The sequence below is a fragment of the Hyperolius riggenbachi genome, chromosome 6 (genome assembly GCF_040937935.1).
Source record: "Hyperolius riggenbachi isolate aHypRig1 chromosome 6, aHypRig1.pri, whole genome shotgun sequence".
NCBI lineage: Eukaryota > Metazoa > Chordata > Amphibia > Anura > Hyperoliidae > Hyperolius > Hyperolius riggenbachi.
This window is the reverse complement of record NC_090651.1, coordinates 226080221-226193953: the sequence shown is the minus strand read 5'-3', so window position 1 is coordinate 226193953 and position 113733 is coordinate 226080221. Positions and strand designations below refer to the sequence as shown.

Genomic DNA, 113733 nt, shown 5'->3' with positions numbered 1-113733 from the left:
GTCTGAGATATTGCCCTGACTGTCCGTTTTGAGACGCCGCCTATGAGTCCTGGGGTCCCGACTTTCAGAAGGAGGTTGTGTAGCTATGTGGGTGGTTGCTCTCAGAGTTTCCAGCTTCTTTTCGGCTGCCAAAGAGGGGTATAAAGTCTTCCCTCCCCGAAATGGCAGGGAAGAGTAAGTACAAAAAAGCGCCAGAGATTTCAAAACTTTTCCTGACTACATCACAAGCACTTGGGAGGCAAGAGGGGGAATCAGGAGGCAGGGGTGCTCATCAGGACTCTCGAATGCAAATTTATCCGAATTTTCAGGGTTGTTGAAGCCGAACCCGAAGGTTCCGCGTCATTTCAAATGCGAAGGTTCTCGAATATGCGCACTCGAATTCGGCCAGATGATGCAGTGGGTTTGGCTTTGGTATTCGGGGATGACGTCATTGGACCAATCAGAAGTCCTCCAGCCGAGGCCCTGGCAACCCTAGCAACCAATCAGGAGGGGAGCCTGGCCCTCCCCTCCTCTAAATAAGGCGGCGGCCATGTTGCGGAGCCCATCCTTGCTGTGTGACTGAGCGGTACTGAGAATATCTCCAGTGCTGCTGCGTGTCTCTGAGCAAGTGCTTCTTGTGCTAAACCTAGCTTTTTGCCTCCTAATCACCTCCTAAACACATTGATTGTACTCATTTATAGATATATTCTACTATTTACAGTGGTAATTACAATAGTAAAATATCTATAAATGTAACTGATATTTTATTACAGCTAAACCTTTCCCTTTTCTCACGCAGATCACTTTTAGCTGCAAATTTGCCCTTTCACATTTTAATAGTATGCATACAGACTGGTGACAGCGCTCATGGATGCATTCGTTTGCAAACCTACAGAGGTAATGCACAGCCCCTCTAGACTAAATACACGCCCTGAATGCAAAGCAGATGCAAATTGTGTGCTAATTCTAATCTAAAGCTTTGTGAAAAAAGCTTTAGATTAGAATTAGCACACAATTTGCATCTGCTTTGCATTCAGGGCGTGTATTTAGTCCAGAGGGGCTGTGCATTGCCTCTGTAGGTTTGCAAACGAATGCTTCCATGAGCGCTGTCACCAGTCTGTATGTATGTTTATCAAATGTGTATACCATTTGTCTGATTAGCTGCACTGGAAATGTTGTGTTTTTATCGCTAGATTAGCGTTAGGTCTTCCCCAAGGGGGTCCGTCACAGCCGTGGGGAAGCCTAGTAGGCATAATTTGTGCACATATTATTTCTGAAGCTAACACCCCCCTTTGCCTGAAGTGAAGCTAGGTGTGTATTTTAGTCCAGTGGTCATTGGAGCTCTGCATATTGTGGCAGATAATTCATTCAGGTATAGGTTCACCCCTCACTGAAGTTATGTTCTCCCATTTTTTGTGCCTGCAATGAGTGTTGGTGTGTATTTTAGTCCAGTAGTATTGGAGCTCTGCACATCTTATGCTATTAAAACATTCAGGTATGAGTTTCTGAAAGCGTTGCCATTCCTTTTGCTGTATGATTTTAATAGTATGACTATTTGGCAGCACTTTGTAGTCCAATTTTGTTTGACACATTTTTCAGTGTTCAACCTGGGAATTCAACTTTGCTGTGTGTTTACTATGTTTTGGCTTTCTGCTTTTTACTAATTATCATACCTATTTGTACCTATTGTTTCTACACCTGTTCTTTCATAAAAGCTGTTATGTACAGGGCCCTTTGCTGTTTCCTTTTGCTGGACATAATTAATCACGAGCGTGTATTTGTCATTTATGAATGTATGTTAGGCATGAACTACGCATGTATATAGTTCCACACTTATGTTTGTGTTGTATTCTGGGCAGCACCACTGAACATAATTGTGCTGTATGATATGATAAAAGAAATAAAAAATGAAAACAATTATAAAAATTCAGCATTAAAGTATATCTCGGACATAAAAATACCTTGTTACATACTTAACATTTTATAAAATTGAACAGAAGTGGTTCTTTTTTATAAACATATTAGAAAAAACAATATGATGTATTCATTAGGTTTTATATTACATGCTAAATATCAGTTTTTCACTTATTTAGAAAAACAAGAAGCAAGTGTTCAGTGTAAAATATAGTCTTGTGCAGCAACCAATCAGAATTCACTTAAATGAAGCCACGTCACTACAAGATGTGTTTGACTTTGGTGCTATGGGTACTGTGGTTTATTGCTTCTGGTTTTAATGAATAGACCAGTATACCGTTGAATAATGTCTAAGGATTTCATAGACACATTTCTATGGCCCACACAGACTTGGTTGTCCAAGTTATGCTGGGGCCTGTACTTTCACAACCAATAGGATATTCCTGATTTAAATAATCTGCTGCTCCTACCTCAACAAACAATGCCAATCTTAACCACTTTGAGGACCACAGGGGTAAACCCCCCTAAGGACCAGGCTGTTTTTTTCATAATTGGCCACTGCAGCTTTAAAGCTAAGTACCCACGGGGGTACAATTGTAGCTGTCGCCGCACACGGGAGCGTGTGCGCGACAGTTCGGCGGCAGTTCGGCGACAGCTCGTCGCCAAATCCCTCTGCATCCACACGGCAGCAGAGGGATTAGCGATGCGGCGGAAGCTGTCGCCGAGTTTCCTCCCCCCCGCCGGAAGCTCCGTGTGGTGTGTGTGGGTAGCTGTCGCTAGCCCGCATACACATGCGGGGCTAGCGACAGTTCCGGCGAGGTTGCGGCGACGACTGTAGCCGGCGATTGAACATGTCAATCGCCTGGCGACAGCTCCGACGGGCGACGGTTCGGGGCGCGCGCATTATACACACGGGGGAACTGTCGTGGGCAACACGCGCGTGCCACGCGGTTGCGGCGACGGCCGTCCCCCGTGAGTATGGGCCTTAAGGCCAAGCCACAGGGCCGCACAACACAGCGCATGAGTGATTTATCCCCCCCCCCCTTTTCCCCCACCAACAGAGCTCTCTGTTGGTGGGGTCTGATCGCCCCCACTTGTGTATTTTTTTTTAAATAAATATTTGTGTTCTTATTTTTGGATTTTTTTTTTTTACTATTTTCCCCAGTACAGCACTGCTGCTGATTGCAGTACTGTACTACATGTAAAGACAGCGGTTTTTGCCGTCTAACAGTCTCCTGAGCGGCAGAGACTGAAGGCAGGGTGGAGCTCCACCCCCGAGCAGGAGATGCGCGTGCAGCCTGCGCGCGATCTCCTGCAACCTGCAGCCCTAGGACTTGACCCCAATTGGCGTTAGGCGGTCCTGGGGCTGCCGCCGCGGCCTTGCCCATTGGCGTGGAGTGGTCTTAGAGTAGTTAAAGAGACACTGAAGCGGAAAAAAAATATATGATATTATGGTTTGTAAGTGTAGTACAGCTAAGAAATATTACATTAAGAGCACAGACCAAAGTCTAATATTGTTTCCAGTACAGGAAGAGGTATGAAACTCCAGTTGTTATCTATGCAAAAGAGCCATTGAGCTCCATGACTTTCAAAGTCGCAGAGAGTTCTGTCTTCTGAAGCTTGTTATCTCAACTGTATTTTCTTTTCTCTATAGAAAAGGGTTCAAAAGTTCACTGGCCTGCTCTGTAAAGTCATTTAGAATGCTGAGTGTAGTGTGTAAACTGCAAATATTAAAGAATGATGCAATGTTATAAAAAACACTATATAACTGAAAATAAAAATATGACAATACTAATGTTCTAGTAATTATCCGTACTACACAACCAATTCCTTATAGCATAATTTTTTTTCCGCTTCAGTGTCTCTTTAAGTAAAATGTATCTGAGAAAGAGCTAATTTTGTAAAAGGAGGACATAAATAGTTCCACTAAAAAACTCCATCTGATTCCAGAAGCTCAATGTTAACATCTTATTCCACATAGCAGTATTTTCCTAGTCTTGTGTAGTCACTCATGTCAGAATGTATTTTTATCCAGCTATTTCCTGTAGGGCAGTGCTGTCCAACTGGCGGCCCGCGGGCCGCATCCGGCCCGCCAGGCCACCTGCTGCGGCCCGCTCGTGTCCCTGGGATGCAGGCATGGCTTGCGCTATCGGCGCCATGCCTGCTCCCTCGTATTGTGGCCTCCTGTGTCCCCGCTGGCCTCTCCTATGTCCCCCCGCTGCCGCTGCCTCACAGATCAGACCTCACAGATCGCGGCGACTGAGGTAAACAGAGGGCGCATGGTACCCGCACGGAGTACGTCACATGCGGAAGTGAATCATTAGTCATTTCCGCATGTGACGTTCTGCCGCGCGGGTGTCATGCGCGCGCTCTGCTTGCTTCAGTCGCCGCGATCTGTGAGGTCTGATCTGTGAGGCAGCAGCGGCATCGTCAGCGGGGACACCGGAGAGGCCAGCGGGGACACCGGAGAGGCCAGCGGGGACACCGGAGAGGCCAGCGGGGACACCGAGGTAACGGGCTCGTTACTGGTGGGGGCACCTGTCACTAGCTGGGGGGGCTCCTGACACTATCTAACTGGGGGGGCACCTGTCACTATCTAACTGGGGGGGCACCTGTCACTATCTAGCTGGGGGGGGCACCTGTCACTATCTAAGTGGGGGGCACCTGTCACTATCTAAGTGGGGGGCACCTGTCACTATCTAGCTGGGGGGCACCTGTCACTATCTAGCTGGGGGAGGCACCTGTCACTATCTAACTTGGGGGGGCACCTGTCACTATCTAACTGGGGGGGCACCTGTCACTATCTAAGTGGGGGGCACCTGTCACTATCTAAGTGGGGGGCACCTGTCACTATCTAGCTGGGGGGGGGGCACCTGTCACTATCTAAGTGGGGGGCACCTGTCACTATCTAAGTGGGGGGCACCTGTCACTATCTAGCTGGGGGGGGGGGGCACCTGTCACTATCTAAGTGGGGGGAACCTGTCACTATCTAGCTGGGGGGGTGCTCCTGTCACTATCTAAGTGGGGTGCTCCTGTCACTATCTAAGTGGGGGGCACCTGTCACTATCTAAGTGGGGGGCACCTGTCACTATCTAAGTGGGGGGCACCTGTCACTATCTAAGTGGGGGGCACCTGTCACTATCTAGCTGGGGGGGTGCTCCTGTCACTATCTAGCCTGGGGGGGTGCTCCTGTCACTATCTACCCTGGGGGGGTGCTCCTGTCACTATCTAGCCTGGGGGGGTGCTCCTGTCACTATCTAGCTGGGGGGACACCTGTCACTACCTCAACTGGGGGGACACCTGTCACCTGGCATTTCAGCCCACGCATCATCCCCAATCCGGCCCAAAACACAATTGCCAGGCACAGCAGCCAGTAGAGGAGAATTTAGAAGCCAGGTGAGAGGTGTCTACCATATTAAAGGGGCATTCTGCTTATTTATGTGAAATGCTGTCTATTTATGTGCCTCATGACTGCTGAATTTGTCGTGTTGGGGGCCTCATGATTGCTGAATTTGTCTTGTTGGGGGCCTCATGATTTGTTGGGGGCATCACGATTGCTGAATTTGTCTTGTTGGGGGCCTCTAGATTGCTGAATGTGTCTTGTTGGGGGCCTCATGATTGCTAAATTTGTCTTGTTGGGGGCATCATGATTGCTGAATTTGTCTTGTTGGGGGCCTCATGATTTGTTGGGGGCCTCATGATTGCAGAATTTGTCTTGTTGGGGGTCACATGATTGCGAACTCTGAGACTATGGAAAAGCTGAATCGTCATCATGAGACAATAGCATTAAACCTACTTTTTTAGCTTTTTAAAACGGAAAATAAAACTGGGAGGTTTTTTTAAAAAAACCCACATTTTTCAGGAGTAGGATGGATGAAATTGTTTATCTTCACAGTTTATTTTCAACTTGGATTTTCCATAATGTTCATGTATGAGTTAAAACGTTTGTATGTACCGTATATACTCGCATATAAGCCGACCCGCATATAAGCCGACCCCCCAACTTTTACCTAAAAAAACTGGAAAAAATGATTGACTCGCATATAAGCCGGGGTAATGCAGTAGCCACACTTATGGTATTATCTATACCTTTGTTCTCACTGTGTCACAACACTGGGCTGATAGCAGGCACTACAGGTGATACAATTTACAATGATACAATTTTTGTTCATTTGTATGATCGATCAGAAAGGATCATTAGGGGACACTAATGGACGAAAACATCCTAACCAATCCAAACAGGTTGACGGGATCGATACCATCAATCTGATTACCATAGATTAGTTAGGATGTTTTCGTCCACTGGTGGTCCTGAACGCTCATTTCTGTATGATCATACAAATGATCTGAAACAAATGATCACTGTGAATTGCATGGCTAGTGGCTACCTTACAATTCTACTCAATATTAACACTCTTACTGTACTATACAATAGGGCAGTGGATGATACTGGGCTGATCAGGCAGAGCTTATTGTAATACAGTAAATCCTCAGTACAATCTGGAAGTTGGCTGTATGCAGGACTTGTACATGTGCTCATTGTTAATATTACAGTAAGAACATGTACAAGTATTGCATACAGTGACTTCAGGATTGTACTGAGGATTAACTCTGCCTAACAACCTCTGCCTGCCATCAGCCCAGTAATCCCCCTCGGCCAGCATTTTTTTTTTCTGTTTACCGCTGGTATTTGCAATGCAGTTGTAGTCCAGGAGCCCTCTTTAGCCTCACTGTCACACACGCTACGCTCCGGGCCTCAGAGCTGCGCACCACGTGTCTCCGTTATTTCTCTGCTCAGCGCTGAAAATCCACCTGTTCTTCCTCCAATCAGCGCTGAAGCATCGCTGTGGGTCCCGGTGTGCCTGGGAAGCCTGCCCGCTCTGTGTCCGCTGCCTCTCACGTCACACACGCTGCGCTCCAGGCTGCAGAGCTGCTTACCACGTGTCTCTATTCCTCTGCTCAGCGCTGAAAATCCGCCCGCTCTGCCTCCAATCAGCACTGAAGCATCGCTGTGGGTCCCGGTATGAAGCCTGCCCGCTCTGTGTCCGCTCATGCCGCCCGCTTATCGCTGCAAAAGTAGGCAGCGCTGCACATGCCGCCGACTCCACTTGCACCTGCTAAGCCCGCCCACTGTCTTCTTCCAGCCACTCATCTGTTCCACAGGCTGCAATGGCTGACATACCATTTCACCGCCTGCTCATCCCGGCCGCTCTTCGCATACTCAGGCTGACATTTACTCCCCTCGGTTGGCTGCACGCTGCATTCGGGTCCCTGGAGAAGGTGAGTCTGCACACTTGCAAGTTTATGACTCGCATATAGGCCGAGGGGGAGACTTTTGAGCACATTTTTTGTGCTCAAAAATTCGGCATATATGCGAGTATATACGGTAGTTTAAATTGCTGTTGCCACTTTGCGATAAGTGACTTTTGGGTTGCAGTTTGGACACTCGGCCTCCAAAAGGTTCACCACCACTGTCCTAATCTAATGTCCCACATTGCTAAGTTCATGTAAATTTGTCTCCACCCGTGGCCACACCTGCATTCTGGTCCATGGCCACACCCATTTTTCGGCGCGGCGCGCTATGCGCGCCGCTCAATGGACCCCTCATGTCTTCTGGCGCGCGTAACTTCACCATTATTTTAAATTGCATTTTGTGAAAAGTGCTGCCAATCTAATTATCCTTTAATTGCATTTTTTCCCGGGGGGGGGGGGGGGGGGGCTCTAGCAAGAACCTTCGGCCCTCCACCATGGGGTCTGAAAAAAAAATGGCCCTCCATGCCCATGAAGTTGGACAGCACTGCTGTAGGGCAAACTTGTATACCTGCAGCCTGCAATCTCCTGCAATTTTGTCTGTGCCCCACCCCTTGCAGTCTTAATAGCATGAAGATGCTGAGTCAAACAGCAGCAGATTCCTGCTGTTATTTCCTTCTGTTGAACAATATGAACATTTTTTAAAGATGCTTTTTATATACAGATGCCTACACTTAAAAAAAAGAAGGGAGCATTTGAGCATTCCGATTATTATTGATTGCTATTTAGATATGTGCCTGGGTTTGGACTCCAGGTTTTGTATATAGTATTGTGATTCTTGTTCATGTGACCACATGCACTGCACTCATTGTGCTTTCTTCCTTGTGGTGATAGATGGCTGCTTGACCACAAGGGAGCTCTCCGACAGGTGTAAAGGGGGGACCTTCACTCCCTTCTGCTTCAGCTGTTGATGGAAGTCTGACCTCTCCATTATTATTTTCTATACAAAACAAAAACATGTAAAACTATTTAATGTAGCCTCAGTTCAGTGGTGGCTGAAAGCAAGAGTGGTACAGTGCCAATGCTGTGTTATAACCATTTCAGACACATGTAGGCAGATATGATACACAATGGTTTTCAACAGCAAAATTGTATGTATATCACTGAATGATAGGTATCTTATCTCAACCATTCATATAGACTACTCTATATGGTTACATATGCAGCAACTAATTTCAGTCTGTGGTTGACTTTAGGATGTCTAAACCACAAGGTACAACATCTGCCCATCTGAACTAGCCCCTAGAACACTAGCTCCTAACTGGTGTGTCACAGCTACACTGGTCACGCCTGCTCCTCTCACTGCAATCTCTCCTGTTCCCCTCCTGACACTGCCCCCCTTTCTCTATGTGACACTAGCTGGCTATAGTATACCATCTGCCTTTTTGTCATAAGTCCTCCTCCTTCACCAGGTATCCAATCTTTCATCTTCAGCAAGACACAGACCACATCATCTTCAATTGGGCACAGGAGGAAAAGGCAATAGCACCAATGCCTGCAAGACGTGCATAATGTAGAATGGAAATACACTGGTAAAAATAAGATAATAGGTTGGCTTTATCTCTGTTACAGAGAGTCTGTCACTTGATAGCCATCAGTGAGGGTCTGTCATTGAGGAATGTCATTAGGATACATTATACATTTAGGTGCGTACACACCTTTGATGGATGTTCTCCGTCAGGCATTGGTACCAATCCCTTTGGGCAACATCGCTGGACGAGACTGAACAGATGCACGTCAGCTATGTAGTTGATGATGCGTTTTGCTGCTATGCAGGGGGCAGAGGGATGACGAAGCAGCGTGTGTGATGTCATGTGGTGGGTGGGTAGCGGCATCTCCGAAGCAGTCGGCCATCACTGGGGTAAATTGCTTGCAGGTCATAAGTTGGGGGCCTCTGACCCTGATTATTGGCTGAGGCCGTTGTTATGGGTGCTCATGGTCGGCAGACGTCCTGAACAGTGCTTGGCAAGTGGGCAGTTCAGCCGTCCATCTGAAAGAGGACTTATTGAGGGCTTTTGTCATATCATAAAGGGGTCTGTTATCTTTCTAAGAGGGTAAACACATTTAGTACTCCAGGGTTGCGGCTTGGCTTTCTATTGGAGGAAGCTAACAGAGGCGGGGAGCGGCAGGGAGGAGCCAGGAATCGAGGGCGAGATGCTAAGAGGCTGACTGACAGCCTCACATAAATAATGCAGGCTAGCGACAAGCAGATTATTGCTAGCCTGACAATGTTTTGAGAGGGGGCAGCAGAGCGCGGGAGGGAAGGGTGGGGGCTGGCAGCGGCGGTACAATGACCCACATGCATGTCATTGTGCACACGACCTGTCCTATTAGGATAGCAATATGCCACATCAGGTTCTCTTTAAAGTGTACCTGAGATGACAAAAAAAAGAAAATTTGTACATACCTGGGGCTTCCTCCAGCCCCCTGCAGGCTAATCGGTCCCTCGCTGTCCTCCACCGCTGCCTCGATCCTCCGCTCTGGGTCCCGGTAAGAGAGCCAGATGGCGCAGGCACAAAATGCTCCCAGCAACGGGAGCACAATGGGGTGCACGGCCAGGCAGAGCTGGCTTAAAAAGCGGGTTGCCGGTTAGAGACTTTGATGTCTCAGCCTTGGGTGCAGGAGGTCCTTGTCCCATCTCTGGGTAGCCATTTGCCTTCCCCTGCCCCCCCTTTCTATAAGTAGCCATATATAGTACCTTCCCCTTTCCACCCGCCTCTTTAATATACTGTATATAGCCACATACCTTCCCCTGCCCTCCCCTTTAGTATAAGTAGCTAAACCCCCCCCCTTAGTATATATAGCCATACACCTTCCCCCCCCCTCCCCTTTAATATAGGTAGCCACATACCTCTCACTGCCCCCCTCCCCTTAAGCATATTTAGCCGTATAACTTCCCCTGCCCCCCTCCTACCCTTTAGTATAGGCAGCTACATGCCCCCCACCACTAACTTTGGCAATCCTTTTATTCAACACATACTGGAATTGTCCTATAAGGAGCGCAGCCATGCAGACATTCTTCCCTTTACTGACTTGAACCTAAGCCCCTCCCCCAGCATTAGATTGGTGGCAAATATACACTCCACACACAATGTGGAGAGCAGCTAGATGTCTTTACCTGCATGGTTTCCAGGATTTCATTATCAGAGATTTCAGCTTGTGGTCCCTTGAATCCAGGAGCAGTGTATGCAGCTTGTATAATTTTGCTCCGGAAACGCTCAAACTGTGTAAGGTAGAAGACACATACAATAATCATGTAATAGATCAATAGTAGCTAGCATGATGGCTCTATGAGCATTGTAAATCTAAAATGTCATTTTGCATTGCATCACATAAAATAGCTGTGCATTGTATCTTGCCATGTTGATGGGATAACTGGCCTGATACGGCTTTCTGCTGTTAGCTTCTGAGTTACGTCAGATCTCTGACACCATGCTTTGGTATATCTCAAGAACACACTCTGTTCTCTTTTTTATTTTTTTTACTCTGCTCTCTAAAGTAAAAGTCAATGCACCAGAGATAATGACCAGTCTCTACAGCAAATAATCTAACAGAAAAATCTAATAGAAAATTGTATGGTGAAATCTAACAGGAAATTGTATGGTGTGTATTATGCTGGGCATACACGGCTCGATCTTGCCGCTCCATTCCGCGCCCAATCGTTTCCCCCGCTCGATTCTGCATGCAGGCGATTCTCTTATCTTCTGCTCGATTCTCTTATCTTTTCCCATTGTCCTCCTGCAGAAACGAGTGCGGAAATGATCGGGCGGGACATGCCGGAAATTATCTATCGAGCCATCTAAATGGCTCAGAATGGAGCCGTGTAGTCCCAGCATTAGGCATCAGGTAACTGTGGGTTTTTTTTGTATTTTTTTCAAATTGTAATTTTTTTTTAAGTTAAAAATGTTATTTGGGTATTTTTGGGGGTAAAGAGTTAATTAATTAATTGTAATTTATTGTGTTTTATGTGAAAAAAAAATATTTACATGAAGTTTTACTATTTGGCCAGTGTTTTGGTTTTTTTTTTTTTTTTTTTTTTTTATTCTACAGGAAGTAAAAGGAGGACCATTTTTTTTTTTGGGGGGGGGGGGGGGGGGGGGGGCAGAAAGACTTCTTATAAGAAGCTGTAGGTATTTCTGCCGGGGACTTAGATCAATGAATGGGAACTATGTTCCCATTCATTGATCTCTGGGATAACGGGGGGCAACAAGAAAGCGCGCGGGTGTGCACACAAACGCGCTTGAGAGCGTGCAGAAGCGCAACAGCTGCCGTCTAGATGTGACCATCACGTCCTGGCGGCTAAAATAGTTAAAGAGGTGTAGTGAAAATAACGACTAAAATTGGTTTTTTTTTTTTTTTTTTTTTTTTTTTACAATATTCATTTATAAATAAGTTAGGCTCCCTGCACACTGCATGCAATTCCGATTTTTAATCCTTTTTTACAAGCGATTCCGATTTTTTTTTTTTTAATCGTTACTGCATGCTGCAGTTTTTCTGCGTTTTTCTGTTGATAGCATACAGGGAAAATCAGAATTGCAAATCGGAATCAGAAATCGGATTTGCAGTGTGCAGGGAGCCTAAAGGCGCGTACACACATGCGACTATAGTAGTTTGAAACGATCGTTCCCCGATCGTTTCAAACGACAATCGTTTAAAAAAAAGCAGCCAATGACTATTAAGTCTAACGACGTACGAGCTAGATCGTTAAAAACGAACGATCTAGCTTGGCGGATTTTTTCCAACGACGATCGTTTGCAAAAGTAGTACATCGTTGGAAACGGTCGTTCGTACTAGACTTGACATGCGCATTTCACTATTTCTCCATGGAACTTTTCATTTTTATGCGCAGGCGCAATAGTTGCTTTTACGTGATGTAGCGTTCGTTCTAACGATCTGATTGTTACACACCTTTTAAAACTAACTTTACTTAGGTCGTTCTTTCATGAATTAAAAGTTTGTTAGTCGTTGACAACGAACGATCGTTGTCGCATGTGTGTACGTAGCTTTAGTCAGTGTTTGTCCTTTGAAAAATCTTTCCTCACCCTGAAATTAATCAGAGCTGGTTTCATCTTTAGTCATGTCAGGTGCATCGCTGTGGAATGTTTGTATACTCAGTGTTCGGAAGCCATGGAAAGAATACCTGGTATCCCAGAATGTTATAGGGGGGGGGGAGGGGGGAGCATTCTGCATAGCTAAATATCCTAGACTAAGCATCATCGTGTTTTATTATAATATACATTAATATATAGATATAGTAATTGCTTCTGATGCTGAAACCAGGATAGTAACGAAAAAGTTGGAATCCTGAATACTTTACGGCATTTAACTATTGTTCACTGCATTGCCACTTTGAGATAGCTCTTCAGGACAACAGGAGCTGCTGAAGAGCTAATCACAAGCCCCATTCACAAAAGGGGCTGAGCTTAGGCCAACCCTGAACACAAATCTTAGTGTATATTTATGAGCAGACAGGGTGTATATACTGTATAGGATATGCATTGGCATAGCCGGCCTTTGATATGAGCGACCGGAGCGGTCGCTCAGGGCGCCGGCTTCCAAGGGGGCGCCTATAGCTGGTTGCCTATACTGAGGGCACCTACACCTGATTTCCTATACTGAGGGCACCAACACCTGGCTACCTATACTGGAGGTACCTACACCTGGCTACCTATGGGGGGATGTAGACCTTTAACCCACTTCCTATTCTTGGCAACCTATATTGAGGGCACCTACACATGAGATCATATACTGGGGGCACCTATACCTGGCTACCTACCTATACTGAGTCTAAGGGCGTTTTGGGGGGGGGGGGGGGCACTGCGGCTATAACGTGTGGTGCAAATTGTCAGTGCTGTGCTATAATTCTAAATGGGGGAGGAGGCGGCTAACTGTCCCACTGATTGTTCTTTATTAATATTCCTGAAAGGTTCTAGCCTTCATTTTTAAGTGTATTCAGGATAATGCACTCTTTCCATCCATTCGTGGTTAATAATATTTTTTTTACTATTATACATACGTGATGTATCACAGAGATCTGAGCATTTGGCATGGAGTGTCACAACGTCATAAAGGTTGGGAACCACTGTTTTAGGAGATATCTCAGGAGAAAAGGGGAATTGCATATGGGCCTGTGTGTGTGTGTGTGTGTGTATATGTGCGTGCGTGTGTGTATATGCACGTGGGAAGAGGATGAGGGGGGGGGGCACAAAAATCAGGTTTCGCTCAGGGCGCTGTGAAACCTAAGGCCGGCCCTGTGCATTGGCTACCAAGACAAGGAAAACAAAAGTTTGCTTTCTTAAAACAGAAAGAATTTGCAATAATTCAGGTTGGGGTGAGCTCCGAGATGTCTCCCAGTGCATCACTGCTGAATATATGCAAATTAACCATTGTTGCCCTTAGAAGCTAAACACACCTCCAGAACAGCTGGAATGCAATGATGTGTCAGCTTGTTAATTTATACAGAGCCATAATAATCCAACATGCATACAGACTGTTTCGGATTGGTTGATCCTCAGTGCATGGCATGGATTAATTTGGCTCTATGAAGTAGGGCTTGAAATACCCAGAGGTACAGACTAACCAGCAAGTTCATGGTGACCCAGAACTCATTGGAGTGTGTAAGGGGCTACAATGGTCCAAAATTCAGGTTGGAGTGTCTCCCAGTGCATCACTGATGAGGATCAACCAATCCGAAACAGTCTGTATGCATGTTGGATTATTATGGCTCTGTACAAATTAACAAGCTGACACATCATTACATTCCAGCGGTTCTGGAGGGGTGTTTAGCTTCTAAGGGCAACAATGGTTAATTTGCATATATTCAGCAGTGATGCACTGGGAGACATCTCTGAGCTCACTCCAACCTGAATTTTCGCAAATTCTTTCTGTTTTAAGAAAGCAAACTTTTGTTTCCCATAGCATTTTAGTAAGGGGGCTTTTAGGACCATTGTAGCCCCTTACACACTCCAATGAGTTCTGGGTCACCATGAGCTTGCTGGTTAGTCTGTACTACCAAGATAAGCAAACTGAAAATAGAGCTGAAATCAAAAGCCTTTCTTTCTACCGCAACGAAAAAATGAAATGTTTTCCTTTTAATTCTAGGAGCTGCGGGTTGACTGGACACATTGCACTTACCCTGGATTGAAGAGTCTCTAGAGCTACTCTTACATGTTGCTCAGAAGATGCCAAGTCCTCTGCTTTGCTCTCTATCTGGCTCTTCTCTCCCTCATGTCTTCTCATTTGTGCCTGGTAGCCCAGGATTTCCTTCTGCAGCCTCTGTACTTCACTCTTCAAATCCGCAATCATATCGTTCCTCCTGCTCATCTCCGATTTCAGCTCAGATAACAGCTGGAAAGTCAGTAGCACATAACATATACATTACTCATCACGTTATCTACTTCTCAAGAGCGACTATGAATACGTATTGGGAAAGTCTACTGTGCTATATTTACCCGTCCGCGTTGCCGCAAGAGCCGCAGCTTTCCAATTAGCTTCACTCGTCGCTATGGCGACGATCGGACCTGACGTCATGCGCAGTTCCGATCCTCCCCATAGCGAAGCCGGGTGCTGATTGGGAGGCTGCGCCATCGTGGGATCCCTGGGGGGTACGTATACCGGCAGCGATCGGAGGGGAACGGAGGGACTTGCCACACATAGATAGCTAGCTTAACAATATAAAACAGATTTTATTTTAAAAAATCCTCCCGGTGCGATGTGATCCCCCTGCGGCGGCTAGCCCGACACTGTGTCGGGCTTACCGCCAGGAAGGTTAAACTCTTTTTGTAGCTATACTGACAGATTAGAAATGGAATTTGGCTGCTTTCACTTCAAGTTTGACAAAATAAATACGTTTTTAAAAAATAAATAATGTCTTCCGTGGTCTTTAATAAAGATGATTAATTAAATATACTTATTTCCAATTTAAGCCTGAAGTGAAAATAAACTTAGGAGATAAATAATGTATCTGTGGAACTAATCCTAAATCGAGATTTCCAGGACTTCCCTGATTCCTATTTTCATTTTAAGGGCTGTAATGGTATAAAGACTTGGTCCGATTCTTTACAATGACATGGCTGCAGGTGTTAAATCTGCTCTTACACAGACCTAGACCATTTTGACTTTTGGCAGGCAGGTCGTGCCCTCGCCGCGGCTCTGCAGGCTCCCGGTCTTCTTCGGTGGCGCACCCGACCTGGCCAGGCCCGGCTGCCAGGTCGGGCTCTTCTGCGCTCCAACGTTGCGTGTCACTGGAGCGCGCTGACGTCATCGGACGTCCTCCGGGCTGTACTGCGCAGAAAAGCCCGGAGGACGTCCGATGACGTCAGCGCGCACCGGTGACACGCAACGTTGGAGCGCAGAAGAGCCCGACCTGGCAGCCGGGCCAGGCCGGGTGCGCCACTGAAGAAGACCGGGAGCCTGCAGAGCTGCGGCGAGGGCACGTCCTGCCTGCCACGGGCTGGAGGAATCCCCAGGTAAGTAGATTTGGATTTTTTTTTTTTTTAGCTCCTGCGTGAACCTTCCCTTTAAGGGAGATCTCTGCATATAGTCTTCTGCTGAAACATTGGTTCTCAAGTGGATGAGAGTTTTACATTACAAGAACCTCACATATTTTTACAAAAGGTACCCTGGAATTCCCAAACAAGAATAAAAGGCTGATATCATTGTGCTTCATAGTTACTTTTAAGTTACATAATTTGGCTGAAAACAGACATGCGTCTGCCAAGCTTTTATATGTATGTATCTGATGTATATTTTATATCTGATGTATTTATTTATACATGTTAATTAGATTTTCTCTAAGGCCCGGTGCACACCAAAACACGCTAGCAGATCCGCAAAATGCTAGCAGATTTTGAAACGCTTTTTCTTATTTTTCTGTAGCGTTTCAGCTAGCATTTTGCGGTTTTGTGAAGCGTTTTTGGTGTAGTAGATTTCAGATATTGTTATAGTAAAGCTGTTACTGAACAGCTTCTGTAACAAAAACGCCTGCAAAACCGCTCTGAACTGCCGTTTTTCAGAGCGGTTTGCGTTTTTCCTATACTTAACATTGAGGCAGAAACGCATCCACAATCCAAAAAATGCCTCACCCCGGGAGTATGCGTTTCTGCAAAACGCCTCCCGCTCTGGTGTGACCCACCCCATTGAGATACATTGACCAAGCGTATCCGCAGCCGCAAGCGGCTGCAGAAATGCTGAAAAAACGCTCGGCGCTGTGTAATATGTTGGTGCTATATAAATGCTTAAAGGGACACTTAAGTCAAACAAAAAAATGAGTTTTACTCACCTAGGGCTTCCAATAGCCCCCTGCAGCTGCCCGGTGCCCTCGCCATCTCCCTCCGATCCTCCTGGCCCCGCGGGCAGCCACTTCCTGTTTCGGTGACAGGAGCTGACAGGCTGGTGACGCGAGTGATTCTTCGCGTTCCTGGCCACAATAGCGCCATCTATGCTGCTATAGCATATATCATATAGCAGCATAGAGGGTGCTAATGTGTCTGGGAATGCGAAGAATCACTCGCGTCCCCAGCCTGTCAGCTCCTGTCACCGAAACAGGAAGTGGCTGCCGGCGGGGCCAGGAGGATCGGAGGGAAACGGCGAGGGCACCGGACAGCTGCAGGGGGCTATTGGAAGCCCCAGGTGAGTAAAACTCATTTTTTTTGTTTGACTTAAGTGTCCCTTTAAATAAATAGTATAAGTACAGTATAAGTAGCCAGGTCTATATCCCTTTCTCTTGTGCAGCATACAATTGTGTTTCTTTCTTCCTAGGGGTGTTGTTTGGGGGATGCGGCGTTCGAATGGGCTCGCCCAGTAGTGGCAGGGCCTGGGGGCTTGTCTGCGGCTGCGCCCCCCCTCACCCCACTATCGGTGCTCCCAGGACATGCAATTTGCACCACAGATAAGTAAATTTGCAAAGGTAGGGAATCTATCCTGGGGGGGCTGCATGGGTGATCCCCCCCCGGGCACTGACCATGTCTGGGGGGTGTACCGGCCATGTTCTCTCGCTCCCCCTCCCTGAGGGTCAGTTGTGGTGCTCCCGGTCAATGGATGCCTTGTGGGGGTGTCTGCGCTGCCCTTCATTTCTTGGGGGTACAAGGAGGCCTACACTTGGCACCCCTGTTGAGATGCAATATATTGCATGGGCCAACTCCTGCAGTAAGAGCAGGTGGATAGTTTAGATCCTGCATATTCTGGCGGGCGAATGCAACATGCAAACACTTTGCCATTTTAATTAGTCAACAGACTTTAGGCAGCCAGTATTTAAGTCAGGAGTTGACTGGTTAGAGCACACATCCCTTTCTCTTGTGCAGCATACTATAGGTGTCCCCAGTATAGATTTCCAGGTCTACAGGTGTCCCCCAGTTTAGGTAGTAGTTCTATAGGTGCCCCCAGTTTAGGTAGTAGGTCTATAGGTGTCCCCAGTTTAGGTAGTAAGTCTATAGGTGTCCCCAGTTTAGGTAGCCTGGAAGGGGGAGCGGGCACACAGGTAGGGGGGGGGGGGCGTCTCCCACTTGCGCTCCCACTTCCTCACTTTCTCCTCCAGAGTGGCAGCGGCCGGCGAACAGCTTACCTCTTCCAGGCGCGTGAGGGAAACTCTGCATGCCGCTGCCTGGTCTAGTGACGTCACAGACTAGACTGCGCCAGCGGCATGCAGAGTTTCCCTCCGCGTCGGGAAGTAGTAAAATCCCCGGCCAGCTGCTGCCACTCTGCTGGAGGGGGGGAGCGAGTTCTGCTCCGTGTGTGTGTGTGTGTGTGTGTGTGTGTGTGTGTGTGTGTGTGTGTGTGTGTGCTCTCCGCCGCTCCCCCCACCACCAAAGCCACATATTTATTTAAAAAAAAAATAAGATATGTAAAATAAAATAAAAATAATAATAAGAAGAAGATATAGCCAATAGCTGGCCGCCCATGGCACCGGCCCACGGGGGCCTCTTAAAGGGACTCCGAGCTCTAAATAAAAACGAAATTGGTACTCACCTGGGGCTTTCTGCAGCCCACCACGGCGTCCATCTGGCTCTTCTCCCAGGACCTGGCCAGATGTGGCTCCTGGCAACACTGGGCCCGAGTGTCAGGCTCCTTCTTCCTGAAACGTCACATCTGTCGTCATCACGGCGGCCGGCGTGACACGCATGAGCAGTTTAATCGCGCATGCGCAGTACTGTCACGCCGGCCGCCGTGATGACGCGAGGCGGATGGCGTGGTGACGAAAGATGTAATGTTTCAGGAAGAAGGAGCCCGACACTCGGGCCCAGTGTCGCCAGGAGCCGCCGGGGAGCCATTTCTGGCCAGGTCCTGGGAGGAGAGCCAGACGGATGCCGTGGGACCTCCTGACCTACGGTGGGCTGCAGAAAGCCCCAGGTGAGTACCAATTTCGTTTTTATTTAGAGCTGTGTCCCTTTAAGAGATATGGGCCTGACTGGTAGCGGTATTTCAACGAATCCTCCAGGACGACTGCCTTAGTTCCCTCCCTAAGTTTTGGGAGAATTTAATGTATGTGTGCTACTCCTTCTTTCCTTTCTGGTCCTTCTAGAGGTTACTCTATCAAAACTGATGAGTAGTTTGGGGGAAGGTTATATAGGGGCCTATTATTTTAATTGTGAGGTGTTTCCTTTGGGGACGGGGCAGACTTCCTCCCTAGTATCCAGCCATCCTGGAGGATGCGTTGAAATACCGTTACCGGTAAGTTCTAACAAGGGTTTTCTCTGTTACTAAGCTAATAAACACAGACATCATACAAAAAAAAACATTTTACCCCCTGTAGTGGGTGCTTCATCAGGGGTGAAATAAAGTGCCTAACGTACTACGGTAAAGGTGCAATACTGTACACAAAAAATTAGTTACAAAGAAGCAGCATTTTAGCTGAAAGATAAAGTAAAAAAAAATGTTTTTCTCCTAATTGAACTTGGACGGATTCATTTTTTCAACCAAACATTTTAACTTTGCAGGTGCTGGAGGATGAACCTTGTTTTCTGCAAAATAACTGTACTCACCTCTCTCAGATTGTAATTCTCCTTCTCCATTGTCATCATCATCTCCTCATGTTTCCTTTCCTCCCGCATACTGGAAAACTTACAAATAAATATCCACATTATTGGTTAACATAGAAAAATTCTTCCTGGAGACAATCATAATCCATTTTGTCTACTGTTAAAACTATGCAAACATTAATTTTGTATGTTTTTAATTTTACTTGATTAAGAACTGATAGGCCATGGCTGTGACATCACACTGTGAGAGGGGTTTCACTTTCACCACAATAGCAGCCACACAGACCCCCCCAAGATGATCTATTTGAAAAAAGGTGAACATTTCTCATGGGAAAGGGGGTATCGATGGCTTCTGATTGGGATGAAGGTCAATCCTGGGCTAAAGTTTCTTTTTAAAGAATTATACAAGATAACACCCCTCTTCCAGCGCAGCAGTATAGATGACAATCACTCTTAACCACTTGAGAACCGTAGGCTTACACCTACCTAGTGACCAGGCTATTTTTTTCACAATTTTGGCCACTGCAGCTTTAAGGCCTCACTGCAGGGTGGTACAACTCAGCACACAAGTGATTTCCCCCCCTTTTCTGCCCATCGACAAAGCGGTCTGTTGGGAGCTTTCTGTTGGTGGGCTTTGATCGCTGCTGGGGTGTTTTTTTATTTTTTTATTGGTGTTCTTTTTTTTTAATAGTAAATTTCACTATTTTTTTTTCTCCTCAGCCCTCCCTTCCTCCCTCCCCCCCCCCCCCCCCCTCACCAGCCAATCAGTGCGATCGGCTGTCATAGGAATCAGCCTATGAGAGACGATCTCTCTCGTGTCTCCCAGGGGGACAGCTGTGTCACACGACTGTCCCCAGTACAGCGCTGCTATAGATTGCAGCGCTGTACAATGTAAATAGATTGTGGTTTTGCTGTCTAGCAGTCTATCGGTGATCGCCGGAGTACAAGGAAGAAAAGATGGCAAGCACTCAGAAAACAAGCAGCATCTGATTTATATCTGGCTGCAAGGAAGCTGGACAATAGAAAAGACCAGGGCTCGACAATATAAAGCTTATAGTAGATAAATCCTCATTTATTCATCAGCAGAAGATACAGGTAAACATCGGCACTACTTGAAGGAAGCTGGAGTCCTCAATTACATGGTATGTGCCTTTAACCCTTTAGCAGCCAATTTATTTAGAGGCTTCAAGTGCGTCAAGTAATTTATTTTAGCACATTTTTGTATTTATTCAGTTACATTTCCTTTCTTCTAATTAGTACTGCTGTAATGTGTATTTATGGCCACTTGTCACTAGGGGGCAGTGTGAGACAATAATAGAGGACTTCTGCTTTCAGTTTCTACATTTTCTGCTAGTAGAGAGATATCAAAGTATTCCAAGAAGCACAGCAAGTTCTGCCCACTGAGGTCAAAAGCAGTGCACTTATCTCAAATGAGATAATTCTATTGAATCTGCAAATAGGTTAAATTGGCCAAGAAGCCTTCCTTGCAGTCAGATACAAGTCAGATGCTGCTTGGTTTGAGAGCGTTTACCATTTTTTCTTCTATGTATAGATATACAGTAAATCTGCCTTCTGGTTGCTTAGTAGGTCACAAATGTTACCTTTTTATATGAATCAAGGCTTCTACAGCCAAAAATTCTGTTTGCAGGCTGGGGCAGACTAATCTCTGTAGGTCAATGCTGCAGGAAGAGGCTCCTTGCCAAATACTTTTAAATTGACTTATTTTTCATCAGGGAATTAAGAAAACGGTTTGTCCGAATGTGTACTTTACACACTCAGGAAATTAAATAAATGAAAAAGATGTTAGAAAACAGGTCTACCCGGTATTCATGAAATATCATTTTGTTTCCTTCATGAATCACAGCGAAAATCTTTAAATGAGCAAGTGCAGGTGAAATTGTGCGGAACTAACTCCACAACAACCTGTAGTGTCACAGTCCTGCAGAACAATAGTGAATAGAGATGACAAGGTCCTGGTGCTGGAGGAGCCCATCCTCTCTGTACCTTGTTGGACATGGCCTGCAGCTGTATTCCTCGCTCCGTCAGCTCCCTCTGCAAAGCTGCCTTTTCAGATTCTGCTTTTCTCACCTTGGACTCGTGAGAAGACAATATTCTCTGCAGAGAGGAAATGACACCTGAAACAAGTGTAAAGTATTGACAATTACTGTGTGTGCTTATCCTGCTCATCAGCATGTCATGGCTGCCCCGTCTAAACATCGGAAAAGGACAAGTCACGAGACCTACCCCTTTATGGACCCTGGAAACTAGTAAATGGTCAAGCAGAGTTCAGGCATGAGTAAAAAGATAGAGTTTAAACTCCTCGAAACTTAACTTATACATGACCAGAGGTAAAGCTACCTAAGGTAAGCAAGTTTGATCTCCTGTTGATTTTGCTTGTTTGCCCTCTGACCAAAAATAACCAGTATATAATTTATATAATTGTAATGGTAGTGTTCTTTGTAGATGTGAGAGACAGAACATCAACAAATGAACCCTCAAAAACCCAGCGTCCCAAAGACAGAGCTTGATGTGCATTGTAATGACTGAAATCATTATTTGATCCCATATCAACCAGCAGGATTTCAGGTTTCCACTGTCTATGACGCCAAGACCACCATGCCCATGGACACATTCTGTTTTTCTGCTAAGGGGACAGGACTCCTGCACAGCATCAAAAGTACAATGGACGGGGCTTTATACCATCAAATGTTGGGTGAGCAATTCCTTTTCTCAGCCAGGGCATTAAAAAAGGTGGTGGATGGGTATTTCATCATGAAAATGACCCAAAACACACGGTCAAGGCAAAAAAGGAGTGGCTTAAGAAGAAGCATATGAAGGTCGTGGAGTGGCCTAGCCAGTCCCCAGACCTTAATCTAATAGAAAATCTGTGGAAGGAGCTGAATATTTAAGTTGCCAATCATCCGCCTTGAATCCTTACTGACTTGAAGAGGACCTGCAAAGAGGAGTAGGCCAAAATCCCTCTTGAGATATGTGCAAACCTGGTGGCAAATAAAGGTGCGTACACACGGACTACGGCTGCCAACGATGGGTCCGTCTGCTGAGCGGATCGTTTAGAAACAGCCTTATCAGTGCGCCAACAGCGCGTACACACGCACTACTGTTGGCTAAAAGTCCGCCCAGCGGGAGGGTCTGACGAACTCGTCGTTGCCGCATGCAGTGCGTCTGTACGCGCCATCTTTGATAGGGGATCAAGTACTTCTTTCATTAATTATAATGTACATCAAGCTCTGATATTGGGACACTGGGTTTTAACCTCTAGCCGACCGCGTCCTCAGGACCGCCTAACGCCGATCGGCGTAAAGTCCTGGGGCTCTGTTTTGCAGGAGATCGCGGGCAGGCTGCGCGCATCTCCTGCTCGGTCTGCTCCGCCTTCAGTCTCCGCTCAGGAGACTGTTAGACGAGGTGCTCGCCGTCGTCTAATTACTGGTACAGCGCTGCGATCTACAGCAGCGCTGTACTGGGGACAGCCGTGTGACACGGCTGTCCCCTCCTGAGCCAAAGAGGTGACAGGCTGTCAAGGGCTGAAGCCTATGACAGCTGATCACGGGGATTGGCTGGCAGGGGAGGGAGGGAGAGGGGTATACAATACACTTTTTATAAAAAAAAAAAAAAAAACATAAATAAACAAATGCAAACAAACATCTGGGGGCGATCAGACCCCACCAACAGAGAGCTCTGTTGGTGGTGAGAAAAGGGGGGGGGAAATCACTTGTGTGCTGTGTCGTGTGGCCCTGCAGCTTGGCCTTAAAGCTGCAGTGGCCAATTTAATGAAAAAGTGCCTGGTCTTTATGGGGGTTTAACCAGGGCCGGCCCGCTCATGAGGCGGGGTGAAACTTCTGCCTCAGGCGGCAAACTTCTAAGGGCGGCATCCGCCCGTCCGTAGGTGCGGGGGTGGCCGGCCGCCGAGCTGGAGGGGTAGCGGGCAGGACGGGGCTATTGGGCCTAGCGGTGGGGAGGGGGGGTCGGACGCCCCCTCCCTCGCCTGGGTCCCCCGATCTGCACTCCCCTCCAGCTTTAAATAGCGAGTAAGCAGCCGTCCAGCCAACAGTAAGAGGCACGGGCGGGGGATCACTCACCTCTTCCTCATTCCAGCGTGCGCTCCACTGACGTCACTTCCTGCAACGCCGCCCACTGTATTGTACGTGGCCGGCGGTGCAGGAAGTGACGTCAGTGGAGCGCACGTTGGAACGAGGAAGAGGTGAGTGATCCCCCGCTCGGACGACTGGACGGCTGCTCACTCGCTATTTAAAGCTGGAGGGGAGCGCAGATCGGGGGACCCAGGCGAGGGAGGGGGGTCCGACCCCCCTCCCCACCGCTAGGCCCAATACCCCTGTCCTGCCCGCTACCCCTCCAGCTCGGCGGCCCCCCACGGGGAGGAGGGGCGATAATTTTTTCAAAATTTGCCTCAGGCGGCAAAAAGTCCAGGGCCGGCCCTGGGTTTAACACTGCGGTCCTCAAGTGGTTAAGGTGTGTTGTTGTCCTATCGCTCACAGCTTCAATAATTCTTCCATTACAATTATAGACTGGTCATTTCTTGGTCAGAGGGCAAACAAGCAAAATCAGCAGGGCAGGGATCAAAGGATCATATTACCCAAGCTAATCAACTGACTCATTCACATCACTGTGGCCACACAAGAACATATTACCAACGCTAATCAACTGGCTTATTCAAATCATAAGTATTTTTGTTTTTTGTTTTTACCTTTTTCCTAGACCTCTATATAATGTTCTGTTCTGCACCCATCGAGACAAATATACTGCGGTCCATTAGCAAAAAAAACATTTGCACTGTGATTGCATTAGTGCAGTGTCACCCTACATGAGCATTCACACAGCAGCATTTGTGAATTTTATATGGGAAAAGTGCTGCAGGTAGCACTTTGGGAGCAATCGCAAAAAAACACAGGTAAAATGCAGATTTTCAGTGTGAAACAACTGATTATTTTCCTATTTAAACAACAGTTTTTAAAGCGTCCCATTATTATCTGTTTTATCATGACTTTGCTGCAGTACCTTTTGATATTTCATAGTCTCTCTTTACGACCTGTAGTTCTTCCTGCAGTTCGTGTATGATTGCTGTAGTATTTTCTTCAGATAGATTGATTGATCCAGCGCTGGGCATCTCCTCCTCTTGTATCACAGGGAGGTCCTCAGTTGGTTCTGTTGGTGTTGTATTTTCATCACCATGTAAGCTCTGTAGATGTAAGACAGTTGACTACTGAGTACACTACTGGATGGTGGGTTCTTTTTTTTTTTTTTTTTTTTTAAATAGCAATACTACTGCCTATGTATTCTTCTTTTTGACTTGGGGAAAGATTTAGAGTGCACTACTCCACATAGCCAATTATATCCTTTGTTGCTCATTACATTATATTTTGGGAACATCTCTTCCTCAGCACATGAAATGTATACAAATATTCCTGACCCAACCTCCATTATGCTTTAGCCCCGGTTCAGACTTGCGTTACAGTGGCAAACGGATCAGTGAAAACGGATCTGATCACCGGTCGATCGGATCCGTTTTCACTCTGTTTCCTTTCCGCTGCTTCTGTTCCGTTTAATTACATTTAGTCATGGTCCAGAAACACAACCACATTTCTGAGCTCAGGCTCATATAAGATAAACTTGCAAGTCATTGCTTTCTGTTTTTATTTACATCTTATTACACGTCAAGTTTTTGGAATAAGGTTTTGGCATTTTTCATCAATGTAGTTCAATACCATTATACATTAATGAGAAATAATATTGATGATAAATAAAGATGACATTCTTGATCTTCAGCATCTGTAGCTACGCTTAAAGGGACTCAGAGCTGACAAAAATACAAAGATTTATACATACCTGGGGCTTCCTCCAGCCCCATCCGCTCGGAATACTCCCACGCTGCCATCCTCTGCTGCCCGCAGCCAGGGCCGGTTCAAGCAACAATGGGGCCCCAGGGCAAAATAAACCTGGGGGGCCCCCCAACATTTACCCCGGAACAAAAATCGCCATTAGGGGACCTTTTTTGCAGCTGGTATAGTCAGGGTGTGAAGTCCCAATCGGTCAGAGCTCCACATTCTGGCTATCCCAGCCTGCATGGGGGACAAGGGGTTAAAAAGTTTCAGGAGGGGGGACCCCACATAATTTAAAAAAAAAAAAAATTCCCACACTGTAAACATAAAAAAAAAATTGGGAAAATAGGAAAAAGTGACAGGGATCTTCATACAGCCTTATTGCGGCTGTATAGCGATCCCTGGCCAAAGCGCTGCGGCTGCGTATGGACCCCCTGGAAACCCCGTCAGGAAATGTATTGCGCTTTCGTTTGATGCATGTAAAATTACACTACCGTTAGGTTTGCTACTAAAAGTGACATTTACCGCATTTAAACCTATACTTTTTTCCTTCTAAACTTTAAAATCTATTTTCTCAAAAACTATAAGGTCTTTTTGAAAAATTATTTTTTCCTCTTATTCCTAATGATCTCCTTAACATATCCTGCAAATTTAGTGTTTCTAGCATTTAAGGTGGATTTGCTATTAACCATTAAAGTCGGCAGGTTTTTAAATGTGTTTTTTTTTTCCTTTGAAACTTTAAAATCGATTTTCTCAAAAACTATAAGGCCGATTTGAAAAAATGTTTTTCCTCTTGTAGCCACTGGGGGCCCCTACAAGCTCTGGGGCCCTGGGGCAGCTGCCTCCTTTGCCTTAATGGTAGCACCGGCCCTGCCCGCAGCTTCGGGAACCGGGTCCCGTAAAACTAGTCCCATAAAACTGGGCGTAAAACTAGTAGACCAGATCACATGACCGCTGTGTGGCATAGGGGATGGAGAGGTCGCTCCATGATGAGTGTGCATACAGATTCGCACAAGTGCATTTTGGTGAGGGAGGTCTCCCTCTACCCAGGCTATATTAGCCAATAAAATACAAGGAGCAAGGATGCCATCATGTGCCACGCAACAATAACTGATGACACATTATAGGTCATGAATTCAACTGCTGAAAATTGCTTGCAGTAAGGGTAGCAAGCATGGGATATAGCAAAAAAGGGGGTGGGGGGGGGGTGGAAGAGAGAGGAGGGAAGAAGAGAGTGGGGGAAATAAATAGATGAGAAAGGGCTGATGGTGTAATGCACGTGAAATAAATAGTGGAATAGAAACTAACAGATTGGAGCACTATCCCAAATGCCAAAGAGGGTGTGCGGATCTCGCATGATTGCGAGAGGGTGGGAAAGAATAGAACCACACCAGAGCAGAAAACACTGTAAAGATTAGATGGAAAACGGAAGCCCAAAGAAAATTGCAACATGCCAAAGGCTTTAATACACAGGCAGAGAGAAAGAAAGCTCACACAGCCAAGGCAGAGATAACCTGCAAGGTATCTCAAAGATGAGTCTCACATCGAGAAATTGGAAAATGGATAGTCATAAAAAAAAAAAAATACAAAATATATCTCCATACTCACTCTTACTGGGATACAGCTGCTTAAATGGGCAGAGGTATCCACAGCTTTCCCCAGTTGTCCCATACAGCCCACAACACCCCTGAATCCAGGGATGTTCGGCGAATGGGAGCAGTGGGGAACACTTGAGCACTGAAAACATATAATAAAAATATGTAGAAATTTGAAAAGAATGTCAAGGCTGTATGTGAGATAATGAAGAGAACATAGAACATCCATCACCATTTTTGCCCTCCCCTCTCCTGTTTGCACTAAGGATCTAAATAACATGCAAGGTCAATGTGGTCATTAAAACCACGGGCACCTATAGCGTCTGTCCGCAAGATCCACTGTGCCTTCAACCTTAACATCAGTTTGCGTCTGTCACCTCCCTGACGTGGGAGGTAGCATTAATCAATGCGTGCAAAGGATAGATCATCTTCCTTGGAATCATGTACCGATCGAAAGTGTTCGACCAATCTCCGTCGACCTTTATCCGAGGGAAAGGAACGGACGTTTCCAAAATCCTGTCTGTAACCATTCTTGTGCTTTTACCAGTGTAAAACCGCTGACAAGTACACCAAATGGCATACACAACATAAGTGCTTCTACATGTCCAAAATGAGTGGGCTGTAAAGTCTAAGAATCAGAATCAGAATCAATTTTATTTCGCCAGGTAAGTTTGCACCTACAAGGAATTTGTTTTGACAGTTGCTTAACAAACACAAACAAAAACAATACAAGGACAGACAGTGTGTATATTACAAGTCAAGGACATTATAAGTATAGTGGCAGTAAGCTATGTGAGAATTGTTCATTTTCAGTTCTGTGCTGATTACTTTCAAGTCCTAGCAGCTCTAACGTGATTCAGCATTAAGTATGGCTACCACTTGAGGAAAAAATCTGTTCCTGTGTCTAGAGGTTTTGGTAGCGATTGATCGGAATCTTACTCCTGAAGGCATGCGCTGGAAGATGGAGTGAGCTGGGTGAGAGGGGTCAGAGGCAATTTTGGTCGCTCTCTTTCTCCACCTGCTAGCGTAAAGATCCTGCAGGGAAGGTAAGCTACAGCCAATTATCCTTTACGCTGATCGGATGATGCGCTGCAGCCTCCCCTTTTCTAATGCTGAGCAGGAGCCGAACCATACAGTCATAGATGATGTTATGGTGGATTCGATGATTGCAGTGTAGAACTGCACCATTAGATTTTGAGGTAGGCCAAACTTTTTCAGCTGCCGTAGATGGTACATCCTCTGTTGCGCTTTCTTGACAATAGTGGCTGTGTTGTCCCAATTTAGGTCGTTTGAGATTGTGGACCCAAGAAACGTGAATGACTCTACCTGGGTTATTGTGGATCCATTTATGGTTAAGGGGAGGTGCTAGGGGGAGCTCTCCTAAAGTCTATTATCATCTCCATAGTTTTGAGAGCGTTTAGTTCCAAGTTGTTGCTGCTGCACCAGGAGGAAAGCTGTCCCACCACATGCCTGTATGCAGACTCGTCCCCGTTTTGTATGAGACCAACTACTGTTGTGTCGTCTGCAAACTTCAGAACCTTAACAGATGGATCTGTGGAGATGCAATCATTGGTGTAAAGTGAGTAGAGCAATGGGGAAAGCACACAGCCCTGGGGTGCACCAGTACTGACTGTCAGAGAGCTTAATGTGAGTTTACCAAGTCTAACACACTGTCTTCTGTCGGTTAAGAAATTGGTTATCCATTTGCAGATGGGTTCAGGTATGTGTAGCTGGGAGAGCTTGCTGTGTAGCAGTGATGGAATTATGGTTTTAAATGCAGAGCTGTAATCTATGAATAAAATCCTGGTGTAGGTTCCTGGGGTGTCTAGATGTTGTAGTACATAATGCATACTGTCACGTTCTGAGCAGGTGCTGTTGACCCTGTCACCAGTGGTTGGCGTGGGCTCTCCCAAGGCGTGGAGTCTATGTGGCTACGGGTCTTCACCAGAGCACCCCGCAAGGGTTGATGGGCCGCTACCCCTAGTGGGCAACGGACTACTTTGCTGCCTGGTAGCCACAGGTCACGACCCTTAGGATTGCCCCACTGGAGACGAAGGAGAACAGTTAACGCTGCGTTGTGGAGGAGAGATATCGAAGTACAGAATGGTCAGGCAATCCGGGTTCAGGGCAGGCAGAGTTCAATCATAAACGGTAAACCAGGCAGAGGTCGAGGCAGGCGGAGTACAATCAGGAACGAGCAAACAGGCAGAAGGTCGGGGCAGGCGGCAGTCAGGCAGAAACAGGAACAGGCTAAGGTCGGCAACAAGAAGGCAATTAGGTAGTAGCTGACAGAGCACACGGTACACTGCTGGCAAGCTGTACGAACAGACAGCACTGACCTGCAGGGCAGACTGGCTTATATAGGGCTTTTTGGCGCCAATTGATGACGCTGCGCATGCGTACTAATGTCCGCATTAACCCCCTGCGCATGCGTACTTTTAGCAGGAACAACTTGCCGCACATGCGTACAACAGTCAGTAACTATCTGCCGCGCATGCGTACATGCGGACAAATGACTGCGTACACCCGCGCAGGCGCGTTGCCCGCAGGAACCAAAACAGGAAGTGGCCAACACACCGAACGGCGTGATGCCATGTGACAGACAAACATGTCGGCTACGCGTGTGCGCATTTGCGCGAGACGGACCCCGGAGCCGACGAAGAGGACGGGCATGCTGGACGGGATGACAGGCAGGCCGGTGAGTATGACATTGCCCCCTCCCCAGGGGCATCCTACGGATGCCACCTGGAGCTGGCTTTGTAGGGTATTGTTTATGAAACAGCTTAATTAACCTGGAAGCATGAACGTTAGCTGCTGGCTCCCATGAATTCTCCTCAATACCAAACCCCCTCCATTTAATGAGATAATAAAGTACATTTCTACTCTTCTTGGAGTCTAGTATTTTTTCTATTTCAAATTCTTCAGAACCATCCACCAAGATGGGAGGAGGTGGAGCAGTAGATCGACCTTTAAAAGGATCAGACACAACTGGCTTTAAACAGGAAACGTGGAAGACTGGATGTGTCTTCATGGAGTCTGGCAGTTTTAATTTGTAAGCCACAGGATTGATCTGTCTCTCAACAGGGAATGGTCCAATGAATTTAGGACCCAATTTCCTGGATGGACACCTCAATTTGAGATTGGTAGTAGAGAGCCATACCAGATCACCTGTCTGAAAGTTCGGTGCAGCAGTTCTCTTTCTATCAGCCTTCGTCTTAATTCTGAGTTGTGCTTGTTTAAGATTTTTCTGTAACTTTTTGAAGTTTTCCGTAATACATGAAAGTCTCTGTTGAACTTCAGGTACCTGAGAATTGTATTTCAACATAGGACACATGGTAGGATGAAATGCATAGTTGGCATAGAACGGTGTTTGATTCGTAGAAGTATGAACACTATTATTATAGGCAAATTCAGCGGTTGCTAACAAAGAAGACCAATCCTCTTGGGATGCGGATGTAAAACATCTTAAATACTGTTCCAACACTTGGTTTATTCTCTCAGTCTGCCCATTTGACTGGGGGTGATAGCCAGAGGAAAGTGACAAGGTTATCTTGAGCCTGTTGCAGAGTTCTTTCCAGAATTTTGAAGTGAATTGAACCCCCCTATCAGAGACAATATCGGAAGGAAGTCCATGGAGTCTCACAATTTGATTGAGAAAAACTTCAGCAGTAGTAGCAGCATTGGGTAGCCCCTTTAAAGGGACAAAGTGTGCCATCTTTGTAAATCGGTCAACGACCACGAAAATTGTAGTGAACTCGTTGGAAGGAGGTAGATCTGTAACAAAGTCCATGGATATCATGTCCCATGGGCGGGAGGGTATGGGCAAGGAGGTAAGTAAACCCCATGGTCGATGGTGAACATGCTTGGATCGAGCACAGACGTTACATGACAATACATATTTCTTACAATCTTGGTGGAGTTCAGGCCAGAAGAAGTTACGCTGTATTAGTTCTTGTGTCTTGGCAACTCCAAAATGACCGGCCAGCAAACTATCATGACCTAACTGCAAAACAGATGTGCGAAGATCAGCAGGTACGTATACTCTATTATTCTGAAAGAACATGCCATCTTGAGGTTGCAATTGATTCGTTACTTCTTTTGGTAAGGATCTTGAGGATTGTTGTATCCGAGTAAGAAGATCAGGTTGGAGTAGTAAGAAATTTTTGGAGGACAGAATGGTATCTGGAACAGGATTAACAAGAGACTCCTCAGGGAACATTCGAGATAGTGCATCAGGTTTAACATTCTTACTACCTGGTCTGTAGGTGACATGGAAGTCAAAACGGGAGAAGAATAGGGCCCAGCGGGCTTGTCTGGGTCGTAATCGTTTGGCAGTCTTGAGGTATTCCAGATTCTTGTGATCTGTAAAGACAAGAATTGAATGTTGTGCTCCTTCCAGCAAGTATCTCCATTCCTCAAAGGATGCTTTAATAGCCAGTAACTCTCGGTCTGCAATGTCATAGTTCTTTTCAGAGGGGTTCAGTTTCCGAGAAAAGAAGGCAACAGGATGTAATAGATTCTTAGGACCAAAACGTTGGGACAACACAGCCCCTACTGCCGTTTCGGAAGCATCTACTTCTAGGACGAAGGGCTGTGTAGGGTTGGCATGTTTAAGCACAGGAGCTGTGGTAAACAGTTGTTTGAGTCTCTCAAAGGCGGTCTGAGCTTCAGGAGTCCATTGGAACCTTTGATGTGCCTTGGTTAGCTGAGTAATGGGTGCCACGATGGCTGAAAAGTTCCTTATAAATCTTCTATAAAAGTTTGCAAACCCAATAAAGCGTTGAACACCTTTCTTATCCGTGGGAGTTGGCCAGTCTAGAATGGCCGAAACTTTTTGAGAGTCCATCTTGATGCCTGCAGGAGAGATCTGTAGACCGAGGAACTGAATGTCTTCCCGTTCGAACTCACATTTCTCTAGTTTTGCATATAAATTGTGCACACGGAGGCGAGCTAACACCTTTTTAACATGGACTTGATGTTCAGCCAGAGAAGAAGAAAAGATGAGAATATCGTCCAGATACACTGCCATAAACACATCTATGAAGTCACGGAAGATGTCGTTGACAAAGTGTTGGAAGGTTGCAGGAGCATTACAAAGGCCGAAGGGCATTACTAAGTATTCATAGTGTCCATAGCGGGATCTGAAGGCGGTCTTCCATTCATCTCCATCGCGAATGCGGATGAGATTATACGCACCCCTAAGGTCGAGTTTAGTGAAGACCTTAGCAGTACGCAACTTCTGAAACAGATCAGGAACTAAGGGAAGTGGATACCGGTTTTTCACAGTCACTCGGTTTAACTCACGGTAATCCACACAGGGTCGAAGAGAACCGTCCTTCTTCTCAACGAAAAATATCCCAGCCCCGGCAGGAGAGGTAGAGGGACGGATGAAGCCCTTTGTTAGGTTTTCCTCAATGTACTGTTTCAACACTGCTGACTCAGGTTCGGAGAGGGGGAATACCCTTCCAAAAGGAATTTCAGCCCCTGGATGCAGCTCAATTGGACAATCATATATTCTGTGAGGAGGCAGGACATCAGCGGCCTTCTTGTCAAAGACATCTCGGAACTCTTGGTAGAGAGGTGGGAGCAAGGCTTCTAACTCGGGTGTGAGACAGAGAAGTTGTCCAACTTGAGGGAGGCAGAACTGTTGGCAGTATTTGGATTGGAAGTTAACTTCACCTGAACTCCAGTTAATTGAAGGGTTGTGAGATTGTAGCCATGGAATCCCCAGGATGATAGGAAATAGCGGAGATGGAATTAGGTCAAAGGTGAGAAATTCCTGATGATCCTCAGAGGTAATAACAAGGATGGGATAAGTCTCTTGTGTGATGGGACCTGATTCCAAAGGAGACCCATCTGCTAACTGTAGAGGGAATGGACTGGACTTCTGACGAACTGGAAGCTGAAGCTGATGGGCCAGACGATCATCAATAAAACAGGAACACGCTCCAGAGTCTATGATAGCTCTAATTCTGGTTATTCCTCCTGGCCCCTGTAATGATAGAGACAAAGGAACATGAGCGGACGAGGATTGATGAGTGGCAAGGACTGAAGTGGGTTCAGAGTTAGGCTTACCAGAAGGCCTTACTGGACAACTATTGCGAAAATGTCCTGGAGCGCCACAGTACATGCAGAGGTTGGCCTGGCGGCGATGCTGACGTTCCTCAGAGGATAATGAAGTTCTGGCCAAACCCAACTGCATAGGTTCAGGAGCCTCTAGGGTATTAGATGCGGGTGGACTTGAGCTAGGTGTTGGTACAGGAAAAGAAGGAAGATTCCATGCAGTCCGGGTGTTGCCAGATCTCTCTAGCCTTCTCTCTCTTAGCCTTCTATCAATCTGGGTGGAGAGCTGTATAAGTTATTTTAAGGTAGCAGGAATGCCCACCCGGGCCAGCTCATCTTTGAGTTGATCTGACAGTCCCAGTCGAAACTGAAATTTCAATGCGGCATCATTCCATTGAGTGTCCCCACTCAAATGGCGAAAGTCAGAAATGTACTCCTCTTCAGGCCTACGACCCTGCCGAAGATTCTGAAGGGCTGACTCGGCTGAGGCGGTGCGAGCAGGGTCATCATAGAGTTCAGCAAGAGCTTCGAAGAAGGAAGTGACTGAAGATAGAGCATCATGGTCTTGTTCTCTGAGCTGCAGGGCCCAGGCCTGCGGCTCCCCCTGGAGTAGGGAGATGATGGTGCCCACTTTAGCTTGCTCGCTGGCATATGTTCTTGGTTGTAGGGAGAATAACAGGAGGCAGGCGCCTTTAAAGTTTCTGAATTTGCTGCGATCTCCTGTGAATCGGTCTGGAAGAGGAACCTTTGGCTCGGGTGGTGGAGCGGAAACAGTTACATTGGTTGCGGGAGCTGCAGTAGCTGGGTTAGGTATGGCTTGAATCTGTGACTGTAGTTGAACGTAACTGTTCTGTATCTGTTGTACTGAGAGACTGAGCTCAGACACCATCTTGCAAAGAGCATCGATATCGGATGGACCTCCAGTAGCGTTCATGATGGCTGTCTGTTTCTGTCACGTTCTGAGCAGGTGCTGTTGACCCTGTCACCAGTGGTTGGCGTGGGCTCTCCCAAGGCGTGGAGTCTATGTGGCTACGGGTCTTCACCAGAGCACCCCGCAAGGGTTGATGGGCCGCTACCCCTAGTGGGCAACGGACTACTTTGCTGCCTGGTAGCCACAGGTCACGACCCTTAGGATTGCCCCACTGGAGACGAAGGAGAACAGTTAACGCTGCGTTGTGGAGGAGAGATATCGAAGTACAGAATGGTCAGGCAATCCGGGTTCAGGGCAGGCAGAGTTCAATCATAAACGGTAAACCAGGCAGAGGTCGAGGCAGGCGGAGTACAATCAGGAACGAGCAAACAGGCAGAAGGTCGGGGCAGGCGGCAGTCAGGCAGAAACAGGAACAGGCTAAGGTCGGCAACAAGAAGGCAATTAGGTAGTAGCTGACAGAGCACACGGTACACTGCTGGCAAGCTGTACGAACAGACAGCACTGACCTGCAGGGCAGACTGGCTTATATAGGGCTTTTTGGCGCCAATTGATGACGCTGCGCATGCGTACTAATGTCCGCATTAACCCCCTGCGCATGCGTACTTTTAGCAGGAACAACTTGCCGCACATGCGTACAACAGTCAGTAACTATCTGCCGCGCATGCGTACATGCGGACAAATGACTGCGTACACCTGCGCAGGCGCGTTGCCCGCAGGAACCAAAACAGGAAGTGGCCAACACACCGAACGGCGTGATGCCATGTGACAGACAAACATGTCGGCTACGCGTGTGCGCATTTGCGCGAGACGGACCCCGGAGCCGACGAAGAGGACGGGCATGCTGGACGGGATGACAGGCAGGCCGGTGAGTATGACACATACACATGTTCACGGCATTGTCTGCGGATCTATTAGGCCTGTAGGCAAATTGCAAAGAGTCCAGCAGGGGATCTGTGATGGATTTCAGATAAGTCATTACCAGTTTTTCAAATGCTTTCATGACCAATGATGTCAGGGCAACAGGCCTGTAATCATTTAAGCATGTAGGTTTTTTTTTTTTTTTTTTTTTTTGGAATTGGTACAATAGTTGAGCTTTTAAAATAGGCAGGAACAATTGAGAGTTCTAGAGATGCTTTGAATATGTCTGTGAATACAGGCCCTAATTGATCGGCATAGAGATTCAAGCATTTCGCAGAGACAGTGTCTGGCCCCATTGCTTTCCTAGTGTTTTGTCTTTTGAGGAGTTTATTTACATCTGATTGGCATATTGTTAGTGCATGCACGTCTGGGGACAGGTTAGCAGATTGTGTCTGGTCTGCTGTGTTGTGTAGATACTGAGGCACTGCAGGGGGTGGAGACGATGGCTGGCTGGAAGAGTGCTCAGTTTGCCTGTTACACATATGTAAATTATGCAGACTGACTTGGTGTGTTTGGCTATTGTTGCTAGTGTCAAACCTGCAATAAAAAGTATTCAGTTCATTTGCAAGCTGCAGGTTGTGTAGTGAGGGAGGAGATTTCTTCCTGTAGTCTGTAATTTCATGTAGAGATTTCCATATTGTGGATGAGGCGGCGTTGGAAATTTTTCCCTCAAGTTTTTTAGAATAATCTTTTTTTGCGTCAGTAATGGCACCAATGCTTCCCGGTTTTCATGAAGCGGCAAGCCTTACAATGGCCACACCAATAGTTCCCATTGGACATAAAATCATTGAGCCATGTACGTCGGCGCTCATTGCAGAAGTCGCTATGGGTGACCAGATCGCCAGTTGTGGGGGCCCTCCTGAAAGCAACTAAGGCGCTGTTTGAGGACTGGGTCCTGTAACAACAGACTCCAATTCTTATTAATTGACCATTTAAAGGACAACTGTAGTGAGAGGTATATGGAGGCTGCCATATTTATATTCTTTTAACCAATACCAGTTACCTGGCTATCCTACTAATTCTCTGGCTCAAATACTTTCAGCCATAAAGCCTGAACAAGCATACAGCAGATCAGGTGTTTCTGACATTATTGTCAGATCTGACAAGATTAGCTGCATGCTTGTTTCTGGTGTGATTCAGAAACTACTGCCGACATATAGATCAGCAGGGCTGCCAGGCAACTGGTATTGTTTAACAGGAAATAAATATGGCAGCCTCCATATACCTCTCACTACAGTTGTCCTTTAATATTCTTCTCCAAAGGAGAAAAGTTAAAAGAGAAGACAAAAGAGCCTTTCATGGTACTCTTGCAGTAATGTCTTTAAACCAAAGAGGACCTGTCAACTTCAAGAGCCCTATTCATGGCCTGGTCCAAGTCTTTACCATCATATCCTTGATCTAACAATCTAGATTTAAGTTCTAAAGCTTGTTCAATAAAGGCAGTGGCAAAACAGTTATTCCTCCTCAACCGCAGGAACTGGTCGTAGGGCAATGACTGAAAAACATGTTGAGGATGAAAACTACCTCTATGTAAGATGGTGTTGGATGATGTGGGTTTGTGATAACCTTTAGTGTGTACCACATTATCCACAACAAACAACTCAAAATCTAAAAAGCAGATGTGAACTTTGGACCAATCCATGGTAAAGCTCATATTAACATCATTATTATTGATGTAACATTGGAAGCTCTGCAGAGATTCCTGGTTGCCCAACCAAAAGGCCAGGACATCATCCACGTACCTGGACCACGCCCTCAGGTGGTTACGGAAGGGGTTTGACTCAGAATAAATAAATTGCTCCTCCCATGCACCCAAAAAAAAAAGGATTAGCATAGGTGCATGCAACCGGTGTCCCCATAGCGGTGCCGGAGACCTCCTGGTATCAAGAATCCCCAAGCAAGAAAGCGTTATGATTTAATACAAAGGAAAGGCATTCACAAATAAAATAAATGTAACCAGGGTCCTTTTCTCCTCTAGAGAGGTACATCCAGACCGCCTCAACGCCTAGCTCATGGGGGATTCTGCTGTATTAGCTCGTGACATCAGTGGTCACCAACTGGTCTCCGCCACACCACTCAGAGGAGTTTAAACCCTCCAACACATCCAGGGTATCCCCCAGATGGGAGAGTATCTTAGTGAGATAAGGCCTGAGGATGTGGTACAGATACCTGGAAAGGCGTTCGGTGATGGACCCCAGGCCCGGCACAATAGGTCGGCCTGGGGGTCCGTCACCGATCTGTGTACCTTTTAAAAATTGTACCACACTGGTTTGATTGGAAAGGTAGGTAAGAGATCCCGAGCTAGGGTAGCGTAGTAGTGTCCTCAAGGTGGAACTAAATCCCACCATGGGGTTACCCCTAAGCGGTTTGTAGGTTGACACGTCATGCAGTTGTCTCATTGCTTCTTTTTTATAGGCCGCAGTAGATAGGACCACTATGGAACCTCCTTTATCTGCTTTGTGAATAGTCAAGTCATGGCGTTTTTTTAGCCAATTAAGGGCCGATCTTTTTTTTTTTTTTTTGTCAGGTTGGATTGTAGTGTAGGATAGACCAACGCTTTGATATCTCTATTGACTGTTTCTCAATCAGGTCTATGCAAGATCCAGGTTGTGTGAAAAAAGGGGTTGTACATTTAAAGGCCTTAAACGTAATACCATGCCCCCAGGCGCCTCAGCCTGAGCTGACTCTGCAGAAAGTTAATTGAGGATAGCCAAAGTTCTTAAATCCTGATTACTCCAATCTCCAACCATACTAAACCCTAGGAAACCTATTTCTGGTACAGTCTTGTAAAACAGTTTCTTGTTGCTTTTTGCCAAAATGCTGCGTGATATTTCGTTTTCTTATGCCTTTGTACAAGTCCACTTTGAAGTATCCATAGTCGGCTAATCGGCGCGATCTGCCGCGATCAGAGTGCACACGCAGCTAGCAAAGTGCTAGCTGCGTGTTGCAAAAAAAAAAAGTGTGCAAATCGGCCCAGCAGGGCCTGAGAAATCCTCCTGCGCGGCATAGCCCGTGCTCAGCACGGGCTTACCGCCAGGGAGGTTAAGCAACGGCTCTTTTATCCCTGCAATATTTTCGAGACCGGGAAGAGACCCAATGGTATAAGGGGAAATGTTTAATCCTCCATCTCTGCTCACTTAGTTCCAAGAGGAAGGGAAAGCCATTCCGCTAATTGGCGAAGATGCGTAGCAAGATAATAAAATTTAAATTGCGGGACTGATAGGGCCCCTCGAGACCTATCTGATTCCATTACCCGATGTGAAATTCTAGGTTTCCCTTTCGCCCAGATAAATCTCAGAACATCTATTTGGAGCTTACGAAGGACAGAATAGGGGATTGCTATTGGTAAAGTCTCGCAAAGATAGCATTGGGCATTTTTTGACGTGTCTTTTTTATTCGATTCCTGGCGCTTGGGTGGGCGATTCGTTTTTTTTGCTAAGCGGTTTGCTAAGCGTTTTTTCCCGAGTGGTTTTGTAATTCACTCTCTGACGCAAGTCATAAAGTGAACTCTTTGACCCGGAAAGAAAAAATGCAATTTATTTATTCTTAAAAATGTGAACGCAATCGCTGCACAAAGCGATTCTGTGAGCATTTCGCGTTTTTCCTATACCTTCCATTGAGGCTGAATCGCCTCAAAAATAGCCCATGCAGCACTTCTCTGAGTGGATCAGAAACGAACCGCTCAGATGTGAACTCTGTAATAGAGAATAATTTTACAAGCGTTTGAAAAAAAGGCAAAAATGCTCTTAGTGTGAACGAGCCGTTAGCGCCTCCTCTATGAAACGCTTTTAAGGAAGTAGTACACAGCACCGATTTGTGCACATTAGAGCCTCAGAGGAGGCTTGTTCAAAGTGAAATGGTCATCAGGGCATGAACCCCACGACGCTCACCTTGACACCCCTTCACTGCCAGATGTGATCATCCAAGTATCCTACTTTTGTATTTTAAATGTTGTTACATTGGATGTCATTTTTTCACTATATGTTGCAATAAATAGCGATTCTGGAATCTTGTTGTTTTGCTCAGCACCTTTGACTGCATGCTTTGAGCACATGAGGAGTATCTACTAGCAAACGGCACAATCACATCTTTTGCACAGTCTCTGCAGTTCATTTCTCTGTGTGCCTGTCCATACTTTTTGCTTTAGATACTAAAGAGCCAAGGGTATCCATTTATGACTGGAAATGTACCCAGAAGCTTAGCTTTCCTTCTACTTCTTCCATGACATCTGAAGCTTTCAAAGCTTCCCAGCTGTGGGCAGAGATGGAAACTTAGAAGTAGAGGTTAGGCCAAAAAGCTCTTCTGAAGATATTAACTATAACCTGGTTAATTATCCCGTCTGAAGCTATGCAAATCTGAAATATCAGTTTTGGAAGGGCTAACTGTACAACAATATAAAACATAACATCTAAGGCCCCGTTTTCCACTTGTGCCCGGCATGCGTCTTGCGAGATGCGATGCCGGCACAGCTGCTCGTGTCTCGCAGCCGAATCCCTCTAGCCGCGCTATGCACAGCTATGGGATTCGGACAGTGATGCAAGCAGTTATGCTGCAGGGCCTCAGATTTGTCCTTGGTCACGAATTCTGATGCTCTGCATAGAATTCTATAGGCTACCAAATTCCATCTGTATTGGTGGCCGAGGAATCGGCCCATTTTCGCACAAGTGGAAACTTAGCCTTAATCAGTAGTGGAAAAGAAAGTGGATATGCATATGTCATATAGAATTTGTTTGCAAATAAAGAAATATGTAACGAATACAGTGACCTTAAAATCATACACCACCATGTATCACAATGTGTTACCTCTACTTCCATATGTGGGCTATGACTATCTCTGTGTGCGTCAGAGAGGCTACCAGCAATGGATATGGTGGAAACATTCCTTTCTGAGCCTGTAAATACATCCCTGTGGCTTGATCTGGAATCCAGAGCTTCCTGTGACAGGTTATGAAAGGGGGAGTATTCCTCATTTTCAGGGGACCCATTTATCATATGAAGGCTTAAATGATCCAAGGGCTCCACTGACGAACCATCCTATAATACAAATGTACCAATCAGAAACAGAGGTAGTAGCAGCAGTCTGTTTATAGGAAATATATGTAATTTCTTTTTAAACTTTACTTACAAATGCTATTTTTGACAGTAACAAGCAGATGCTTTATGTATGTTTACGACCACCTGTATCATATATATAATATTTTGTTTCAAAACTATCACTTTACAAGTAAACATATTCACTTAAAAAGTATTGTTGTTCTGTTTAACAAGAAAGGAGTATCTCCAATGCAGTTAGTAACATTACAAAATTGCTTCCCCTGAACTGAGAGAATACCTATCAACTATTTTGAACTGTGAAGCGAAGTGCTTGGTCAGGAGAACTTTCTTTCACTGTGCAACTTAGAACTTGCGCCTGCACAGTTCTGAGTCTGACACATGTGCGGCCACTAGGGGGAGATTCCTGGATTAACTGGAGGACCCTGTAGAAAATGAATAGAAGCGGGGATGGGGAAGAGGGGGCACCATGGTAATGAGTAGGTCCAGGACACTTCAGAAAAGGGGCTTCATTCATTTTTTTTGTCACCCGTTAATGGGTTCTTTAACCCAATGTTTTTACCTATGTATTGCATGCACCTAACATCTGTGGGTGCATACTGCATAAATCCCACTCCTTAACTGCTAGTGGGCAAAACAAGTGATCACTCGGCCTTCAGCCACCATCTGTTCAGTTCTTCTTTCTTTGGCATGCCATGGGTCAATAATACTAACAAAACCCAGGAAGGAAACTGACCTCCTCTCTCTTTGCATGTGAGTTGCTTGTGTGCTGGAGATCGCTCTGAAGCTGGGAGATCTCACTTCTCAGAGTTGAAATGATGTGATCCTTCCTTTTACTCTGCACCTCGTACTTGGAGAGGCGATTAATCTCTTCTCCCAGCTTTAGAAGAGAGCGCTCCTAAAATGTTAAAAAAAGAAAAACTATATTGTTTAGTATGATGATGTCTTATATTAGAATGAAAATAAAATATCTATCCATAGTAAGCTTTATACATTCACATGACTAAACCTAGTGGCGAACGAGAGGAATCGCCGCCGGGAGACTTGGGCGCAGGATACAGCCGGTATAGCTTATCCTGCTGCTGCACAAGTTCCTGGCGACGTTCAATACTATTCCCCCTCTAGGTCCATGTGGATGGTGGGGAATTATGTAATTCGAAGGCGAATTACAGTGTTTTAAAAGTAACTTCAGCCCCATCTTCTGGCGGCACCAAAGTTACTTACTGTGCGCTGCTATAGTTGTAATTCCTATTATTGTCTATGGTGGCGCCGACTGCGCCCAAGTCTCCAGCGCTGGATTGCCAGTGTTTGACCTAGTGTTAAAGTGGGCCTGAGATCACAACAGCATAACAACCTTTAAACAAAAACATGTATTTGTTACAGCTGATACAAATCCTAAAATAAATCTGCACAGTTTCTACTTCCTGATTCATGAAAGCAGACATATTGTTTACTGCCTATGCTTTCAAATGGGCTTATCTGCCAAAGGCAGTCATGTGACACGGGTAAGGGGGGGGGAGATCAAATTACAATTTGTGATTAGACATAAATGAGGGGGGAATGAAACAGGATAAACTCTCTAAATACAGTCAGGGTGCATTTATCCATGATTTAGTTCTGTCCTGTGCAAGAGTTCAGGTCCATTTTAATACATTAACAGTGCATCCCCAAACCATCAGTCAGGTTTACTACAAGCTCATTCTCAGACTGGAACATACTGCAGGGCCAGTAAACATGGGGTCACAGCCCTGAGCATTCCCAGCACTGACCACATAATGAAGCTTTATGAACACATGAAAATGTCCTCACCAGCCAGACACAAGTCTTTCTCCTGTGTGAAGAGTTACTTTGCAGCTCTACTCTGCACTGTTGTGAAATTGTAGTTGCAGTAGATTGCACACATTCACAGAGCAGGGTTAGCTCTAGTTACAATGGGGCTTCTGAGCAAAATTAACCAGGGGGCCCCGTATAAGAGGTATTTGGGGTCCCTTTGTTACTGGCAAATTCCCACCACCCATGAGCCAGCTGCTGGGCCCTCCCAGGTCTCCCACCATCTTTATAGTGATTGCCAGGCCCCTGCAGAATTTTCGGCAGCGTAGCGAGTCACCTATGTTAGCTCCATTGTTCCATGCATTCCCTTCTTCATCCTTGCAGGGGCACCTCTACTGCGTGACCTGGCGCACATCATTACGTAATGCAGGGAGATGGGAGCACACAGACTGATGGAGAAACATGGCCAGCCAGAACAAGTAAGTTTCTACGCTTCCTAAAACTCAGTGGACCACAATCAATTTGTGGGGATACCTGGGGGGGGGGGGGGGGGCTGGGACAGTTGCCCAATTCGCCACTATGGAAGTGTCAACCCTGGCACAGAGTAACAATCCCACCAATATTACTACTACTACCAGTACATAGCAGTGTAATAGCTACCACATAATAGTAAAGAAAACACCACAAACAGGCATGTGCAGAGGGGGGTGCTCTAGGTGCCTAGGCATCCCCCCTTTTTAAAATCTTCACAACAGGCCCCTCTGGCCGTGCAAAATAAGCTCTGCCCCCGATTGTGATAAGCCCCGCCCACCCACGGGAAGCTCCGCCCCCACCCGGGACACTTTCAAGTGAAGAGGCCCAGACAGGAATCCTAGTGTGGCATACTGACCTATCCCTTCACCTAGGACCCATACTGACTTCTACCTCCCTCAGCACCCACAGTGACCTCTCCCTCCACTTAGTACCCACAGTCACCACTCCCTCCCCTAGCACCCACAGTGACCTCTCCCTCCACCTCGGACCCATGCTGACCTCTACCTCTCTCAGCACCCACAGTGACTTCTCCCTCAACCTAGTACCCACAGTGACCACTCCCTCCCCTAGCACCCACAGTGACCTCTCCTTCACCTAGCAACCACAGTGACCTCTACCTCCACATAGGACCCATACTAACCTCTCCCTCCCCAGTACCCACAGTGACCCCTTCACCAAGCACCCACAGTGACCTCTCCCTTCCTCGGCACCCACAGTCACCTTTCCCTTCATCTAGCACACACAGTGAACTCTCCCTCCACCTAGCTCCCACAGTGACCTCTCCCTCCCCCAGCACCCACAGTGACCTTTCCCTCCATCTATCACCCACAGTGACCTCTCCCTCCTCCAGCACTTACAGTGACCTCTCCCTCCATCTAGCACCCACAGTGACCTTTCCCTCCATCTAGCACCCACAGTGACCTTTCCCTCCATCTAGCACCCACAGTGACCTCTCCCTCCACCTAGCACCCACAGTGACCTCTCCCTCCCCCAGCACCCACACTGACCTATCCCTCCCCCAGCACCCACACTGACCTATCCCTCCCCCAGCACCCACAGTGATCTTTCCCTCCCCCAGTGGCTACCCTCCTGTCCCCTGCAGCACCCACAGGGACCTCCCATCCCAAAAGCATCACCTACAGTGACCTCTCCCATTGCGCGTGCCCACAGTGGCCTCTCTCAACACCCAGCATCAACTCCCTCCTCCAGTAACCACACTGACCTCTCCCAGAGCCCACAGTGAGCTACCCTTTCCCCAGCACCCACAATGACCTCTACCTCCTCCAGCAGCCACACTGACCTCTTCCTCCCTTAGCAGCAACTATGCCATTCATAGTAGCGCCACAGTGACCTCCCTTTCCCCCAGCACCCACAATGACCTGTACCTCCCCCAAGACCCACAGTGACCTCCCCCAAAGGACCCACAGTAACCTCCCTTTCCTCCAGCACCCATACTGACCTCTACTTTCCACAGCGCCCACAGTTACTTCTTCCCCAAGCACCCACAGTTACTTATCCTCCCAGCACCCACAGTGACCTACCCTTCCCCCAGCACCCATACTGAACTCTACCTCCGCCAGCAACCACACTGACCTCTACCTCCCCTAGCAGAAACTATGCCATTCATAGCAGCACCCACAGTGACCTCCCACCCCCTGCACCCACGGCAATCCCACCAATATTCAGCACTCACATTACACTCAACTACTAACCCCCACTATAGCAAACACCCAGTACTTGCACCAAGCACCCTGCACCCAATACTCACATCCGGCCTCCATATGGCACTTTGTACTTGCATCAAACAGCCACATGACACCCAGTACCTGCACCCCTTCACCCTATAACTGGCACCCAGTACTCACACCCACATGGCACAGTACTTGCACCCAGCTCCGACGTGGCACTCACTACTCACACCTGCACACAGCCTTCACATGTCACCCACTATCTGCAGTCCCATAACTAGTACTAGCACCCAAAGTACCTGCACTCAGAACCCACATGACACACAATGCCCACCCATAGCTAGCACCCAGTGCAGGCATGGCACCAAGTATTCACACCTATGTAATACCCAGTACCTGCACCCAACACCCACATGCTTCATCTGCAGTAGTTCCCAGTTGCACTAAGCCTCCACTTGGTGCCTAGCACCCACACCAAGCACTCACATATGACATCCAGTACTTGCACCCAGAACTCACAAGGGACTGAGTACCAGCAATCAACACCCACATGATGCTTGATACCAGAATCCACATGACACCCTGGGCCAGCACCCAGAACCCACATGGCACCCAGCACCTGCCTTTAGCACCTACATTACAACAAATACCCCACTAGCCAGCGCCCATCACTCATACATCACCAAGTACTCACTCCCAGTACCCACTTGGCACTCAGTATTTGCACCTAAGACCCCCCTAATCAACACCCACATGGCACAGTACTCACACGGCACCAAGTTCCAAAGCCATCCACCAAGTTCCAAAGACATCCAATACATGCACCCAGATCTCACATGGCACTAAGTACTTGCAATCAGGGCCGGCCTTTGACCTGAGCGACCGGTGCGATCGCTCAGGGCGCCGGCTTCCAGGGGGCGCTCGTGCCACCTGACCTGGCCGCAACTGCAGGGCCCCGGCTGGGTCCGTCTCGCTCCGCCCCCTGGTGCGCTGCTGGGGGTGATGGGGCAAACATGCCCGTGTGGCCGCCGTGATGGAGGGGGGAGCCGCGGGGAGGGCAGCCCGACCTCTCCCTCCCTTCCTCTCCGGGCACCCTCCGTGCTTCCCCCCTCCGATCCGATGCAGACTGCTAAGGGAACAACTCACCTTCCTGGTTCCGATCGCCGGCTCCTCTCACTTGCTGCTGGTCGCCTCTTCTACATAGCCGCTGATGCACAATAAACTTCCTGCTTAACAGGAAGTTTATTGTGCATCAGCGGCTATGTAGAAGAGGCGACCAGCAGCAAGTGAGAGGAGCCGGCGTTTGGAACCAGGAAGGTGAGTTGTTCCCTTAGCAGTCTGCATCGGATCGGAGGGGGGGAGCACGGAGGGTGCCCGGAGAGGAAGGGAGGGAGAGGTCGGGCTGCCCTCCCCGCGGCTCCCCCCTCCTCTATGGGGGGGGGGCTACCTACCTACCTACCTACCTAGGGGGGGGGGGGTGTTACCTACCTACCTACCTAATCTATACTGGGGGGCAGCTACCTATCTAATCTATACTGGGGGGCAGCTACCTATCTAATCTATATTGGGGGCACCTACCTATCTAATCTACACTGGGGGCACCTACCTATCTAGCCAATACTGGGGGCACCTACCTATCTAACCTATACTGGGGGGCAGCTACCTATCTAATCTACACTGGGCGCACCTACCTATCTAGTCAATACTGGGGGCACCTACCTATCTAATCTATACTGGGGGCAGCTACCTATCTATCCTATACTGGGGGTAGCTACCTAACTAATCTATACTGGGGGCAGCTACCTATCTAATCTATACTGGGGGCAGCTACCTATCTAATCTATACTGGGGGCATCTACCTATCTAATCTATACTGGGGGCAGTTACCTATCTAATCTATACTGGGGCAGCTACCTATCTAACCAATATTGCAGGTACCTACCTATCTAACCTATACACTGGGGGCAGCTACCTATCTAACCTGTACTGGGGGCACCTACCTATCTAACCTATAGCTGGGACAAGTATACTGGCTACCTATACTGTGGGCACTCATCTGGCTAACCTATACTGGGGGGGATCTGTAGCTGGACACTTACACTAAGGGGGGGGATCTGCTGCTTAAATACACTATAAGGGGATCTGCGACTGCAAGACTAGTAGCCTAAGCCCATATACACTAAGGGGGGGATCTGGTCTTGCATATGTAGGCAGATCCCCCCTTTAGTGTATATAGGCTTAGGCTACTAGTCTTGCAGTCGCAGATCCCCTTTTAGTGTATTTAGGCAGCAGATCCCCCCCCCCCCCATTAGTGTATGTGTGTGGTGCACTCACACGCGAAGAGGATGAATGTGGGGGGGGGGGGGCACCAAAATCTGGTTACGCTCAGGGCGCTGTGAAACCTAAGGCCGGCCCTGCTTGCAATCAACACCTGCATGACACTCGATACCCAACCATAGCCAGAACTCACACGACACTCTGTACATACACCCAGAACCCACATGGCACCCAGCATCTGCATTCAGCACCCACATGACAACCAATACCCCCTAGCCAGAAACGAGGAGGTGGGCATGCGGGGGAAGGCGTTGCCAGGCCCCTTTTTTAAATTTGAACACTCCCCACTTAAGGACCCTCTGCACGGCCCTGACCACAAATCATTGCACACTGTCATAGTCAGCACTAAAGCACATTGCAGTGCATTTTATAAGTAATAAACATTCAGTAGCCAGTATTCGTAGCAGTATAATTAGCATCACAAAATGCAGCACATAAAACTAAAGAAGGCACAATACATAAAGCAAGCGCTGTAATGAGACTGTGGTTTTAGTAAACTGCACAGAGGTACAGATACACAGTAAGACACCCATCACACAAAAGTATAATGCAAGTGGCTGCAGCATGATCAAAAAATCTGAACAACATAACCCTTTTACTCATATATTTAAATCAATCCTAATATCAACCCATGTATCTATATTAAACAAATAATACGTTTGTAAAAGAGAACAGAGGTGCCAAAAGGATAAAATCAGTAATTAAAATATTTAAAAATTGCTTAGGAGGCAGTGGTGGACTTACCTCCTTCAAGCAGACACAACAACTTGTAAAACATGGTATATTTATTGGTACACTGCAAGGGTTAATTGCAATGAGTTTCGCATTGAAGCGGGTTTAGGCCTGCGAAATGCGTTGCGATTAACCCTTGGAGTGTACCAATAAATATACCGTGTTTTGAATACACAAGTTTTACAATACGTTTAATATCCACCCTTGGTGGAGGGGGATACCTCTTTTTCTTCACGTCTACAGAGAGCGACTTCTTATTCCTGAGTGGGGACAGGACAATCTCCTCACCTCTGCTTATACAGTGGTTGCCTGGAGGTAACCCTGGTTTGTTAGTATTACTCTATACTCTTTTCATTTAATCAATTGCCTTGACATACTAAACTATATTGGGCTCTCGGTTCTTTATTTACAAATAATAAGTTATCAGCCAACCCTTCTATAGAGGGACAGATAAAAATGGCGCACAGCGCCAAGAGCATAAAAGTGGCAGCGCCGCATTGACTTGCATTATATAACGCTATTTAGCATTATAAGTGTTAAAAAATGGTGCATGCAGGGTGACTTACACTTATAACGCTAAATAGTGTTATAAGTGTTAAAAAATGCAGGGGGCTAGTGTTAGGCAGTGGGGGATGGGGGGGGGGGTAGTGTTAGGCAGCGGGGGTCGGAGAGGGAGAGTGTTAGGCAGCGGGGGTGGAGGGAGTAGGATTAGGTGGAGGGAGGATGTGTGCATAGGCATACATTACCTTGTACCGCCGATCGCTCCTTCACTTACTTAGTTCGTTTGCAGTTTACTTAGTTAGTTTGCAGTAGTCCTACATCCAGCCAATCACCTTGCGGCTTCAGTCCCCACATGGTGATTGGCTGGCTGCACGACTGCAGCAAACTAACTAGGAAGTGAAGGAGCGATTGCAGGGACAAAGTAATGTATGCCTCTGCACACATCCTCCCTCCACCTAATCCTACTCCCTCCACCTCCGCTGCCTAACACTCTCCCCCTCCGACCCCCGCTGCCTAACACTCTCCACCTCTGACCTCCGCTGCCTAACACTCTCCCCCTCCGACCCCCGCTGCCTAACGCTAGCCTCCCCCTGTATTTTTTAATGGCGCACCATTCCGCCGATAAATGTATCATAAAATGCAATTTACAGTTTTAATGTATTAAACATTAATGTATTTACATTAAAACGGTAAATAGCATTTTATGATACATTTATCGGCGGAACGGTGCAACCATTTTTCAACTTGCGCCATTTTTAACGGTACCCCTTACATACTTCCCCCATTATTGCAACACCAGGTGCTAAGCTACATTAATATGATTATGCAGGAGAACAGAGGCGCCAAAAGTATAAAAGGAAGCTAAAAACCAAATTCTTGGTAAATAGAGGAGGTAGTGGTGGACTTACCTCCTGCATGTAGACACACAACGACTGTAGTAAAGACAGTCAATATATTTTATTTATGAATTCCAAATATGCAACGCGTTTCGCAGGTTTGATCCTGCTTCATCAGGCAATAACAACGGAGCAATAGCTGTAAACAGAGATAATTGGCTCATAACCCATGTGTAGTCATACAGTCATTAAAAAAATAAAATATATATAAACTTATAACTATATATAAATATCAAACATTATAGGTGAAATAGGTATTAAAAAGTGGGGGTGATTGGGATAAAGACAGTGGAAAAGGTAATTGTGAGCAGTGATGAACAAAACTATTAATATTCTTTTCGCATAAAATCTTGCAAAAATAATGTTTAATTCAATTTTCAAACAAACATTTTTGGAAAAAAAATCCCGTTATCTTGCACGGTTTTCTCGTACATTGCAAATTTCCACGAAAGGAACACTGATCTTTCCTGCTAGAATAAAAAATATTGTTTTAGACAGGATGGGTCAATCAACCCCCAAAGTAGTATAAATGAGCACTCCTGGAAGTGAGCCCTCACAGAGGTGCCTGGCTCTTCTGCTGACTAGTGTTGGGCCGAACAGTTCGCCTGGCGAACCTCTCTGGGCCTCTTACTACTTCCGGGTCGCAATAACCCGGAGTAGTACGCCTGCGCTGCCCGGCGGAGCGCGTCCTAGATCGCGCTCCTGTTGCCGGGCGCTCTCTGCGCATGAGCGTGACGTCGCTCATGCGCAGAGAGTGCCCGGCAACGGGAGCGCGATCTAGGACGCGCTCCGCCGGGCAGCGCAGGCGTACTACTCCGGGTCATTGCAACCCGGAAGTAGTAAGAGGCCCATGAATTTAGAGATGTTCGCCGGCGAACAGTTCGGGAACCGTTCGCCACATCTCTACTGCTGACCACATATGGTAAGTCCCAGCTTTCCTTTCCTTATGATACCTTCATTTTTTTCCATTGCTTGTGAATTTTTGCATTGAGAATACGGTTTTCGATTCGAGGTATATCTTGGATTTTTACATTCTTTGCTTTTAGCGCAAAAATGCACGAGATCAATATTTTATTGTGAAAACATATAAAACTATGTTTTAGCGTAAAACGTCTAAAACAATATTTTTTATTCTAGCTCAAAAGATCGGTGTTCTTTTCGTACAAATTTGCAATGTATGCAAAACTGAATAAGGCCCAGTGCACACCGAGCGGTTTTTGGAGCGATCCGCCGGCCGCATCCGCCTCTAAAAACGCTTGTCTAATGTATTGCAATGGGATGGTGCACACCGGCGGTTTGCGTTTTTTGCCAAGCCGCAAACGCGCCTCCTGCTGCGCGTTTGCGGTTTTCGGAAGCGTTTCGTCCTCAATGTAAAGTATAGGAAAACCGCAAACCGCTCTGAAAAACGCTAGTTCAGAGCAGTTTGCCAGGCATTTTTGTTACAGTAGCTGTTCTGTAACAGCTTTTACTGTAACAATATGTGTAATCTGCTACACAAAAACACACGCAAAACCGCTAGGTATGTTTAGAAAACCTCTCTAAACATACCTAGAATCGCTCTGAAATCAGCTCCCAAAACCGCTAGCGTATTGCGGATCTGCTAGCGGTTTTGGTGTGCACTGGGCCTTAGGCCTGGAGCACACCAGAGGAGTTTTTATGAGCGTTTTGAGTTTTTAAATCTGCTGCTAATGTTATCCTATGTGTCTGTGCACACTGGAGCAATGAGGTTTTGTAAAAAACCCCATAGCATTACATTGGGAAGAGCTTTTGAAACCTCTAAAAGCTCTTCCCAATGTAATGCTATGGGGTTTTTTTTTTTTACAAAACTTCATTGCTCCAGTGTGCACAGACACATAGGATAACATTAGCAGCAGATTTAAAAATTCAAAACGCTCAGAAAAACTCCTCTGGTGTGCACCAGGCCTTAAACATTATTTTTGCAAGATTTTATGCGAAAAGAATATTAATAGTTTTGCTCATCACTGCTCACAATTACCTTTTCCACTGTCTTTATCCCAATCACCCCCACTTTTTAATACCTATTTTACCTCTAATGTTTGATATTTATTTATAGTTATTAGTTTATATATATTTTATTTTTTTTATGACTGTATGACTTCACATGGGTTATGAGCATAGCCGGCCTATGACCTGAGCGACCAGAGCGGTCGCTCAGGGCGCCGGCTTCCAAGGGGGCGCCTATAGCTGGTTGCCTATATTGAGGGCACCTACACCTAATTCCTATACTGGGGGCACCTATATCTGGCTATCTTTACTAAGGGCACCAACAGCTGGCTATCTATACTGGAGGCACCTACGCCTGGCTACCTATGGGGGGGATGGAGACCTTCAACTGACTTCCTATATTGGGGGCACCTATGCTTGGCAACCTATATTGAGGGCACCTACACATGAGATCCTATACTGGGGGCACCTATACCTGGCTACCTACCTATACTGAGTCTGAGGGCATTTTTTTTGGGGGGGGGAGGGGCGCATTGCAGCTATAACGCGTGGTGCAAATTGTCGGTGCTGTGCTATTATTCTAAATAGGGGGGAGGGGGGGCGGCTAACTGTCCCACTGATTGTTGTTATTAATATTCCTGAAAGGTTCTAGCCTTCATTTTTAAGTGTATTCAAGATAATGCACTCTTTCCATCCATTCGTGGTTATTAATAGTATTTTTTCTATTATACATATGTAACGTGTCACGGAGATCTGAGCATTTGTGTTACAATGTCAAAAAGGTTGGGTCCACTGTCCTAGGAGATATCTCAGGAGAAATGGTGAATTGCAAATGGGCCTGTATGTGTGTATATACCCGTGTGTGCACGCACGCGGGAAGAGGATGGGGGGGGCACAAAAATCAGGTTTCGCTCAGGGCGCTGTGAAACCTAAGGCCAGCCCTGGTTATGAGCCAATTATCTCTGTTTACAGCTATTGCTCCATTGTTATTGCCTGATGAAGCTGGATCAAACCTGCGAAACGCGTTGCATATTTGGAGTTCATAAATAAAATATATTGACTGTCTTTACTACAGTCGTTGTGTGTCTACTTGGAGGAGGTTAGTCCACCACTACCTCCTCTATTTACCAAGAATTTGGTTTTTAAGTTCATTTAGCTTTCTTTTATCCTTTTGGCGCCTCTGTTCTCCTGCATAATATTGAGTCCACCCTGGGTGGAGGGTTGAACCCCCTTTTTCTCATCTACAGAGAGCGACTTCTTATTCCTGAGTGGGGTCAGGAAAATCTCCCCACCTGCCTTTACAGTGGTTGCCTAATGGTAACCCTGGTTTGTGAGTATTAATATTTACTCTATCTAGTAACCATTTACCAGTACATATTACACTATTGGAGCTCTTGGTGTTCCTTGTTTTTACATGAATATGATTAGAACAACAAAACACGTGTATAGGCATCAGCTCAAGAGAAAAAGAAAATACGGTAAATCATATTGCTTTATATAAATATTCTCCTTCCCCAGTAAAATCAATTTAAAGCTGTATAAAACCCTGATGTAATATTCAACAAAAACATGTTTTCCTACTTTTTATATGCCATACGGTTATCATTTTTGCTTTTGTGCATAAGTATTATTATTCATTTAGAAATTACAAGTTCCCAAAGTACACTTTTGCAGTTGACATTTTATTCATTAGGGCCCGTTTCCACTACTGCGGCCCGATTTCGACTGGAAAATCGCGGCAACGAATGCGGTTGTGGTTTCGTTGCTGTTTCTATACGGATTTTCATGCAGAATTGCTCACGGTTTGTACAACGCGATTTTAACCATGTCAATGCCGGCAAGCATTGACATGGGTTTTTAAGCGGAAACGCACGCGGAAACGCCGGGAAAACCGCAAGACTAAAATGCTTGCAGTTTTCCTATTTCGTTACATTACCGATGAATCGCGTGCAGGTGTGCGGCTTGCGAATTCTGATGGGTCTGCCGTGCAGATTTTTTCTGCACAGCAAACCGCACAGAATCCTGCACAAGTGGAAACAGTCCCATCCACTTTTGTTGTCTATGCGAATCTGCATGCAGGAAACGCATGCGGATTCGCTCTAGTTAAAACGGGCCCTAACTGTTCTTTTTCATCTTGAAATATAAGCAGAAATGCTTTCTGAGTGTCTGTCTGTGTCCAAGAGAGTCTGCAGTGTCAGAGAAGTGTTTGTTTACATTCCTCACTTGATACAATTAAATACAAGATAACATTATTTACAGTTTGGATGCATCCAGCTTTCCCGATAGGGAAGTCCTGTGTTTAACCCTTTGAATGCTGTTCTAGTAAAAAAAAAATGGTGGTAGTATATAATATGCTGTAAATAATGTTTTAGAGCCAAGAAGGAATGCTGGGTTTTATTCCGCTTTAAAGTCTAAACTCAAAAATGTTTTATCTTTATTACCACCACTACCATCATCACCATGACCAAACTGTCACAGAACAGCCGTGAGAAGGGCAGGTGAATCTGGAGAATTCACAGTCGATTTCCTGATCGCTCCCTGTCGCATCTGTGCAGTCGTGCAAGCGATCAGAAAACGACTTCTTTGTGTTTTTTTAAATCCAGAGATCTGTTCCCCTCACCCCTCAGGAATGCCTCCCCCCACCCTCAGGAATGTCACACGTGGCCACATTCTCTGCAGGGTCCAGCTCATTCCCCCTACAGCCAGATGTCTACATGAAAAGGACTAGAAAGCTGGTTCCCCAGGGGGGCCCTGAGGAAGCCAGACTCTCCAGGACCGACCAGAGCAGACCTGAAGTTATGTGATGTATGGTTTTGTGTCAATTATATGGCGACTGTACATCGCACAGCTATAAAATTCATATAATCTTGTTCGGTAAAATCTGGCCATCGTGCTGATATGAAATTCACCGCGATAGTCCGTCCGGTTATTGAGGTATGACCTTTCTCAAGAACTGGGTCCATTGCACTAGCCATGTCTGATGTCATATTAATCTGTACTTTCTGACAAGTATGAATCTGTTATCCACCTGAATATGACGTGTATCATTTGTGAGTTATGGCAGTTTGTAAGTTTAAAACCTAAAATCTCTCAGAGGAAATGAACTGTCATTGGTTGGTAATTCAGAGGGGCCGGCATTGCCACACCCCCAAACCAGCTTCATCAAAAGCATATGCGAGGGGCTCTTCCCTCAGTCCTCCACATTCCATCTGTATGAGAACGATCTACTGCCAGCCAGGGGACCATGTGGATGGCGGCCATCTTGTCTGAACTGAAACAAAGGACATTTTCCATTTTGCTTGGATTTTAAATTGAGCTGAAACAAACAACTTTGCGGAACTTCAAACCAAGAACTTTGATTCTTCCCACTAAAGGACATCTTTCCAGAAACTAAGTATTTTTTCTCCCTTTCTTTATTTTCCTACTGTGTTATCTCATGTCTCAATAATTGTTAATTTTAATAATTTTCTGTATATATTAATTATTTATATTACCGTGAATAAAAGACTTTATTAAAGTCATTCACTGTTCCGCTACCCCGCTTTTCAGCCATACACAGAAACTGATCCCAGGTCTCTGGAGAGACGCTACTACTATTGTTGATATCTAGACAGAATACAGCGTGTTTTAACCGTTTTATTTGCAGGATCAGTCAGTCGGGTCCACTGGCCCATACCAGTGGTGGTGGCAGTTATACCCTGAAATCGTGTGTAAGTTGTAATTACCGTACCTCACAGGCTCCCTTCTGGTCGAGCTGCTGCCCAAATTTCTATCGGTTTCTGCACAAAGATCGCGACCAAAGCTTGCATGGTCTGTGTGCTGAAACCGATTGGAAGGCAATTTGCGGTCTGACCACTAGGGCTCCTGTGACACAAACTTATTATAAATCAAACATCTTCTACATCACAGGGCTTAATGGCAAATATATTTTCTTTAACTCATAGAACTAGCTATAATATGGTTATTTGAGGGAAATAAAGATAGTTACCTTTTTTCTTTTTTCTGATATTAGACATTCTAATTTATGAGATATTGGGGAAGCCTATACACAATAAAAAATGTCTGAAATTTAGCTGTAATATAGAGAAAATAGAAGTTGGTAAAATATACCTTTTCATTGAGTACCGTTATATACCATGGTGTCTTTATCTCAACAGATGTGAGATATGTTTGCCCACTATGATGTCCACTTTGTTGTCCACTGAGTGATGAAACATCTGACAGAGTATTCCTGCTGTGACAATCAGTAGTGCTATGAATGTGAGGTAGCTTCTGGTCTATGGAAGCAACAAGTAAAACAATGTCAAATATAGCGATTTGCAACAAATAAAAATTAAATAAGATGTTTAAAGCTTCACAACCCAAATACAACACACATAGTTAAATTCCTCAATGTCTATAAATTCAGATTAAAAAGGTTTTATTCTGACAAGTACATTGGAAGTTCATTTCACATTTGGGGCTGCTTGATTGTTGCTATTCCTGAAAAGAAAGTTTCCATTCTAGAGATGGTCACTCACACAAAGCAGAGATAAATCAGTATACTGACTAAGGCCTTGTTCACATTATAAATAGAGATGTAGCGAACGGTTCGCCGGCGAACGGTTCCAGGGCGAACTTTGGGGGTTCGCGTTCGCCTGGACCAAGCGAACTTTTGCAGAAGTTCGATTCGCCCCATAATGCACTATGAGGGTCAACTTTGACCCTCTGCATCACAGTCAGCAGGCACATTGTAGCCATTAAGGCTACACTAAGCCCTGGAGCCCCATCCCCCCTTATATAAGGCAGGTTTGCCGGCCATTACACTCACTTGTGTGCCTGCTAGAGACAGACTAGGGACAGCTGCTGCAGACTTGTTCTCCTAGGGAAAGATTAGTTAGGCTCTTGGTCTTGGCTTGCTCCTGGCTAATTGTTATTGCTAAAATAGCAGCCCTCAACAGCTTTTTTAAGAGACAATGTTTTCCAGATGTGTTTTTTTTGTGTGTGTGTGTTGCTCACTGACATTATACAGCCCTATCTGTTGCAGCTGGACCTTGGTAATTGTTATTACTGTGCCAGCCAGGCCCTGCCTAACTATCTATACTGGGACACCTACCTATGCCTACCTAACTACTGGGGCACCTACTTACCTATACAGGGACACCTACCTACCTACCTACCTACCTACCTATACTAGGGGACCTACCTATGCCTACCTACCTATACTGGGTCTCCTACCTATGTCTAGCTAACTACTGAGGCACCTACCTATGCTTACCTACCTATACTGGGACTCCTACCTATGCCTACCTACCTATACTGGGTCTACTACCTATGCCTAGCTAACTACTGGGTCACCTACCTATGCCTACCTACCTATACTGGGTCTCCTACCTATGCCTAGCTAACTACTGGGTCTCCTACCTATGTCTAGCTAACTACTGAGGCACCTACCTATGCCTACCTACCTATATTGGGACTCCTACCTATGTCTAGCTAACTACTGAGGCACCTACCTATGCCTACCTACCTATACTGGGACTCCTACCTATGCCTACCTACCTATACTGGGTCTCCTACCTATGCCTAGCTAACTACTGGGTCACCTACCTATGCCTACCTACCTATACTGGGTCTCCTACCTATGCCTAGCTAACTACTGGGTCTCCTACCTATGTCTAGCTAACTACTGAGGCACCTACCTATGCCTACCTACCTATATTGGGACTCCTACCTATGCCTACCTACCTATACTGGGACTCCTACCTATGCCTACGTACCTATACTGAGTCTCCTACCTATGCCTAGCTAACTACTGGGACACCTACCTATGCCTACCTACCTATACTTGGACTCCTACCTATGCCTACCTACCTATACTGGGACTCCTACCTATGCCTAGCTAACTACTGGGACACCTACCTATGCCTACCTACATACAAGAAGATAATAATGTTGTTGCTTCATTGTGGACAGACCAAATTTGATCAGCTGGACAGTCACTGTTGTTCTATCATTGAGCTACCACAGCCCGGCGACCATATGGGCTTGAAAACCGCCACGGCCTACACTCTCGCCACGGTGCGCACCAGTCCAGCACGGCCGTCACTACGCAAACAGCTGTTTGCGGTGCGTTACACAGTGAGTTTGGTGCGTCAGTGTGAAGCAGAACTCTAATTACACTCCCTGATTGATGTATACACATGCAAGATGTTTGAAAGCACTTTAGGCCTGCAAGTTAGCATTCAATGTCATTTCTGCCCTTAAAACCTTGCTTTGCGTCACATCCAGATTTTCCCCCGGGACTTTGGGCATGTATCCCACTCCGCCATGCCCCCCTCCAGGTGTTAGACCCCTTGAAACATGTTTTCCATCACTTTTGTGGCCAGCATAAATTTTTCTATTTTTCAAAGTTCGCATCCCCATTGAAGTCTATTGCGGTTCGCGAACTTTTCCGCGAACTGAACCTTCCGCGAAGGTTCGCGAACGGGGTTCGCGAACCGAAATTCGGAGGTTCGCAACATCTCTAATTATAAATCACCGGCATAATCGCACGAGCTGAGTGATTTATAGAGCGATTTTGAAAGTGCTTTTCTGCAAATTTCGCTTTGCCCCGGAAATTAATAAATACAATGTATTTATTCATTAAAAGCGCTTGGGAAATCGCTTTTCAAAGCGTTTTTTCAAGCACTTAACAACTTCCCTATCCTTTCTATTGAACCCCCAAAAAGATCTCACCATGCACCAAATGTACAGTAATAACAATTATTTTTGTTGTTGATCACAATCAATTTAAAAATCCGACAATGACATCATCACCAAAGGGGTTGGGGAGACAAAACAATTAAAAAGACCCAGTATGTGGGACATTGGCTGCGGGAATAAATATAGCGGAGGTAGTATATGGTATACAACATATAATGGGCAGTGATAATATACATACGACATAGTAATCTGCACCATATAGGTAATAGAGGGTGAACCAAGTACCATAAATATTTACATATACATACACAATAAGAACACAGTGTGCTGAAATACAATATACATATATCAAATAAAGTGCAACTAGTCAAACCAGAGCCCGCAATAGCTGAATGCAAATCTAATAATCCTTAAACAATTATCACAATAGATACATGAAAAGGGCTGTGCATCAACTAAAGTGCCAGCTGTATTGCCAAATACCAGTAAGTGTACATCCGTACAATGTCTGCGGTGTGACAAGCACCCCCAGTCAAAAAAGGGGGTTAAAGAATTGAGCAGTGCATAGAGTGGCACCCGAAACCGCCATATTACCTGTGCACTGTCCCTTTCCACCATGCTGCAACCATCCCTAAGGCCTAACACGTGTGTCGCCGGAACATCCGGGTTCCTCAGAGACCACCTACTTCCCTATCCTTTCTGTTGAATCCCAAACTCTCAGAAAATGATGCAGGAGCCACGTTTGTGATTGAATAGAAAGCTCATCGTTTATGTGAGAACACTCACATAAGGTAACATTGCACAAGCACTTTTAAGGCGATTTTTAAAATCGCCAGAACTTAAAAATAAGCAAAACGCTTATAATGTGAACAAGCCCTAAGGCTGGGTTCACAATGGCAGAAAAAAGTTTTGTTTACGGGAACTAATGGGAATGGATCCCGAATGGATGCAATGGATCCTATACAAAGCAATAGGATCCGTTCACATTAATCAGTTAGTTCATAATGGATCCGTTTTGTCCAACAAGCAGAATGCAAGGATGGGTCCTGCATAGAGATGGCCCGAACCTCCGATTGGCCCGAACCGCAATAGACTTCAATGGGGAGGCGAACTTGGAAAACTAGAAACACTTATGCTGGCCACAAAAGTGATGGAAAAGATGTTTCAAGGGGGTCTAACACCTGGAGGGGGCATGGCGGAGTGGGATAGACGCCAAAAGTCGTGGGGAAAAAATCTGGATTTGACGCAAAGCAGCGTTTTAAGGGCAGAAATCACATTGAATGCTACATTGCAGGCCTAAAGTGCTTTAAAACATCTTGCATGTGTATACATCAATCAGGGAGTGTAATTAGAGTACTGCTTCACACTGACACACCAATCTCACTGTGTAACGCACCGCAAACAGCTGTTTGTGTAGTGACTGGTGCACACCATGGCCAGAGTGCAGGTCGTGTCGGTTTTCAAGCCCATATGGTCGCCGGGCTGAGGTAGCTGAATGACAGAACAGTGACTGTCCAGCTGATGTCCCCCCCCCCCCCGAGACACTCATATAGCCGGCGGTCATTGCTTCATTGTGATACGCAAGCCCCTTCGCCGCGGCAAGGTAATGATCACGAAGGGGAATTAGCACATGTAGTGCCTTTTGTTTTGTTGTTGCAGCCGCAGTGCAGCCAGAAAAATTAGGCAGGCACGTACATGCACCAGAAAAATTATTATAGCGGCCGTTATGTACCACGTGCCTTGGGGGACGTACACATTCCCTGTTTTGCGGCGGACGGCGTAGGCGATGTTCTGATTGGGCAGCGGGGACACGTGATTCGGAGAGGTCGGATCACATGTGCCTAGCTTATGCCCGTTGGTTGCGCTCAGGGCCCACCTCCGTCCTGCTTTGTTGCAGACGTTGTAGGCAGATGGTGGATTGGGTCACGTGATGCGGAGTGGTCCGATCACATGACGTTAGCCTGCTCTGTGGTGGACGCCGTCGGTATTAATGCCGTTGAGCGAGTGAGACCATTGTGGGGTGTTTCCTGCCTCACGCACTTTTTGATTGGCTCTTGCCTTGCATGTTATGTTATGATGGTGAGAGGTGATGAGCGGCTATCTCCTGCCCCTCTACTCCCATTGGTTGGGAGTTTCTGAAGTCTCTGAGCGGATGTTGATTGGACACAATGAGCCTGAGCTATCTTTTGGTTTCCCCAGTGTATTTACACATAGGAGGAACTTTTTGGTGAGTGTTCTACCTACAGTACATACTGTCCATACTTTATGCTGATCGCCCCTTGGGGACAGCTATGCAGCGCCATTGAGTGTTATTATTGATGAAAATGTGATTTCAACTGTGATTGGTGGATGACACCATACGAATATGCATTTATGCTACTGATCAGTTCCCTATGTGGTCCTCTTTGTAGCTTTATAAGTGTGTTGTATGGTTTGATATCAGTGTGGGTCTGTCATGATTTGAGAAAGGACCGAGGATGGCCCAAAACGCCTGTGCGTCATCTTACAGCTACCTGCATATCGATTTGAAGATGATGTAACTTTTAAAAGAAACTAATGAAGAGTTTTAGATGGTGCGAATCTTAAGGAATAATATAATTTACAGAGAAGCAGACATAGCTCCTTGAGTATTAAGCTACGTACGTACTCACCACCCGACGCGTCCAGGGATGTCCCCTTGACGACGGTCTTTAAGCGACACCTCTTCCTGCTGCAACATCACCCGACTACACAACAGGCGCAAAGGGAAGAAAGCAATCAATCCTTTGTGCGGAGTTGTCGGGGATCTTAAAGATCCAATCCGCTGTGTCTGTCGCTTAACAATGTGCAATTGTCATGGTGGGCAACGTCGTTAAACATGCTTAACATCGCCGCAAGTATCGCCAGGTGGGTATGAGGCTTTAAATCAACTCAACAGCTCAACACAAAAAAATTAAATTGGCAGTTTCCACATAGGAAAATTGTTCAGCATTGTTGACACAACTGGAGTTGGTAAAACAAGACCTCTAAAGGAGGATTCACTATGCAGAGTCATTTAATGGGGAAGATTGGGGTGTCTTTAGTAATTTTGTAAAGTGGATTGCAAGCAAGGGGAATGGTATTCACAAAGAATTGCTAAAGCTGATATAACTTGGAGAATACTTTTTTTTAAGCACACCATAGAGTTTTGTTTGAGTACAAAAAAAGGGAATGCATGTTGGCCATTTTTAATGAACTTGGAAATTTACCTGTGTGGAGAGGTAAGCTATAGCATCCATGGTGTGATCCATTAGATATGTGCAAGTCAATGACTTGAGAAGAAATGTTACTCTCAAATGAAGAAGCCACACTAGATGGTGCCACTGTAGACTGCAGAGAGAAAAAAAGATTAGACTGGAAAAACAGAAGACTGAGAAGTAACCTGATTAACATGTATAAGTACAACAGAGGGCAATACAAAAGCTTAGCAAATAACTTTTTTTGTCCCTAGGCTTGTGGAAAGGACAAGTGGACATGATCAACGTGTGGAGGTAAAACGTTTTTGCCATCAATTTGGGAAGCCATTCTTTAAAATGAGTGGCTAAAATGTGTAATATCCTACCACAGGAAGTAGTTATGGCAAATTCTAGATTTATTTATTTATTTATTGTATTTATAAAGCGCCAACATATTACACAGTGCTGATTTGCATTTGAAGGGCACCTTAAGCAAGAGGTATATGCAGGCTGCCATATTTATTGCTTTTTAACAATACTAGTTGCCTGGCTGTTCTGCTGATCCTCTGCTCCTAGTAATTTTAGTCATAGACCCTGAAAAAGAATGCAGCAGATCAGATGTTTCTAATAAAAATCTGACGATTTGCCACATGCTTGTTTCATGTTTTCAATTCAGACAATACTGTAGCCAAAGATATTATCAGAACTGCCTGGCAACTGGTATTGTTTAAAAGGAAATACATATGGCAGCCCCATATAACTCATGCTTCAGTTTCCATTCAAAGAGGGTTTGGATCCTTTCCTTGCATTGAAGGACATCCATGGATATAATTACTAGGCTTTACTAGGCTATATCCCGGTGGAACTAATGAAGGGATTTTATGACTGCTATCTGGAGTCAGGAAATAATTTTGTCTCTGTCGAGGCTAATTTGCCAAAGTCTTGTAAAGGCCTTCCTCTGGATCAAATGGGATATGTGAGGGATAAGTACAGTGTTGTACAAATTATTTTATTAATTTATTTATTGTTGTTTTTTTTTTTTGGGGGGGGGGGGGCAAGGGTTAAGGTGGATTGTTCCACCAAAATGGGTAGAAATGGCCCTACAACAGTCTGATGTTTGAACAGGGCGTCCTCTGTCTTCTGCTCTTGTCTAATGTCACCTAAGTAGTAGTCATATATATCTTGACAATTGCTTGGTCCCTATGTACAGCTGGAATCCCCCTGATTCTCCACCCTTCCCTTCTGCATAGAACAGTGCATGCAACTCAGTTGTGGTGATTGCTCATGACAAACAGTGGCTGCCAGGCAGAATGTATTCTAAAAACCTCATAAATTATTTTGGATGATTAAGAATAGCGTCAATATAGGTCTTAACTGACTCCATAATCACCTTGTCAGCACCAAGATTAAGCACAGATCCTGGTGCTGATATCAGAAAAACAGTAAATAACCTATTAGGACTTTTTTTTGCAACAAGACAAAACAGAAATCCTTGTACTGATATCTGCACCATGGATAAACAATAATTAACCTATCAATTACGTTTTTTTTGCAAAAACACCAGAACACTAAAGGTGGCCATACACTGGTCGATTTGCCATCAGATTCGACCAACAGATAGATCCCTCTCTGATCGAATCTGATCAGAGAGGGATCGTATGGCTGCCTTTACTGCAAACAGATTGTGAATCGATTTCAGCCTGAAACCGATCACAATCTGTGGAGCTGTCGCTGCTGCCGCTCCAGCTACTGAACTTCCTGTCCAGGGGAAGTTTAAACAGTAGAGGGCGCTCTACTGTTTAAACTTCCTCCCCGGACAGGAAGTTCTGTGTAGCTCTGGAGCTCGAAGCGGAGAAGAAACGGTCTGGAGCCCAAAGCGGAGAAGAAGACCAGGGGATTCGCGCCGGCTGGAGCAGGTAATGTATACCCGCTGTATTGCGTCGGGCATTCGAACGGCGCTAACGACGCACTCCCGACCCGCCGGCGACCGAGAAAAATCTTCCGCACGGATGGGTCGACAAGAATCGTCGGGAACGATCGATTTTGGACGGAAATCGATCGTTCAGTCAGCGGTGTGCACGGCGATTTCACAGCCGTTTCGATCACTGTGATCGAAACGGCTGTATATCGGCGGGAAAATCGTTAGGTGTATGGGCCCCTTTAAAGTGTAACTGTCAGGCATAAAAAAAAAAAAAAAAAATCTTTATTTTTATCTGGTAAACAATAAGGATGCTAACCAGGCAATCCAAAAGTTAAAAATCACTCTTACTTTCCTTGTTGATAAATTATCATTCCCCAGTTTACCTGACTCTAATGCTGGGAATACACGGTACGTTTCAACTGCTCGATTGAGCCATTAGATGTCTCGATTGATAATTTCTGACATGTCCGATCACCGGCCTGATCAATTCCGTGCTCGATACCGTATGGGGGACAATGGAAAAAGATAAGGAAAACGAGCAGAAGATAAAAGAATCGTCCGCGGGGTCGAGCGGGGAATCGATCGGGCGGCACCTAGCATTATGCAAGGTACACACCATACAATTTTCTGTTAGATGTTCTGTTAGATTTAAGGGGCCCATACACCTAACGATAATCAATTGTTCCCGTCGATTCCCGTTGTTCCATCCGTACGGAAGATTTTGCTCGATCGCCGGCGGGTCGGGAGTGAGTTGATAGAGGCGTTCGAATGCCCGACGACTGACACAATACAGCGGCAATACATTACCTGATCCGGCCGGCGCGAGTCCCCGCTCTCCTCTTCTCCACGCTGGGCTCCCAGTCCGGCTGGCTTCACTGAACTTCCTGTCCCGGCAGGAAGTTTAAACAGTAGAGCGCCCTCTACTGTTTAAACTTCCCCTGGACAGGAAGTCCAGTGAAGCCAGCCGGACTCAGAGCCCAGCGCGGAGAAGAGGAGAGCAGGGACTCGCGCTGGCCGGATCAGGTAATGTATGCAGGGGGGGCGGCGGCAGCTTCACAGATAGTGATCGGTTTCATGCTGAAATCGATTCACAATCTGTTTGCAGTAAAGACAGCCATACGATCCCTCTCTGATCAGATTCGATCAGAGAGGGATCTATCTGTTGGTCGATCTGATGGCAAATTGACCAGTGTATGGCCACCTTTACCTGCCAGATAGATGATTTCCAACATGTTGGAAATTATCTATCTATCTATCTGCCTAGCTATTAGGCATTGTTCTACTCAGCAGGAGATAACCAGAAGACAATGCACCAGAGATAATGACCAGTCTCACGCACTACTACAGAGAACGACGGATCCGTCAGACCCTCCCGCTGGGCGGTCGTTCTCCCGACAGTAGTGCGTGTGTGCAGTCTGTCTGCAGACAGATCAGGCTGGTTCTGAATGATCCGTTGAGCGGGAGGGTCTGACGGACCCGTCGTTCTCTGTAGTACTGTGTGTGTAGGCACCTTTACAGTACTTTACAGAAAATCTAAAATCTAACAGAAAATTGTATGGTGTGTACTAGGCATAATGCTAGGTAAACACAATACAATTATCTGACAGATTTACCTGCAGATTGATTATTTCCAACATGTCCGATCTGAATTTCGATCAATTTTTCAATTTTCCTATCGTTTTTTTAATTGTTTTTTTTATTGATTTTCATTCAGTTCTGTGAAAATCAATTAAAAAAAATGATTAGAAAATTGAAAAAAATCGATCGAAATTCAGATCGGTCATGTTGGAAATAATCGATCTGGCAGGTAAATCTGCCAGGAAATTGTATGGTGTGAACCTAGCATTATTTGGTACATTGCTGCACAAAGGAAGTTGCAGTGCATGCTGGGTTGTCTTTTTTTGCTTCTTTACTTTCCCCTCAGACTTAAAGTGGATCCGAGATAAACTTTTACTCATTGCATAATTGTGTTCCTTTAATATAGTGTATAGGGTATTCCTCAAGCCAAATACTTTTTTTGTCTTGTTTTAACCTCCTTGCTGGTCTAATTCCTGCCGTCAAGGAGGCAGCGCCGAACTTTTTTTTATTTTTTTAAGCCCTGGGCTCGCTACATGATAGCCGCTGAGCGGCGGCATCCCCCCACCCACTCCGATCGCCTTCGGCAATCAGAGTAAGCAGGAAATCCCGTTCAGAACGGGATTTCCTGCAGGGCTTCCCCGGTCGCCATGGCGACGGGGCGGGATGATGTCACCGACGTCATGGACGTCGGGACGTCACAGGGAATCCCGATCCACCCCTCAGCGCTGCCTGGCACTGATTGGCAAGGCTGCGCAGGGGTCTGGGGCGGGGGGGGGGGGGGGGGCGGCGCGGCGCGGTGGGTAGTGGCGAATCGGCGGGTAGCAGCGGCGATCGAATGTTACAAGCAGCTAGCAAAGTGCTAGCTGCATGTAACAAAAAAATTATGCAAATCGGCCCAGCGGGGCCTGAGAAATCCTCCTGCACAGGTTACCCCGAGCTGAGCTCGGGATAACCGGCAAGGAGGTTAATACTCTAATTCCCTAAAAACTAAACAAGCCTCACCCACAGCTTTTCAGAGAGCCTTGGCACTCAGTCCCAGGTTGCAGGGGCTTATGGGAGCTCAGTCTAGGCAGGAGGAGGAGGAGGTTACTAGCCAGAGATTTCAGAGGCAGAGGCAGAGGGGAGTAGGAGAGGGGACTGAATTTGCACACAGGCAAGCTGATAGCATCTCCAGCCCTCAGGCCTGTGACAATATGACAAACAGAACATGGCTGCCCTCATTGTATCACAGCAATAAATAATCATAAACTTTTAAATCTTTTTGCAGCTAGATTTGATGTGTAAACTATCTAAAATTTAGATAAGATATATAGACAAGTTATTTGTTATAGTTACTTTTTAATCTTGGATCCGCTTTAACTAATGCAGCCTGATTGGCTGAAGCCTCTTTCCATCTTGTTTTCCCCTCCCACACATCTGTTCCTCTCTGACTGATCAATGTTTCCTCATGCTGAGACAATTCACTTTCTTTTGCAGAGCTGGGTGGGAGTGCCTCAAGACTGGGAGCAGGGCGGGCAATGCATACACAATCAGGCAGAGGAGAGTAAGGGAGGAAATAACATCAGGATTGACTTCAAGATAGAATATAGAGAATATAGAAAAATCACTAAAATCAAAATGTGGACAGTGCAATACATATGTTATGTAAGTAGAGCAAGTATTTATCTCCTTATATATGTGTTTTTTTTATGAAATGGTATGGCTGACAGCTCCTCTTTAAAGCGGTCCTAAAGAGATTTAAAAAAAAAAGGGTTTCCCTTACCTTCTGCTAGCTTCCTGCAGCCGACCTGTGCTCGCGAAGTTACCCAACAATCCTCTGCCGCTTCTCACTTTTGTTCGCGTCGGCTTGTAAGTTGATGCCCACCGCGCATCCTCGTAAGTGATCCCGTGGCCAGGAGCGCCCTACGCAGGCGCAGTATGAGAAAATATCTACTGCACCTGCACAGTATACTTCCAGCGATGGGAGCATGAATGAGGACGTGCGCAGCCAGGGCGCATTGGACAGCGACTGCCAGAAGCAAAAGAGAGCTGCGGTGGGGGAATGGAGGATGCTTTGGTAACTTTGCGGGCACAGGTTGGCTAAAAGGGGCTGACAGAAGCCCCAGGTAAGTGAAACTTTTTTTTTTTTTTAAATCTCTTCAGGTCCGCTTTAAGGTCCGTACACACGCCTGACTTAAGTCGGCTGTGGCAGCCGATATATCTACCACCTCAGCCAATAATCAGGTGCGTGTACAGCAGCACAGACCCTCTAACCGCTAGCTATTCGCCGGATCTACTTACTTCCCCCCCACCCCAGCAATGCCGATCCCATTGTTTTTGCTGCTCCCCCGCCCACCGCGTGATGTCACACACTCACCACTCGACTTCCCTCCGTCATCGTCCCATCCTTCTGCATAGCAATACAGCGTGTTGTCAGATAAACAGCTAACACGCGTGTGAGCATCCCAGCCCAGCAATGTCACCCAAGGGGAACAGGTCCTGTTCCCTGATGGGCAACATCTAGAGATGAGCGTAATGACGTAATTACGATTTCGCGAAATTTCGCGTAATTAGTGTAATTACGATTATGGCCGTAAGTACATAATCGTAATGAAGAAGGATTTCACAAAATTTCGCGTAAGCGTAATTTTCGTGTAATTTTCGCATTACAGTGGGTATTACGAAATTAATGCGTATGGCCATGCTCCCAAGCGGAAAAGTTGACGCATGGATCAATGTTAGGTAGCCGCTGACTTTAAGGGTTAATAGCAAAGCCCCCTTAAATGCTAAGAGCCTCAAATTTGGAGAGTATATTAAGGAGATCAGAAGGAATAAGAGGAAAAAATTTTTTTTCAAAAAGACCTTATAGTTTTTCAGAAAATCGATGTTAAAGTTTCAAAGGAAAAATGTATACATTTAAAAACCCGCCGACTTTAACGGTTAATAGCAAAGCCTGCTTAAAGTTTAGGAACACCAAATTCCCAGGGTATATTAAGGGGATCAGTGGGAATAAGAGGAAAAAAATTTTTTTCAAAAAGACCTTATAGTTTTTGAGAAAATCGATTTTTAAGTTTCAAGGGGGAAAATGTCTTTCAAATGTGGAAAATGTCATTTTTTTTTGCACAGGTAACAATAGTGTATTATTTTCATAGATTCCCCCAAGTGGGAAGAGTTTTACTTACTTCGTTCTGAGTGTGGGAAATATAAAAAAAAAACGACGTGGGGTCCCCCCTCCCAGACCTCTTTAACCCCTTGTCCCCCATGCAGGCTGGGATAGCCAGAATGCGGAGCAGCGGCCGCGTGGGGCTCCGCACCCTGACTATACAAGCCCGCATGGTCCATGGATTGGGGGGTCTCGGAAGGGGAGGGGCAGCCAAGCTTTCCCCTCCCCCTCCGAGCCCTTGTCCAATCCAAGGACAAGGGGCTCTTCTCCACTTCCGATGGGCGGTGGAGGTGGAGGCCGCGATTTCCTGGGAGGGGGGGGGGGGTTCATGGTGGCATCTGGGAGTCCCCTTTAAAAAGGGGTCCCCCAGATGCCCACCCCCCCTCCCAGGAGAAATGAGTATAGAGGTACTTGTACCCCTTACCCATTTCCTTTAAGAGTTAAAAGTAAATAAACACACAAACACTTAGAAAAGGTATTTTAATTGAACAAAAAACATACCCACGAAAAAAGTCCTTTAATATTCTTAATTAACCATTAATACTTACCTGTCCCTTTAAATAAATGATCCCTCGCAATAACCTCAGAAATGTTCTATCAGTTACAATGTAACAAAGTTATTACAATGTAACAACTTTGTTACATTGTAACTACGCCACACCCGACGTCACTCGCCGCTCAGCCGCCGCATACACTTACGCGTCCTTGCAGGACGCTAAGTCCCCGCCGGCTCCCGCTGTCCACCCCGCCCACATCTGTCACCCACATGTGGGTGACATGTGGGTGACATGTGGGAGAGGCGGGGAGGGCAGTGGGAGCCGGCGGGACTTAGCGTCCTGCACGGACCTGACAGAGCTCTGAGCTATATAGCTCAGAGCTCTCTAAGCATCTTTGTATTTGGGCTCCAAGGAGCCCCATTGGTCCTTAGCAGACCAATGGGGTTCCTTTAAATCAGAAGGAACCCCATTGGTCTGCTAAGGACCAATGGGGCTCTTTGGAGCCCAAATACAAAGATGCTTAGAGAGCTCTGAGCTATATAGCTCAGAGCTCTGTCGGGTCCGTGCAGGACGCTAAGTTCCGCCGGCTCCCACTGCCCTCCCCGCCTCTCCCACATGTCACCCACATGTCACCCACATGTGGGTGACAGATGTGGGCGGGGTGGACAGCGGGAGCCGGCGGGGACTTTGCGTCCTGCACGGACGCGTAAGTGTATGCGGCGGCTGAGCGGCGAGTGACGTCGGGTGCGGCGTAGTTACAATGTAACAAAGTTGTTACATTGTAATAACTTTGTTACATTGTAACTGATAGAACATTTCCGAGGCTATTGCGAGGGATCATTTATTTAAAGGGACAGGTAAGTATTAATGGTTAATTAAGAATATTAAAGGACTTTTTTCGTGGTTATGTTTTTTGTTCAATTAAAATACTTTTTCTAAGTGTTTGTGTGTTTATTTACTTTTAACTCTTAAAGGAAATGGGTAAGGGGTACAAGTACCTCTATACTCATTTCTCCTGGGAGGGGGGGGGGGTGGGCATCTGGGGGACCCCTTTTTAAAGGGGACTCCCAGATGCCACCATGAACCCCCCCCCCCCCCAGGAAATCGTGGCCTCCACCTCCACCGCCCATTGGAGGTGAAGAGCCCCTTGTCCTTGGATTGGACAAGGGCTCGGAGGGGGAGGGGAAAGCTTGGCTGCCCCTCCCCTTCCGAGACCCCCCAATCCATGGACCATGCAGGCTGGTATAGTCAGGGTGCGGAGCCCCACGTGGCCTGTGCTCCGCATTCTGGCTATCCCAGCCTGCATGGGGGACAAGGGGTTAAAGAGGTCTGGGAGGGGGGACCCCACGTCGTTTTTTTTTTTATATTTCCCACACTCAGAACGAAGTAAGTAAAACTCTTCCCACTTGGGGGAATCTATGAAAATAATACACTATTGTTACCTGTGCAAAAAAAATGACATTTTCCGCATTTGAAAGACATATTTCCCCTTGAAACTTAAAAATCGATTTTCTCAAAAACTATAAGGTCTTTTTGAAAAAAAAAAAGTTCCTCTTATTCCCACTGATCCCCTTAATATACCCTGGGAATTTGGTGTTCCTAAACTTTAAGCAGGCTTTGCTATTAACCGTTAAAGTCGGCGGGTTTTTAAATGTATACATTTTTCCTTTGAAACTTTAACATCGATTTTCTGAAAAACTATAAGGTCTTTTTGAAAAAAAAAAATTTCCTCTTATTCCTTCTGATCTCCTTAATATACTCTCCAAATTTGAGGCTCTTAGCATTTAAGGGGGCTTTGCTATTAACCCTTAAATTCGGCGGCCTTTTTATACGGGAGCGTTATGGTTTAATGCGAAATTACGGTATGAACGAAACGAGAAATTACGCGTTGAAAATTACGCTTACGGTATTTTCAATTATGATTTTAATGGCAATTACGCTACCGTAATTTCGCATCGTAATCGCAAATTTCGCATGCGTAATTATAGTAATGCGAAATTACGAAAATTTCGGCTCAACTCTAGCAACATCCATCAAAGGTGTGTACACACCTTAAGATAGGAATTTATGTCAACATTTAGACTGGATTCACAGAGGTCAGTTGGATAACACATGCGATATAATGAGTGTGAACTGCAGTGTAGACTGGACATATAATTTAATACAAAACCTGCATGTATAGAGTTAGAATAACACAATCAGTTACAACGCAGTACTGTGAACAGGCCCGTAGAATTAAATGGGCAGTGAGTTGACATGCAGAATTATCCTGCACCACAACTGAGCACTGTGAACTAGCCCTTAGTGATAGTTTGCATGCTACGTCTTTGGTGAACTAATCCCAGCACGTGTTATGTAAAGCAGTTTGTGTTGAACGTATGGATAAAGGAAATCAGTATATTGTATTACCTGGATTTCATAAGGAGAAATTGGTTCCTGAGCTGATTTGCTGTACTTCTCTCTCCTGATGTCAGTCCTTGGGATCCTCCATACTGCGGTTTGAGGTCTGCGGGCTCCTGTCCAGTGCAGATCATGGGAACTCTGCATCTTCCAGTCAGTGTTCTCTTTCATGTCCACGTTGGGGTTCGTTACCATCTCAGTCTGTAAAATGATGAGGGAAATATTTCATTATGGCTATGTGTGTAGTGTTCTCTCTCTCGCATGTAACTGAGACAGTGTTTTAGCAGGTACAGCGCTTTAAGCTATATGTACCATTATGTTTCCTAGGTCACATACCTTTCAGCCTGTAACCTGGAATTAGGGAAGGCTTGTTAAGTAAAACCTGGCAATAAAGAGATTAAACTGGGAGACATTGAATGCCTTTCAGAAGGTGAAAGCAAAGAAGTGATTTATGACCTACCACACTGAGCTCGCTAACTGTATAACAATGCATAGCCACAGAGCACTGTACAGTAGGCTTACTGTCATCCCTGTAGAAGGGCCGGGCTACACATAGCGTGACTGCATGCAATTATAGGGCTTTCCACTATTAATCTGTAATCAAAACCCCTATTTGGCTTTTGTTGCGATAAAATTGTTGCTATATGACAGCTTATCACACCCCAAAAAACTAGATACGTATTACGTAGGAAAACTAATAATGAAGTGCTCCTTCTAGAAATGCTGGTTTTCTGGCTGTGATGCCAATCATCTGGCTATAAGGCTGGATTCACAGCCTTATAGGTTGTGGAAAGCCTTATGGAAAGCCTGCATGCAGCGAGTTAGAATAACGCGTCAGTTACAACGCAGTACTGTGAACAGCCCCATAGAATTGTATGGGCAGCGAGTTGACAAGCAGAATTATTCTGCAACATAACTGAGCTCCATGAACTATCCCTAATGCTTTCTAAGTCACTCATAAGGAGCAAATACACAGGTCAGGTATTCTGACTACTCTGACATTCTCATAGGAGGACACCATGAAGCTTCACTGGACTGTGCATTAGACAAGACAGAACATTTATATCATGCTTTTCTCCTGGCGGACTGAAAGCGCGTCAGAGCTGCAGCCACTTGGGGCACGCTCCACCAGGATCATTAGGGAGCCTTGCCCAAAGACTCCTTATTGTTTTACATATTTGGTTAGGTTTTTTTGAACCCTGGTCAAAGGCTTAAATTCCACATCAAAGGCAACAGCCTTACCAGTACACTAAACACAGCTGAAGAAGTATACTGGAATAGAAATAACATTTCTGTTGTTAACTGTAAAATATTATTTTCCTTTGCTCTTCAAGAGGTATAAGCTGTCAAAATGTACAAAAGTGCAAAATAAGCCCCAAACCCTCAAATGCCCTCTTCAGTCTGCTGTACAACTCAATCTACTGAATGATTCTGAGGTACAAAAAGAATTACATAAAAATAAAGACAGCAGAATGTATTGGTTCTGGAAAGAAAGTGCTTATCATGGCAGATAGTGTAAAACATCTTAGGGGTACCAAATCAGCTAGGTAATGGAATACTCCCAATAAGAGGCTTCATCCCTCATCCTCACTTAAAAACACACCGTTTGGTAGAACGCTTCCCTTCCAGAGTTCTTGAATGTATCATGCACAATGCTATGATATAACAAAGGTTTACGATCAATACATCATATATGTATTTTTCTCAGTTACATACAGGGTAGCAAGCAAAATTCTAGATTTTATCTATGAGCTATCAGATTCCTAACCCTTGAATATTACAGGGCCAAGCCCTAAAACATTCATATTGACTCATTGTTCTAGTATTAATGCTCCATTAGCAACTCAGAAGGCCCTCTTGACAATGCCAGGATGTAGGTTTACCAGGTGTCCGGTTTTAGACCGGACAGTCCGGTTTTTGGCCGCTGTGTCCTGTCCAAAAAGGCATGTTAAACCGGACAATTAAGATGTCCGGTTTTATGCCTTTTGCCACTTGCCGCCACCTGTCCGCCAGCGCTGCGCGACCGCTGATTCGCTGCCTGGCTGTCAGTCAAAGGCACAGCCAGCCAGCTTACGCGGCGTAAGTTACGCCAGCTTAAGTACCGCCCCCGAGCCCGTGCTTCCCGACGTTGCTACGGCAACGCCAACGCTGCGTTGCCAACGCACGCATGACGTGCGTCACTCACGTCATTTGCAATGCGATACTGCATCTGCGAAGGAAGCAAGGTAAGGTCAGGAGTCTGGAGATATGGTGAGTGAGTGACCCATAATTCTCTGGTTGTATTTCCGCTCTTTGTGTGCATTGGCTCCGCTCTATCTCCCCTCCGTATAGTCCAGGCGTGACTTTCAATCTCATTCAATCTCGCCTGAGCCCGCTGCTTACTATACTTTACAATTGAATTCATACTATTGTACAACGCAATTTATACTGTTATACTGTTATATTTGTTATATTTGCTCAAAATGTGTACATACATGTATGCGCAGATTTATATTTTAACTTTATGCCTATGTATGTCCACTTTATTGTTCTCAATAAAAAATTTTGGTGGGAAAAAAAAAATAAATTTTAAAACTTCCCGCAAGAAATCGACCACTTCACTGTGCAAAAACGCCATAAATGCATTGCATTATTTGCATAGTTTTCCAGTTTTGTAATAGTTTTCTGCTCTGTCTCTTATTATGTGCATTTACTGGTGAAAAGCGGTCTCTTATTATGTGCATTTACTGGTGAAAAGTGGTCTCTTATGTGCATGTACTGGTGAGGACAGTTAGTGACATGGCTATGTACTCTGTAATGTGCTGCAGAAGATGTCAGTGCGATATAAATACTGTAAAAAACATTTTTTAAAAAGCCCATTGCTTAGCCCCACTCTACATAAAAGTGCGCTTCTGACTCCGCCCCTAACTCCACCCCCTGTCCGGTTTTCTCCATCAGCCGACCTGGCAACCCTACCAGGATGGGAGAGTGAGGTGGGTATGATTACTGATGTGGAGTAGGAGGATGTCCTGTTTAGTGTACCTAAGATCTCTCTGCAACTTCCTGACTGGTTGACATTTCTGTACATCATACATAAAGCCTATTACCCACAAACCTTTTCATGAAATTTCATAATTCCAGTGCATGAGAATGTCCTAAATATACAACAGGAACAGGACACATCTATTGTTGATCTGGTTGTGTCCACTGCTTCATGAATATTGGGAGCACATCTTTAAATTCTTGCATGATAGGATTGGACTTCTATTCCTCTTCATTCCAGACTATGGGTTTATATGAAAAGGGCGCCTGGTGGAGCCCATATATACCAAATTCGTCTACAAAAAAGGCGCCTGGTGTAGCCCATATAAAAACTTCGGCTACAAAAATACTCCGGGATGTGTTAATTACTATCCCCCCTCCAGGCCGCCATGGACAGTGGGGGAATGAAATAATTCGGCGGTGTAGCCCATATAAAAACTTCGGCTACAAAAAAAAGGCAATAACATGGGCTACAAATGGGCACTCTACTGTAGCCGAAAACCTTGTAGCCGAAAAAAATATGGGCTACAAAGGGGAGCCTGCTTGTAGCCTATATCAAAATTTGAACAAAATACATATATCCAGGCATATCACATCTAGTTAGGACATTAAATAAGTTAAGGAAAGGGAGGTGCAGAAGGGGGTGTGGCTAGAAAACAGCAAAAATCTATTAACCCTTCGCACTCTCGCATGCAAATGTTCAAACAAATGCATTCACAGAATTACTCATCCAGGCACAACTCTTATCCCTACAGCTAAGTTAAAAGCCGGGGTCTTAGTTCACAGAAGAATGCATTCTTATGCTTAGTCACCTATGCTGCGCAGAAGTACCCAGGTAAACATAGGTGTTCTAACTCTAGCCCTGTAACATGCATAGTGCAGACATGCAAACACATTCATTGCATCAAACCTATCAATGGATTAGGAGCACACATCCTGACGTCCTCTCCTGGAACAGATAGTGCATCTTACCAATCGCACAAGGGAGCTAACGTAATGTATCCATGTGCACCATGCACATACACCAGCATAAGCTGTGTGCATGCTGACAAACACATACAGGGGAGGAGGGAGTGCACTGGATTAGACCCTAGCCACAGGGGTCAGTAACTGGGTACTTCTACGCAGTATAGGTGACTAAGCATAAGAATGCATTCTTCTGTGAACTAAAACCCCGGCTTTTAACTTAGCTGTAGGGATAACAGTTGTGCCTGGATGAGTAAATCTGTGAATGCATTTGTTTGAACATTTGCATGCGAGAGTGCGAAGGGTTAATAGATTTTTGCTGTTTTCTAGCCACATCACCTTCAGCACCTCCCTTTCCTTAACTTATTTAATGTCCTAACTAGATGTGATGTGCCTGGATATATGTATTTTGTTCTTGTTACTGACCCCTGTGGCTAGGGTCTAATCCAGTGTACTCCCTCCTTCCCCTGTATGTGTTTGTCAGCATGCACACAGCTTATGCTGGTGTATGTACATGGTGCACATGGATACATTACGTTAGCTCCCTTGTGCGATTGGTAAGATGCACTATCTGTCCCAGGAGAGGACGTCAGTATGTGTGCTCCTAATCCATTGATAGGTTTGATGCAATGAATGTGTTTGTATGTCTGCACAATGCATGTTACAGGAGTTAGGACACCTATGTTTACCTGGGTACTTCTACGCAGTATAGGTGACTAAGCATAAGAATGCATTCTTCTGTGAACTAAGACCCCGGCTTTTAACTTAGCTGTAGGGATAACAGTTGTGCCTGGATGAGTAAATCTGTAAATGCATTTGTTTGAACATTTGCATGCGAGAGTGCGAAGGGTTAATAGATTTTTGCTATATCAAAACTCGGGCGCCCTTTTCTACACCTTGTAGCCCATATTTCCAGAAATAACATTGATGTCTATGGCGGCGCCCTTTTTATACAGGCAGCTCAGGCGCCCTTTTCAACCGATACCCAGACTATGCCTACTAAATCTGTTTCCTGATACTGCCGAAGACAATGTGAAACACTCCATATTCCCTAAAAAGTCTTCACTGGATTCAACTAGAGGTCTCTTCTGAATTCCTAAATATTTATATATGGTATTATTGCATTTTTCGGATCATAAGACGCATCTAGGTTTAGAGGACAAAAAACTAGACTCGCTCGCTGGCCAGACTCGCTCGTTGAGGACATCCTCTCCTTACACGCGCTAAGGTTAAGATGGATGCGCTCAGTCTTCGGCCATGCCTCGCTCCCCGCTGTAACGATCGGTGTCAGCACACAGAGAGAATCTGATTATTGGTGATCTGCAGTATCACCAAGAATACAGATATATACCTGATTATTGATGATCTGCAGAATCACCAATAATCCAAGTATGAATAACCTCTGGACACCTATATAGTGTGAGTGTTTGGTGCAACAGTAATGACTTTGAGTTGGACCACCCGAGGAGCAGGTGGTCTTTGGCAGTATGGGAGATACCTCCCTCTGGGAAGTGCAAAAACCTTCCAGCAGCCTGAGACCTCCAAAGGGGTGGAGCCCCAGGCTGAATAGCAGGAAGGACCTGTGACTGAGTGACACCTGCAAGGTGGGTGTCATCAGCAGGTCTGGAGACTAATCTCTCAATGGAGAGAGATAGCTCTCAAGGTTGGGCAAGCCAGGTCGGCAACACACGGGCAGACAAGGTACAGAGACAGAAGGCTGATTCGGTAACCAAGGGCAGGCAGGGTTGGCAACAGATAATCAGATATGCGTAGGTACAGAATCAGAAAGCAGAGGGATAGTCAGAAATGCAATAGGTCATAACAGATATCAAACAATGCCTAGTCTTGGGTGTGAGGTCCGTGGTCTCAACACCCTGGAACTAGTCTGGAGTATAATATGATGGTACACCGTATCCCTAGTCTTGGGTGTGAGGTCCGTGGTCTCAACACCCTGGAACTAGTCTAAAGTATAACACAATGATAACACAGAGTCCCTAATCTTGGGTGTGAGGTCCGTGGTCTCAACACCCTGGAACTAGTCTGAAGTATACACAATGATAACACAGAAGTAATCTGGCTCAGTGTGAATTCCCAGGTCCTCCTGGTTCTAACACACTGAAGGATCTGACTATGGTCTGAGTGCTTTCACGTAAGTGTTCGCAACGGCAGACAACCTGAGTCTGACCAGCAGTAACTATATATAGAGCAGCGCTCTCTGGCGCCACCCATCAGTGATCAACCAATAGCCACTTGCTCTGAGGTCAGCTGACTAAGCTGGTCAGCTGATCCCTCCTCGATTGTCATAAAGGTTCTGCCTCTCAGCGCGCGCGCGTATTCCTCAAGCTGTGTGAACTAACAGACCCAGCCACACCAGACGCACGCTGATGCGTGCAAACCGCTGACCTGGACGCGGAATCAGCCGCCTTGCTGCCAGTACACGCGGCGCCTTTTCCGTGTTCTATTACAGTACCCCCCCCGGGGAGTGGACTCCAGGCACACTTCCCACCAGGCTTTCCAGGATGCGAGTCCTGGAATTCCTTCTTTAATTCCTCTGCATGCATATGACAATCTGGCACCCAAGTTTTCTCCTTTATGCCATATCCCTTCCAGTGAACCAGATACTGCACGGAGTTCTGCACAAGCCGAGAATCCAGAATGTTTTCTATCTCATACTCAGGTATCTCATACTCTGCCTCTCAGCGCGCGCGCGTATTCCTCAAGCTGTGTGAACTAACAGACCCAGCCACACCAGACGCACGCTGATGCGTGCAAACCGCTGACCTGGACGCGGAATCAGCCGCCTTGCTGCCAGTACACGCGGCGCCTTTTCCGCGTTCTATTACAGTACCCCCCCCCCCCCCCGAGGAGTGGACTCCGGACACTTCCCACCAGGCTTTCCAGGATGCGAGTCCTGGAATTCCTTCTTTAATTCCTCTGCGTGCATATGACAATCTGGCACCCAAGTTTTCTCCTTTATGCCATATCCCTTCCAGTGAACCAGATACTGCACGGAGTTCTGCACAAGCCGAGAATCCAGAATGTTTTCTATCTCATACTCAGGTTGGTCATCAATCAACACAGGGGGGTGGGGGGGGGGGGGGAGCGGAATCCACGTGGACTGCTGGTTTGAGCAAAGACACATGGAATGATCTTACACCTCGTATGCTGGTAGGGAGATTAATAGCATAAGTGACACTATCAATCTTTCTGATCACTGGAAAAGGACCTATGAATCTAGGGCCTATTTTGGGTGACAGTTGTTTCAGAGCCAAATGTCGTGTGGACACCCAGACCAAATCCCCTGGAGAAAACTTCCACTTTACAGACCGTCTCTCATCTGCACGTTTTATCTGAGGTAGAATAATCTTAGGCTCAAAACCCCTGTATAGAGCGTCTGCTTTAGAATCTTTACTACCTGGTATGTGCGTAAGAGGTGACCGTGCGGGACAGAACCCATCCGAAAAATCCGCACACTGCACTGCCACTCTTCCGACCTGTATCGTGGTAGTACCAACCTCAACTCTCCCCAAACAATGCTGATGACAATGGGCTGACCATTTCAGTAGCTGTCCTGAAGCCTAGTCAATCTGCGGAGAGTGGAGTTGTAACCAGGGCATACCAAGAACAACAGTAGAGTTTACCATTGGCAGGACCAGGAACTGTAATTTCTCTTTATGCAATGCCCCTAAACAACATGACAACAAGGGGGTTTGGAAAAGAGATTGACTACTCTGCAACGGAGAGTCATCCACTGCAGTGACCAGAATCTGCCGGTCCAGTGGGAACAAGGGTATCCCCAATTTTTTTACGAAATCGTAATCAATAAGGTTCGCTGCAGAACCGGAGTCCACCACGGCTTCTGCGGAACTAGTCTGACCCTCCCATGTAATAGAGCAGGGAAGGAGCAGATGATCACTGTTTAGAAATAAAGACTGCTCGCCTATGGTGTTGACTAACCCCAGGCGGCAGCATTCTCCTGGCCCCTTAGCACCATATAGACCGCGTTTTCTTGGTCTTCTGTGACTCTTTTTCACCTGACTCAGCCCTGAATATCCGATTTGCATCGGCTCATCAGTGGGTGGCGAAGATCGAGAAGAGTCGTCTGAGACAGACCTTATAGCATTCCTACCACAAATCTGTTTCTGGTAGCGCAAACGGCGATCTATCTGCACGGCCAAAGAAATTGCCTCATCTACAGATTTGGGCTCAGGATGTCCTATCATTACGTCATGGATTGCATCCGACAATCCTGCCAAAAAACAGTCTAATAGAGCATATGTTCCCCATCTAGCCGAGACAGTCCACTTCTTAAACTCAGCGGCGTAAACCTCTACCGATTTACGACCCTGTCTGAGCATCTTGAGCTTCCTCTCAGCAGTAGACGAAATATCCGGGTCATCGTATATAATGGCCATGGCCCTAAAAAATAATTCCTGAACTGAGGACAACGCCTCATGCTCTGCAGGAAGGCTATATGCCCATGTTTGGGAATCACCTGACAATAGGGTCTTTATAAATGTTACCCTCTGAGACTCAGTTCCTGACAAGGTAGGCCTCAATTCAAAATAAGACAACACACGATTCCTGAAATTCTGAAAATCAGATCTATGGCCAGAAAACTTTTCAGGTACGGACATACGAAGGTCCGTGACTGGAGGAGATCACACTGAATTTATAGCCAATTGAAGTTCCTGAATAGCCCCAAATAACTGGTTGATCTGGGTCTGTTGGTTCATAATTACCCCGGAAAGATTGTTTACCGCGGTGGTCAGGACTTCAACATGGCTATGCAGTGCGTCCATTTGGTTTTGGTCTGCCGTTCTGTAACGATCGGTGCCAGCACACAGAGAGAATCTGATTATTGGTGATCTGCAGCATCACCAAGAATACAGATATATACCTGATTATTGATGATCTGCAGAATCACCAATAATCCAAGTATGAATAACCTCTGGACACCTATATAGTGTGGGTGTTTGGTGCAACAGTAATGACTTTGAGTTGAACCACCCGAGGAGCAGGTGGTCTTTGGCAGTATGGGAGATACCTCCCTCTGGGAAGTGCAAAAACCTTCCAGCAGCCTGAGACCTCCAAAGGGGTGGAGCCCCAGGCTGAATAGCAGGAAGGACCTGTGACTGAGTGACACCTGCAAGGTGGGTGTCACCAGCAGGTCTGGAGACTAATCTCTCAATGGAGAGAGATAGCTCTCAAGGTCGGGCAAGCCAGGTCGGCAACACACGGGCAGACAAGGTACAGAGACAGAAGGATGATTCGGTAACCAAGGGCAGGCAAGGTTGGCAACAGATAATCATATATGCGTAGGTACCGAATCAGAAAGCAGAGGGATAGTCAGAAATGCAATAGGTCAACAGATATCAAACAATGCCTAGTCTTGGGTATGAGGTCCGTGGTCTCGACACCCTGGAACTAGTCTGGAGTATAACACAAAGATGACACAGAGTTCCTAGTCTTGGGTGTGAGGTCCGTGGTCTCAACACCCTGGAACTAGTCTGGAGTATAACACAATGATAACACAGAGTCCCTAATCTTGGGTGTGAGGTCTGTGGTCTCAACACCCTGGAACTAGTCTGAAGTATACACAATGATAACACAGAAGTAATCTGGCTCAGTGTGAATTCCCAGGTCCTCCTGGTTCTAACACACTGAAGGATCTGACTATGGTCTGAGTGCTTTCACGTAAGTGTTCGCAACGGCAGACAACCTGAGACTGACCAGCAGTAACTATATATAGAGCAGCGCTCTCCGGCGCCACCCATTTGTTTTTATTGTATCGTGTATGGGCACCAAGTCAGACCAGTGAACAGAAGACCAACCCCATGCTGCTTGGTGCAAAGAAAAGACAAGTGGCGTAGCTAAGGAGCTATGGTCCCTATTACTAGTTTTACATTAACATGTCCCCCTCCCCAAGGACTCTATGGGGAGATATTCACGGAGGGGCGCCGCCCTGGTGGAGCGATGGGAGGAGTGGATAATTCTGGCTGCAGCATTCATAATGGACTGCAGTGGGGCTATTCGGGTCATAGGGAGACCAGACAGAAGTCTATTAAGAAGGAACTGTCACCAAGGATTGAACTTCATCCCAATCATTAGCTGATACCCCCTTTCCCATGCAAAATCTTTACCTTTTCTCAAAGAGATCATCAGGGACATCTCTATGGCTGATATTGTGGTGAAACTCCTTGCGCGGTGTGATGCCAGGACCTAGGTCTTGACAACACACTGTAGGAGCCTTGTTGCATTGTGGGAAATAATAGCTGTTCCCAACTGCCAAGCAACCAGTATTTTACTCTGTGCATATGTATATCTATATAAAAAAACAACTTTTAGCCTATCGCATTGTTAGTGGGTTTAGTTGGAAATAATGGCAATTGGTGCTGTCTGGTTTTTTTTTCATGTCTGCCAGTAGTAAAGATAATTAAGTGCAGGCTGAATGTGGATCAGACAATATGAATGAATTCCATGGCGAATATCAGTCATTTCTTTATCTCTCTTCAATTGTTTAACTTCTCATTTTGCAATACATTTTTCCCCCTTTTCACTAAAGTTCCTCTTTAAGTGTCCTAGAGTTAAAATACATGAGCTATTGACCTTGAGGCCTCGTTCACATCTGAGGAGCGCAGATGGGCGTGCGATCCGAACGCAGCGCATCCGATCGCACGCCATCTTTGCCGCTGCGCTGCTGATCCCATCCATTGACAGTGATGTGATCAGCTCTGCGCTTGCAGGAAAATTGCAGGCAGCAGTACGCAAGCGCTTCCCAGCGCATAGTACTGCTGAGCAGCGCAGTAGATGTGAACGGTAGAAGGGCAGTCTATGCCCTTTTGCCGTTCCTGCGTTTCAGCACATCATACGCGCTTCCATATCCGCACGGTAGCGCGTATGATGTGAACGAGGCTAAGCTATATTCTGCCGGGAAAACTTTTATGACTGTCAGGAAAATAGTAAACCTCCCTGATAAGCAAGTTACGAAGTACAGACAAGACATAGGCTGTCACTTGCATGCTTGTGCGCCATGTGACATCCCTCATCCTCCGTCCATTGAGCAGTACACACTGCTTGGTTACAGCTGCACCAGAGGTGTATCTAGAGGGGTACAGACATGGCTCATGGCATGGGCACCACAGCACTATGGGCGCCATGCTTGCCCCTGTGCTGTGCCCAATGCCTGCCCCTATTTATCCCCATCATTCAGACCTCAGATCAAATTAAATCTGGGAAATATGGCTACTTAATTTATGTATGGCGGATGCACTTATCTTAGTGTTAGAAGAGGATAGAGAGAAAATGAGAAAAGACATTTCCAAAAAAGTAACTTAACCAATATCCTGAGCCAAAAAACACAGGCAGTTATAACACATGTACACAAACAAGGATGCTGTTTTTAGAGGGGAAGGGGGCTCTGCCCGGGGAAGGGGGTGCAAGTTCAGTGTTTGCCATAGGCTCTATATTACCCAGATACTCCCCTGAGCTGCACAGGGCATAACTGCTCTCCAGACATACTTAACTGTTGCCGTAACAATTGATGCATGATCGTTAAGAGTCAGTTAATGCACCTAAAGTAGTACTTGCTCATTCTGTGATCGGAGTTATGGCCCATACTCACGGGCTGCAAAAGTGGCCTGTCGCCAGCACACGTGAGCGTGTGCGCGACAGGCCGGCGACAGCTCGTCGCCAGGTCCCTCCGCATACACACGGCGGAGGGTGTCAGGAACCGGCCCGCAGCACGCCTGCGTATACGGTTCCCGACTGCGGGTTTGACCAGATTGAGAGGGGAAGCAGCCTTAGTCAAGCTAAAACAAGGCTGGGACCCCTCAGAACACCTCTCACTGCCACCACTAGCGGTTCGCTAGACACTTCCACTCTGCTGTCAAGTCCTCAGCGCGCACTCTGCGTTTTCGTATTTGGGTCAGCTTTGCGCTTTGGCCAAATACGGGAACGCCACGCACCCACACACACACACAGTTGCAATCTTACACTGTCGTGAAGCAAAGACCCACTAACAGTCGTTCCGAACGATACTGTTAGCCACTCTGCTGTCGCTACTCGCACTGGCGTTGTTCGTACGTTGGGTCAGCTGCGCGCTTAGGCCAACGTATGACAAACGCCCCCACACACAATGCAATTACAATTTCATACGGTAGTGTTGCTCAAGCGTACAATTAGGCATGAACTTATACACGGTTACACTTCAGTCTCTTCTAGGCTATGAGTGTTAGTTTAGTACGGCAGAAGTCAAACTTATTAAATAATAATTTAATATTCTAGAAAAACATAGAACAATGCAGAACTTAATATATACAAAAAGATTACAAAAAACAAAGTAAAAATGTTACAAGATAAAAGTTACAAAAAAAAGAGGTTACAAATATAACACACATGGATATTTGCGTAAAAATAAACGGGGGAAAAAAGAACGTTACCAGCTTAGGTTAGAACGTTGTTTGACGGGAGGACGCCGTTTCGACCAGGAGTCGCGATCCTCCCTAGCTATTCGCTACCTCCGAGAGAAGATACCGGTGGCTGTTCTGGGCCAGCTTAAATAGTCCGAAGTGTCCCCTGGGGCATTTAATGTCCAGCCCCCAGGAACTAATGCAGTTTCCCCGTTTGTGACATCACCGAACGCTTGTCATAATCTTTCTTGTGATATGCAAACTTCAAAGGGGGTTCCTGTTTTAGCTTCTTGAAGTTTGGCAGGACACAATCTCACCCATTGAACTCTGCAGACATCAAAAAGCTTCCTCCACATTATTTCCTTGGTTAAAGTGTATTTTAGCACCTCCATGAAAAGATTGAATTTTGGTTACAGGTAGCAGTTTGCCTGTAATCCTGTAGACAGACGCAGACAATCACACCTGGGACAGTAGATCAAAAGTGACTGCTAGTGGCTTAACGAGCTGCTTCCTTGCCTATTGAAGGTGACTGGTCATATTCACTGAAGACCTCTTTAGATGCAAATGTAGGTCTAGTGACCCACCCACACAAATACATGAATAGTCCATGAATCTAGCCTGCATCTCTACACCTTTGACATACCACAGCAGATATAAAAATGGGAAAATGAAAATATATTACTGTATTATCCTTAACAGCATCAGCACCCCAATATATCACCACAGAGGGACCTGGCAACTAATGCGGCGGAAGCTGTCGCTGTTGTTCCTCCCCCCGCCGGAAGTTGATGGTATTCCCTGGGTGTTGCTGTCGCTAGTCCACATACTCACGCGGACTAGCGACAGCTGCGGCGGAGATGCGGCGGCAACTGTTGCCGGGCGATTGACCACGCCAATCGCCTGGCGACAGCAGCGACGAGCGATGGTTCGGGGTGCGCGCCCGTGCAACGGCTCATACTCACAGGCGACCTGTCGCCGCAACGCGCGCCGCGTGTTGCGGCGACATTTGTAGCCCGTGAGTATGGGCCATAACATTTTAATGCATCTTCATAGTTTTATACTTCTAGGTTTACAGGTTGCAGAACTATTTGCTTTAGAAATCCACTGGTTAAACACACAGCTAAGATACTGTAGTGCAGATTAATGTTATGGAGACATTCAGAGTCAACAGTTTAGTGGCTGCAGTATCTAGGTAGTTGACACATGTTGGAACTTGATCAAAGCACAGCTGATAGATGTAGTGTTGATATTCCAGAACCAGAATTAAAGTGGCTTCTTTAATGTGTTTGTTCTGCTTATCTCCTGACCTGAGTGAGACTTGTAAGAACTAATAAATAGTTAGCTTCTAGTCTTTCTTTGAAATTAGTCTGTAATTTTTGTTTATGGGGCTGTACTTTTGCACACTGTAGTAACAATAGTTTCTGAAGTTCAGACCTTTTGTCATTTTGTTGAAGGAAGTGGCAGCACTGGCAGGTTTAATTTAAATCTCTGAATGAAAAAGGGGTTCCTTAAAGCGTGTAGAATTTGCCAATAAGTAATTTAAGGGCTCGGGAGATAACCACCTGTGAAACATACAATGGTAATATTACCAACATTCTATATCTAATAATCTTTACCAATATTTTACTATGACCTTAAGTAACCTTACAGTCACAAAGCACCTTTCCTCAACTGATGTCTAAACCTAAGACCCCTCTAGGGGTGCCTAACCGTAAGACCCTCCTCCCCCCCGGTGGTGCCTAATCCTAAGATCCCCCCCCCGGTAATACCCCCTCCCAGGCACGTGCACAGGGGGGTGCTCTGGGTGCCCAGGCACCCCCCCTTTTTAAAATCTTCAAAAAAAGCCCCTCTCGCCGCACAAAATAAGCCCTGCCCCCGACCACGATAAGCCCCGCCCACCCGCGGGAAGCTCCACCTCCACCTGGTACACTTTCAAGTGTCCTAGGTGGGTCCTCCACCTAGGACCCATACTGACCTTTACCTCCCCCAGCACCCATATTGACCTCTCCCTCCATCTAGTACCCAGTGACCACTCCCTCCCCTAGCACTCAGTGACCTCTCCCTCCACCTAGGACCCATACTGACCTCTCCCTACCCAGTACCCACAGTGACCTCTCCCTCCACCTAGCACCCACAGTGACCTCTCTCTTACCCAGTTCCCACAGTGACCTTTCCCTCCATCTAGCACCCACAGTGACCCCACCCTCCCACAGCACCCACAGTGCCCTCTCCCTCCATCTAGCATCCACAGTGACCTCTCCCTCCCCAGCTCTAGCAGTGATCCTGCATACCCCAGCACCCACACTGACCTCTCCCTCCTCCAGCACCCACGGTGATTTTACCCTAAGCCAGTGGCTACCCTCCTGTCCCCTGTAGCACCCACAGGGACCTCCCATGCCAAAAGCAGCACCCACAGTGATCTCTCCCATTGCCAGCACCCACAGTGGCCTCTCCCAACATCCAGCATCCACTCCCTCCTCCAGTAACCACACTGACTTCTCCCAGCACCCACAGTGACCTTCCCTTCCTCCAGCACCCACACTGACCTCTACCTCCCTTAGTAGCAACTATGCCATTCATAGCAGCACCCATAGTGACCTCCCACCCCCTGCACCCACAATGACCTCTACCTTCCGAGACCCACATTGATATCCCCCAAAGGACCCACAGCGACCTCCCTTTCCTCCAGCACCCATACTGACCTCTACCTTCCACAGCACCCACAGTTACTTCTCCCCCCAGCACCCACAGTGACTTACCCTTCCCCCATCAACCACACTGACCTCTACCTCCCTCCCCTAGCAACAACTATGCCATTCATAGCAGTACCCACAGTGACCTCCCACCCCTGCACCCACAGAAATCCCACCAATATTCAGCACCCACATTACACTCAACCAGTAACCACCACTATAGCAAGCACCCAGTACTTGCACCAAGCACTCTGCACCCAATACTCACATCCAGCCTCAATATGGCACTTAGTACTTGCATCAAACAGCCACATGACACCCAATACCTGCACCCCTTCACCCTATAGCTGGCACCCAGTATTTACATCTACATGGCATAGTACTTGCACCGAGCCCCAACATGGCACTCACTACTCACACCTGCACACTGCCTTCACATGGCACCCACACCCAAAGTACCTGCACTCAGAACTCACATTACACACAATGCCACCCATAGCTAGCACCCATTGCAGGCATGGCACCAAGTATTTGCACCTATGTGATACCCAGTACCTGCACCCAACACCCACATATTTCATCTGCAGTAGTTCCTGTTGCACTAAGCCTCCACTTGGTGCCCAGCACCCACACCAAGCACTCACATATGACATCCAGTACTTACACCCAGAACTCACAAGGGACTTAGTACCTGCAATCAACACCTACATGATGGTTGATACACACCCATACAGCCAGAATCCACATGACACCCTGTGCCAGCACCCAGAACCCACATTGGACCCAGCATCTGCCTTTAGCACCCACATGACAACAAATACCCCACTAGCCAGCACCCATCAGCCATATGTCACCATGTACCCACTCCCAGTACCCACTTGGCACTCAGTATTTGCACCTAAGACCCACATATCCCCATAATCAACACCCACATGGCACAGTACTCACACATCACCAAGTTCCAAAGCCATTATATGCACCTAGTACCCGTCCATGGCCAGCACCCAAATAGCACCCAGTACCCATCCTTGGTCCGAACCCATATGAGACTCAGTACTCTCCCATGGCACACATCCAGACCACACATGGCACTCCCTACTCACTCATGTCCAACACTCACAATGCACCAATTAGCACCCACTATTGTTAATCACCATCTGCTACTCATTCTGCAGCCAATACTACATAGCACCCACTGCAAATAAACACCCAATACCAACTGGACCTTGGTACCCAAATCAGCTTGACACAGACTTTACTTTGGCATCTTGGCACCCACTGCAACTTAGCACAAAGTGAACCTTTGCGTCTTACCATCTACTGCATCTGGGCACCCACTGCACCTTGGCACTTACTGCAATTTTGCATCTACTAATGCTTAGCAACCACTGCATATTGGTAACCACTTCTTTGCCTGAAAAGAGGATTGGGTGCTGATCAAGAGGGACAGAGGTCCCAGTAATGAAAGGCGAGTCTGTGCCTCCACTGTGGGCTCCACTGTGCCCACTCTAACCCACTAACAGTGGACACCTATCACTGCTGATGTGAGGGCGGTAGTACTAAAAGAGTTGGTTGGAAGGAGACACATAGGAGATACTGCTATAAAGGTGTATGTGTGAGTGTGTGTGTGTGTGTGGGGGGGGGGGGGGGGGGGGGTTAAGACTGCCTTATGCTTTCTGGAGAGGGGGTATTACATACACAATTTAGCACAATTTATCGATTTCAAATTTGAGCACCACACCCTTGAGGATCCTCTGCATGACCCTGCCCCTTCCTGCAGCACCCACACTGACCTCTACTTTTCCCATCAGCCACCCCTTCCCCTCATAGCTGGTACCCAGTATTCACACTCACATGACACCAAGTATCTGCAACCAGGCCTAAAATTGCACACAGTACTCACACCTGCACACAGCTTCCACATGGCACCCACTATCTGCACCAAGCACCCACTTAACTCGTACCTGCACCCAAAGTACCTGCATTCAAAACCCATGTGATGCCCAAAGCCCACCCATAGCAAGCACCCAGTAAAGGCATGGCGCCAAGTATTCGCACCCTTGTCACATTCAGTACCTGTACCCAGCACCCACATGACATCGAGTACATGCACCCAGATCTTACATGACACTAAGTATTTGCAATTAACACCCGCATGACACTCGATACCCACCCATATCCAGAACCCACATGACACTCAGTACTTACACCCAGAACCTACATGGCACTCATCATCTACATTCAGCAGCATAACAATCAATACCCCCCTAGCCAGAAATGAGGAGGGGGAGGCATGCAGGGGAAGGCATTGCCAGGCCCCTTTTTTTAAATTTGAGCACCCCCCACTTAAGGACCCTCTGCACGGCTCTGCCCCCTCCCCCCCGGTAATACCTAACTCTAAGACCCCCCCTGGCGGCGCTTACCCCTAAGACCCCTGGTAGTGCTTAACCCTTAGAGCCAATAGTGGTGCCTAATCCTAGGACCACCCTGGTAATACCTAACCCTGAGCCCCCCCTGGTGGTGATTAACCCTTAGAGCCCATAGTGGTGCCTAACCCAAACCTCCCCCTAACTATGCCTAATACTAACCCTCTACCCTACTCCTAACAGGAACTTTCAGACATTGCCGCTAATTATCCCACTGCAAAGTTACAGCAGAACTCCAGCACCCGCTACGGCCACTAATTATCCCGCTGCAGAGTTCCACTATACTAAAGAGGAACTTCTGCACCCCTCTATAGCCGTAAATTGCTGCGCCCTTTCTAAGTTGCACTGTTTTTAAATGCCTCAACACACTGAAAAATTAAGCAGTAGAAAGATTTTGAGTATACTGGTCAGAAAGGAAACATGGGTAAGATAGACGCTACAGTACATATCATAAATATGGTCTCAGGGAATCATTCTACCTCCTGAGCTACATGCATAACATCAATGCAGAATATATAAATCATATAAACAGACCTGAAGAAGTTTTAGCTATGTAAAGCACAAGAGATTGTTAGGTAATAACCGTCAGCAAATCAATGTGTATTTAAGACATAGTGAAACTCTCCAGGGGGTACCTGGTAAACACTGGCTCTTATAATGGGATATTGTTAAGAAACACTGCAATAATATCAATCAGTTGCTACACTGCTTCCGTGTAATGGTACCCAGGAAATAAGGGGACAGTCACCTGATCCAGCTGGACCTGGCAACAATTTCATGTTACCTGTTTACCCTCTCAACACGGTGACAGCAATGTGGAGGATGGAGGGGAAGTAGGAGAGCGTTGAAATACATTTTGTTTTTCATTGCTATGTTTGTCTCTACTGAGATGTAAATGTTATGGCAATGTTAGTGTTATGAAGCTGGTTGAACTTTAAGATGGTCAATGAGATGCAAATAATTTAGAAGTCATGCAGGATAGTGAAAAATGTGTAAGCTGCCTAAATATGCATACATAATTATGTATATGCACACTTTGCATAATCCTGCATTAAGTCAGAATTATTTGCATCTCATTGACCATCCCTACTGCACAATACATAGGGGTAAAGCATTTAGTTTTAAGGTGCGTACACACATGCGACTATAGTCGTTTGTAACGATCGTTCCCCGATCTTTACCAACGACGATCGTTACAAAAAAGAACCACCGACTATTAAGGCAAACGACGAACGAGCCAAATCGCTACAAAAGAAAGGCTGTCTCGGCGGATTTTAACCAACGACGATCGTTTGCAAAAGTAGTACATCGTTGGAAACGATCGTTCGTACTAGGCTTGACATGCGCATTTCACTATTTCTCCATGGAACTTCTCATTTTTATGCGCAGGCGCAATAGTTGCTTTCTGTGATGTAACGTTCGTTCTAACGATCAGATCGTTACACACATTTTAAAACTACCTTTACTTAGGTCGTTCTTTCATCAATTAAAAGTTCGTTCGTCGTTCTTAACGAACGATCGTTGTCGCATGTGTGTACGTAGCACTAGATTAACCTGTAGCCGACCGCGTCACGCCGATGAGCGTGGCCGCGGCGGCAGCCCCAGGACCGCCTAACGCCGATCGGCGTAAAGTGCTGGGGCTCTGTTTTGCAGGAGATCGCGCGCAGGCTGCGTGCGCATCTCCTGCTCGGGGGGCGGAGCTCTGCCCCGCTTTCAGTCTCCGAGCGGAAATTGCTGCTCGAGAGACTGTTAGACAGCGAAATTGTCGTCTAAGTTCTAGTACAGCCCTGCGATCTGCAGCAGCGCTGTACTGGGGACAGCCGTGTCACACAGCTGTCCCCTCCAGAGGCACAGGGGTGATCGGCTGTCATAGGATGAAGCTTATGACAGCTGATCACGGGGATTGACTGGCAGGGGGAGGAAGGGAGGGGGGAGTGCAAGACAGTAAAAAAAAAACATTTTTTATTAAAAAACAACTACACATAAACAAAAATAAACAAATAAACAAACATCTGGGTGGCGATCAGACCCCACCAACAGGGAGCTCTGTTGGTGGGTAGAAAAGGAAGGGGGGGGAGCACTTGTGTGCTGTGTCGTGTAGCCCTGCAGCTTGGCCTTAAAGCTGCAGTGGCCAATTTAATTAAAAATGCCCTGGTCTTTAGGGGGGTTTAACACTGCGGTCCTCAAGAGGTTAAAATGTGAAAGCGTTTTACCTATCGAAGTCACTTCAAATAAACCAGTGCTGAAAGGACACAGACATGCTATGCAATGTCAGATGTTCAGTTGATCTTTCTTAAAGGGAACCTAAACTGAGAAGGATGTGGATTTTTCCTTTTAAAATAATGCCAGTTGCCTGACTCTGCTGCTGATACTGTATATATAATACTTTCAGCCACAGCCCCTTAACAAGCATGCAGATCAGGTGCTCTGACTGGTTTAGTCAGACTGGATTAGCTGCATGCTTGTTTAAGGTCTGTGATTCAGTCACTACTGCATCCAAAGAGATCAGCAGGACTGCCAGGCAACTGGTATTGTTTAAAAGGAAACATCCATATCCCTCTCAGTTTAGGTTCCCTTTAAAGGGGAACTGAAGTAAGTGGTATACGGAGGCTGCCATATTTATTTCCTTTTAATCAATACCAGTTGCCTGGCAGCCCTGCTGGTCTATTTCTCTGCAGTAGTATCTGAATAACACCAGAAACAAGCATGCAGCTAGTCTCGTCAGATCTGACTTTAAAGTCTGAAACACCTGATCTGCTGCATGCTTGTGCAGGGGCTATGGCTAATAGTATTAGAGGCAGAGGATCAGCAGGGCTGCCAGGCAACTGGTATTGCTTTAAAGGAAATAAACATGGCAGCCTCCATATACCTCTCTCTTCAGTTCCCCTTTAAAGGACATCCAAGGTGTAAATAAACTGATGAGACAAAAAATTGTTCTATCCTCCTTCTCCTAAAAATGACTTTTTTTTAAATAACCCACAGTTTTATTTTATTTTTAAAGAGACTCTGAAGCCTCTTTAAAATCCTTTTTTTTAACATTCCTGCTTAATACATTAGTCCTACCTAAATCGCCGCATTCCCATGGCTGTAAACTATCTAAATCCCCCCTAAATCCCCGGGGGGCGATCTGGGCAGCGCTTCCATGTGAGGCCGGGCTATGAGCTGAAGCCCTCACACGCGTCTGGGAGCGGCGCATCGCCACCTCTCCCCTGCCCCTCTCAGTCTACCTTCGCTGAGAGGGGCGGGGGAGAGGCGGAGATATGCTGCTGATAGCCGCGTGTGAGGCAGGGCTGCAGCTCATAGCTCTGCCTCACACGAAAGAGCTTAGGGCAGCAAAATCCACGACCAAGAAAGTCGTGGATTTTGCGGGGGAGAGGGAGGGTGAGTTAGGGGGGTTTTAGATAGTTTACAGCTGCGGGAATGCGGCGGTTTAGGTAGGACTAATGTATTAAGCAGGATTGTTTAAAAAAAGGATTTTTAAGAGGCTTAACTGTTTCATTGTCTATGCTCAATGACATCTTCATTGAAATGTGCCAGAGCTCAAATCTATGAATTATTGACCCTATGTATCTCTTTTCTGCTCTCAGAAGCCATTTACTCACAGAAAAGTGTTTTATGGCTGTAATTCCTTATCAGTGAGGGTTACTCTATAGTCTGACCCAGTCTGACTCGTTCCCGACCTGGACAGAAACTGTCACTTCCATACCTGATGTTTAACTCTTTCAGGCAGAGAAAGAAAAAATTAACACAGCCTGGTTATTTGTGTGTTTGGCACTGTACATACACATGTCTATCTCATCATGTCACATGTCACCTCAGTTGTCCTTTAAGTTGGCCATACAATAAGAGATTTCCCTGATAGCAAAATTAGATTCCAGCAGGGAACTGATCTAAAGCTATGTACACACAGGAATGTAGATTATCTGAAAGGACCAATGAACGATTGTTCCACAATCTGTCACTGAAGATATCCATGCCATGTGATATCATTGACATTAAATGACTACAAACCATACAGTAAACGATTGGATCGTTAAACGATGGTGGATGTAGTTGAAGTGCCATAAGCTATGTACACGCAGAGAGATAGATCACTTGAAATGACCGATGATTGGATCGTTAAACAATGGTGGATGTAGTTGAAGTGCCATAAGCTATGTACACACAGAAAGATAGATCATGTTAAATGACCGATGAGAGCTTGTTCCGTGATCTATCTTTCAAGATATCCATGTGATGTGCTGTCAATAATATTACTACGAACAATACTGTAAACAATCAGATTGTTAAACAATGGTGGATGTAGGCAAAGGAGACTTTGTGGACACATCGTTTAATAATCGTTCATAGTACATGCTGTTGATTATCCCGACGTAATCTGTCATGACGGTCGTTCAACATGCACAGAAATCATCTTAGATTGTTCATCATTCTAAACCATTGTTTGTTAATTTTTTTTCTCAATGATAGCTAAACGGTGAGTCATTCATCTTTTGTTTTGAAAGATTTTTTCCCTGTGTGTGTACAAGCCTTTACTGATCACATCATCACCACGCGCTAGCTTTGTACTGCTATATTCAGCTGTCAGCCATGTACCGTTCCCAGTCAAACATCTGATCAAAGATTGCATCAAGATCACTTTCAAATGTATCTGTCCGTTTTCAGTTTAGTATTTTTAAATTAGAATCTAAACAAAATCATTTGGAGAATTGGAGTCACATTTGTGTTAATGATGGATATTGCGTTGAGCTGCAGCATGTCATGTGAGAACATTAAATGAAGCAGAGCAAATCGTCGGGTGCTGTGCGATCATTTGTGTGTGTGTGGGGGGGGGGGGGGGGGAGGGAATGCGCATCCTCACAAGTTTGCCTCAGGTGGCAAAAAGTCTAGAACCGGCCCTGATTGTACCTCATGTTTTATTCCATTCAGGATTTTGAGGAATCTTGCAGTATTTTGTTTGGTATTTGATGGGTTATTGTAGTGAAGGGAAAATGGATGAAAGATGTGGTCCAGATTACATTTTTTTTTCTTATACTAACTTTTGCACTAAGTAAAGTGCAAATCCAAGGTGCATAAAATTAACATAACATTTGTATCAACTCAGAACTATTATTATCTTCTTAACCATTTGTAATTACAGAACTATATATTAATATTGGGAAGTTAGTGAAATATATTTTTATTTCTAATTTTCTTGCATGGCTATAGGGATTCAGATGCGTGCTGCAGTAAACTTCATGCAGTCCAGAATCGCACCGGCATGTGATTTGGAACAGCAAGCCATTGACAGAACAGGCAGCATTTCCCCGTGGGAGTCAGATGCAGGGAAATGCTGCGTATTCCTCAGTAGTGGAAAGGGGTTCACACTCAGAACGCAAATCGTGAATCACGATGATCGCAAAGGAGATTGCGATTTTGCATCACAAAATGACTTGATTTTGCCACAATTTGCGCCTGTGATTCCTGTTCAATAGAACGAGAATCACATTGCAATTGCCCTCAAAATTCTGCATGCAGCACGTTTCCGATTTATGGAAATCGCAAGCGCTGCAGTGAGAATGATCTCATAGGGATACATTTGTAACAGCGCTTTGCTGATCTCTGCGATCAGCAAAGTGCTAAAAAGCGCCCGAGTGTTAACTAGCCTAAAGGCCCATACACACGGCGGATTTTTGCGAACGACCCGTCGTTTGAACGTTCCGTCGTTCGCACGTCAAATCCGGCGTGTGTACAGACTATGGTTCGGGTGATAAGACGGGCGGATCGCTGAAAACCAGTCTTATCACCCGAACGATAGTCTGTACACACGCCGGATTTGACGTGCAAACGACGGAACGACGGAACGTTCAAACAACGGGTCGTTTGCAAAAATCCGACGTGTGTATGGGCCTTTAATCTATCTCTGATTGCTGTAGTATCCTCATGATAAGTAGCTAACAATCCCATTCTTATCTGTACTCTAATAATGTAACCCTGAGATTTTGCGTTCACATTCATCTGACTTCTCATCTTCTGCTGACAAGGATAATCTGAGCTAGATATAACAGAACACAAGCAACAAGTAACAGCGGTGTGGCTCACCTGCTCTGGGTAGCATGCAGGAGGTGTTGCTGGGTGTCAAGCAGGACTGGCACAGCACAGACACAATAGGAGCTGAAAGCTGGGTGTGATTGGAGCCCTGGTGCAAGCAGTACGTGCAGAGTAATTACCACGTGTTTCTGCTTCTGTCACCTCCACAATGAAGCCACTTTCATTCTTTACCCTGAGGAATGTCAGGCCAAAGCTAGGATTGGTCTGTAGAGATGTGTTGCTAAGAAACCCAATTGTTTACTTGCTGGGACCAAGCACTGAGTGCACAGGATTCTGGGACTTTAATGACTTAACACTCTTGTTTATAAAGGACACAGCAACAAAACACAGTATAAAGAATATCAACATATAGGGCCCTATAAACTTGTCAGCGTTAAGTGCAGGGAAGTTTTAAATCAGGCAATTTTTAAACTGCCTGATTCAGTTGTCACTGCACTGCCTGGACAATATTAGCTTGCCCAGCACTGTAATAAATAATTCGTTTGAAAGATTTTTTTTCTGGTCCTGAGTACTTTCCCCTTTATTCAGTTAGTCGTGTTATCTGTAGATGTGGGCAGGGCCGGATTTGTACTCTTTAACGCCCTAGGCCACTGTCACCAGCCGCCTCCCTCCAATATAGGTAGCGAGATGAACCCTCCCCCTTACCTCTATTATAGGTAGCCTGATGACCCCCCCAGTATAGGTAGCCACATGACTCCTCCCCCTTTCCCTCCAGTATAGGTAGCCAGATGACTCCTCCCCCCTTTCCCTCCATTACAGGTAGCCAGATGACCCCTCCCTCCTTTCCTCTAGTATATGTAGCCAGATGACTCCTCCCCCTTTCCCTCCAGTATAGGTAGCCAGATGACTCCCTTAATCCCTCCTCCCCCCCCCCAACCTTTCAGTATAGGTAGTCAGCTTGCCTTCACACCGCAGCAGCCATCTGTGTCACTCATTTCTCCGCTCTTCTCGAGTGCAGAAGCTTCCTCTTCCTTTCCGTCTCCAATGCTGCCCAAGTCCATAGCCGCGGGCCGCAGTGCAAACGTGCACAGAGAGCAGGGTGGCTGCTTCACAGGCAGCTAGCAGCAGACCACCGCGGTCAGGCACTTGCCTGACCTACCTGCATTGCAGCATTTGCATTTAGTCTGCTGCTGCTTTGGTGCCCTTCCTCCTGTGGTGTACTAGGCCATGGCCTAGTTGGCCTTGGCCTAAATCTGACCCTGGATGTGGGGGAGTCATGCTTTACAACAAAAATGGGGACCGATGAGCAAAAAAAAATTTTTTCTGCTGTTCCCAGGTAAGAAATGATACTTGGATATCTCAGTGAGTTTTGCACCATTTCTTCACTATTTTTTTTTAATTGTAGACCTCCTCAAGCCCTTTTTAACCTCCTGGGTGTTACGGACGAGCTCAGCTCGTCCAGTAACGCCGCACTGGATTGCTCAGGCCCTGGTGGGCCGATTTGCATAATTTTTTTTTTAAAACACGCAGCTAGCACTTTGCTAGCTGCGTGTCTTACCCGATCGCCGCCGCTTGCCGCCGATCCGCCGCTACCCGCCGTGAAAGAGGGCCCCCCGCAGACCCCTTGCGCAGCCTGGCCAATCACCGCCAGGCTGCGCTATGGGGTGGATCGGGAATCCCCCTGACGTCACGACGTCATTCCCGTTCAGAACGGGCTTTCCTGATGGGTTTGATCGCCGGCGGCGATTGGAAGGGTGGGAGGGAGGGAGCAGGAAGGGGGGAATCATGTAGCTAGCGCTAGGCTAGCTACATGATAAAAAAAAAATTAGGTGAAAAAAACCATTCGGGATTTAAAATGCCAGGGAGGTTAAAGAAAATCTGTAAGGAAAAAAACTCCCCTAGGGGGTACTCACCTCGGGTGGGGGAAGCCTCTGGATCCTATTGAGGCTTCCACCAGTCCTCCTCGGTCCCACAGTGGCGGCGAAAATCCTCCCGGAGCGGCGGCGATGTAAATATTTACCTCCGTGGCTCCAGCGCAGGCGCAGTATCTGCTCCTTCCCACGGAGATAGGCGGAAATATCCGATCTCCGTCGGGCCGCTCTACTGCGCAGGTGCAAGTCTCCTGCGCCTGCGCAGTAGAGCGGACCCGACGGAGATAGGCTATTTCCGCCTATCTATGTCAGAAGAACCGCAACAGCGCCCCCGATGGAGCCTGGAAAGGTAAATATTGAACAGGCTCTCAGGTCAATCGGGCCGCTGTTTGGAGGGCTGAAGCGAGACCCCCGTGGGACCGAGGAGGACGGGCGAAGCCTCATTAGGATCCGGAGGCTTCCCCCTCCCGAGGTGAGTACCCCCTAGGGGACGTTTTTATTCTTACAGTATCTCTTTAAACCCTTTGTCATACTCACATGGCTCTGCTCCGTCCTCGGTGTCTTCCGCGTGTTGTCCCGTCCGTGCACTGGCGTCCTCTGGTCTCTCTGTGCACGCACGTTGCCGGCTGTGGTTTAGCAACGGCGGCCAGGGCGTGCATACGTTCGTACGGAATGGTGTCTGTTGTGTCCCACATACATGGACTTGTGTTATGATGTTCATCAGCTAAGTTTGCCTGTAGCAGTGGCGTTCCTACCATAGGGCGGCATGGGGCGCCCCGCACCGGGTGTCGGGTGCCCCAGGGGGTGTCACCAAGGCCTCCCACAGAGGCCTGGGCACTATGCAGGCAGGACAGGAGGGGGAAGCAACCCGGAAAGGAGGGGTGGCGGGGAAAGCGGCGGGGAGGGGGGCCGGACCCCCCACCTCCCTCACCTGGGTCCCCTCCTTCTGGCGCTTCCCCCTCCTAATTAGCAGCAGCTTGATGAGCGGGCAGGAGCGGGCCTTACTCACCTACTTCCTGCGTTCCAGGCGATGGCGCATAGCGTCATCGTCACCTGACGCTGGTCTCCACCTTCTCCACCGCCCACTGTGCTTCCTGATTTGCGGAAGCACAGTGAGCGACAGAGAGACCAGCGTCACGTGAGGATAACGTTATGCGCCATCGCCTGGAGCAGGTGAGTAAGTCCTCCCCGCCCGCTTCGCTAAGCTGCTGGCTGCTGCTAATTAGGAGGGGGAAGCGCCGGAAGGAGGGGACCCCGCCACCCCACCTTCCAAGCTTCCCTCATACCGGGGGCACCTTGGCTACACCGGGGGCCACTATGCTACACCGGGGGCCACTATGCTACACCGGGGGGCACCTATGCTACACCGGGGGCACCTATGCTACACCGGGGGCCACTATGCTACACCGGGGGCCACTATGTGTACACCGGGGGCCACTATGCTACACCGGGGGCCACTATGCTACACCGGGGGCCACTATGCTACACCGGGGGCCACTATGCTACACTGGGGGCCACTATGCTCCACTGGGGGCCACTATGCTCCACTGGGGGCCACTATGCTCCACTGGGGGCCACTATGCTCCACTGGGGGCCACTATGCTACACTGGGGGCCACTATGCTACACTGGGGGCCACTATGCTACACTGGGGGCACCTATGCTACACTGGGGGCCACTATGCTACACTGGGGGCCACTATGCTACACTGGGGGCCACTATGCTACACTGGGGGCCACTATGCTACACTGGGGGCACCTATGCTACACTGGGGGCACCTATGCTACACTGGGGGCACCTATGCTACACTGGGGGCACCTATGCTACACTGGGGGCACCTATGCTACACTGGGGCCACTATGCTACACTGGGGCCACTATGCTACACTAAACTATACTGGGGCCACTATGCTATACTGGGGCAACTATACTAGCTATACTGGGGCAGTGGCGGTGCCAGGGGGGTGGTTTGGGTGCTGAAGCACCCCCAGCGTGAACTGCTATTCGGCGTCTAATAGACGCTGTGTCAGTTCACTGACAGCAGCAGCCCGCAGCTCCAACAGCGGCAGAGCAGGGCTACAGTAAAATGGCGTCCGAAGCCCTGCTCTGGAGACGGAGTCTGCAATGCAGGGCTTCGAGCGCCATTTTCCCGTAGCCCTGCTCTCAGCGCGGGAGTTTCAGTTGCTGGCTGGCTGCAGAGGATCGTGAGAGCTGCGCGCCGGACGGAGGCCGGGACAGGAGGTCTGCTGCTGCTTCAGGTGAGTAAACTTTTATTTAATTTATATTAGCAGGTGTATCGACTGTTCTGGCCAGGTCTGCTACATGATTGAAGTGTTTTCTGGCCAGGTTGGCCACATGATTGCATATATTTTCTGGGCAAATCTGCCAACATGATTGCATGTATTTTCTGGGCAAATCTGCCGACATGATTGCATGTATTTTTTGGGCAAATCTGCCGACATGATTGCATGTATTTTCTGGGCAAATCTGCCGACATGATTGCATGTATTTTCTGGGCAAATCTGCCGACATGATTGCATGTATTTTCTGGGCAAATCTGCCGACATGATTGCATGTATTTTCTGGGCAAATCTGCCGACATGATGGAACGTGTTTTTTGGGCAAATCTGCCGACATGATTGAACGTGTTTTTTGGGCAAATCTGCCGACATGATTGAACGTGTTTTTTGGGCAAATCTGCCGACATGATTGAACGTGTTTTTTGGGCAAATCTGCCGACATGATTGAACGTGTTTTTTGGGCAAATCTGCCGACATGATTGAACGTGTTTTTTGGGCAAATCTGCCGACATGATTGAACTATTTTCTGGTCAAATCTGTTCACATTACGTGTATTTTCTTGAGAAAACCTGAACAATTATGTGAATTTTCTGGGGAAAGGCCCACTGTCTTTGTGTTGCACTTTTAAGGGGAACCCGAGGTGAGAATAATATTGGGCTGCAATATTTATCTCCTTTTAAGCAATACCAGCTGCCTGGCTGCTGTGCTGGTCCTCTGCATCTAATTCTTTCAACCATAGACCCTGAATAAGCATGCAGCAGGTCAGGGGTTTCTGACAATATTGTCAGAACTGACAAGATTAGCTGCATGGCTTGTTTCTGGTGTAATTCAGTTCACTACTGCAGCCAAATAGATCAGCAGGGCTGCCTATTGTTTAAAAGGAAATGAATATGGCAGCCTCCATATCACTCTTATCCCGGGTTCACTTTAAATTAGTTAGCTCTGCCCTCATCCGGTCATGGCCACGCCCATTTTTCGCCGCGGCGCGCAATGCGCGCCGCATGTTATAGCCGCACCCATTTTTTGTTAGCTATACTGGTGCCACTATACTATACTAAGGACAACTTTAGGGGGGGGAGCGAGCCTACACCTGGCATTACCCGCCGTGTCACGTTTAGCATGCCACATTTGCTGTTTTTTGGTTTTTTTATGGGGGGGGGGGGGGGGGTGTCTTTTTAATACCCAGCACCGGGTGTCAAATGCCCTAGGTACGCCACTGGCCTGTAGCTAGTTTGTTCCTCTCCCTTCCCTGTAGTTTTGTTCCACCCATGTAGCCACTCCTCCCATAGTCAGTATCTCTTCAGACAAGTATCTGTAAGCATGTGCTGCATCTTCTCTCTGTACCTGGTAAAGCTACTTCGTTTTGACCTATGGAATTTGTCACTGTAAGATCTACACTGCAAGATTAAACCTCTTCAAGATCTTCATCTGTGTCGTCCATTGAGTCACCTATCTGTGGATACTGCCCTTATGTAAGTTATTGCCATTCCACTGGGACTTGGGACAGTCTAGGGATCAGTAATTACATAGCCACAGCAGCTGAAACAGAATAGTCAAAACGAATAGAAGACCATACAGTCATCACTGTGATATTCAGCAGCCTGAGAACCCTGCTAGTCACACTACAGACTGCAGTACATTGCATCCAGCATACTACAGAACTTGCTCAGCATCTCACTCAGAACTACTACAGTTACAGTGATCTGTGAGGAGGACAGTGGGAATATAGACTGTGTCTGCATTATAAACTGTGTAAAAATGTGTATTCTGAATACTGCTATTAAGCCTGCACTGTGAAGCTAAGAGAGGCAGCATTTCTCTCTGCAGAACATCTCTCCTGTTCCCGCCTGCTGAAAATTGTTACATTGTATCAATCCACACACAGCCAGCTCCCTGTAACCTGACACCCATGGCTGAACAAGTGTTCCCTCTGAGCCAAGCTGAAAACACTGATGATCAGCAAATGCCTGACACTCTGCTGCAAGAGGAAAATGCAGATATAATGACAGAAGCAAGTGTCAGACCTAGACGTATAACCAAACTTTCTTGGAAATCTAAAGAAAACTTTGAAGTTACTATGGAGGAGTTCTCAGTTGATCTAACACACCTCTGGGAGAGGACTGTGCATTACATGTCTGAAGTCACACAGCCTAGCCAGAGAGTACTACAACTAGAGGGCGCTCTCTTACACTTCAAGTCTGCATATGAAAGTTATCAGAGGCTCTGCACTAAGTACATGTCATTCCTAAGGAGCACAAACACAGAAGAATCTTTAGAAGAACTAAAAAGGTTTGAACATCTGAACCAGGAGAGAAATATAAAGGTGTCTGAAACTAAAGCTAATGTAGAAGCAAGAATTACACAGCTGCAAGAAACTGCATCTCATCGCTCCACATCTACTAGACACACAAAGAGATCTTCAAGATCATCCCACTCAAGAAGTTCCACCCTTAGTGAACTTGTAAGGGCTCGTGCAGAGGTAGAGGCTGCCAAGGTGCGAGCTGCCTTCGCAGACAAAGCAGAAATGGTGGCAGAAGCTGCCCACAAGAAAGCAGAAATGGAAGCAGAAGATGCCCGCAAGAAAGCAGAAATGGAAGCAGAAGCTGCCCGCAAGAAAGCAGAAATGGAAGCAGAAGCTTCCCGCAAGAAAGCAGAAATGGAAGCAGAAGCTGCCCGCAAGAAAGTTGAAATTGAAGCTCTAGAAAGAAAATGTGAGCAAGCTACTGCAGAAGCAAAGTTAAGAGTTTTAGAACAAGCTGTTGGAAGTGATTTAGACAGTGTCAGCATGGCAAATTCAGAAGATCCCATGGAGCGCACAAAGAACTATGTCCTCAACCAGAACAGCAATCTCTCTGCACCCTTTGATGCGCCTGACGACATGGACACTCCTTTAAGACATCAGCCATCTGAACGTATTGTGTCCAAGCAAGACCTTAAACCTTCTGGTCCTTCTGCACATCAAGATGGGCCCTCAAGCCGCATCTTGCCTCACAATGCTCAGACTACTAAGTATCCGGCTGTCAACCCAGGGACCAGCATCCAAGCCAAGCTACCATCACCTCTTCATGTTACTGATATGCTTCCTGAAAACAACATTACTTCTGAATCACATCCTGCCATAGCAATGGACTTTCAACCTGTTCCTGGCTTAAACCCCCATGCAAATCCATACCTTCCTAGGCCACCATGTGCTGATGTGTCAGACCTAGCTAGATACATGGTTCGCCGTGAGCTCACAAGCACTGGCCTCACAAGCTTCGATGACCACCCTGAAAATTATAGAGGATGGAAGTCTACCTTTAAGGCTGCAATAAACGACCTGGGAATACCTCCTGGTGAAGAATTTGACATGTTAATAAAGTGGCTAGGCCCTCAGTCAAGAGAACGTGTGAAGCGACTGAAAGCTGTTCATGTTGACAATCCATCTGCAGGCCTACATGCAGCTTGGGAACGCCTAGACCAGAGTTATGGTAGTCCGGAAGCTGTAGAAGATGCTCTGCTTAAAAGGTTGAAAGACTTTCCCAAGATATCTGGTAAGGATAATCAGAAATTTCAGGAACTGAGTGATCTTTTGCTTGAACTACAGCTTGCTAAGGCAGATCCTCACCTCCCAGGCCTTAGCTATCTTGACACTGCCCATGGTGTGAATCCAATTGCTGCAAAACTGCCATATGGAATACAGGAGAAGTGGGCAACCATGGGTTCAAAGTACAAGAAAGAGAAAAAGGTTTCTTTCCCACCATTCTTCTACTTCTGTGACTTCATCAAGAACATTGCAGAAACCAAGAATGATCCAAGCTTCTTTTTCAATGAGTCAAACATCTCGGGTTCAAATTTCGCTAAAGACAAATTTGCTTTGAATAAACCCAGGAGTCACAGGGGTCCCGTGTCAGTTAAAAAGACTAATGTGCTACCTGATCCTGCTGATAACCCTGAAAGGGGCAGACAAGGAGATAAAACAGATAATCCCAATCGCCAATGTCCAATTCATAAGAAACCACATGCTCTTAAGAACTGCCATGGGTTCCGGAAAAAGCCATTGCAAGAACGCAGAGAAATTTTAAAGAAACTTGGGATTTGCTTTAAGTGCTGTGCTTCAACCGAACATCTTGCAAAAGAGTGTAAGGCTGAAATCAAATGCAAAGATTGTGGAAGCAACACCCATGTACAAGCGCTCCATCCACTTCAGCATACCTCTTCTTCTGCAGATTCTGATCCTGCCACAAATCATGGCGGGGAGAATGCAAACCAGACAGCAGACTCTACTTTAATTTCTTCTACATGCACTGAGGTTTGTGGAGAAGATCTTTGTGACAGGTCTTGTGCAAAGATATGCCTAGTCAGAGTGTATCCCAAGGGACAGCCTGAAAGAGCCATGAAACTATATACAATTCTGGATGATCAGAGCAATCACTCACTTGCTAAGTCACAATTCTTTGATTACTTCAGAGTTAAAGGAGATTCCCTGCCATACACACTTGGCACATGTGGAGGTGTTTCAGAAGTGACAGGGAGAAGAGCTAATGGATTCATGATAGCTTCTCTTGATGGTACTATAGAACTGCCACTGCCTACCCTTGCTGAATGCAACCAGATTCCTTCCCACAGAGAAGAGATCCCTACACCTGAAGCTGCCTTTCATCATGCACATTTAAGAGCTGTCGCCAAACACTTACCACCACTTGATGAAAATGCAGAAATTCTTCTTTTGCTCGGCAGAGACATTCTAAGGGTGCATAAAGCACGCCAGCAAATAAATGGTTCCCATGATGCTCCGTATGCCCAGCGCCTTGATCTTGGCTGGGTTGTCATTGGAAATGTGTGTGTAAACAGAACGAAAAGAGCTACCAACATTTCTTCTTGCAAAACTTACATTCTACCTAATGGGCGCAAAACTCTTTTCGAACCATGTCCTTATCATTACAGTGTTAAGGAGAGATTCAACATCACCAGTGACAGTAAACCCATCTTCCATCACCAGGAAGATTGCATTGGTGACACAGTGTTCATTACAACTAGTAATGACGAAAAACCAGCACTTGCCATTGAAGACAAAGAGTTTCTCAAGATCATGGATAAGGAATTCACTCAAAACCAAGAAAACAGTTGGGTAGCCCCTCTACCCTTTCGTACACCTAGAGAGAGACTGCCAAACAACCGTCAGCAAGCAGTGTCCAGATTTGCTTCATTAAAACGTTCCTTTGAGAAGAAACCAGAGATGAAGAAACATTTTGTATCCTTTATGCAGAAGGTTTTAGAAAATGATCACGCTGAACCTGCTCCACCATTGAAGGAGGGAGAAGAATGCTGGTATCTTCCATCCTTTGGTGTGTACCACCCCCGCAAACCTAGTCAAATTAGAGTAGTATTTGACTCGAGTGCTCAATATGAAGGAGTCAGTTTGAACAATGTTCTTCTTACTGGGCCCAACTTGAACAACAGCCTTATAGGAGTGTTAATCCGATTCAGACAAGAGCTTATAGCAGTAATGGCTGACATCCAACAAATGTTTCACTGCTTCATTGTCCGTGAGCAGGACAGAAATTACCTTAGGTTCCTATGGCACAGAAACAATGACTTAAATGACAAGGTCATAGACTACCGCATGAAGGTGCATGTATTCGGGAACAGTCCTTCACCTTCAGTAGCAATCTACGGACTGAGAAGAACTGCCCAAGAAGGTGAACAAGAGTATGGAACTGATGCTCGTCATTTTGTGGAGAAAAACTTCTATGTGGATGATGGACTTAAATCTTTTCCTACAGATGAAGAAGCCATTGACCTTCTACGAAGAGTTCAAGAAATGTTGTCTGTGGCCAACCTCAGACTCCACAAGATCATCTCAAACAGTAACAAGGTAATGAAGGCCTTCCACAAAGATGACTATGCTATTAACCTAAAGAATCTTGACTTAGGGTCTGAAGACCTTCCCATGCAGCGCAGTCTTGGCTTGCTCTGGGATATCAAGCGAGATGCGTTCACTTTTCAAGTGTCAACTTGTGATAAGCCCTTTACAAAAAGGGGAGTCTTGTCGGTCGTCAACAGTATCTACGACCCTTTGGGATTTGTAGCTCCAGTGACAATCCGAGGAAAGTTTCTGTTGAGACAATTCACTTTGGAGAAGGTAGACTGGGACACTCCGCTACCCGATAATAAGCTGAAGGCATGGGAAACATGGAAGAATTCCTTAAAGGCACTGCAAAATCTCCAAATCCCACGCTGCTACACATCCATCTCCCTAGCTTCTGCTAAAAATAAAGAAATCCACATCTTTTCAGATGCATCTGTTGAGGCGATTGCAGCTGTAGCCTACCTTCGTCTTACTGGACTTGATAACAGACCTTCTGTGGGGTTTCTCCTTGGTAAGACTAAGCTAACACCAAGGTCTGGACACACTGTTCCAAGGCTTGAACTCTGTGCAGCTGTGTTAGCTGTAGAAATGGCAGAAACCATAAAGAGTGAAATGGACACTGTGATTGATTCCTTTGACTTCTACACTGACAGCAAGGTTGTGCTCGGGTACATACACAACCAAACCAGACGGTTCTATGTGTATGTCAGCAACAGAGTAGAACGTATCCGAAGGTTTTCCACACCACAACAATGGCATTACATTTCAACCAATCAGAACCCAGCAGACCATGGCACTAGAGCATTACCAGCAAATGAACTTGCAAAGTCAAACTGGCTACGGCCTCCAGATTTCCTACATGATAAATCTGAGTCCAGCACTACTGATGTTTTCAACTTAGTAGATTCTGAAGTTGACAAGGAAATCAGACCTGAAAGTATCACTCTTTATACTACCATACATCAGAAGAAAACACTTGGATCACACCACTTCCAGCGATTCTCCACATGGTCATCTATAACCCGTGTCATTGCACGCCTGAGACATATTGTTTGCTGCTTCAAGGGTAATTCTGGAATGCCACTCGAGTGCCGTGGTTGGCACATTTGTAAGAACCATCCCACCTTTGAAGAAATCTCTCATGCTGAAGAAATTATACTTCAATGTGTGCAACAGGAGAGCTACACAAAAGAGATCAACCTTATCATGGAAAACTGCAAGTTTCCCAAAAACAATCCTCTTCTAAAGTTAAATCCAATCATTGATGAACATGGGTTGTTACGTGTAGGAGGTCGGATTGGGAAAGCCAACCTTTCCAGCAAGGAGCAAAGTCCAGTCATTGTGCCTGGCAGTCACCATGTAGCTGTTCTTTTAGTTCGGCATTACCATGAACAAGTGAAGCACCAAGGCCGACAGTTTACTGAAGGTGTTGTCAGATCAGCAGGTTTGTGGATCACCGGAATGAAAAGATGCATTTCTTCAGTGCTTCACAAGTGTGTTAAGTGTCGTAGGTTGAGAGGAACTCACCATCATCAGCAAATGGCTGATCTCCCGATAGACAGACTGAGCACTGACCCACCTTTTACCTATGTCGGAGTGGATGTCTTTGGCCCATGGTCGGTCTGTGCACGCAAGACCCGTGGTGGCATGGCTAACAATAAACGATGGGCCGTACTGTTTACTTGCCTAAGTGTACGAGCCGTGCATATTGAGGTAATTGAGTCTATGGACTCCTCCCGTTTCATCAATGCTCTTCGAAGATTTTTCGCCATTAGAGGTCCTGCCAAGCAACTCAGGTCTGACTGTGGAACCAACTTTGTTGGAGCCTGCAAGGAACTACAACTGGATAATTTCTTCAAAAACAGTGGATGTTCATGGGTTTTTAACCCCCCTCACTCTTCCCACATGGGAGGTTCCTGGGAACGCATGATCGGAATTACAAGGCGAATCTTAAATTCCATGTTGTTAGACTCAGGACGACTTACCCACGAGACATTGACTACTCTACTAGCTGAAGTTTCTGCAATAATTAATGCAAGACCACTAGTACCCGTGTCCTCAGATCCAGATTCTCCAACAATATTAACTCCTGCAACACTTCTCACTCAGAAGGTTGGCAACATCCCACTACCACCCGTGGACTTGGACTGCTCTAACATTCACAGACGTCAGTGGAAGCAGGTTCAACATCTGGCAAATGTATTCTGGAGCCGTTGGAGGAAGGAATATCTGCATACTCTTCAGAGCCGCCATAAATGGCAAGAGACTAAGCCAAATCTTCAAGAAGGAGACCTTGTGCTACTGAGAGATAAAGACGTTTCTCGCAATGACTGGCCAACTGGACTTATTGTCAAAGCCATTCCCAGTGAAGATGGGAAGGTGAGGAAGGTCGAAGTCAAGATTACCAAAGGAGGTACAACTAAAATCTTCTTCAGACCTGTTACTGAGGTGGTGTTGCTACTACCTCATGAAGAACACTCTTCAGGTCAAGGCAAGAACTGAAACTCCTGGAAACTGTTTATCCCTTGGATTACAATTGTGAGTCAGATGAGGTTTGACATATTGTGGCCTCCCTGACTTGAAGATGGGTTGTGTTACAAGAACTTTGTCAAGAAAACCTACTGAGACTTACTCAAGCAAAGTTTGTTATGTTTATTGCTGTTTGCTTTCTTTTACAGGTTTTTTAAGGACAAGTTTGTTGAACTATGGACTTAACATTAGACTAATGTTGCTATAATATTAGTGAAATCTAAAGATTTCAGGCGGGGAGTGTTGTGTCCCACATACATGGACTTGTGTTATGATGTTCATCAGCTAAGTTTGCCTGTAGCTAGTTTGTTCCTCTCCCTTCCCTGTAGTTTTGTTCCACCCATGTAGCCACTCCTCCCATAGTCAGTATCTCTTCAGACAAGTATCTGTAAGCATGTGCTGCATCTTCTCTCTGTACCTGGTAAAGCTACTTCGTTTTGACCTATGGAATTTGTCACTGTAAGATCTACACTGCAAGATTAAACCTCTTCAAGATCTTCATCTGTGTCGTCCATTGAGTCACCTATCTGTGGATACTGCCCTTATGTAAGTTATTGCCATTCCACTGGGACTTGGGACAGTCTAGGGATCAGTAATTACATAGCCACAGCAGCTGAAACAGAATAGTGTCAGACCTTGCGTACGCATGCGCAGGGTTTTGACGGACATTCGTACGCATGCGTGGCATTCGAAATTAGGCGCCAAAGTGCAGTTCTGCCCCTATAAAAGGCCTGCTTTCCCAGCAGCCATTGCTGTTCATTCTGACAGCTAGTGTGTGGTTCGCCTGCTAGCCCTCGAGCCCTGGCCAGCCTTCTTGCTTGTTTGATCTGCCGTTGTGACCCAGATTGCCTGACTACTCCTTGATCTGCTAGCCTTGGTTTGACCCTCTGCCTGAATCTTGACTACGCCTGTATGGCGCCTGCCCGACCACTGCCTGGATCTCGACTACGCCTGCCTGCCACCTGCCTCGACCATTGCCTGGATCTCGACTACGCCTGCCTGCCGCCTGCCTCGACCATTGCCTGGATCTCGACTACGCCTGCCTGCCGCCTGCCCCGACCATTGCCTGAATCTCGACTAAGCTTGCTTGCAGCCTGCCTTGACTCTTGCCTGGAACTTGACTACGCCTATTGAATACTCTACACTGAGGTGTCACTGTTCTCTCAACCCCCAGCTGAGATTATCCCAGTAGTGGCCTGGTGCACACTAGGCAGCCGTGGACGCTTAGATTCCATTACTGGGTAACATCTCCTCCTTCGGGGGAAGAGTCAACAGTGGCCGAAGCCTTAACAGATACGAACAGCCAGATATGGATACCTCTGGAGTATCAAATGGTTCTGAACTCTCCCCTATGGATCAACTATGTCAACAGATTGCGGAACTCCGGATTTCTGTGCAACAGGTTCAGCAGGGTTATATCCAAATGCAGGATCAGATTCAAGCTAGGGTACCTCCTGCGGGCATAGTTTCACCAGCCACGCTGTATTTTCCCGCGCCAGAACCCAAGATTCCATTGCCTGAATGATTTTCAGGAGCTCGAGGGAAATTGAGACAGTTCAAGAGTGCCTGCCTTCTTCACTTCTCCCTGCTTCCTCGGACTTTTGCATTTGAGTCGATTAGGGTGGGAACAGTAATTTCCCTTTTGCAAGGAGAGCCACAGGCTTGGGTTCTGCAGCTCAGAGATCAGCAACATGCCTCTCTTAACTCCCTGGAGTAGTTTTTACTGCACTTGCTGAACTATATGACGACCCTGGGCGAGCCGCGTCCGCAGAATCTGCTCTTAAATCTCTTCGACAAGGCAGGCACCCGGTGGAAGAGTATGTCACTGATTTTCACCAGTGCAGTACAGACACACAGTGAAATGATGCAGCTTTAAAATGTCAATTCCGTTTGGGCCTCTGTGATTCACTCAAAGACGGACTGGCTCGTGTAGGTATTCCTAACACTCTACAAGAACTGATTCAATTTGCCATTCAGATTGATCGTCGGTTAAGGGAAAGACGTTTGGAGAAGTCAGGAGTTCTTAAACCTACCTGGAGCCCATCTGCTCCAGCCAAGCCACCAAGTCCCGGGGTCAGTAGTCCTTCCTTCATCAGAAGATCCTGAACCTATGCAGATTGGGTTAACTCGGTATCGACTAACAACTGTGGAACGTCAACGCCGATGTGCTTCCAATCTATGGGCTTGATTCACAAAGCGGTGCAAACTGTTAGCACGCTGGTGAAAAGCCCTTTATCACGCCTAAACTCAGTTTAGGTGTGATAAAAACAAACTCATGCAAAGTTTTGCGTGCGCAAAGTTTAGTGAGCATAAAGTTTTGCGTGTGTAAACTTTTATGCACCCATTATACCCTATGCAACTGTCTGTAAAAGTTTGCGCGCGAGTTTTATTCCTGAAAACCGTGCTAACCTACTTGTGCAAAGGTTATCACGCCTAAACTACTTTAGGCGTGTTAAGTAGGTTAGCACCGCTTCGTGAATCAAGCCCTATGTCTCTATTGTGGAGCTGCAGGTCACTTCCTTCAAACTTGTCCTGTGAGGCCTCCAAGTAAGTCTACAGTAAATGAGGATCAAGTCCTGCACTCCTCTTCGGGATCTTCAGCTCATGTTTCTCTATCTCTTTCTTTGCAGGGTCCAGGAGGAATGATCGAACTTAAAGCGATTATCGACTCTGGAGCTTGCTCTTGTTTCCTTGATTACAACTTAGCCCAACAACTTCATCTGCCTGTTCGAAAAACAAGAGACAAATTCTACCTGTGCAGTTAGCCGACGGATAGGCCATCAGTTCTGGGCCCATTAAACAAGAAACTTTCCCTTTACTGGTTACCCGCTCCTCTGGACATCAGGAGTATCTCAGTTTTGATCTTCTTCCTTCTCCGTTATTTCCTGTAATTCTGGGCATACCATGGTTACAACAGGCACATAATCCCAGCATCGATTGGACCACCGGCAGGATTACCTTCTCATCACAATATTGTGCTTGTTTCTGCCTTCCTCAGATTGGACGTTTTTTGTGCATCAGTTCAGAGATTAAGACCATGATTCCTGCTTGTTATCATGATCTCCTGGACGATTTGCGCGATCGCGGACTTTTGCGCGCACAAATTGCGGCAATTTGCGCGCGCAAAAGTCCGCGATCACGCGAATATCGCGGCACTTTGCGCGCGCAAAAGTCCGCGAACGGCACTTCACGTGCTAACTGTTAGCACTGCTTTGTGAATCAAGCCCATAGTATCCCAAATCAAACAAGTATCAGCCTCTTGGCAACCTTATCCTTCGTTAGATCTTCAGTTCCGGGATGGGTTATTTATGCATGAGGAAAACATCTTTGTTCCAGAAACACTAAGATGTTCTGTCTTACAGTTGTATCATGATCATAAGTTGGCCGGTCATGGTGGTATGGCTAAAACGATAGACTTACTTCAGAGGAGTTTTTGGTGGCCTAAAGGACTGTCGTGAGTATATATCATCCTGTTTGATATGCGCAAGGTCTAAAAGTCTTAGATCCAACCCTTGGGGTTTATTATCTCCACTTCCCATCCCGTCCCGCCCATGGGACATGATTGCTATGGATTTTATTGTGGAATTACCATCTTCTTCTGGTTTCACTGTAATTCTTGTAGTAGTGGATTGTCTCACCAAAATGGCTCACTTCATCCCGTTAAGATCCATACCTTCTGCGGCAATTACAGCTGAAGTCTTCATCAAGGAAGTAGTAAGGCTTCATGGGTTGCCATCTGACATTGTCTCAGACATAGGGGTGCAATTTACCTCTAAATTCTGGCAAGAGTTGTGTAAGAGGTTGAAAATTCATTCTTCATTAACTTCAGGTTATCATCCACAGTCCAATGGACAGACAGAAAGAACTAATCAGACTTTGGAACAGTGTCTTTGTTGCTTCTCTTCAGTTGCTCAGGATGATTGGTCTTCTTTGCTTCCGGTTGCAGAATTTGTTTATAACAACAGTATTCACTCTTCTACAGGATAATCTCCATTTTTAGCCAACTTTGTGTTCCATCCTACAATATTCCCAGATATCAAGGTGCAGTCTCGAGTTCCGGAGGTTCAGGAAATAATGAAATGGCTCATTGAAAATTTTAAACTGCTTCAGGAAAATATTCAGCAAGCTCAGGCTAGAATGAAGACGCAGGCCGATAAGAAGAGAAGGGAGAGTCCTGATTTCAGAGTAAGTGATCAAGTCTGGTTGTCTACCACTAACCTTAAGTTGCGTTGCCCCTCCAAAAAATTGGGGCCTAAATACATTGGTCCTTTCCCTATTGTGAAGAAGATTAATGAAGTTGCTTTTACAGTTGCTTTACTGGACTCAATGAAGGTACATCCAGTGTTTCATGTCTCCTGTTTAAAGGCAGTGGTTCCGGATAAGTTCCCTGAAAGGTCGGTTAGTCAGCCTCAGTCGGTCTTGGTTGATGGTGATCAGGAATTCGAGGTGGAGAGGATTTTGGATTGCAGGAGACGGGGAAGATCGGTTCAGTATCTCATTAAGTGGAGAGGTTTTGGTCCGGAACTTTCACGCAACTAGATTGGTAACAATATTTCATAGACAGCACCCAGAAAAACCCTGTCCTGAAGGCATTCGGAGACTGCTCGTAGGGAGGGGGGTCAGTATCATACTTAGGTGGCTCTGCTCTGTCCTCAGTGTCTTCCGCGTGTGGTCCTGTGCGTGCACTGGCGTCCTCTGGTCTCTGTGCGCGCGCACGTTGCCGGCTGTGGTTTAGCGATGGCGGCCGGGGGCGTGCGTACGTTCGTACGGTATGGCGTCAGACCTTGCATATGCATGTGTGGGGTTTTGGCGGACATTCGTACGCATGCATAGCATTCGAGATTAGGCGCCAAAGTGCAGTCCTGCCCCTATAAAAGGCCTGCTTTCCCAGCAGCCAGTGCTGTTCGTTCTGACAGCTAGTGTGTGGTTCGCCTGCTAGCCCTGGAGCTCTGGCCAGCCTTCTTGCTTGTTTGATCTGCCGTTGTGACCCGGATTGCCTGACTACTCCTTGATCTGCTAGCCCTGGTTTGACCCTCTGCCTGAATCTTGACTACGCCTGTCTGCCGCCTGCCCGACCACTGCTTGGATCTCGACTACACCTGCCTCGACCATTGCCTGGTGCCTGCCGCCTGCCTCGACCATTGCCTGGATCTCGACTACGCCTGCCTGCCGCCTGCCTCGACCATTGCCTGAATCTCGACTAAGCTTGCTTGCCGCCTGCCTTGACTCTTGCCTGGAACTTGACTACGCCTATTGGATACTCTACACTGAGGTGTCACTGTTCTCTCAACCCCCAGCTGAGATTATCCCAGTAGTGACCTGGTGCACACTAGGCAGCTAAGTCCAGCTTTCCCGTTAGGTATTTGCTGGTGAACACCCATGGATGCTTAGATTCCATTACTGGGTAACATCTCCTCCTTCGGTGGAAGAGTCAACAGTGGCCGAAGCCTTAACACCCTTCTATTCCATGAAGGCTAGTATAACCAGAATGGTTGAGCTCCCTTCCAGAGAAATAGCTAAAGAGGGTAATATTTGACACCCGTCCCCCACCTATTTAAAATAAAAGGTTAAAAACTCATTTGAAATAAGACGTCCATAAAATTTCTTTTTTGTTTTAAAGTTGACACCTGAAGTGAGAGTGATATCGATATTTATTTCCCTTTAACCTCCTTGCCTGTCCAATTCCCGCCGGCAAGGAGGCAGCGCAGCACTTTTTTTTTATTTATTTTTTTTTCAAATCATGTAGCGAGCCTAGGGCTACAGTATAGGTTAGATAGGTAGGTGCCTCCAGTATAGGTTAGATAGGTTGATGCTTCCAGTATAGGTTAGATAGGTAGGTTTCCCCAGTATAGGTTAGATAGGTAGGTGCCTCCAGTGTATGTTAAATAGATAGGTGCCTCCAGTGTATGTTAGATAGGTAGGTTTCCCCAGTATAGGTTGCATAGGTAGGTGCCTCCAGTGTATGTTAAATAGATAGGTGCCTCCAGTGTATGTTAGATAGGTAGGTTTCCCCAGTATAGGTTGCATAGGTAGGTGCCTCCAATGTAGGTTAGATAGGTAGGTGACCTGAGTATAGGTTAGATAGATAGGTGCCCTGCAGCGGCGGGAGAGTGGGCATAGTAGTTACAATCAGAGGCGTCCCAGCCATCAGGCAAGGACAAACGGTGGCCTAGAGCGCCGGGTGGGGGAGGGGCGCCGCCGCAGGGAGAAGCAGGCTCGTACTGGTCCAGAGGGAGCTCAGGGATTTCCCAGTGGGCCTTTCAACAACTATGTGATGTCACGTGGTGGTGGCCCTCTTCTCTCTGCGCTCCTCCGTCCAGGGGAAAACATACAGCGGCATGGGGGCCCTTCTACAACAATCTGCGGGTCACATCATACATTGCAGGCACAGCACAGCTCTGTGCTACTTCCTGCTTTGTGGCCTCCTCCCCCGGCCTTCCTGCTGCAGAGCGGCAAGTTTGGATGAGAGTGTGACGCACAGCAACCTCTCATCCTACAATACATTGCACAGCAGGTGGGAGATAGATCGGAGTGCTGCAGCTGGAAGCTGGGCGAGGTGACAGCCGAGCAGAGCGCTGTGTGGTGAGCTGGACGATTACAATTAGATTGTAGTCTGGCTGACTTTGATTCTTATCTCTGCCTCTGCTGTGTCCCCCTGACCCCCTCCCCCTCTTTCCCCAGTGACAGCGTTTGCATGTCTCAGCCAAACGGGAGAGGACTGGAGCACTGCACTAGTGAGCCATTATTCATCTCCCCCCAAGCTCTCTTCTACCTTTTTATCTTCCCTTCTTTCTAATGTTCCCTTTCTCACATTGCTTACTGCCACTATACTTATAATGTCCTTAACTTGTAATATTCACACTGTCTGTCCTTGTATTGTTTTTTGTTTGTGTTTGTTAAGCAACTGCCAAGACAAATTCCTTGTAGGTGCAAACTTACTTGGCGAAAATAAATTGATTCTGATTCTGATTCTGTCTTTCCCACATATATCTCTCTCCCCATTCACATGCCTCTCTCCCTCGCTCTCTTCCACACAGTCCCTATTACTGTTATTATTAAGGTGCCCTTACATGGGCAGATTCGACCAAGCGACAGATCTCTGATTGGGAGAGATCTGCCAGCTGCCCATATACCACAGGCGATTCTTGATCGATTTCAGCCTGAAATCTCTCAGGAATCAGCTTTGTGACCCCGTTCCTCCGATGTCGCCCCCCCCCCCCCCCCCCCCCGCCACCCCTTCTCCCTGTGGCCCATGCAGTATATTTTACCTGTCGGTGTCTGTCGCTGTCTCTGTCTCCGCACTGCCTTTTAAACACATACCCCATGTGGTTGCCGACATATACGTGGGCATGTGTGTGTGACGTCACCCATGCACCCATGTGGGACGCGTATATGAGGATGGAGCCCGAAGCCAGCAACGGACACCGACAGGTAAAGTATACTACACAGTGCCGCGGGAGAGGGAGGGCACATTTTACATTGGAGGACAGCTCGGGGTTTCTTCCCTCATCCTGATATTGTACGCTGTTACTAACGTGCACCTGATTGAGCATGCCAGCCCAACACCTTGCAGCACATCTGATCAGATGTGGTGAACTGGCCGTGGCATCTAATGGATGCCGCACCAGTTCATCCCCGCAGCTCACTGCTCCAGCCTGCATAGTCTTCCGGCAGGCAGAGCAGGGCTACGGGAAGATGGCGTCCGAAGCCCTGTACTGGAGACTATTTGTGTCCAGTACAGGACTTTGGGCTCCAGCTTCCTGTAGCCCTGCTCTGCCTGCCGGAAGACTATGCAGGCTGGGACCTTCGGAGGCTGGCTGCGCTGCTGCAGGAAGATCGTCGGGGGAGCTGCGCCCAGGGAGAGGAGTCTTCTGCAGGTGAGTAAATGCTTTTCTTTTTACAGGTAATTATACATTTTTAGTGAAACGCTGGCCACATTAAGATTATTTTCTGGTGAACGCTGGCCACATTAAGATTATTTTCTGGTGAACGCTGGCCACATTACGATTATTTTCTGGTGAACGCTGGCCACATTACGATTATTTTCTGGTGAACGCTGGCCACATTACGATTATTTTCTGGTGACCGCTGGCCACATTACGATTATTTTCTGGTGACCGCTGGCCACATTACGATTATTTTCTGGTGAACGCTGGCCACATTGCGATTATTTTCTGGTGAATGCTAGCCACATTACGATTATTTT

General features: G+C 46.5%; 1 protein-coding gene across 1 annotated transcript; it reads right to left on the bottom strand.

Annotated features, from left to right (window-relative positions):
* Positions 1 to 7897: 7897 nt before the first annotated feature.
* CCDC27 (coiled-coil domain containing 27) lies at positions 7898 to 93541 on the bottom strand. The gene is made up of 12 exons (XM_068242737.1): positions 93030 to 93541; positions 69441 to 69632; positions 59927 to 60047; positions 54126 to 54292; positions 40329 to 40490; positions 39344 to 39574; positions 24213 to 24393; positions 21183 to 21313; positions 19182 to 19259; positions 14338 to 14550; positions 10322 to 10426; positions 7898 to 8143 (listed from the first exon to the last, which is right to left on the bottom strand). The coding sequence occupies exons 2-12, from the start codon at positions 69624 to 69626 to the stop codon at positions 8009 to 8011; spliced, it is 1710 nt and encodes a 569-aa protein (XP_068098838.1). The 5' UTR covers positions 69627 to 69632; positions 93030 to 93541; the 3' UTR covers positions 7898 to 8008.
* Between the last annotated feature and the right edge of the window lie 20192 nt (positions 93542 to 113733).

Excerpts from the sequence above, each read along its gene's own strand:
- CCDC27 (XM_068242737.1), bottom strand. The coding sequence starts at position 69,626 with ATGGTAACGAACCCCAACGTGGACATGAAAGAGAACACTGACTGGAAG. Across the intron at positions 60,048-69,440 it reads TTTCTCCTTATGAAATCCAG|TCTACAGTGGCACCATCTAG; the intron begins GTAATACAATAT and ends TTCTCTCTGCAG. Across the intron at positions 14,551-19,181 it reads AGAATTACAATCTGAGAGAG|CTGTTATCTGAGCTGAAATC; the intron begins GTGAGTACAGTT and ends CTGACTTTCCAG.